At 45.5% G+C, this 142,864-nt stretch overlaps 6 protein-coding genes across 10 annotated transcripts; 2 read left to right on the top strand and 4 right to left on the bottom strand.

Moving 5' to 3' along the window:
* Positions 1-35,759: 35,759 nt before the first annotated feature.
* On the bottom strand, positions 35,760-47,584 carry LOC112241368 (platelet-derived growth factor subunit A-like). 2 transcript variants are annotated; one of them, XM_042304678.1, is made up of 6 exons: positions 46,787-47,566; positions 46,278-46,374; positions 41,504-41,614; positions 40,640-40,827; positions 37,065-37,191; positions 35,760-36,453 (listed from the first exon to the last, which is right to left on the bottom strand). In XM_042304678.1, exons 1-6 carry the CDS (start codon positions 46,850-46,852, stop codon positions 36,443-36,445), a joined length of 600 nt encoding a protein of 199 aa, XP_042160612.1. In that variant the 5' UTR covers positions 46,853-47,566; the 3' UTR covers positions 35,760-36,442. The 2 variants fall into 2 exon arrangements, with proteins under 2 accessions (XP_042160612.1, XP_042160611.1); XM_042304677.1 differs by lacking the exon at positions 35,760-36,453 and adding an exon at positions 36,460-36,904 and having other exon boundaries at positions 46,787-47,584.
* Positions 47,585-67,717: 20,133 nt separating this feature from the next.
* Positions 67,718-99,265, bottom strand: LOC112243335 (complement C3). Of its 2 annotated transcripts, none has more exons than XM_042304703.1 (44): positions 99,155-99,265; positions 98,883-98,912; positions 98,647-98,688; positions 98,514-98,549; positions 98,082-98,274; positions 97,546-97,720; positions 97,361-97,431; positions 97,147-97,238; positions 96,270-96,352; positions 96,048-96,135; positions 95,050-95,152; positions 94,788-94,902; positions 94,392-94,507; positions 93,963-94,106; positions 93,287-93,502; positions 91,229-91,429; positions 90,832-90,990; positions 90,225-90,354; positions 87,241-87,309; positions 86,970-87,099; positions 86,393-86,553; positions 83,716-83,926; positions 82,639-82,724; positions 82,099-82,238; positions 81,267-81,476; positions 81,053-81,119; positions 80,860-80,946; positions 76,930-77,209; positions 76,186-76,345; positions 75,557-75,673; positions 74,684-74,837; positions 74,379-74,542; positions 74,047-74,199; positions 73,826-73,885; positions 73,598-73,688; positions 73,434-73,485; positions 73,173-73,260; positions 72,421-72,510; positions 71,916-72,021; positions 70,535-70,624; positions 70,325-70,408; positions 69,182-69,262; positions 68,629-68,776; positions 67,718-68,490 (listed from the first exon to the last, which is right to left on the bottom strand). In XM_042304703.1, the coding sequence occupies exons 1-44, from the start codon at positions 99,241-99,243 to the stop codon at positions 68,343-68,345; spliced, it is 5,310 nt and encodes a 1,769-aa protein (XP_042160637.1). In that variant the 5' UTR covers positions 99,244-99,265; the 3' UTR covers positions 67,718-68,342. The 2 variants fall into 2 exon arrangements, with proteins under 2 accessions (XP_042160637.1, XP_042160626.1); XM_042304692.1 differs by having other exon boundaries at positions 98,514-98,552.
* A 348-nt stretch (positions 99,266-99,613) lies between these two features.
* yju2b (YJU2 splicing factor homolog B) lies at positions 99,614-104,715 on the bottom strand. 2 transcript variants are annotated; one of them, XM_024409560.2, is made up of 11 exons: positions 104,619-104,715; positions 104,284-104,328; positions 103,694-103,747; positions 103,448-103,530; positions 103,315-103,370; positions 103,145-103,205; positions 102,878-103,020; positions 102,325-102,497; positions 101,557-101,695; positions 101,199-101,391; positions 99,614-100,835 (listed from the first exon to the last, which is right to left on the bottom strand). In XM_024409560.2, the coding sequence occupies exons 2-11, from the start codon at positions 104,284-104,286 to the stop codon at positions 100,457-100,459; spliced, it is 1,284 nt and encodes a 427-aa protein (XP_024265328.2). In that variant the 5' UTR covers positions 104,287-104,328; positions 104,619-104,715; the 3' UTR covers positions 99,614-100,456. The 2 variants fall into 2 exon arrangements, with proteins under 2 accessions (XP_024265328.2, XP_042160643.1); XM_042304709.1 differs by lacking the exon at positions 104,619-104,715 and adding an exon at positions 104,569-104,587.
* A 9,263-nt stretch (positions 104,716-113,978) lies between these two features.
* On the top strand, positions 113,979-115,349 carry LOC112241450 (persephin). The gene is made up of 2 exons (XM_042305495.1): positions 113,979-114,057; positions 114,409-115,349. The coding sequence occupies exons 1-2, from the start codon at positions 113,979-113,981 to the stop codon at positions 114,885-114,887; spliced, it is 558 nt and encodes a 185-aa protein (XP_042161429.1). The 3' UTR covers positions 114,888-115,349.
* Positions 115,350-115,440: 91 nt separating this feature from the next.
* Positions 115,441-119,579, bottom strand: wdr83 (WD repeat domain containing 83). 2 transcript variants are annotated; one of them, XM_042304719.1, is made up of 9 exons: positions 119,400-119,579; positions 119,145-119,260; positions 118,830-118,950; positions 117,188-117,293; positions 116,896-116,944; positions 116,624-116,750; positions 116,463-116,530; positions 116,130-116,353; positions 115,441-115,910 (listed from the first exon to the last, which is right to left on the bottom strand). In XM_042304719.1, exons 2-9 carry the CDS (start codon positions 119,245-119,247, stop codon positions 115,740-115,742), a joined length of 969 nt encoding a protein of 322 aa, XP_042160653.1. In that variant the 5' UTR covers positions 119,248-119,260; positions 119,400-119,579; the 3' UTR covers positions 115,441-115,739. The 2 variants fall into 2 exon arrangements, with proteins under 2 accessions (XP_042160653.1, XP_042160651.1); XM_042304717.1 differs by having other exon boundaries at positions 119,391-119,579.
* Positions 119,580-119,674: 95 nt separating this feature from the next.
* On the top strand, positions 119,675-122,609 carry wdr83os (WD repeat domain 83 opposite strand). The gene is made up of 4 exons (XM_042304726.1): positions 119,675-119,836; positions 120,073-120,178; positions 121,040-121,137; positions 122,209-122,609. Exons 1-4 carry the CDS (start codon positions 119,787-119,789, stop codon positions 122,273-122,275), a joined length of 321 nt encoding a protein of 106 aa, XP_042160660.1. The 5' UTR covers positions 119,675-119,786; the 3' UTR covers positions 122,276-122,609.
* Positions 122,610-142,864: the final 20,255 nt, after the last annotated feature.

Genomic DNA, 142,864 nt, shown 5'->3' on the forward strand with positions numbered 1-142,864 from the left:
ACTTTTATTTTTATTTGAGTCATTTACAACAGGTACAACAGAGCCCTTAACCAACAATGCAGTTTTAAGAAAATACCTAAAAAAAGTAAGAGATAAGAATAACAAATAATTAAAGAGCAGCAGTAAATAACAATAGCTGGGCTCTATACAGGGGGTACCGGTACAGAGTCAATGTGCGGGGGCACTGGTGTTGAGATAATTGAGGTAATATGTACATGTAGGTAGAGTTATTAAAGTGACTATGATAGATAATAACAGAGTGCAGCAGCAGCCTGTTGCACCACTGCAGTCACCACTGTTCTAAATGTACTGAATGCTCTTCCTTGTTTTCAACTCACTGTCACCTCCCATTCCAAACACTAGATGGCGATACTTTGCCATAAATAATCCATCCCAGTCAAAACCAATGATATTGACAATGACCTAAAATACAGCAGATCCATGTGCAAAGCTGCAGACGTTTTCCCACAACCTGTAAAATGATCCTGCCAATAACAGACAACCTTGACGTGAAGCAGCCTCACATCAAAACTCAAGATGGGGGCCCGTCACCATGGCAACCATCACATTTAATCCAATCTAATCTCACCATGGATTTGACTGCACGGAATGGACATAAGGCCAGTGAAGGGGTGAGGCGTCAAAGGTCAACAAAAGAAGACACAGATAGATTATAGGTCTGTGATATCTGCAATCCTTGGGATGGCCGTACCCCAGCATTAAAGGGGCAGCAGGGTAGCCTAGTGGTTAGAGTGTTGGACTAGTAACTGGAAGGTTGCAAGTTCAAACCCCTGAGCTGACAAGGTACGAATCTGTCGTTCTACCCCTGAACAGGCAGTTAACCCACTGTTCCTAGGCCATCATTGAAAATAAGAATTTGTTCTTAACTGACTTGCCTAGTTAAATAAAGGTAAAACAAAAAATTGATATTTAAATGGTTAGGGTTAAGGTTTAGGGTAGGGATGTCTCAAGGATCCTGGATAGCATTCACCACAGATAATAGGGGGAGAATTAAATTGGCCCATCTGCAGTGAGAGGTCAAGATCAGGTCAGACTGTGTTTTGTGTAGTTGTAAGATGGACCACTACTGAGCAGACGGACCAGTCAAGTTTGATATGGACATGATATTGATAAGGCCTGAAAGGTGCTAGGTTTGGGTTGGGCTGTCTCCTGAAAAGAGCAGTTTGTTGGGTGTGCATTGCATACAGATCTTTTTACACCGTGTTGTTTTGAACAATCAGCTTGGGCTGTCTTCTCCTATTCACTAACACCACCAGTAAAGTGCTGCGCATTGGCATGAGAAGTAGCAAGTAGGACTGTGAAAGGGATTTCAGAGGAATATATGTCACTATCATGTCAGTGAAAGAGAGAGGTTGTTGAGTAGATGTCACTTGTGACGTGACAAGAGATGAAAGAAAGTTAAACTTCCTTTCTTTCTTTTTTCTCCCTCGCTTCCCTCCCTTTCCCTCTCTCTCTCTCCCTCTGCCATTCCCCTCCATCTCCAAGGCAACCTGCTAAATAGCATCCCAGCTGGGCCTGTCTTGGTGGAATGCATTTGTCAGGAGACGTCTGACATTGGCCACGGACTACTGTAAATATCACACTGAACAACAGGCACAGATTGAGCAACTCTTTAACTCTATCCTCACCATGTTGTGTCTTTAATGCTACAACCAGCATAATGTTTGGCTGTGTTTAACTCTATCCTCACCATGTTGTGTCTTTAATGCTACAACCAGCAGAATGTTTGGCTGTGTTTAACTCTATCCTCACCATGTTGTGTCTTTAATGCTACAACCAGCAGAATGTTTGGCTGTGTTTAACTCTATCCTCACCATGTTGTGTCTTTAATGCTACAACCAGCATAATGTTTGGCTGTGTTTAACTCTATCCTCACCATGTTGTGTCTTTAATGCTACAACCAGCATAATGTTTGGCTGTGTTTAACTCTAACTCTTTATCCCCACCATGTTGTGTCTTTAATGCTACTAACCAGCATAATGTTTGGCTGTGTTTAACCAGCATAATGTTTGGCTGTGTTTAACTCTATCCCCACCATGTTGTGTCTTTAATGCTACAACCAGCATAATGTTTGGCTGTGTTTAACTCTATCCCACCATCACCATGTTGTGTCTTACAACCAGCATAATGTTTGGCTGTGTTTAACTCTATCCTCACCATGTTGTGTCTTTAATGCTACAACCAGCATAATGTTTGGCTGTGTTTAACTCTATCCTCACCATGTTGTGTCTTTAATGCTACAACCAGCATAATGTTTGGCTGTGTTTAACTCTATCCTCACCATGTTGTGTCTTTAATGCTACAACCAGCATAATGTTTGGCTGTGTTTAACTCTATCCTCACCATGTTGTGTCTTTAATGCTACAACCAGCAGAATGTTTGGCTGTGTTTAACTCTATCCCCACCATGTTGTGTCTTTAATGCTACAACCAGCATAATGTTTGGCTGTGTTTAACTCTATCCTCACCATGTTGTGTCTTTAATGCTACAACCAGCAGAATGTTTGGCTGTGTTTAACTCTATCCTCACCATGTTGTGTCTTTAATGCTACAACCAGCAGAATGTTTGGCTGTGTTTAACTCTATCCTCACCATGTTGTGTCTTTAATGCTACAACCAGCATAATGTTTGGCTGTGTTTAACTCTATCCCCACCATGTTGTGTCTTTAATGCTACAACCAGCAGAATGTTTGGCTGTGTTTAACTCTATCCTCACCATGTTGTGTCTTTAATGCTACAACCAGCATAATGTTTGGCTGTGTTTAACTCTATCCCCACCATGTTGTGTCTTTAATGCTACAACCAGCAGAATGTTTGGCTGTGTTTAACTCTATCCTCACCATGTTGTGTCTTTAATGCTACAACCAGCATAATGTTTGGCTGTGTTTAACTCTATCCCCACCATGTTGTGTCTTTAATGCTACAACCAGCATAATGTTTGGCTGTGTTTAACTCTATCCCAACCAGCATAATCACCATGTTGTGTCTTTAATGCATGTTTGGCTGTGTTTAACTCTTTGTTGTGTCTTTAATGCTACAACCAGCATAATGTTTGGCTGTGTTTAACTCTATCCTCACCATGTTGTGTCTTTAATGCTACAACCAGCATAATGTTTGGCTGTGTTTAACTCTATCCTCACCATGTTGTGTCTTTAATGCTACAACCAGCATAATGTTTGGCTGTGTTTAACTCTATCCTCACCATGTTGTGTCTTTAATGCTACAACCAGCATAATGTTTGGCTGTGTTTAACTCTATCCTCACCATGTTGTGTCTTTAATGCTACAACCAGCATGTTTGGCTGTGTTTAACTCTATCCCCACCATGTTGTGTCTTTAATGCTACAACCAGCAGAATCTTGTTTGGCTGTGTTTAACTGTTGTGTCTTTAATGCTACAACCAGCATAATGTTTGGCTGTGTTTAACTCTATCCTCACCATGTTGTGTCTTTAATGCTACAACCAGCAGAATGTTTGGCTGTGTTTAACTCTATCCTCACCATGTTGTGTCTTTAATGCTACAACCAGCATAATGTTTGGCTGTGTTTAACTCTATCCTCACCATGTTGTGTCTTTAATGTTGTGTCTTTAATGCTACAACCAGCAGCAACTCTATCCTCACCATGTTGTGTCTTTAATGCTACAACCAGCATAATGTTTGGCTGTGTTTAACTCTATCCTCACCATGTTGTGTCTTTAATGCTACAACCAGCATAATGTTTGGCTGTGTTTAACTCTATCCCCACCATGTTGTGTCTTTAATGCTACAACCAGCAGAATGTTTGGCTGTGTTTAACTCTATCCTCACCATGTTGTGTCTTTAATGCTACAACCAGCAGAATGTTTGGCTGTGTTTAACTCTGCTATCTATAAGATAGTGTATTATCTGTTAGGTTGGAATCAGGGTGTTTCTCTCACCAAACCTGGTACTTCTGGATGTAGGCCCATAACTGGTTCTGTTGGGGAAACTGTTGAGAATGTTCAACTGTTGTGGGTAAATGCATGGGGGCTGGGCCGGCCGGGTTGCCACTCACTCCGATCCATATTCTCCCCGTCCCTCCGCTCTCCGCCCGTCATTAGCCTACACCCCGCTGTGGTGTCATAAAGAGCCAGCGGAGTTCAAAGTGTCGGCGGGGAGGGTTCAGCCCTAAACGTTCCATCAACCCTGTGGTTGACTGTTGCTTGTAATGACCGTGTTTGGGGTAATGAATGACGGCAGTAAACGGCCATACATCATTCTCTCTGTGACAGAGGGCAGCCCAGCTATCCATAACCTCAGGGCCTAAGCTACATGGGAAAACACTGGTGACCCAGACTACTCTATTGCAGCCTAAATGTAGGCTGATACTGTAACATGTGTGAGCACGTGTACTGGGGTGTATTCACTAGGGACCAAACAGAGCCAAACAAAAGCAAACGGATCGAAACAGGGTGGGACCTATCTGATTTTTTCCCAATAGAAGCTCTCATTTTCATTGCAAAACATTTTCTGTTAATGAACCTTATGGTACAGTTAGCTATGGTGAGCACTAATGAATATACCCCTAACAAGGAAAAACTCTGGGCCTTGGTTGTAGCGTAACTCAGAGTTTTCTTTCTGGTCAGATCTCATGGTCAACTTCAGGCCTCAGAAGGCTTAGTTCTTAAAGGTTTAAGGCTTTTATGTGAACTGTGTTGAGGACACCTTGGCTGGACCTTCATAATAGCATGGCAGCTCTATTAAATCATAGAGGCACTTACATAGAGAGTTTCAAGTGTGTACAGATGTAGGATCTTCATTTGATCACCTTGTTGCAGAATAACTTTCTTGCAATGCAGGAAATGTAAAACTTGTACTGTATTTGAGGTTTAAAAAGGCATTGGAAGTTTGTAATTTCTACTTTGAAATTTCGGACTTGATTTTCCCTTACAGAAATTGTATCACACCTACAAAAATGTCCATCAATTCTAATAACATTTCCTGTTGCTGCAGGATTATTTTATGGGTGTAGCAAACTGGCTCAATTGAAGATCCTAAATCTGTAATGGATTTACTCCTTTCCAGCCCTCTACCTTTCTCCCTCTCTAACTTACGGTAAACACTTACAGTAAATGTCTTCATTCACCAAAACATTCAGATCTCTACAGACCTCTACCTTTCTACCTCTCTAACTTACGGTAAACACTCACAGTAAACGTCTTCATTCACCAAAACATTCAGATCTCTACAGACCTCCACAGACATACAAACACCTCTTTAGCCACATGTTCCTCCTTGAATCCCAGCCATAGAAATACAATTACTAGAACAGCCATTCCCATTCAATGCAATGGGTCTGCAATGGGTGGACTTGTATTTCTATGGTTCCAGCCATAGTTCTCTATCAACCCCACAGCTGTACAGACTTTGTGCTGTGAGTGAACAGAACTAAACATTGTTAGACAGCCAGAGAGGCAGAAGCAGTGAGAGTTCATCTCCACAACAGCCCTATCATCTCCATAACAGAACACAGTGTGTAGTGTCAGTGTGTGTGTGTGTGTGTGTGTGTGTGTGTGTGTGTGTGTGTGTGTGTGTGTGTGTGTGTGTGTGTGTGTGTGTGTGTGTGTGTGTGTGTGACGCCTCCCCCTCTTCACACTGCTGATAGTTTCTGTTGGATACTAAGGCTTTGCCCTCAGGCTACCAGGACATCTGTGTGTGTGTGTGTGTGTGTGTGTGTGTGTGTGTGTGTGTGTGTGTGTGTGTGTGTGTGTGTGTGTGTGTGTGTGTGTGTGTGTGTGTGTGTGTGTGTGTGTGTGTGTGTGTGACGCCTCCCCCTCTTCACACTGCTGATAGTTTCTGTTGGATACTAAGGCTTTGCCCTCGGGCTACCCGGACGTGTGTGTGTGTGTGTGTGTGTGTGTGTGTGTGTGTGTGTGTGTGTGTGTGTGTGTGACGCCTCCCCCTCTTCACACTGCTGATAGTTTCTGTTGGATACTAAGGCTTTGCCCTCAGGCTACCAGGACATCTGTGTGTGTGTGTGTGTGTGTGTGTGTGTGTGTGTGTGTGTGTGTGTGTGTGTGTGTGTGTGTGTGTGTGTGTGTGTGTGTGTGTGTGTGTGTGTGTGTGACGCCTCCCCTCTTCACACTGCTGATAGTTTCTGTTGGATACTAAGGCTTTGCCCTCGGGCTACCCGGACGTGTGTGTGTGTGTGTGTGTGTGTGTGTGTGTGTGTGTGTGTGTGTGTGTGTGTGTGTGTGTGTGTGTGTGACGCCTCCCCCTCTTCACACTGCTGATAGTTTCTGTTGGATACTAGGCTTTGCCCTCAGGCTACCCGGACAGCTGTGTGTGTGTGGCAGTAGTACAGTATTGAATGGGATAAACTGTGTTGCATGGTTGGGGGTGTGTTGGCTGACTGCTTGAATTCCTTTTCATGCCATTGATACACTATATAGGTAGATTTCTGAATCTAAAATACAGTGTATGGTATGTACGCTATGTTTAAAGACAAGTGCAAGCATGAAGAGTGGGAGAGTTGCTGTACATTACTGTAAGTCAACTTCTCTTCTTGTCCTTTCTCTCAACCCCCTCTCTCTCTCTTTCTCTCTCTCTCATCCCTCTCTTCTCTGCTGTTTTTATGACCTTAAAAGGTCAGGGTGCCTGTGGCGGAGGGGGGGCGGGGGGGAGAAGGGACAGAAGAGAACAGATATCAGGGGACAAACCTATTCCACCACTCCGTCAAAACAACACGATGGATAGAGAAGGAAGGAGGGAGGTATTAGTAGAGAATGGGGGGATGAGAGGGGAGAAGTGGAGTGGAAACTCCTCCAAACTCTCCTGTTGTCCCTCCTGTCCTCCAATAACAGCAGCAGGAGGGAGGGATGAGGGGTGTGTGTGTGAATAAGGGAGAGTTTTAAATTCTGTCTTGTAATCCTCAAAGAACAGAGGAGAGAGAGATTACAGGACATGATAGAAACCTCTGAATTTGTAGTTCTCACCCAAACTTGCCTGTTCTCCAGAATCAGTGTCCTCTCCTCTCTCTCACAGCAGCTCAACCCCACCACTGTCACCCAAACATGCCTGTTCTCCAGAATCAGTGTCCTCTCCTCTCTCTCACAGCAGCTCAACCCCACCACTGTCACCCAAACATGCCTGTTCTCCAGAATCAGTGTCCTCTCCTCTCTCTCACAGCAGCTCAACCCCACCACTGTCACCCAAACATGCCTGTTCTCCAGAATCAGTGTCCTCTCCTCTCTCTCACAGCAGCTCAACCCCACCACTGTCACCCAAACATGCCTGTTCTCCAGAATCAGTGTCCTCTCCTCTCTCTCACAGCAGCTCAACCCCACCACTGTCACCCAAACATGCCTGTTCTCCAGAATCAGTGTCCTCCCTCTCTCTCACAGCAGCTCGACCCCACCACTGTCACCCAAACATGCCTGTTCTCCAGAATCAGTGTCCTCTCCTCTCTCTCACAGCAGCTCAACCCCACCACTGTCACCCAAACATGCCTGTTCTCCAGAATCAGTGTCCTCTCCTCTCTCTCACAGCAGCTCAACCCCACCACTGTCACCCAAACATGCCTGTTCTCCAGAATCAGTGTCCTCTCCTCTCTCTCACAGCAGCTCAACCCCACCACTGTCACCCAAACATGCCTGTTCTCCAGAATCAGTGTCCTCCCCTCTCTCTCACAGCAGCTCAACCCCACCACTGTCACCCAAACATGCCTGTTCTCCAGAATCAGTGTCCTCTCCTCTCTCTCACAGCAGCTCAACCCCACCACTGTCACCCAAACATGCCTGTTCTCCAGAATCAGTGTCCTCTCCTCTCTCTCACAGCAGCTCAACCCCACCACTGTCACCACAACACAGTGGCTGATGTACTATAGAGAACCCTCAGCCCCACCACTGTCACCACAACACAGTGGCTGATGTACTATAGAGAACCCTCAGCCCCACCACTGTCACCACAACACAGTGGCTGATGTACTATAGAGAACCCTCAGCCCCACCACTGTCACCACAACACAGTGGCTGATGTACTATAGAGAACCCTCAGCCCCACCACTGTCACCCAACACAGTGGCTGATGTACTATGGAGAACCCTCAGCCCCACCACCACCCCACCACTGTCACCAACACACACAGTGACCACTTCACCCAACACAGATAGTACTATACAGAACCCTCAGCCCCACCACTTGTGGCTGATGTACTATAGAGAACCCTCAACACCACCACTGTCACCACAACACAGTGGTTGATGTACCCTATAGAGAACCCAGCCCCACCACTGTCACCCAAACATGCCTGTCTCACTGTCCTCTTCTTTAACTTCATGGCTGTTACTCCAGAATCTCCTCAGCCCCACTGTCCCCAAACAGTGCTGTCACCACCTCACAGTGGCTGATGTACTATCCCTCCCTCAGCCCTTCACCACTGTCACCAGAATATTAGTTCTGGGATGTACTGAGAACCCTCAGCCCCACCACTGTCACCCACAACATTGCTGATTATTCTAATAGATAACCCTCTGCCCCACCACTGTTGTTAACTTAATCCCTCTGTTATGTTGGCTTTTTCATTCCCTCAGCACTGCTCTGGCTTTATTTTCATCCCACTGTAGTTCAAAAACACAACACAGTGGCTGATGTACTAAGAAAATGGCCACTCATCTGTTGAATCGTAATGTCACCAGAACACAGTGGAACTCTAGATGTGAAAACAAACATTCAGCCCCACCACTGTCACCCAAACATGGGTTTCTGATGTGTTTCATTTCAATTAACTCAGCCCCACCACTGTCACCCACTTGAATGTGGCTGGTGTGGTGTGAACCCTCAGACCCAAACATGCCTGGCTAATGGTTGGACTGTCCCCACCACAACACAAACATGCCTGTTCTTTATCAGTGCCTCCTCAGCAGCTCCCCCACCACTGTCACCCCAACTGCCTGTTCTGATGTGTCTTCCTGAGAGCTCAATCATACCACTCCCATTCTCCTTTAATTTTTTAATTTTTTTATTTATTTCACCCCACCACTGTCACCCAAACATGCCTGTTCTCAGTTGATGAACTCAAGTTCCCCACCACTGTCACCAAACATGCCTGCTCCAGAATCCAGCAGCTGGCCAAGTCACCCAAACATGCCTGTTCTCCAGAATCAGTGTCAGTGTCTCACAGAGCTCAACACATGTCACCCAAACATGCCTGTTCTCCAGAATCAGTGTCCTCTCCTCATGGAATGTCACCAATTAACAAGTGGTTGATAACACAGTAGAGAACCCTCAGGGGGACCACTGTCACCACAACACAGTGGCACCACAACACAGTGAGGATGTACTCGAATAGACCAACCCTTTGCAGCCCCACCCCACTGTCACCACAACACAGTGGCTGATGTACTATAGAGAACCCTCAGCCCCACCACTGTCACCAAAACACAGTGGCTGATGTACTAGGTGAGAACCCTCAGCCCCACCACTGTCACCATGGTCACAAGAGAACAGCAGTGGCTGGTACTTAGCTGCCCCAGTACCCAACACAGTGGCTGATGTTTGAAACCCAGTGAGCCCCACCACTGTCACCAAACACAGTGGCTGATGTACTATAGAGAACCCTCAGCCCCACCACTGTCACCACAACACACTGATGTACTATAGAGCCCTCAGCCCCAGTGTCCTCCACCACTGTCACAAACACAGTGGCTGATGTGGCTGTCACCACAACACAGTGGGATGTACTAGTAGAGAACCCTCAGCCCCACCACTGTCACCACAACACAGTGTGATGTACCATAGTGACCAGTGTCACCACAACACAGTGAGATTCACTATAGAGAACCCTCAGCCCCACCCTATGGTCACCACAACAGCTCACCACAACACAGTGGCTGAACTCACCCTGGTTGATGTCATGTCACCACAACACAGTTGTACATGACCTCAGCCCCACCAGTGGTCACCACAACACAGTGGTGTAATGAGGGCCAGCCCTACAGTCATACAGGTCGCAGTGGTGATGTTATATTCAAACCGGTGCACATTTAGTGACAAAATAATGTATGTAACTCTGTGTTAACTGCATCCAGTTTGCTGGCTAGAGAACCCTCGCTCACCACTTTTCAAAACACAATAGATGACATCTGCCGTAATGTCGAAACAGAATATGGAAGGAACTAGTCAGTTTTACAAGGGTTACTTGAAAGGGTCTCGAACAGGGGCTTCTGGATGTTTTCATTTCTTAACTGGGCCATTTAATCTTGGATTTGATTTGGATTGTGGTGATGTTTGATTGAGTCTGGCTAATGGTTGGACTGAGTTTGCAGTCTAGCCAGACACCCCTAGGTATATTATAGATGTCCATCATATTCAGACATTAATTCATCCAGTGGTGGTGATGCTAGTCGGGCCTGGGGTCAATAGGCAAGCCAGACTAACCAGCGTTGAAAAGCATGCATTTGGTTTTACTTATGCTTTACTGAGAGCAGTTGGAGGCCACATAGAGTGTTGGAAGGACATATCAGTGTTGTATGGCATGTGAAGCTTGAATGGGTGTGGAGGTTGGAGGTGTAACTGCATGAGTGTCCATCCCATGTTCAAAAACACAATAAGAAAGAAAATGGCAACTGTAATCGTATGAGAATATCGGTGTCGGAGGTGTAAACTGCATTACATTGAGGTGGATTCATATCAGTTTTCAGCAATTAACTGGGCCATTTTGAATAATGGACTTGAATGTGGCTGGTGTGGTGTGTTTGTGGTTGACCGTAGCTAGGCTAATGGTTGGACTGGAAGCCTTAGGGCCTTTTTTTAGCCTATAGCAATGACACTCCCTGACTCCTTGTGTATGCTTTGACAGCTCAATCATACTCCCATTCTCCTTTAATTACACAAGCCTTGTGTGTATTGATACAACTCGGGCCTGGATTCAATCAGATTGAGCGTAAGCCAGCACTAACCAGCGTTGGCCGACAACGTAGCAGATGTTTTGGAGGTGTTGGAGAGGTAACTGCAGTATGAGCTGACATATCAGTGTTGGAGGTGTAACTGCCATATGAGCTGACATATCAGTGTTGGAGAGTTAACTGCAGTATGAGCTGACATATCGGTGTTGGAGAGGTAACTGTAGTATGAGCTGACATATCGGTGTTGGAGGTGTAACTGCAGTATGAGCTGACATATCAGTGTTGGAGAGGTAACTGTAGTATGAGCTGACATATCGGTGTTGGAGGTGTAACTGCAGTATGAGCTGACATATCAGTGTTGGAGAGGTAACTGCAGTATGAGCTGACATATCAGTGTTGGAGAGGTAACTGCAGTATGAGCTGACATATCAGTGTTGGAGGTGTAACTGCAGTATGAGCTGACATATCAGTGTTGGAGAGGTAACTGCAGTATGAGCTGACATATCAGTGTTGGAGGTGTAACTGCAGTATGAGCTGACATATCAGTGTTGGAGAGGTAACTGCAGTATGAGCTGACATATCAGTGTTGGAGGTGTAACTGCAGTATGAGCTGACATATCGGTGTTGGAGGTGTAACTGCAGTATGAGCTGACATATCGGTGTTGGAGAGGTAACTGCAGTATGAGCTGACATATCAGTGTTGGAGAGGTAACTGCAGTATGAGCTGACATATCAGTGTTGGAGAGGTAACTGCAGTATGAGCTGACATATCGGTGTTGGAGAGGTAACTGCAGTTTGAGCTGACATATCAGTGTTGGAGAGGTAACTGCAGTATGAGCTGACATATCGGTGTTGGAGAGGTAACTGTAGTATGAGCTGACATATCGGTGTTGGAGAGGTAACTGCAGTATGAGCTGACATATCGGTGTTGGAGAGGTAACTGCAGTATGAGCTGACATATCAGTGTTGGAGGTGTAACTGCAGTATGAGCTGACATATCAGTGTTGGAGGTGTAACTGCAGTATGAGCTGACATATCAGTGTTGGAGAGGTAACTGTAGTATGAGCTGACATATCGGTGTTGGAGAGGTAACTGCAGTATGAGCTGACATATCGGTGTTGGAGAGGTAACTGCAGTATGAGCTGACATATCAGTGTTGGAGGTGTAACTGCAGTATGAGCTGACATATCAGTGTTGGAGAGGTAACTGCAGTATGAGCTGACATATCAGTGTTGGAGGTGTAACTGCAGTATGAGCTGACATATCGGTGTTGGAGAGGTAACTGCAGTATGAGCTGACATATCAGTGTTGGAGAGGTAACTGCAGTATGAGCTGACATATCAGTGTTGGAGAGGTAACTGCAGTATGAGCTGACATATCAGTGTTGGAGAGGTAACTGCAGTATGAGCTGACATATCAGTGCTGGAGGTGTAACTGCAGTATGAGCTGACATATCGGTGTTGGAGAGGTAACTGCAGTATGAGCTGACATATCAGTGTTGGAGAGGTAACTGCAGTATGAGCTGACATATCAGTGTTGGAGAGGTAACTGCAGTATGAGCTGACATATCAGTGTTGGAGAGGTAACTGCAGTATGAGCTGACATATCAGTGTTGGAGAGGTAACTGCAGTATGAGCTGACATATCAGTGTTGGAGAGGTAACTGCAGTATGAGCTGACATATCAGAGACATTGTTGGAGAGGTAACTGCAGTATGAGCTGACATATCAGTGTTGGAGAGGTAACTGCAGTATGAGCTGACATATCAGTGTTGGAGAGGTAACTGCAGTATGAGCTGACATATCAGTGTTGGAGAGGTAACTGCAGTAACTGACATATCAGTGTTGGAGAGGTAACTGCAGCTGACATATCAGTGTTGGAGAGGTAACTGCAGTATGAGCTGACATATCAGTGTTGGAGAGGTAACTGCAGTATGAGCTGACATATCGGTGTTGGAGAGGTAACTGCAGTATGAGCTGACATATCGGTGTTGGAGAGGTAACTGCAGTATGAGCTGACATATCGGTGTTGGAGAGGTAACTGCAGTATGAGCTGACATATCGGTGTTGGAGAGGTAACTGCAGTATGAGCTGACATATCGGTGTTGGAGAGGTAACTGCAGTATGAGCTGACATATCAGTGTTGGAGAGGTAACTGCATGAGCTGACATATCAGTGTTGGAGCTGCAGTATGAGCTGACATATCAGTGTTGGAGAGGTAACTGCAGTATGAGCTGACATATCGGTGTTGGAGAGGTAACTGCAGTATGAGCTGACATATCAGTGTTGGAGAGGTAACTGCAGTATGAGCTGACATATCAGTGTTGGAGAGGTAACTGCAGTATGAGCTGACATATCGGTGAGCTGCTGCTCTTATGTGTCACAAATCACTTCCTTCCTTATTATCCCTACTGAGTAGGAAGTTGAAACCTTCACTAGAATGTGTAGGCTCTATCCATGTTAGAAATAATCCCTCTGAAACGTCAACACATAGATGTTAGGCTACTGCATGTTGTCATGTTTATTTGGAGGGAAGTTCTGACTATCAATGAAATGTGAGTGTTTGAACTTGCAACGTGGCTGCATGTGATTCGTCGGATGAAAGTCTGGTGGGGTTCTGTTTGCATCCAATGACAGTGTCCCCAATAAGGTCATGCAACAGACCTCTAACCGCCAAAACAACCAATATTTTGTATTTTTACTGTTGTTTTTATTTCTTTATTATTGTTCACCTAAATACCCAATTATTATTTTTTATTTTTACTTAGAAATTGCACTGTTTGTTAGGGCCTATAAGTAAGCATTTCACTGTACACCTGTTGTATTCGGCGCACGTGACAAATAAACTTTAATTTGATGATGTCAATTTGTTTGAATCTAGCCCTCTATCAAACTCTCAATTGTCAGTCAATCACTCATTATGTAATTTCATTGTTGTCCCTATAGGTGGTGCTATTTACTCAAAGCCAAGGCCAAAGGGTGGTGTGTACTTCAGTAGGTTGAAGTTAGTTCTCTCTGTGACAGTGAGGGACAGAACTAAGGATCGGGTGAGAATCTGATGGATGGATGCACCATTGCTAGGACTATGTGCTTGAGTCAAAGTGTGCATAGGACATCACTCATTCATAAACACACACACACTCACACACTCACACCACAGTGGCTGGGAGCAGAACCAGAGGGACCCCAAAGACATGTATTGCCAACCCCGTGGCAGTCACCCCAAACAGGCCCGCCACCACAGAACCGCAGGGGCCTGAAAGAAACCTCCGCTGTTGATTCTGCAGATTAGGTGACGCAATATGGCCACACAAAGACTGCCTTTCTCCTTTCTCAAAGATTTATTTAAGTACTACGGACTTCGCACTAATGGTGGGAGTTAGTCTGTGTGTTTTTTGAGAGAGAACAGTGAGAGAGAGAGAACAGTGAGAGAGAGAGGGAGTGTGTGTATGCATTCGTGTGTGTGAGTGAGAGAGATAGATAGAGAGAGAGAGAGAGAGAGAGAGAGAGAGAGTGTGTGTGTGCATTCGTGTGTGTGAGCGAGATAGAGAGATAGAGAGAGAGAGTGAGTGTATAGCCTTAACCCAAAGTGGACAGAGGCTTTGCTAAATGATTGAGTCTAAAAGACTGATTATCTAGATAAACACCTACGGGTCAAATAATAAGATTCCACACCTGTGAGTCATTCTGGTGTGGTCAAGACGACCGCATTCCATCAGGTAACATGACCAGACCAAGACCTTAACCACTGCTACTATATCACTGATTAAACAACTGACACTAAACATGTTACGCACGCACGCACACACACACACACACACACACACACACACACACACACGCACACACACACGCACGCACGCATGCACGCCTACACACACACACACACACACACACACACAGTACAAACAGTCCATCTGGATCTGAAGGTTGACCCCGCTGAACCACTGATGTATACTACCTACGTTAGGCCATGGGTCATCAGGTAATCGTTGAGGAGGTGTTACTGCTTCAGGTCAGGGTGTTAGGGTCATCAGAATAGACCTGATCGTTGAGGAGGTGTTACTGCTTCAGGTCAGGGTGTTAGGGTCATCAGAATAGACCTGATCGTTGAGGAGGTGTTACTGCTTCAGGTTAGGTGTTTGGGTCATCAGAATAGACCTGATCGTTGAGGAGGTGTTACTGCTTCAGGTTAGGTGTTTGGGTCATCAGAATAGACCTGATCGTTGAGGAGGTGTTACTGCTTCAGGTCAGGGTGTTAGGGTCATCAGGTAAGACCTGATCATTGAGGAGGTGTTACTGCTTCAGGTCAGGGTGTTAGGGTCATCAGGTAAGACCTGATCATTGAGGAGGTGTTACTGCTTCGGGTCAGGGTGTTAGGGTCATCAGGTTAGACCTGTTCGTTGGGGAGGTGTTACTGCTTCAGGTCAGGGTGTTAGGGTCATCAGAATAGACCTGATCGTTGAGGAGGTGTTACTGCTTCAGGTCAGGGTGTTAGGGTCATCAGGTAATACCTGATCATTGAGGAGGTGTTACTGCTTCAGGTCAGGGTGTTAGGGTCATCAGAATAGACCTGATCGTTGAGGAGGTGTTACTGCTTCAGGTCAGGGTGTTAGGGTCATCAGAATAGACCTGATCGTTGAGGAGGTGTTACTGCTTCAGGTCAGGGTGTTAGGGTCATCAGAATAGACCTGATCGTTGAGGAGGTGTTACTGCTTCAGGTCAGGGTGTTAGGGTCATCAGAATAGACCTGATCGTTGAGGAGGTGTTACTGCTTCAGGTCAGGGTGTTAGGGTCATCAGGTAATACCTGATCATTGAGGAGGTGTTACTGCTTCAGGTCAGGGTGTTAGGGTAATTTCCTTTGTTGGGGCTCATGAATCCTAGGACAGGGTTGGGTTCATGAATCCTAGGGCAGGGTTGGGGTCATGAATCCTAGGGCAGGGTTGGGGTCATGAATCCTAGGGCAGGTTTGGGGTCATTTCTTCTTCCAATTTGGAATGGGAATTACTTCCCAAATTGACTGAATTAAAATGGACCTAACCCTGCCCTAAGGCATTGAGCTTCGCAATAGCTTTACAATAGCATCAGAATGTTACTTCAGAAGAAGTTTCCTGTAGATGCAAAGAATCAATGTGTGACCAAGTTATTTATTGCAGTCAGGTATCCAGGCCTGAACAAATGGAGTCACCCAGGACAATGAAAAAGGTAAGGACACACATTCCTTTGAGGGAGGATATCAGTTGTATCTATGCATAACAGTATGTTGGATGACCATGTTGCATATCCTGAGGATAGATTTCCAAACTAGCTCCAGACAGAGTCAGCTCACTGAGTCCAGGTACTGTCTGTCTGTACTGTGTGTTCTGGGTATTATGAGCAGAACAGACCAATTGACTGGGAATGAATGGGAATGTTGGCCAATATTTTTATTTTTTTGCAATGCCAGTTCGTGAGAGCACCATTTCTGAGTTATGTGTGAGTGGGTGGTCCGCTTTGGGTCTCTCCTGGGTCCTTGTCTGGTTCCCCTTTAGCACACACACACACACACACACACACACACACACACACACACACACACACACACACACACACACACACACACACACACACACACACACACACACACACACACACACACACACACACACACACACACACACACACACACACACACACACACACACACACACACACCCAAAACTGCCTCTGCTGATTTTAATAGCTGTGGGGGAACCATGTCCGCGAAGCTACTTTACTTATCAAGGCTCCGGATTTGTGGATTTGTATCACTGTAATGTGAATATGTTCCCTGGTGGAAACCCTTTGGCAAACCACAAAACATTTGACTCTGGTTCTAAAAAGAGACCAGGCCTGACTCACATGTTTCAATGATTTGAAAAATCAGCCACAAGACATCAGAGTTGTAGGGGCTTAAAAGTAGAGATGGAGGAGGAGGATGGCAGTGGAGGGAAGGAGAAGGAAGGAGAGGGGAGGAGACGGCGGGATACTGTTGAAAGATCTTCCCCACAGCCCTCCTCTTCTTCACTCCCTTTGTCACTCACTTCCACTTTTCATCTGTAGCATCCAGGAAATGGACTGTGCTCAGCCTCAACACAGACAGGCCATCTGTCATCACAGCCCTTTGAGGTCGCCATGCCAAGCTGAACATATAACAACTGTTACCATTGTCCGAGACAAGCAGAGAGAGGCTGGCTACAAGGAACAAGACAAGTGGACTCAAACAGAAGAATGACATGTCTATGGTACTACAGCTTGTCCTGTTGACAAAACTCTTCACCTAGCCTAACATCCTGCCACGGCCTGGGTTTTCTGCAGTTAGAACCCCCCTCCCTGGCCCTCCCTCCTCTCCACACTTTTCACCTCTCTCTCAACCTGAGAGACAAGACAAACATCTCTAATGGCTTATGTCTCCACTTGGTATGTGAAGTGCTCAACAAGAGAGAGAGAGAGAGGGAGAGGGAGAGGGAGAGAGAGAGACAGAAGACATTGGCTGACCTGCCCAGAAAAACCTACCTGAGGCTAGAAAAACGAGCTGAAGGCGTTGGTGGTCTCATGGGAGAAGCGATAGAGAAAAGAGAGGTGGAGGTTAAAAGAGGAGGAGCAAAAGGAGGTGAGGACCCTACCTGTAGCTGGAGGCCACATAGCTTAACAACCACCCCAGGGGGAAGGTCAAAGGGATGGGCTGGGCAGTGAGGGACTGGGATCCCAGAGTGCCACGAGCCCCAGGCTTCACCCAGGCCTTTGGTCTGGAGGAGATGGAGAGATAGGAAGGAAGTTCCTGGGAACTGCTTGGTGGTTAGGCCTGTGGAAGAGGTCTGCTTTTACAAATTAGACACACACACACACACACACACACACACACACACACACACACACACACACACACACACACACACACACACACACACACACACACACATACTGTGGGAGCGCAGACTGTGTACAAATTACAGAGGGTGGTAGTCGTTGACCCCTGTCTGAGTAGAGTGGATCCATCTTGATAATGCTGATGACTCACTGTGGTACAGGAAGTGGTTTTAACCAATCAGGACTTTTGATTTGCCCCTAATGCCTGATCAGATAGCCTACAACATATCCGCAATGTGTAGTAAATATTTCTACACACAACATAACCTCCTTCTCCTCCCTTTCCAACATACAGAATACACAGCTTGATTACTTGGTGATGCCATAGAATGTCAGAGATATGGGATTACTGATAAAGCACGTTGGGCTCCCCTGAACTTCAGTGAAGAAGATGAGAAAGAAGGGATGAAGATGGGTGGAAGAGGAGGACGGAGGAGGGGGATGGAAGAGGAGGATGGAGGAGGGGTTGGAAGAGGAGGTCGGAGGACGGAGGAGTAGGACGGAGGAGGAGGATGGAAGAGGAGGATGGAAGAGGAGGATGGAAGAGGAGGACGGAGGAGAAGGATGGAAGAGGAGGATGGAAGAGGAGGATGGAGGATGGAGGACAGAGGAGGAGGATGGAAGAGGATGATGGAAGAGGATGATGGAAGAGGAGGACAGAGGAAGATGATGCAGGGTATTGATGGCTTAGATCCCAAAACGACATCTGGCCAGAGCTTAGGTCCAGGCACGGCATGCAGTGGACAGTGTGCATGACGGGACATCAAGGTATTGCAGAACAGCTATAGTATAGCTTTACCATAACCCCCAGTCAGCCCCAGTCATACAGACCACTGGAAATCCCATCAAATCCAGTCATAAATTGAACTGTCTTTATGATATGAACAGGACTCCTTTCTCTTTTCATTCTCGTGCTCTTGCGGCGTTCTCTCTTGATCTCTCTCTCTCTCTCTCTCTCTCACACACACACACACACACACACACACACACACACACACACACACACACACACACACACACACACACACACACACACACACACACACACACACACACACACACACAAACAGAAATTCATGCAGGCACACATGCACACACCTGAGGGGTCCAATAACTGAAGCCCCATATCTGCTGCCTCCATTTCCTCCTCTTCTCGGTTTCTTTGTTCGTCTGTTCTTCCCTCTTTTCATCAGAAATCCCTTTACTGTATTGGCCGGATGATGATTTGCTATTGCCAAAGAATTTCAGACACGCATCAGACAGAGATATCAAAACAATGGGATATCTTTCCGCTCCTGTCCTCCCCTCTCATTCATCCTGTCGTCCTCTTTTTCTTTCCTCCCTTCTTCCAGTGGTGCTGTAGGTACATGTATGCTGTGCGTAGAACAACAGAGATCCTATATGTTCTTGGATATTGCACTGGAACTTTACCCGAAATGATGACTTCTTCCTTTTCACATGGCCACATGGTTTCAATATCAGACATGGTTTCAATATCAGACATATCTCTACAACCTTTCTCCCCGTCTCGCTCTCTCACTCTAACTCTCTTTCGCTATCTATCTATCTATCTATCTATCTATCTATCTATCTATCTATCTATCTATCTATCTATCTATCTATCTATCTATCTATCTATCTATCTATCTATCTATCTATCTATCTATCTATCTATCTATCTATCTATCTATCTATCTATCTATCTATCTATCTATCTATCTATCTATCTATCTATCTATCTATCTATCTATCTATCTATCTATCTATCTATCTATCTATCTATCTATCTATCTATCTATCTATCTATCTATCTATCTATCTATCTATCTATCTATCTATCTATCTATCTATCTCTCCTTTGCACTCGCTCTCGCTCTCTCTTTCTCCCTCTCTCTCTCTCTCTCTGTATCTCTCTCTGTATCTCTCTCTTCTCTCTATATATAGTATTTCTGTATTTCTCTCTCCATTTCATTCTCTCTCTCTCTACTTTCATTTATCCCCTCTTCTCTCATCACCGTTTCAAAACAACATTAAACCAGGAGCCAAGTCAAGTTACCTCAACTCTGGCATCAGACTTTCATATTGGCCAAGCTACTCTCTTCTCTTTGTTCCTGACTCTTTTTATTTTGTCCCCCCCCCCCTTCTCCTCCCTACTCCCCCTCCTCCCCCTTTCTCCCCCATCCTGTCGATGAAGAGGATTTTGGAGCTCAGTATACGGGATCAAACAGCAGGACAGAAGTGAAGTGAAGAGCAAAGTGTCTCTCTTTCATGTCTCCTCTAAGCTGTGTGTGTGTGAGTGTGTGTGTGTGTGTTTCTGTGTGTGGAGCCGTAGTGTCTTTCATGTCTCCCTAATAAGCCTATGGAGATTAAGACACAGAGACATCAGAACTGTAGGAAAGCCTGAGGGCTGTATGGGCTTTAGGACAGGGAGAGGAGAGAGGAGGAGGGAGAATGAGAGGAGGAGAGCGAGAGGAGAGAGAGAGGAGAGAGAGAGAGGAGGAGGTGAGTGAGTGAGTGAGTGAGTGAGTGAGTGAGTGAGTGAGTGAGTGAGTGAGTGAGTGAGTGAGTGAGTGAGTCAGTGAGTCAGTGAGTGAGTCAGTGAGTGAGTCAGTGAGTGAGTCAGTGAGTGAGTCAGTGAGTGAGTGAGGGAGAGAGAAGAGAGAGAGGAGGGAGAGAGAAAAGAGAGAGACAGAGAGGAGGAGAGAGAGACAGAGGTGGACAGAGAGAGAGAGTGATGGAGAGGCGTGAGAGACATAGAGAGGAAGTGAGAAAGAAAGAAAGAAAGAAAGAAAGAAAGAGAGAGAGAGAGAGAGAGAGAGAGAAAGAAAGAGAGAGCCTGCAGAGCACAGAGTAGCTTGTATGCCTGCATGCTTTTGTGTGTGTGTGGGAGAGGGAGGGGGGCTGACAGGGCAGTGATTGGTGTCCCTTCTCTTTGTTGACGTAAGATTCCCCTTCCCCCTTCCTCCCTCCTCTCTCCCCCCTCTCTCGCCCCCCATGTGTGAAAGCGCCTCCGTGGAATCTCGTCTCTGTACGGAGGGCAAGCTGGCACCTGACTGGTGGACAAAGCCAGAGGTCAGGGGTCACCAGTTAAAGGTCGGAGGTTTAGAAAAGAGCCTCGATGTGGAAGTGGATGAAGGAATGGTCAGTACCTTTATATCAATTCATCTTCTTTCCTATTAACTGTATGTTTAAACTGAGGCCCTGCCTCTTTTCAATAGGTAAGTGATTCACTGTATCAATACTATGAAATAGTCATAAATAGCAACACATTATCTGAGGTATGCAAGAAATGGACTTGAATCCACATTGACAAGATCCTGCTCTTTCAAGGTTGTGCTCTTAAGATTCTATCTCTACTTTCTCCATCCTTTTTCTCTTTCTTTTCAAGTCAGTGAGATGGAGGAGGACAAAGAGAAGAGGAGGATGTATAGATGTTTATCGTGAGTCTTTCTTTCACCTGCCTTCTCTTTTGTCCTCTGTGTTGTCCGAGGAAGATGGTTTATGGGTCGTGTAGAGCAGAGGACTGTGGCTCTGTTTGATGGGTCGCTGCGCGGCTTTGACTTTTAACTCCACCTTCCTTTGTGAGGACTTCACTGAAGCATGATCCCCAGCCTCAGCATTCAGATGGGCACTTTGGTGTCCAGACCGGCAGATGGAGGTTGAGATAGGCCTAGTTAAGTCCTGTTCTATTTACAACATCAACAAATATCTCTGGACAGGAAATGGAAAGCATGTAGCTGGATGCAACAGTTGGATGCAGTCTTTTTTTCTCACGTTTGAAATGTGTTCTGAAAGTGTCCGCGGAGGATTGATGAACTAGAAGTGTTTGTAGTGACTGAGTAATAGAATTCAATACACGTGTAGTGCCTAAGAACAATGCATGCTACCAGACCGGTGTTTGTAAGTGTGTGTGTGTGTCTATGCTTGTGAATGTGTATGCGGGTGTGTTTGACCGTGATCCTCAGTCTAGTGATCTTCAACTTTGCATGTCCAATGTGGTCTCAGGGTAATTTGTATTATTCTGGGGGTAAATCTGTGACACTCCATTTAGTACGATATGCTAGGTTACATTATGAATGGAATAGCCGTCGTACAATATCGTACGAATTAGAGGAAATATAGTATGATACGTCTTAACCGGTCGTACAATAGCATACGAATTGGATGTTGTAGTTTATCCTACTTCTTGGAGGACGTATAGTATTGCACATCTGTATCTGAGACCAGGTCGCTTGTTGCACAGTAACAAGAAAGGAGAATTATGGGGAGAATTTATGTTCGCGATTAAGAGAACTAACAAATTTGGGTTAGGTGAATTGGGTTGTTCTGTTTGTCCACTCATTCAAGGACCATAATCTCTCTGTGCTCTATAACTCAACACAGTCATAAAAACTCTTGGCCCAGTGGCCTATTCATCTCTAGCCCTCCCCTCCTCTTCTCCTCTCTTCCTCTCATCCCTCTTCCTCTTTCAGCCCATTGAAGGCTCTTCCTCTTTCAGCCCATTGAAGACTCTTCCTCTTTCAGCCCATTGAAGGCTCTTCCTCTTTCAGCCCATTGAAGGCTCTTCCTCTTTCAGCCCATTGAAGGCTCTTCCTCTTTCAGCCCATTGAAGGCTCTTCCTCTTTCAGCCCATTGAAGGCTCTTCCTCTTTCAGCCCATTGAAGGCTCTTCCTCTTTCAGCCCATTGAAGGCTCTTCCTCTTTCAGCCCATTGAAGGCTCTTCCTCTCTTCCCTCTTCCTCTTTCAGCCCATTGAAGGCTCTTCCTCTTTCAGCCCATTGAAGGCTCTTCCTCTTTCAGCCCATTGAAGGCTCTTCCTCTCTTCCCTCTTCCTCTTTCAGCCCATTGAAGGCTCTTCCTCTGCCATGTTGAAACACCAGATGAATTATCTTCTCAGAGAGCTTCATAACTCATAGAATTCTTCACGTGAAAGGCAGCAGGTAGCCTACCAGCAAGTAGCCTAGCGGTTAGAGCGTTGGGCCGGTCACTGAAAGGTCGCTGGTTCGAATACTCAAGCTGACAAGGTGAAAAATCTGTTGATGTGCCCTTGAGCAAGGCACTTAACTCTAATTTGCTACATAGGTGCTGGACTACTGTGGCTGATCCTGTAAAACAACACCTGTCATGGTGTATGTGACAATAAAACATATTTTAAGTGCAAAACAAGAAAGAACGCTGTCTTTGATTACTTGGTAATCAGTTGTTGGTGATAGTATGTAGCATCCTTCACTAGGCTTGATGATGGTAGCATCCTTCACTAGGCTTGATGATGGTAGCATCCTTTACTAGGCTTGATGACTTATTAATCAGTTGCTGGTGATAGTATGTAGCATCCTTTACTAGGCTTGATGATGGTAGCATCCTTTACTGGGCTTGATGATGGTAGCATCCTTTACTAGGCTTGATGATGGTAGCATCCTTTACTAGGCTTGATGATGGTAGCATCCTTTACTAGGCTTGATGATGGTAGCATCCTTTACTGGGCTTGATGATGGTAGCATCCTTTACTAGGCTTGATGATGGTAGCATCCTTTACTAGGCTTGATGATGGTAGCATCCTTTACTAGGCTTGATGATGGTAGCATCCTTTACTAGGCTTGATGATGGTAGCATCCTTTACTGGGCTTGATGATGGTAGCATCCTTTACTGGGCTTGATGATGGTAGCATCCTTCACTGGGCTTGATGATGGTAGCATCCTTTACTGGGCTTGATGATGGTAGCATCCTTTACTGGGCTTGATGATGGTAGCATCCTTTACTGGATGATGGTAGCATCCTTCACTGGGCTTGATGATGGTAGCATCCTTTACTGGGCTTGATGATGGTAGCATCCTTTACTGGGCTTGATGATGGTAGCATCCTTTACTGGGCTTGATGATGGTAGCATCCTTTACTGGGCTTGATGATGGTAGCATCCTTTACTGGGCTTGATGATGGTAGCATCCTTTACTGGGCTTGATGATGGTAGCATCCTTTACTGGGCTTGATGATGGTAGCATCCTTTACTGGGCTTGATGATGGTAGCATCCTTTACTGGGCTTGATGATGGTAGCATCCTTTACTGGGCTTGATGATGGTAGCATCCTTTACTGGGCTTGATGATGGTAGCATCCTTTACTGGGCTTGATGATGGTAGCATCCTTTACTGGCTTGATGATGGTAGCATCCTTTACTAGGCTTGATGATGGTAGCATCCTTTACTGGGCTTGATGATGGTAGCATCCTTTACTAGGCTTGATGATGGTAGCATCCTTTACTAGGCTAGATGATGGTAGCATCCTTTACTAGGCTTGATGATGGTAGCATCCTTTACTGGGCTTGATGACTTTGACGTTCACAATAATGACAAACAGTCAAATGCAAACGCTTTATTCACCTCCCATCCTCTATCGTCTTGTTCTCCTCCTCCCTCTTACGTTCTCTCTATTTATTCACCTCCCATCCTCTATCGTCTTGTTCTCCTCCTCCCTCTTACGTTCTCTCTATTTATTCACCTCCCATCCTCTATCGTCTTGTTCTCCTCCTCCCTCTTACGTTCTCTCTATTTATTCACCTCCCATCCTCTATCGTCTTGTTCTCCTCCTCCCTCTTACGTTCTCTCTATCATGCAGTATCATGTCATCCTGCCGCATGGTACTGAGTGACAAACTGACCTGATTCCCCTCCCACGCTCCCACGCCCCAACGTCTGTTCTTCTAATCCCTTCCCTTCATGACAAAAGGAAATGGGTTTGTTGGACCCATTTTATGTGGGGGGTCCATCCCCCCATCCAGCCCCATGTTTAAATTTCACAATATAAGCTATTCAATGTACAGATGTAGGATCTTAATTTGATCACTCTTTTGTTGCTGAGAATTGTCCTGCAACACGGGAAATGCAGATGAGCTTCATGATCTACATGAATTCACTGAAAACCCACACTAACATCATTGCGCTTCTCATCTAACCTTTTTTTTGTCCCGATAATAAGATCAAGCAACATTACGCACAAAACGTTCAGATCCTCTTTGCTGCAGGATTATTTTGCTGCGACAACACTGGTCAGATGAAGTTCCTACATATAGTAGGTACTCTTTATATTCTGCAGTTAACGTTCATTATAGTTGACAAGTCTATGGGTTTAACATGGACTTTCCCAACGGTGGTGTTAGCTAGGAGTTAGCAGAACTCAGACTGCATGCGTCCCAAATGGCCCTACGTGCACCGGTCTAAAGTAGTGCACTATACAGGGAATAGGCTGCCATTTGGGACTCGGGCACGGGCTCTTAATGGCGTTTGAAGATAATGAAAATGCACCATCGAGGATTAGAGCCAGAGAACAGAGTAAACTGGACCGTTAAGGACCACAACAACTGTTAATAGACTTTGCTTACTGTCCCTCTCATACACACTGAACCACTCAATCTGCAACACAGGCAGCAGCAGCAAATAGTTTAGAGAGGAAGCTGGAGATGTGTGAACGGGCTGGACTGGTAGGACTGACAATGTTAGGTCGGGTTATGTAATGTTAAGTAATTCAGTGTCACACACGCAAGCACACATACACACACACTCCAGCCCCCAGCTGTTTGAGTGACCGGAGCCGACACTCAAAAAGCACTTAGCGACCTACAGACAGAGACTCCTATTCTCTCTACCTTCTCTCCCTGTTGACTCCCATTCACTCTGACTAAACACGTCTCTCGTCTCTTTGTCTGTCTAAAACAAACTAACTGGCAGGGTTTTTCACACTCTTCACTGGGCCAACTAAAGACAATGATTTTTGTGGTGATGGACTGACGGACTGATGAGGTGTAGAAGTTTGAAGGGGGTAGTGTGTGTGTGTGTGATGGGGGGGGTATGTGTGTGTGTGTGTGTGTGTGTGTGTGTGTGTGTGTGTGTGTGTGTGTGTGTGTGTGTGTGTGTGTGTGTGTGTGACAGTGTGACTATAGATGACAGCAGGAAGGCTTCTTATAGTGTGGGGGCAGTCAGGGTGTTAAAGGGGAGCTTTAAAAGCTTTAAAGAAGCTGAATAATAGTCATCAGGGAGGGAGAGTGGGGTAGAGGTGGGTAAGGGTAATGGGGGTTGGGTTGGGGAGGAGTGAGGGGGGGTTCATTTGATACCAATCAAGCAGAAATTCCCTTAGGGTCCTTCTGTGACTCTTTGAACAACCCCTCCTCCTCTCATCCACCTCCACCTCCTCCACCTCCTCCACCCTCCTCCACCTCCTCCACCTCCTCCTCTCATCCACCCTCCTCCACCTCCTCCACCTCCTCCTCTCATCCACCTCCTCCACCTCCTCCTCTCATCCACCCTCCTCCACCTCCTCCATCTCCTCCTCTCATCCACCTCCACCTCCTCCACCTCATCCACCTCCTCCACCTCCTCCACCCTCCTCCACCTCCTCCTCTCATCCACCTCCTCCACCTCCTCCTCCCACCTCCTCCACCTCCTCCTCATCCACCTCCTCCACCTCCTCCTCCATCCACCTCCTCCACCTCCTCCACCCTCCTCCACCCTCCTCCACCTCCTCCACCCTCCTCCACCTCCTCCACCTCCTCCTCTCATCCACCTCCTCCACCTCCTCCTCTCATCCACCTCCTCCACCTCCTCCTCTCCTCCACCTCCTCCACCTCCTCCACCCTTCTCTCACTCCCCACTACCCATCTTTCTCCAGGCCCAAACCCTGCTGCTTCCTATTATGTCTTGGAGTAAGCTTAAACACACCAATACCTCCTCCCTATCCTCCTCTCCGCTATTCTCTCTCAATTCAATGTAACACCACTACTAACTCAAGTGCCACAGCCAGGCCCTTTCTTACTGTCATGTGACACAACACAATTAAAGGGAAAACTTTCCATATCAAATAACAGATTCATATGTAATTATTAGTCATTTCTTCTTTTCTCAAGATCTGTTATCAAAGTTATTCTAATCATTCCCAGTGAAAGATTTCTGGGACGATACAGGAAATGAGATTGTCGGCCTCAACAAAACAAATAGATCATTCTTGGACGTATTTATTCTAGAGCTGTACCCTCAGGCGTGGGTGGTGGTGGAGGGATGATAGGTATATTGTGATGTCACATCCTGTAATCAGAATTGGTTCAAATTTGGTTAAAAGTGACACTCCCAGAGCTTCTGCGTAATTTCAGAGGGTATTTTTGAAAGAAGTGTTCACGAGCCAAAACGGGTCCCTGAACATTGTGCACAATTGTGTACCACGTCATCCAATTTGTATGATACAATATCTATACAAAAGTAGGTGGACACCCCTTACAATTTTTGGATTAGGTTATTTCAGCCACACCCATTACTGACAGGTGTATAAAATCGAGCACACCGCCATGCAATCTCCATAGACAAACATTGTCAGTAGAATGGCCTTATTGAAGAGCTCAGTGACTTTCAATGTGGCACCATCATAGGATGCCACCTTACCAACAAGTCAGTTTGTTAAATTTCTGCCTTGCTAGTGCTGCCCCGATCAACTGTAAGTGCTGTTATTGTGAAGTGGAAATGTTTAGGAGCAACAACGGCTCAGCCGGGAAGTTGTAGGCCACACAAGCTCACAGAACGGGACCGCCGAGTCCTGAAGCGCGTAGCACGTAAAAATGGTCTGTCCTCGGATGCAGCACTCACTACCGAGTTCCACTCACTACCGAGTTCCAAACCGCCTCTGGAAGCAACATCAGCACAATAACTGTTTATCGGGAGCTTCATGAAATGTGTTTCCATGGCCGAGCAGCCGCACACAAGCCTAAGATCACCATGTGCAAGGCCAAGCGCTGGCTGGAGTTGTGTAAAGCTCGCCACCATTAGAGTGAGAACACCATCTGGCAGTCCTACGGACAAGTCTGGGGTTGGCGGATGCCAGGAGAACACTACCTGTCCGAATGCGTAGTTCCTACTGTAAAGTTTGGTGGATAATAAATAATGGTCTGGGGCTGTTTTTCATAGTTCGGGCTAGACCCCTTAGTTGCAGTGAGGGGAAATCTTAACGCTACAGCATACAATGACATTCTAGACAATTCTGTGCTTCCAACTTTGTGGCAACAGTTTGCGGAAGGCCCTTTCCTGTTTCAGCATGACAATGCCGTCGTGCACAAAGGGAGGTCCATACAGAAATGGTTTGTCGAGATCGGTGTGGAAGAACTTGACTGGCCTGCACAGATCCCTGGCCTCAACCCCATTGAACACCTTTGGGATGAATTGGAACGCCGACTGCAAGCCAGGCCTAATCACCCAACATCAGTGCCCAACCTCACTAATGCTCTTGTGGCTGAATGGAAGCAAGTCCCCAAAGCAATGTTCCAACATCTAGTGGAAAGCCTTCCCAGAAGAGTGGAGGCTGTTATAGCAGCAGAGGGGGACCGACTCCATATTAATGCCCATGATTTTGGAATGAGATGTTTAACGGGCAGATGTCCACATACCTTTGGTCTGTATATTACGATTTCCAACTCGTACAATATGTTATGAATTTGCAAGTGCTTAAGATCCCGGAATGCATCTTTAAGGTTAGGGTTAGGGTCAGGGTTAAGGGTTAAATGTTTGGTTAAGGTCAAGTTTAGATTTTGATTAGTGGTTTTGAAGGTCAGCAGTGTCTTTATAGAGTCTCCCTGCCTATGGCCCAGAGACAAAGCGAGACATTTCATAGGCTTCTTTTTTCTGGTTCATATACAGTTAATGAGCTAAGTAGACCAGACCCCATTGCTATGACAACTGGTGCCTATGGGAGAGCCATCCCTTAAGTAGAATGGAACTGTGACCATTTCTTCCAATAGTAAACAGCCTTTATGGGATATAGTCAATTTATTCACCATGGCCCTCCAGGCAGGAAGAAGGAGAAGAAGAGACGCAAACACAGAAATTTAGTAAACAAAAGAGGATGAGTTGATTTGTTATGGTGGGTTAGGATGAAGCATATTACCAAAGATAAATAAATAAGTAGAGAAATGAAGATGTCTCACAATGTTTAACATTGAAAAAAATGGTCACAGTTCTGGTCTGCTTAAGGGATGGCTCTCCCATAGGCACCAACGCATTAGCAGCTGAGTCTGGTCTGCTTAGTTCATTGAATGTACATGAATCAGAAAAAAGGAGCAAGTGAGATATCTCACTTCCTCTTCCATCTCTGATATTACTGCAGCATCCATTCACTTTCTGTTACATACTGCAGTATTGCAATGGTGTGTCTGGTGGTGGGAACATTGAGAGAGTGAGTGGGAATCACCTGGCAGTGGGAGGTAGATGTGTTTATCTGGTAATCAGACATAAAGAACCACAGTATGACACACGGGGTGTGGGGAAGACCTGTTTACTTTTAATCATGGTAGAGAGAGGAGAGGAGAGGAGAGGAGAGGAGAGGAGAGGGAGAGGAGAGGAGAGGAGAGGAGAGGAGAGGAGAGGAGAGGAGAGGAGAGGAGAGGGAGAGGAGAGGAGAGGAGAGGAGAGGAGAGGAGACACTATGAAAACCTGTTGCTCTCATGTCATGGTATTGGGGGCATGGGGGGGATGTCTCTCTCTCCTTAACTCGCTCCCTCTCTCAACCCAAGTTGACATCCCAAACACTCAACCCTAACCTTTACCCTGACCCTAAGGGCTGAGTCACTGAGGTAGTGACAACAGCTTCTTCTGATTGGTTAAGACAGAACAGGGTGCTGTACATGATATTGTTTGCTCAATTCATGATGTTGTGGTGATGTGGTCACGTGGTCTTGATGTGTTGATCTTGTGGTATTATGGCTTCTTTGGTCATGGTCTTGTCCCGTGGTCTTGCAGATTGAAAAGCTAAGTGTTTTTTTTGTAATATAAATGGAAGCTGTGATTCCAGAACATGTTTTCAGAACATTCCAATTTCCTGGATGTGAATCAACACCTAAAGCATTTTGTAATGAAGTCGTTATGACTTGTTTGGAATCCATTATTTATTATATTACATTTTTATCTATTTTGGACTCGTTTATTAATGCTTAGATGTAACGAAATAACCATTTATATCGTCGTCTGGTCCTGGGCTCGTAAAAATATCCTTCTATTAGTTGGACATAGGCCATATTTGGTCAGTTATGGAGGCTGTCAATGCACAAAGACAAAACATACAACCAATGATGCATATAAACCCTGAAGTACTGATGCTATGTATTGGCCAATCAGAGGCTGAACATATTGTCACGCCCCAGTAGGAGCAGTCCTCCATAGGAATGAATGGAGTTCTACTGTATGTCAATTCAATGTTTCAAGGACAAAATTAATTGTATTTCAGTATTATTTTGTCGTAGTGGGGACAGCAACATTAGAACTTTCAAAAAAGTATATTTTAAGGGGAAAAAAATGATACAGTGCCTTGAAAATGTATTCATCCCTCTTGGTGTTTTTCCTATTGTGTTGCTTTACAACCTGTAATTTGAATGGATTTTTATTTGGATTTCATGTAATGGACAAACACAAAATTGTCCAAATTGCTGAAGTGGGGGGAGGGGGGGTGAATAGTTACGCACGCTCAAGTTTTCATTTTTTTGTTCTTGTTTGGTTCACAATAAAAAACATTGTGCATCTTCAAAGTAGTAGGCATGTTGTGTAAATCAAATGATACAACCCCCCCAAAATACTAAGGTATTGGGTTCAATTCTTGTAGGGATCACCTACACATACTTAAAAAGCACTGTATAAATAAAGGAAAACATACATAAAGTGTCTTCATAGGGCGTTGGGGCACCACGAGTCAGAACAGATTCATACAACTTGGCATAGATTCTACCAGTGTCTAGAACTCTATTGGAGGAATGTGACACAATTCTTCCACAAGAAATTCCATGATTTGGTGTTTTGTTGATGTTGGTGGAAAACGCTGCCTCAGGCACTACTTCAGAATCCCCAATAAGTGTTTAATTGGATGCATTTTCATGCTCATCAAACCATTCAGTGACCACTCACGCCCTGTGGATGGGCTCATTGTCCTCCTATGGGGCACAGGTATGGTAGCCAAAATAATGCCCAAAATAATGGCCTGCCCAGCATTTTTAAACCTGACTCTGAGCATGATGTGATGTTAATTGCTTCATTAACTCAGGATCCACACCTGTGTGGAAGCACCTGCTTTCAATATGCTTTGTATAACTCATTTCCTCAAGTGTTTCCATTATTTAGGCAGTTACCTGTAGATGTTCTGTTACACCTTCATTTCAGGTCATCACTGAAATAGAGCTGGGATTCAGGCTACAGTGTTCAGGATTACATGGGACAATCAAATCAAATCGGTAGCGTACACAGACTTGTTACAGCAGTTGACTAAGCAATCTAGCTTAGTCACTGATGAAACCCGACAGTAAAGCCAGAACAGTAGCTACTCGGCTTATAATATGAGGTTGACGTTTTCTCCTAACCGTTGATCTGGGGTCAGATCTGTCCTCAGCCACTAATGGTTGCAGTTAGGATTGGGGCTAAAGGTAATCTGATCCTAGATCAGTTGTCTGGTGACAGAGACTTATAGCAGGTCATACATGGCCTGTAGAACACTGACCCTTTCAGATTTCAGCTGGAGACCCAGGGGAGAGTTAATCTGGCTTTGTCGAGCTACGGCTTTAGCTGGGGTTTCCCCGCTCTCCCTCTTTTTCTCTCCATCCCTCTCTCCTCTTTCTCATTTCACCCCCTTCCTCTCACCTTTCAAACCCTCTTACACACAATCTTAAACCCCATCTGTCTCGCTTTCTTTCTTTCTTTCCTTCGTTCCTTCCTTCCTTCCCCTTTCTTTCTTTCTCTCTACTTTCCCTCCCTCGCTCTCAATCTTAATTCCACATCTGGTTCTCACCACATCTCATCCACTTTTTACTCTCCCTCCCTCTCCACCTCTTTCCCTCTCTCTCTGTCTCTCTTCCTTATCTCTCCCTCTCTCTCTGTCTCTCTTCCTTATCTCTCCCTCCCTCTCCACCTCTCTCCCTCTCTCTCTGTCTCTCTTCCTTATCTCTCCCTCTCTCTCTGTCTCTCTCCCTCCTTATCTCTCCCTCTCTCTCTGTCTCTCTTCCTTATCTCTCTCCTCCCTCTCTCTCCTCTCTCCCTCTCTCTCTCTCTCTCTTCCTTATCTCTCCCTCTCTCTCTGTCTCTCTTCCTTATCTCTCCCTCTCTCTCTCTCTCTTCCTTCTCTCTCCCTCTCTCTCTGTCTCTCTTCCTTATCTCTCTCTCTGTCTCTCTTCCTTATCTCTCCCTCGCTCTCTGTCTCTCTTCCTTATCTCTCCCTCGCTCTCTGTCTCTTTCCCTCTCTCTGTCTCTCTTCCTTATCTCTCCCTCGCTCTCTGTCTCTCTTCCTTATCTCTCCCTCTCTCTCTGTCTCAAATCAAATCAAATCAAATCAAATCAAATTTTATTTGTCACATACACATGGTTAGCAGATGTTAATGCGAGTGTAGCGAAATGCTTGTGCTTCTAGTTCCGACAATGCAGTAATAACGAGCAAGTAATCTAACTGTCTCTCTTCCTTATCTCTCCCTCTCTCTCTCGCTCCGCCCTCTGCGCTGACCAGCTGGTAAGTGTCTTCACTGACATTTCAACCTCTCCCTGACCCAGTATGTAATACCTACGTGTTTCAAGCAGACCACCATAGAACGGCCAAGAACGCCAAGGCAACTTGTCTCAAGGACCATCGCCCTGTAGCACTCACGTCTGTAGCCATGAAATGCTTTGAAAGACTGGACATGGCTCACATCAACACCATCATGCCAGACACCCTGGACCCACTCCAATTTGCATAACGCCCCAACAGATCCACAGATGACGCAATCTCTATTGCACTCCACACTGCTGTACTCCCTGTTCACTCACGACCACGTGGCCAAACACAACTCCAACACCATCATTAAGTTTGCTGAGGACACAACAGTGGAAGGCCTGATCACCGACAACGATGAGACAGCCTTTAGGGAGGAGTTCAGAGACCTGGCTGTGTGGTACCAGGACAGCAACCTCTCCCTCAATGTCAGCAAGACAAAGGAGCTGATGATACAGCCTATAAGGAGGAGGTCAGAGACCTGGCAGTGTGGTACTAGGACAACAACCTCTCCCTCAATGTGAGCAAGACAGAGGAGCTGATGAGACTACCTATAGGGAGGAGGTCAGAGACCTGACAGTGTGGTACCAGGACAACAACCTCTCCCTCAATATCAACAAGACAGAGGAGCTGATGGTGGACTATAGGATACAGAGATCTGAGCATGCCCCCATCCACATCAAATGGCCTGTAGTGGATCAGGTCGAGAGCTTCAAGTTCCTCGGTGTCCACATCACTAAGGACTTAACATGGACCACACACACCGACAAAGTCGTGAAGAGGGCACAACAATGCCTCTTCCCCCTCAGGAGGCTGAAAAGATTTGCCACGATCCTCAAATCCTCAAAACATTCTACAGCTGCACTATTGAGAGCACCTTGACTGGCTGCATCACCGCTTGGTATGGCAACTTCTTGGCATCCGACCGCAAGGCACTACAAAGGGTACATCACTGGGGCCGAGCTCCCTGTCATCCAGGACCTCTATACCAGGCGGTGTCAGAGGAAGGCCTTAAACAAAGACAAAGACTCCAGCCACCGAAGTCATAGACTGTTCCCTCTCCTAACGCACGGAAAGCCATACCGATGCACCAAGTCTGGAACCAACAGGACCCTGAACAGCCTCTACCCCCAAGGCATAAGACTGCTAAATAGTTACTGTAGTTAAATATATATATTTACAAGTTGTTTAACCTTTATTTAACTAGGCAAGTCAGTTAATAACAAATTCTTATTTCCAATGACGGCCTACCCCGGCCAAACCCTAACCCATATACAGTATATCTCAATTACCTCGTAGCCCTGCACATGGACTCGGTACCCGTACCCTGTTAGCCAAGTTATCGTTACTCATTGTGTCATGTTGTTCTATTTCTAATATTCCTCTTTAGTTCTCTCTGCATTGTTGAGATGTGGCATTTAATTGTTAGTTTACACCTGTTGTTTACAAAGCATGTGACAAATACAATTTGATTTTATTTGAATGGAAGGAAAGAGAGGGACATTTTAAGGTTTGATTTGATCTCACTCTCTTCCTATCCTTCTCCGACTCCATTGCTCTCTCTCTCTCCCTCTCTCTCTCTCTCTCTCTCTGTCTCTCTATCTGTCTCTCTCTCTCTCTCTCTCTCTCTCTCTCTCTCTCTCTCTCTCTGTCTCTCTATCTGTCTCTCTCTCTCTCTCTCTCTCTCTCTCTCTCTCTCTCTCTCTCTCTCTCTCTCTCTCTGTCTCTCTATCTGTCTCTCTCTCTATCTCTCATTTCCTATCCCTCTCTCTCCCTCTTTCTGTCCTTCTTTCTCTCTCTCTCATGGTAAAAGCTGGACAACCATAGCATGTGTACAGTATGTTAAAATCTCATTTGTAACATAATGTAGAATGAAAGCATAAGGGCTTTTCTCCTACACACCATACACACACCAGACACACACGCACCAGACACAGTGTCCCCTTTGTCCTGCAGTACTGTATAACTCACTCAATTAGGAAGTGTATGTATTGCAGCGAGCGGGCACTCCAGTCCAAAAGCCTGGTGTGTGCGTGTGCATGTGCATGTGCGTGTGTGTGTGTGTGCGTGTGTGTGTGTGCGTGTGTGTGTGCGTGTGCTTGTGTGGGTGGGTCCAAAAGCCCAGTCAGTCTGTTTCGAATATTGGCAAACGTCTTCAGTAAGCGTTTATATCAACCGATCCAAGAGAAATACCCTGGCAACATTTGGTTATGTAACCCAACCTCAAACTAATATGAAGTCTGTCTGTGTTTGTGTCGCCTCCTTTTAAAACCACACCACAACCCGACAAACATTAGTTTTGTTCATTGTTTGTTATGAATATAGTCCACTGTGACACTCATTAAATGGTAGCATTTTTATGCTATGTCATGATTATCTTGTGACGTTAGGAAATGTGAAGGGGAGTTTGACTGGGAGTGAGTACCCTGTTACCGCCACCATAGACTGTCACGTCATAATAACACGGAGACAGAGTGAGAGAAATGCTTCTGGCTCCGAGGGTTGCATTTTGGGCTGTAGTTTGGGTTTGGAAAAGGATTATGGGGGAGCAGTTTATGGTTTGGCAGAGAGGGTGAATATCGTTTTGAGAAACCCCAGAGGCACACAATCCCTCCTCTATTTCACTGGTTTATTCACTAAGTAAAAGTCTTGCTAAACCAATGGAGCCGGTACTGTCCGTCCATGGCGTCTTATAACACTGGTGGATTGTGGGAACTAAAGAGATGCCATATTACCATTTCAACTAAGGTGTCACTGATTAAGATGTAAAAACTGCACGTTTTACATGAGTACTGTATTATCAAAGTTATTTCCTTTCTGTGAGAACTTTGAAGTGATTTATATGTTGAAACTAAGTCAGCATCTGGGCTTCTTTGAAAAGTTACAGAATAATAACAACATTGACTTTTTACTATTTTCCTAAACACAGTATCGTATCCCTTACTGAGAGAGTACAATAATAACATTATCTTATTCATTTATGAAATGTTCTTAGTAAAACCGTTACCTGGGCCTGTATTGACAAAGTGTCTCAGAAAAGATTGCTGATCTAGGATCAGTGTAGCCTGTTAGATTATAATGAATAAGATTACAATGGACAGGTGGAACCTGATCCTAGATCAGCACTCTTCCTCTGAGACGCTTTAGAACACATGCCCTGCTCTATAACCTGAGAGTTGCTTTGGCATTAGCACTGTGTTGGTCTTGATATCTACTTCCTTCCTCTCTGTATTGAAGGTATGTATGAGTGAGAGCAGAGATATTCTCAGTTACTAGTTCACAGGGGTTTCATGTTCAAAGTGTCTGAGTATGGGTCATAAGAGGTGACCCCTTAAGTTGTACTAAGTTCTCTCTCTCTCTCTCTCTCTCTCTCTCTCTCTCTCTCTCTCTCTCTCTCTGTCTATGTCTATGTCTCTGTCTCTATATTTTCTGACTGACAGGTGAAAACTAAAGACATTATAACAAATTGACATTATAAATAGTTTATTAGTAACTTGTAACTGATGTAGCAGTTGTTTTAAACCTTCCTTTATGTGAATAACATACCAGAAACTAATCAGGAAGTCAGTCAGCAATAGAAAACCAGGGTTACAAAAATAAGAGGATATACATCATGTAGGTGACTTCCTTCCGTTCCAGAAGGAGAGTACATCTTGGAATCTTGTAATATACAAAACATAATCCCAGTCACTGTCCTCGGAATCCGATGGAAAAATCCAGAAGCATCGGAAATGATTGGGAGGATTCCAAACCGCTTGTCATCCAAAATCATGGGAGTAGTCTTGTAGTCAGAAGTCCTTTATATAAAGACTGTAACTCCCAGTTGGCGTAGTCACGTTATTTGACACCTGTCAATCATCAAATCAAAGCCACACCCACTCCTAATACCGAAGTCCTTATTTGCATCTTCCAGAAACATCATTCCCGATTCTGGCAATATTTTGACGTTATCAAAATGATTGATTTTTGAAGGTTGGTCTTGTGGGAAGATATAGAATATAACATATATAGAATATGTTCTCTGTCCTCTGTCCCCACTTCTCTTGTTGCCATCACACACAACATGGCTGAAGTTCATATCTCAGTCTGAGAAACATGTTCTCTTCCCTCTTCCTCTCTTTCACTCTTCTCTCTTTCATCCATCTGTCTTCACCTTACGCCTGATGGGAGGAGAGAAATAGGTACCAAACGTTAGCTTAGCCAATCAGACAATACAAGTCATCCCCCCCAATGTCAAATGTTCACCACTTAAAACAATGAATCTTTAGCACCCCCATCTTTCACCACCAAATACAACCTCCATACCCAATGTAATCAGCCAAGGCACCAGTCACCAATTAAAACCACTTCCTAATTTCACCCCCTCTTCCTGTTTGATTGATACTGGTCTCTGATTGGCGATTCCCATGATTGGCATTTAAACCCAGATCATTGATTGGCCGTAGTGCTAATGCCTACCGTAATGACACTAATAAACACTCATGTTTTTCCACATGCCTGAGAAAGGTATGAGAAATTCTTTGAGGTTTTTGAGCTTTTTCCGTTTCCTCCCTTTACCCTTGGTCCTACTGGGTCCTGTGAATGAAGGGGGAGGAGGGGGAAGAGGGGGGTCTATAAAGAAAAAAAGGGGAATGAAAAAAGGAGTGGAATACCCTGAGGGAGAACCATTTAAATTCCTCAACTGTTATCAGTTTATATCAGTGTAGAGAGACACTCTCAGACAGGAGCTGATGCACACACTGTCAGCAGTAGAGTAGAGTAAGATATTTACCATTGTCTGTATCGTAGAGTTCCTTGATGTGTCGTTTGGAGGTGCATATACACTCAAGGTGCTCCTCCAGCCGCACCAGCACCTCCTTCAGTTTAGGACGCCTCCTCACATACTCCACCTTAGCCACCTGGAGAGGGAGGGGGAGGGAGGGAGGGTGTGAGGGAGGAAGGGAGGGAGGGAGGTAGGGGGGGGGGGGAGGGATCAGAATGAGTTCTGTAGAATCCCCTCTTTTCGAGGTAATGGAAGGATGCAAAAAGCTGACACACACCCTCGTACACTAACACACACACACACCCTCGTAACACACACACACACACACACACACACACACACACACACACACACACACACACACACACACACACTCGTACACTAACACACACACACCCTCGTACACTAACACACACACACACCCCTCGTACACTAACACACACACACACACACGTAAGCAAGCGGACACACATTAGTGTTCGCTCAAAAAGTGAGCCACGCCTGCTAGAGCTTCAGGACTGATTGTACAAGCCTCTCTTCTCTTTCAAGTCTGAACATACACAAAGACAACACACACACGCACGCACACACACACACACACACACACACACACACACACACACACACACACACACACACACACACACACACACACACACACACACACACACACACACACACACACACAACAGAAAGGTGCTGCCTTGTTACAACATGAACCAGAGGAGCACAGCAGAGACAGTAACACTGTTATAGGTACAGAGGTTCAGGTGAGGTAAGGCATCTCAATAGTGTGGACTGGAGACGCTCCCCTGTCCATGTTCTAATTAAGGCTGTTTCTCCTTGTGTCATTTCCTTCATCTGATTCTGCATTGATAGGAAACAACTGGACAGATGCCATGCTACTTACTTTCCCTGTGCTTACAGGGCAGTGTACAGATGTAGGATCTGAATTTGATCACTCTTTTGTGGCTGAGAATTTAAAAAGGCTTCTAAAGTTTGTCATTTCCACTTTAAAATGTCAGGGTTGATTTTTCCTTACAAAAAATGTATCAACCCCTAAAGATAATAATTCACATTTCCTGTTGCTGACTGGTTATTTTCCTGCTGTTGCAAACTGGCTCAAATTAAGATCCTACATCTGTATGTGAAAGGGAGGAGACATGGAGAAGAACCCATTTTAGGCTACACCGAGATGCAGCCTGAGGCAGTTTCTAAGTCTCCTACCTGTCAAATGAAATACAGGGAATGAGACACGAGTCAACTCAAAGGTGTGTAACACGAGGTGTGGTAGGGTTCTCAGTAAACCACCAGGTCTAATTAATATGATCATGTCCTTCGAGATGTTATTTCCCCAGAAAGGCATAATAAAGTCAGACATAACAATGGAACCTTTGTCTCTCTCCCACCAGTGGAAACTGGAATGGAGGGAAACAGACAGTGGACACAGAGAAACCATGGGAGATTAATACACAGAGCCAAGACCAGTATGAGCCATTGAGAAACAACTGTCTGCTGTTCTGGTACTGGTGAATGGTTTCTGGAAGAGCAGAGACGGGCAAGCTAGCATGCACGTGCACACACACATTCACACACCCTCGAAGGCTTCTCCTGGACATCACACAGCGTGTGAAAGTGTGTGCATGTGTGTGCATGTGTGTGTGTGTGTGTGTGTGTGTGCATACGTGTGTACGTGCGTGTGTGCACTCACACGTGTATGTGTGTGTGTGTTTCCTCTCCATAGTTCTGTCTCTGTTGTTGAGTCTCAGGATATACGGGAGACTTATCTTTTGATTTCCTCTCTGTCAAAGACAAAGAGAAAGAAAGAGAGAATGAAGAAAAGGAAAAAGAATGAAAGAGAGAGAGACCCTTTCATCTGATATTGAGTATCAAAAAGGGATCAAATCTGTGCTCTCTCTTCTTTCCTCATCCCTCTGCTCTCTCTATCCCTCCCTTCTCTCCTCATCTGTCCATTCCTCTCATCCCTCTGCTCTCTCTCTCCCTCCCTTCTCTCCTCATCTGTCCATTCCTCTCATCCCTCTGCTCTCTCTCTCCCTCCCTTCTCTCCTCATCTGTCCATTCCTCTCATCCCTCTGCTCTCTCTCTCCCTCCCTTCTCTCCTCATCTGTCCATTCCTCTCATCCCTCTGCTCTCTCTATCCCTCCCTTCTCTCCTCATCTGTCCATTCCTCTCATCCCTCTGCTCTCATCCCTCTGCTCTCTCTCTCCCTCCCTTCTCTCCTCATCTGTCCATTCCTCTCATCCCTCTGCTCTCTCTCTCCCCATCCTTCTCCCTTCCTCTCATCCCTCTGCTCTCTCTATCCCTCCCTTCTCTCCTCATCTTTCCATTCCTCCTATCCCTCTGCTCTCTCTCTCCCTCCCTTCTCTCCTCATCTGTCCATTCCTCTCATCCCTCTGCTCTCTCTATCCCTTCTCTCCTCATCTTTCCATTCCTCCTATCCCTCTGCTCTCTCTATCCCTCCCCATCTCTCCTAACCACCCTGCTTACTTCCTTCTACTCTCGTGCCTCATCTGTCCATTCCTCTCATCCCTCTGCTCTCTCTATCCAACCATGCCTCTCCCCTTCAAAAACACTGCTTCTCTCTTTCTGTACATTTAAGCACAGTTAGATTTCCTCCAATAGTTACGACTCTTATTTGCAGGGATATCTCTATGACCTTTGACCCTCTATTTCTGCATATGATCTCTATCTGAGGTCTACAACAGATAGCACTGCCTCAGCCAGCTCAGTTCAGATCAGATTGCATTCATTAGGAACTAAACATAATAGCATTTACCTAAACAAGGAGGGACGACCTCAGCACCCAGAAATAACAACTTCTTCCTCTGTGTGAACTGTCTGAGGAACAGCTAAGCCAAACAGACACACACACAAACACACAAGGAATAGCTCAGCCAGACAGACAGCATCTTTAGTCTTTTAATAGACAGAGGACTGAGGAGCCATTCACTCAGAGGGAAACAGGGAGTGGGGAAAACAAAATAACCCCGTAGTGAATACACTGAAGCACTGAGATCATGGACACACCCACTATCCTCCTCGGCTCAGACGATGGTAAACTGGCTGGAAATCCTTAGTGCATGAACACACACACACACACCGTCTTACTCCTTTTTCTCTCTCTCCATCCTCGCTCTCTCTCTCTCTCTCTCACACACACACACACTGAGCAGAGCTTCCAGTTGGCAGTGTGTGTGGGTTTAAGATGGCAGGGTTTACTAGCTGTTATGTGCCAGGCCTGGCAGAGATCAAATACAAATGATTATGTTGCTGCGGTCGCGAGGGAGTCTCCTGGCCTGGCACACACACACACACACACACACACACCCCCCCACACACACACACACACACATATTCACATATACAGTATCAGACAAAAGTTTGGAAACACCTACTCATTGAAGTGTTTTTCTTTATTTTTATTATCTTCCAGGTGAAGCTGGTTGAGAAAAGTAGAGCTGGACTAGTAGAAAGGGGTTGAATGGTTGAGCTGCTTCAAGTGTGTGTGTGTGTGCCTGTATGTGTGTGCGTGTGCGTTCAGAGAAAGTGTGGCTCTCTCCTACCTTGACAGTGCGATGGTGCTTGCGGGAAGGCAGGCAGTGCATGTTGCTGGTGTTGCAGCATCCGGTACATCTCTTCACCTCTACACAGGGGGGCCAGATGATGAAGTTAGCGGAGGTGGGATCCACCTGGCTCCGAGGGATCTCGTAGATCACCGTACGAGTCTTACACACCGCGGGTAACGCCTCCTCTGGGGTCAAAGGGGAGGGGGAGAGGTTAAAGGTGAAACATGACAGCATAGAGAGAAGGTAGTGTTGGTGTATACTTACACACAAACACAGAGACACACATACACAGAGACACACACACACACAGACACACACACAGAGACACACACAGAGAGAGAGAGAGAGATACACACACAGAGACACACACATACAGACACACACACACACAGAGAGACACACAGAGACACACAGAGACACACACACACACACACACACACACATACAAACATACAGAGAGACATACACACACACACACAGTAACACACAGAGAAACATGGAGAGACATACACACACACACAGACACACACACACACACATAGAGACACACAGAGAGACATACACACACACAGAGACACACAGATACACACAGAGACACACAGAGAGACATACACACACAGAGACACACACAGACACACACACGTAGACGTAGACATACAGTAGATGGGATATAGATGGAAAGAGGCAAATACTCAAACAGACACACGTTCTCTCTCTCTCTCTCACTTTCTTTCTCTCTCTCTCTCTCTCTCTCTCTCTCTCTCTCTCTCTCTCTCACACACACACACACACACACACACAAACAAATTCCACAGGTATGCATGAACACAACTACAAAGACACACACACACACACACTTACCGATGCTCCTCTTGTGCCTGGAGTGTGTCTGAGAGCTCTTCAGCTGTGAGTAGCTGTGGGGGAAGGCCTTGTTGTGGTACCTCTGTTTGTTCTCCCCGATCACCTCATTCTCTGTTGACCACAACGTCAGTGTCATGTTATCCCTACACTAGCTGGGCCATTCAGAAGCAGAGCAACACTGAATGGAGAGAGAAGCTTGAACCCAGAAAAGCTCAAAATAACTGTGTCCCCTCTGTAAATGAACAATCCCTTATTGTCACTATGACAACCATAAGCCTTCTGCTTTCCAATCAAACAGCTTTGGTTGTTAGTCGGGTGTGTGTAAAGAACCTTTCACTTCAAAATGACCTTGTTTGTCCTTTCAGCTCTATATTGACCTGTTTGGGGTCTCTCTCTCAAAGTATATATTTTTGCTACCCAAATACTGACCCCACAGAGAGTGTAGACTGTAGAGGGTGTGTGTATGATTGTGTGTGTGTTCCTTGCAAGTGTGTGTGCGTGACTGCATTTACGTGCAGGAACTTAAGTGCTTGCTGTATGTCTTGACCAACACAAAGCCTCCCAGCTCCTTCCTCCTGACACGCAGGAATTTCACCATGAATTATACATACCAACACAGCAGCCATTTAGCCCTCATTGTGTGTTTGTTAGTGTGTGTGTGTGTGTGTGTGTGTGTGTGAGTGTGAGTGTGTGTGTGTGTGTGTTAGTGTGTGTGTGTGTGTGTGTAGTGTGTTAGTGTGTGTGTGTGTGTGTGTGTGTGTGTGTGTTAGTGTGAGTATGAGTATGAGTATGAGTATGAGTGTGAGTGTGAGTGTGTGTGTGTGTGTGTGTGTGTGTGTGTGTGTGTGTGTGTGTGTGTGTGTGTGTGTGTGTGTGTGTGTGTTGTTTGTGTGTGTGTGTGTGTGTTAGTGTGTTAGTGTGTGTGTGTGTGTGAGTGTGAGTGTGAGTGTGTGTGAGTGTGTGTGTGTCATTCAGCCTTACACTGCTGCTCCACAAATAATGGACAGCATGACAGCAGCATAAAGCCCACAGCCACTTGACCCCCCCCCCAGCCCCGAGGAGACAGCTGAGTAGCAGACAGGCCTATTTGCATCTCAATAATGCCAGAATGAATGGTGGGGTGTAGTCAAGACCAAATGAAAAATGATGAAACAATGATAAGAACTTCAGAATGTAGGATGGAGAGACTCACTAAGCAGCCTAACAATGAAGGGCTTTAACCGTTTCCTAAGGTATGTTTCAAGCCCTTGTCCAAACCTTCCCCCTTATTCCACCAGACTCCAGTTATGTGTTCACTTTTCCTAAAGTTCATTTCACGTGGAATAAAAAGGTGTAAAACAGATCAAAAGTTTTGACACAAGCAGCAGGCACCAGGTTCATGGTGACTGTCCTCCCTAGCGCCCCATGGTGACTGTCCTCCCTAGCGCCCCATGGTGACTGTCCTCCCCATACTGTGCCCCATGGTGACTGTCCCCTAGTGACTGTCCTCCCTAGTGCCCCATGGTGACTGTCCCCCATGGTGACCCTCCCTAGTGGTGACTGTCCTCCCTAGTGCCCCATGGTGACTGTCCTCCCTAGTGCCCCATGGTGACTGTCCTCCCTAGTGCCCCATGGTGACTGTCCTCCCTAGTGCCCCATGGTGACTGTCCTCCCTAGTGCCCCATGGTGACTGTCCTCCCTAGTGCCCCATGGTGACTGTCCTCCCTAGTGCCCCATGGTGACTGTCCTCCCTAGTGCCCCATGGTGACTGTCCTCCCTAGTGCCCCATGGTGACTGTCCTCCCTAGTGCCCCATGGTGACTGTCCTCCCTAGTGCCCCATGGTGACCCCATGGTGACTGTCCTCCCCCCATAGTGCCCCATGGTGACTGTCCTCCCTAGTGCCCCATGGTGACTGTCCTCCCTAGCCCCATGGTGACTGTCCTCCCTAGTGCCCCATGGTGACTGTCCTCCCTAGTGCCCCAGGTGACTGTCCTCCCTAGTATGGTGACTGTCCCATGGTGACTGTCCTCCCTAGTGCCCCATGGTGACTGTCCTCCCTAGTGCCCCATGGTGACTGTCCTCCCTAGTGCCCCATGGTGACTGTCCTCCCTAGTGCCCCATGGTGACTGTCCTCCCTAGTGCCCCATGGTGACTGTCCTCCCTAGTGCCCCATGGTGACTGTCCTCCCCCCCATGGTGACTGTCCTCCCTAGTGCCCCATGGTGACTGTCCTCCCTAGTGCCCCATGGTGACTGTCCTCCCTAGTGCCCCATGGTGACTGACTGTCCTCCCTAGTGCCCCATGGTGACTGTCCTCCCTAGCGCCCCATGGTGACCCTCCCTAGTGACTGTCCTCCCTAGTGCCCCATGGTGACTGTCCTCCCTAGTGCCCCATGGTGACTGTCCTCCCTAGCGCCCCATGGTGACTGTCCTCCCTAGCGCCCCATGGTGACTGTCCTCCCTAGTGCCCCATGGTGACTGTCCTCCCTAGTGTCCCATGGTGACCCCCCTATGGTGACTGTCCTCCCTAGTGCCCCATGGTGACTGTCCTCCCTAGTGCCCCATGGTGACTGTCCTCCCTAGTGCCCCATGGTGACTGTCCTCCCTACTGTCCTCCCTAGTGCCCCATGGTGACTGACTAGTGCCCCATGGTGACTGTCCTCCCTAGTGCCCCATGGTGACCCTCCCTATGGGTGACTGTCCTCCCTAGTGCCCCATGGTGACTGTCCTCCCTAGTGCCCCATGGTGACTGTCCTCCCTAGTGCCCCATGGTGACTGTCCTCCCTAGTGCCCCATGGTGACTGTCCTCCCTAGTGCCCCATGGTGACTGTCCTCCCTAGTCCCCATGGTGACTGTCCTCCCTAGTGCCCCATGGTGACTGTCCTCCCTAGTGCCCCATGGTGACTGTCCTCCCTAGTGCCCCATGGTGACCCCCTAGTGGTGACTGTCCCAGTGGTGACTGTCCTCCCTAGTGCCCCCTAGTACCCCATGGTGACTGTCCTCCCTATGGTGACTGTCCTCCCTAGTGCCCCATGGTGACTGTCCTCCCTAGTGCCCCATGGTGACTGTCCTCCCTAGTGACCCCCCCATGGTGACTGTCCTCCCTGTGACTGTCCTCCCTAGTGCCCCATGGTGACTGTCCTCCCTAGTGCCCCATGGTGACTGTCCTCCCCCCATGGTGACTGTCCTCCCTAGGTGACCCCCCTAGTGGGTGACTGTCCTCCCTAGTGCCCCATGGTGACTGTCCTCCCTAGTGCCCCATGGTGACTGTCCTCCCTAGTGCCCCATGGTGACTGTCCTCCCTAGTAGTACCCCATGGTGACCCCATGGTGACTGTCCTCCCTAGTGGGTGACTGTCCTCCCTAGTGCCCCATGGTGACTGTCCTCCCTAGTGCCCCATGGTGACTGTCCTCCCTAGTGCCCCATGGTGACTGTCCTCCCTAGTGCCCCATGGTGACCCTGTCCTCCCTAGTGGTGACTGTCCTCCCTAGTGCCCCATGGTGACTGTCCTCCCTAGTGCCCCATGGTGACTGTCCTCCCTAGTGCCCCTCCCTATGGTGACTGTCCTCCCTAGTGCCCCATGGTGACTGTCCTCCCTAGTGCCCCATGGTGACTGTCCTCCCTCCCCCAGTGACCCCCCTATGGTGACTGTCCTCCCTAGTGCCCCATGGTGACTGTCCTCCCTAGTACCCCATGGTGACTGTGTGCCCCATGGTGACTGTCCTCCCTAGTGCCCCATGGTGACTGTCCTCCCTAGTGCCCCATGGTGACTGTCCTCCCTAGTGCCCCATGGTGAGTGCCCCCCATGGTGACTGTCCTCCCCTCCCTAGTGCCCCATGGTGACTGTCTCCCCCCATGGTGAGTCCTCCCATGGTGACTGTCCTCCCTAGTGACATGGTGACTGTCCTCCCTAGTGCCCCATGGTGACTGTCCTCCCTAGTGCCCCACGGTGACTGTCCTCCCTAGTGCCCCACGGTGACTGTCCTCCCTAGTGCCCCATGGTGACTGTCCTCCCTAGTGCCCCATGGTGACTGTCCTCCCCATAGTGCCCCATGGTGACTGTCCTCCCTAGTGCCCCATGGTGACTGTCCTCCCTAGTGCCCCATGGTGACTGTCCTCCCTAGTGCCCCATGGTGACTGTCCTCCCTAGTGCCCCATGGTGACTGTCCTCCCTAGTGCCCGCGAGCTGCGGGACAGAGACAACTCCCACTATCACCGAGCAGAAGCTGGTGAGACGTCTTTTAGTTCCCACCCGAGAGGGGCGTGCTCATGGCTGGGGCAACATCCAATGGAGATTCACCGACTCTCTCCCGCTAAGCTGCAGGAAGTAACTTGTCTAATTCAACATCTCTTATGTGGCAGACAAACCTGTCCAAGTTGCCCACAGGCTAACAGCCTATCACAAACCAGACACAGCCGTAGCACCTCTTCTCACCTCTCTCCTCCTACCTTCAAAGGGTACACTTAGAAACAAAGGTTCTGGATAGAACCAAAAAGTGTTCTATGCTTGCTTCATATATGGCACCCCTTAAGGTTATCTAGAACAAATGTTGGGTCAGTGAATAAGAACCCATGGGGTTCTGATCAACCAACCCAATAAGAGGGTTCTATATAGAACATTTAGAGGTGCCATATATGAAGCAAGCAATATAACCCGTTTTGGTTCTATCCAGAACCTTGTAGACTACTTCTGGCATGTTGTGTTGAGCTCAATTCAGTGTCTTTACTGAAGCCTAGCCCTAGGCTGTGTAATAAAGCCATTGAATGAAGACGGATATAAGAGGCTTTAGGCCTACCTTCCAAGTCTAGCTCCAGGATCCGCTGGAGGTCGCTGATGCTGCGGATCTCACTGCGGGACAGCCGCTCCAACAGCTCCGGGGGGAGTGGGTCCTCCTAGAACAAAAGGAAAACATTGAAATGAAAATAACAGCACTTTATTACCAACACAGACGTTATCGTACCGTAATGGATAGCGCGGCTATAGAAGTGGTATGAGTGTGACTATGTAGCGCTGAATAAGTGTTTTAAGCACAAATATGTGCACAATTAAGGGTGTGGTATAAAGCACACTTAGTTTGCGCTTTTTGCTGAGAAGCCATAGATTCCCCCTATTGTCATGTCATTTTTGGACGGAGTTACAGCAACGCTACTCTGGAGTTTTGTGCATAATTATGCATAAGTGGAGCATGAGCGAACAAACCTTGCACCTGCCAACGAAGTAAGCGTTGCACTAAAAACGGCACAATTTGAACAGATTTGGCCCCTACATAGCGTACAAACCAAAACTCGTATAAAAGTCCTTTACCTCAGCGGCGGTGCGTAACAGGCACAATAAGCAGGCGAGGAGGAAGCTCAGAAAAGCGGCTCTCATCTCCCTTCAGGTCCTTTGGGCTCCAGAACGAGAGAAAGTTCCAGTAGTTCCACCAACACCGTTCCAGAACCAGGAGCTGAGGCGTCGCTCCCAAACCACGGGAATCCAGTACCATCCCTCGGGTGGAACCGCTACCTCCACGAGTCTACAGCCAGTAGTCCGAATTATTTGACTATTATAGGCAACATGGCGAGGCTAACAGTGGGACTTTATTGGGTGTTCATTTAGGTTTACATTTAAGACTAACGTTAATTGAAGTCTGTTTGGTTTCCTACTCCGCTTTTGGCCCGAGAAGCAACACAGGAGCAGAAGATGGGTCGGAGTTACGGCACCTGAGACAAGAGCTATCTATGCGTATAAGAACTTCCAGATGTGAGAAATGTAATCATTTTGTCGATCAGGCTATAATCCACTTGAAGTGAAGATATCTCGCAGTGGAACATTTAAGTGTTTTAATCCTTTATGCATGTCGATACAATTCTCTGAGAATATAATATTTCACTATCCATACATTTATGGGAGACTTCCAAAAATATCAACTTTATGTCCTGTTTATATCAGCAAGTGGAGAATAGGTCAAAAATAATGTCAAGCCGTCCGCATGTCCCGGTTGTTCTTATCAAACGGTTTTTGTAGCCTATTGGATCCCTTCAAAGCGGGTCCGCTGAAGACTGTGATCTCCGTAGTGAATGAAGTCGGAACGCTTTGAGTCATATGATATAGCTACTGCGTTGCTGGGGGCTGGCGGGGCGCGGTCACGTTGCCACTCCGCTCCGCTCTCCGGGTGTGTGCTCTGTAACTACAGATGGATAGATCGGCTATAGAGGAGACCATTGGCTTTTGACTGTGGGCGCGCTCACATCAGTCCATTCAACGCACCAGACTTCTTTCATGCATCATTGGTCAAATGCAGGTGCGTTTCAGATCAATGCAATTATAGTGATGATGATGATGATGTTCTTGATGATGGTGATGATGGTACCCCCAAGCCAAAAGACTCCTGAACAGCTAGTCAAATGGCTACCCAGACTATGTGCATCCCCCTGCTGCTCCTCTCTGTTATTATCTATGCACAGCCACTTAAATAACTCTACCCACATGTATATATGACCTCAACACCGGTGACCCCGCACATTGACACATTGACTCTGTACCGGTACCATCTGTATGTAGCCCAGCTATTATAATTTACTGTTGCTGTTTAATTATTTGTTATTCTTATCTCTTACTTTTTTAGGCATTTTCTTAAAACTGCATTGTTGGTTAAGGGCTTGTAAGTAAGCATTTCACTGTGAGGTATTCTGTGCATGTGACAAACAACATTTGATTTGATTTTGATGGTGATAGTGGTGATGATGATAATGATGCTGGTGATGATGATAATGATGCTGGTGATGACGATGGCGATGATGATGACAGTGATGATGAAGGTGATGAGGATGTTGATGATCTCTATAAACATCATACCCTGTAACTGGCCCTAAATGCCCTGTTGTTTTATAACACAATGGCAGGTTACTAGTTAACACAGAAACATTTGATCCCTTCTAAAGCACCAGTCATTACATTTTAAGGGACTGAGCTCATTTATAACAAAGTACAAACCCATGGTTGAGTAGTTTAGGGTGTTTATAACCTATAAAGTCACTGGAGGCTTTCCACCTCTCTCTCTTCCCTCTCTTCCCCCTCTTACACCCTTCCTTCAGTTCCCTCCTTCTCCAGCCCCCTCACACCTCCACCACCTCCAACCCTCCCTCCTTCTCCAGCCCCCTCACACCTCCACCATCTCCAACCATCCCTCCTTCTCCAGCCCCCTCACACCTCCACCTCTCTCTCTTCCCTCTCTTCCCCCTCTTACACCCTCCCTTCAGTTCCTCACACCTCCACCTCTCTCTCTTCCCCCTCTTACACCCTTCCTTCAATTCCCTCCTTCTCCAGCCCCCCCACATCTCCCCCCCTCCATTCCTTCCTCCACCCCTCTCCCTCCCTTCCAGGTCAGCCACAGATGGCTGAGTGTGTCTGTTTTTAATTGGTGTTTAATTAACTTCATTAATAAGTGGCCAGACTGCAGACACAACTGACCTCCATGATAAAGGAGTGAGAGAGCGAAAGGGATGGAGGGATCAGAGGTAGGGGGGACACGGTGTGCTGGAGCTAAGAACAACACTTGATACCAAACAGACATGTTCACACGGACCTACACACACATTGACTGTGTGCCTTGTGACCAGACACGGTGTCACGGCTGAGATAGTTAGGGACTTTGTGCCCACTGGACCCAGTCTCTCTCAACACTAGAGCAGCCACCATTCTAGCTACAAATGCAGACATTGAGAGTCTATCGTAGTGGTGATGAGAAGAAAGGAGAGGTGAACATGGAGGTAAATGAGGTGAAGGAGATGGGGAGAGGAGGAAGAAGAATGAAGGGGCGAAAGGGGCCAAGGAGGAGGGAAGGAGGAAGAGAAACAAGGTTTGTTGCCAATTAAGACCTATTTAGCCAGACAGAGACTCAGTGACTCTGTCTCTCCCTCCATCAACCCTGAAGGGCTTTGCTTTGGGCTGCTCTGGTCTGGTGTACTTGACTCCTGCAAGGCGCCAGACTCACATGCAAGTGCACATGTGTACACACACACACTCAATTACAGCACAGGGGTCCGAATTAGGGAAACAACTGGGTTAGAACTGAACCGATCCAGAACATTCCACTGTGACATCCTTGGACCCGGTGAGAGTGATGCCAAAGGGCAATGATCTGGACCCTTAACCTCTCTGTATCCCTCTCTCTCTCTCTTCTCTCTCACTTCCTCTGTGGGATAGAAGTGGCACATGCCTCCTGCTATGGTAGGGGCAGTAGCATGCATGTTGTCATGCCGACAGAGAGGCTAGAGGTTTCCCTAAAGTCTAGACCCAGACAACAGGATAGACACAGTAAAATAGAGAAAGGAGAAAGAAACAGACAAATTGAGATATGGAGAGACACAGAGAGGGAATGTGCATGAGAGAGAAGAGAGAGGGAGAAATAGGTCTGGATTCAATCCGTATCGCAGAAGTATCGTGGAAGATCTGCGTTATAGCTCCACTTAAATTTAAAGGCAATGTTCCAGTGTCCGCGGAGACTGTATTCACGGTAAACACTGCATATGTCTGCTCAATTGTAAATTACTTTCAAAAATGTACGCAGATTTACCATGAGACTTTCACGATACGGATTGAATCCAGTCGCTAGTTAAATTTGATCTGTGGAGGGATGAAAGTTTTACAAGCAGGGTGTGGATGAAAGTACCTAAAAGTACCCAATAACCTAATTCTATTCCAAACCCTATGCATAGTGCATAATGAAAAAACCTTTCATATGTGTCAGACCTGGGATTGATTTCTATTTGAAATATTTTCATATACTTTTAACATTTGCTCTACAGATATAGGGTCTTAATTTGAACCAGTTTGCTACCGCAGGAAAATAATTCTGCAGCAGCAGGAAATGTGGATTATAATTAATGGACATTTTTTTTAGGGTTTGATTGGTTTTTTGTTAGGGCAAACCCAGGTCGGGCACTAAAGTGGAAATTACAAACTTTAGAAGCATTTTTAAACCTTGAATACACTTTTGCATTTCCTGCTATGCAGGAAAATTCTCAGCAACAAAAGAGTGATCAAATTAAGATCCTACATCTGTAGTTTGCCTGGAGTGCTGGATGGGCGACGTTTGCATTTTTGTGACTATTCTATTGGTTCTGTCGTGACAGTCAAGCTCAATCAATCCCATATAAAGTATTTTAAATTATTTCAGTTAGTATTTTAATCCAGGTCTGATTTTAGTTTCCCCTCTACACATTCATTATAAGAACCCATACCAAAAAAGTGAGTCAAAGTGGATTTCACGATTTCAACCATTAAACCCGGGGTAATCCCATGGTTGGCCACCTCCCAAAAACGATTGTGTTACGCATGAATGTTTGGGAAGCGGCCAACAGAATACTTATCCTGGATAAACATCTTGAATATGCTAGTGTTTGGTTTACCTGTATAGTTAATGCAATGGCTCCATCTGTTTAAGCATAGGCTTGAGAGAGGTTTGGTGGATTCTCTTTGAATGTGGGAAACAGAGTCCCTCTGCTGCTACCAAAAAGTCACACACATGCATGTGTGCTCCTGCACCATACGCTTTACCCACATCTAAAGCAGCATCCTGAGCAATAGGTCAGAACAAGATTATTGTGTCTTTCCTGTGGAGATGAGATTTCAAGCATTGCCTGTTTGAGTATCACATAAGCATCAAAACAGAAGAATGCCCTAAAAGACGGAATGTCATATTCCTTATCAGTCCTGCTAAGACTAAACATTTCCGATGTAAGTTAAACAGTAGAGCCACAGCTGTTGCTATATTATCTCATCATCACATCTGAGCAGAGCTACTTCTCCTGTGTACGTGTTTCCTCTTCTTCTATAATCGGCTCTTTGTTTTCAGATGGTTAAGACAAAGATCCAACGTGCATCCAAAATGGAACCCCATTCCCTACTATAGTGAACTTCTTTTGACTAGAGCTCTATGGGGCCTGGTCAAAAGTAGTGCACTGTATTGGGAGCAGGGTGCCATGTGGGACATGACTAGAACACTCCACTTTATTTCTCTATGTGTAAACCTCCTCTGGCCACATCTAAGGGTCTATATACCAGCATGTCACTGAACCTGTTACTGGGTGCTTCTGGATTCACAGATTATTCACAGATCTTTCTCTCTTTCTCAATCAACTGTTCCTCTCTGCCTTTGTCTCACTCTGTCTCTCTTTCCCTGTCTCTGTCTCGCTGTCTCTGTCAGCGGCTGTCTCTGTCTCGCTGTCTTTTTCTCACACCCTCACAATGCCTCTCAAATCAACCAGCTGACATCCCTCTTTGAATCCCTCTTCCTCTCCCCCTATTTCGATACTCACTAGTCACTCCCTTTTCCATTACTGACTTGTAGTCAGGTTGACGACTGACATTACTGTACACAGCTGGGGCTGAGGTTGAGTTTATGTAAAACACAAGCACACAGTCACACACAGTCACACACAGTCACACACACACACGCATGCACACACACACTCACACACACACACACACACACACACAGTCACACACAGTCACACACAGTCACACACACACACACACACACACACACACACACACACACACACACACACACACACACACACACACACACACAGTTGTCGTATGATGCAGTTGCTGACAGCTGGCAGCTGTTTTGGAATATGATTACAAAGTGTGAGAAACGTTGGAACATTTGGATTAATCAGTCATGTCGTCCTTTACATTGTTGGCTCCGATGAGAGCTGCTGTCTCTGTTTTTCCAGAGCCTTTCCTTTAGTCTGACTGAGAGGCTATGAGAGAGATCATTCTGTTTTGAATTGATTAATCGGTGTGTGTAAGTAAACCCCACCAACACACACACACACACACACACACACACACACACACACACACACACACACACACACACACACACACACACACACACACACACACACACACACACACACACACACACACACACACACACACACACACACACACACACACAAATGCCTGCTTGCACTGACACACACACACATCCACAAATCTATTGTCACCTAATTTGGCAATAATACAATGCTTCCTCCTTCAAGCCTCTGTATCTGGGCAGCAACTAGTGACAATGATGTCACCTCTCTACCAGTGTGTCCGGACCTTGACAAAGGTTGTGTGCCAGATTGCACTCTATTCCCTATATAGTACACTATGTTTGATAGGGCTCTGATCAAAAGTACTGCACTATATAGGGAATAGGGTGCTATTTGAAACACAGACACAAAAGACCTTAGTCTGATACGCACACACACGCACAGGCACACACACAGGGAACAATACCTTCCACTTCCCCCATTAACCAGACCCCCAAAATAAACTCCCTCTATACACTAGACCATTGTTACTGGTGCCAACATTAGCACATCAGATCAGACACTTAAAGCCTTTACTTCACAACTCAAGACCAGAGGAAATCCCTTCTTTTGGAAGAGGAGAGAGGGAGATTTCTGTCGTTCTTTCCCAGAGTGATACAAGTGGTTGTGAGTGGTTTGCTAATTGTCCTCTCTTAATCTTGTTAATGCAGCAGAAGGAGAGAGCAGGAGAGAGAGAGAAAGAGTGTGTGTGTGTGTGTGTGTTCAAGACAACAGGGTTACAAACAGAGGAGCTGGCTTTCACAGATTGTCATGACAATACAATGACCTTTCAACCAACTTTGCCCACTGTTTACCATACTGCTCCAACACTCCTGTAGTGGAGTTACACAGCTGGTACTGTCCAATGGAAAGGTGAGGGATACCTATGGAACATGTGATGATTGGTCCATAAAGGAGAGGGGACTGTCTGTCATAACCACACACAGACAGACACACAACACACACACACACACACACACACACACACACACACACACACACACACACACACACACACACACACACACACACACACACACACACACACACACACACACACACACACACACACACACACACACACACCTTTAATGTAGGATCAAACAAGGCACTCAGGGTAGCGAACACTGTCTTGGCAGATGTTTAAGGATGTGATTGTGTACATGCTTGTGTGTGTGTTGTGTGTCTGTGTTAATGAGACAGTTATTATTGCTGTACACAGGCCAACTGTCTAGCAGGTGATGGTGGAAAACAGGGAACCAGAAACAGTCATGTGTTGGGACTTGAAACCTGGCAGCATCATATATTTCCAATGCCGCATTTATGCATAGTATCTCTTCTGAGAACTCATTAACAGTTATGAATAAAGACACACACACACACACACACACACACACACACACACACACACACACACACACACACACACACATACACATACAGACACACACACACACAGACACAGACACACATACACACACACACACACATACACATAGACACACACACACACACAGACACAGACACACACACACACACACACACACACACACACACATACAGACACACACACACACAGACACAGACACACAGACACACACACACAGACACACACACACACACACACACACACACACACACACACACACGACTGAGACTATACAGACTGTACAAGTCTCAGCGAGACAGAAAGTGAACTTGAATGAGAGTGGATGATAATGATGAAAGAAGAGAGAAGCATGAGATGCCAATAGAGTTCTCCTTCACTATGATGCTATATTGAATCTGTTCATCTGCCTGGCACAGCTTGACCATCAAGTGTGTTTGTTTGGCATGATGTTACTTTATCAAAGAAAAGGATAAATCAAGTGTGTTTAGCGGAAGTGCACACTTAGACGGTACAGTATGAGTGAAGTCAATTCATTTAAAATAACTTTATTTATACATTTAGGGCAATTACAAAATTATGTTGGCATGTGTTTTTCTATAACTTGGATGCGTGGGAGTTAGTTAGTCCTTTATGTGCAATATTAAAACATCTTATGTCACTAACTTATGATTAAAGGTTTACCTTGAGATGTTGACTATAATTGATGAACTGCAGATAGGTAGTGTGTGTGGAATTAGTCATACAGAGGAGGCTGGTGGTATGAGCTTTAGGAGGATGGGCTCCTTGTAATGGTTGGAATGGAATTAATGGAATGGAGTCAAACGTTGTGTTTGATGTGTTTGGTACCATTCCAGTTGATTTTATTCCAGCCACTACAATGAGCCCGTCCTCCTATAGTTCCTCCCACCAGCCTCCTCTAAGTCAGAGCACTAATACACTAAGATAAAACTCAAGACAAGTGTGTTATGGCCTTGACATTAGCAAAGTCAAGCTTATCTCGAGTCGAACACAAACAGCCACCTACCCAAATTACACACACTGTATATAGACATTTTTTTATTTTATTGTGTTGACTGTACAGTTGTTTATTCTATGTAACTCTGTGTGGTTGTTTGTGTAACTCTGTTTTGCTTTATCTTGGCCAGGTCGCAGTTGTAAAGGAGAACTTGTTCTCAACTGGCCTACCTGGTTAAATAAAGGTGAAATAAAAAGAAAAGAAAAATGATTCCAATGGTACTGCATTAGTTAGGTATGTTTTGAACTGATCTCAGACCTGTTGATAAGAATGCAGGGGGTTGGGTCAGCAGGTATGTTTTGAACTGATCTCACACCTGTTGATAAGAATGCAGGGGGTTGGGTCAGCAGGTAGGTTTGAACTGATCTCACACCTGTTGATAAGAATGCAGGGGGTTGGGTCAGCAGGTAGGTTTGAAATGATCTCACACCTGTTGATAAGAATGCAGGGGGTTGGGTCAGCAGGTAGCTTTGAACTGATCTCATACCTGTTGATAAGAATGCAGGGGGTTGGGTCAGCAGGTAGGTGGGTATTACAGAAGGGGGAGTTGGTGTCATTTGCTGTTTAATCTACTGAGTTGTGATGTACGATAAGTTGTAAAGCATTGTAACTAGGAAACAATTGGTCAGACAGACTTGCCACAACTGAAAGGCTATAGTATAGGGATCATCTACTAGATTCAGCCATGGGACAACTGTTTCCTGATCGGATGTTTCATTACAAATCATTTGTAGAGTGCAAATTGACCGCAGGAGGCCCAAAAATATATAATATTTGACTAAAACAATATTTCAAACCTTGCTTTCATTCGTTTATGATCACATATATATCTCTTTATTATGCGTGGGAATACTTTGGAACAGATTTACAAAATTAAAACCACTTGGAACTGATTTGCAGTTTTTTTTTTTTTTTTTACAGTCTTTCATGTCCAAAAGTCTTTTGGTCTGAAAACTTGTGGGAGTGGGGAGGGGGGAGTGGGGGAGAATAAAATCACCCCCAGGCCGCTAGTTGGGGAACCCTGCTGCAGTAGTATAGTAATGTCTAAACAGTAGCAGGATGAAAGGCAGTATTAGTAGAGTAATGTCTAAACAGTAGCAGGATGAAAGGCTGTATTAGTAGAGTAATGTCTAAACAGTAGCAGGATGAAAGACAATAGTAGTATAGTATAGTCTAAACAGTAGCAGGATGAAAGACAATAGTAGTATAGTATAGTCTAAACAGTAGCAGGGTGAAAGACAGTAGTAGTATAGTATAGTCTAACCGGGAGCAGACTGAAAGGCAGTAGTAGTATAGTATAGTCTAAACAGTAGCAGGCTGAAAGGCAGTATTAGTAGAGTAATGTCTAAACAGTAGCAGGATGAAAGACAATAGTAGTATAGTATAGTCTAAACAGTAGCAGGATGAAAGACAATAGTAGTATAGTATAGTCTAAACAGTAGCAGGATGAAAGGCAGTAGTGGTATAGTATAGTCTAAACAGTAGCAGGATGAAGGACAATAGTAGTATAGTATAGTCTAACAGCAGACTGAAAGGCAGTAGTGGTATAGTATAGTCTAAACAGTAGCAGGATGAAAGGCAGTAGTAGTATAGTATAGTCTAAACAGTAGCAGGATGAAAGGCAGTAGTGGTATAGTATAGTCTAAACAGTAGCAGGATGAAAGGCAGTAGTGGTATAGTTTAGTCTAAACAGTAGCAGGATGAAAGGCAGTAGTAGTATAGTATAGTCTAAACAGTAGCAGGATGAAAGGCAGTAGTAGTATAGTATAGTCTAAACAGTAGCAGGATGAAAGGCAGTAGTAGTATAAACAGTCAGGATGAAAGGCAGTAGTGGTAGCAGTCTAAACAGATGAAAGGCAGTAGTAGTATAGTATAGTCTAAACAGTAGCAGGATGAAAGGCAGTAGTAGTAATGTCTAAACAGTAGCAGGATGAAAGTCTAAAAACAGTAGCAGGATGAAAGGCAGTAGTGGTATAGTATAGTCTAAACAGTAGCAGGATGAAAGGCAGTAGTAGTATAGTATAGTCTAAACAGTAGCAGGATGAAAGGCAGTAGTGGTAGCGTAATGTCTAAACAGTAGCAGGATGAAAGGCAGTAGTGGTAGCGTAATGTCTAAACAGTAGCAGGATGAAAGGCAGTAGTAGTATAGTATAGTCTAAACAGTAGCAGGATGAAAGGCAGTCTAAACAGTAGCAGGATGAAAGGCAGTAGTAGTATAAACAGTAGCAGGATGAAAGTAGTGGTAGCTAAAAACAGTAGCAGGATGAAAGGCAGTAGTAGTATAGTATAGTCTAAACAGTAGCAGGATGAAAGGCAGTAGTAGTATAGTATAGTCTAAACAGTAGCAGGATGAAAGGCAGTAGTGGTAGTGTAATGTCTAAACAATAGCAGGGTGAAAGACAGTAGTAGTATAGTTTAGTCTAAACAGTAGCAGGATGAAAGGCAGTAGTAGTATAGTATAGTCTAAACAGTAGCAGGATGAAATGCAGTAGTAGTATAGTATAGTCTAAACAGTAGCAGGATGAAAGGCAGTAGTAGTATAGTATAGTCTAAACAGTAGCAGGATGAAAGGCAGTAGTGGTAGTAATGTCTAAACAGTAGCAGGATGAAAGGCAGTAGTAGTATAGTATAGTCTAAACAGTAAAGCAGTAGTGTATAGTATAGTCTAAACAGTAGCAGGATGAAAGGCAGTAGTAGTATAGTCTAAACAGTAGCAGGATGAAAGGCAGTAGTAGTATAGTATAGTCTAAACAGTAGCAGGATGAAAGGCAGTAGTAGTATAGTATAGTCTAAACAGTAGCAGGATGAAAGGCAGTAGTAGTATAGTATAGTCTAAACAGTAGCAGGATGAAAGGCAGTAGTGGTAGCGTAATGTCTAAACAGTAGCAGGATGAAAGGCAGTAGTGGTAGCGTAATGTCTAAACAGTAGCAGGATGAAAGGCAGTAGTAGTATAGTTTAGTCTAAACAGTAGCAGGATGAAAGGCAGTAGTAGTATAGTATAGTCTAAACAGTAGCAGGATGAAAGGCAGTAGTGGTAGTGTAATGTCTAAACAGTAGCAGGATGAAAGGCAGTAGTAGTATAGTCTAAACAGTAGCAGGATGAAAGGCAGTAGTGGTATAGTATAGTCTAAACAGTAGCAGGATGAAAGGCAGTAGTGGTATAGTATAGTCTAAACAGTAGCAGGATGAAAGGCAGTAGTGGTAGTAATAAACAGTAGCAGGATGAAAGGCAGTAGTCTAAACAGTAGCAGGATGAAAGGCAGTAGTAGTATAGTATAGTCTAAACAGTAGCAGGATGAAAGGCAGTAGTGGTAGTGTAATGTCTAAACAATAGCAGGATGAAAGACAGTAGTAGTATAGTTTAGTCTAAACAGTAGCAGGATGAAAGGCAGTAGTAGTATAGTATAGTCTAAACAGTAGCAGGATGAAAGACAATAGTAGTATAGTATAGTCTAAATAGTAGCAGGATGAAAGGCAGTAGCAGTATAGTATAGTCTAATCAGCAGCAGGATGAAAGGCAGTAGTAGTATAGTATAGTCTAAACAGTAGCAGGATGAAAGGCAGTAGTGGTATAGTATAGTCTAAACAGTAGCAGGATGAAAAGCAGTAGTAGTATAGTTTAGTCTAAACAGTAGCAGGATGAAGGACAATAGTAGTATAGTATAGTCTAACCGGGAGCAGACTGAAAGGCAGTAGTGGTATAGTATAGTCTAAACAGTAGCAGGATGAAACAGTAGTAGTATAGTTTAGTCTAAACAGTAGCAGGATGAAAGGCAGTAGTAGTATAGTATAGTCTAAACAGGAGCAGACTGAAAGGCAGTAGTGGTATAGTATAGTCTAAACAGTAGCAGGATGAAAGGCAGTAGTAGTAGAGTAATAGTCTAAACAGTAGCAGGATGAAAGACAATAGTAGTACAGTATAAACAGTAGCAGGATGTATAGTCTAAACAGTAGCAGGATGAAAGACAGTAGTAGTAGCGTATAGTCTAAACAGTAGCAGGATGAAGGACAATAGTAATAGTATAGTCTAAACAGGCAGACTGAAAGGCAGTAGTAGTATAGTATAGTCTAAACAGCAGCAGGATGAAAGGCAGTAGTAGTATAGTATAGTCTAAACAGTAGCAGGATGAAAGGCAGTAGTGGTAGTCTAAACAATAGCATGAAAGACTAAACAGTATAGCAGGCAGGATGAAAGACAGTAGTAGTATAGTATAGTCTAAACAGTAGCAGGATGAAAGGCAGTAGTAGTATAGTATAGTCTAAACAGTAGCAGGATGAAATGCAGTAGTAGTATAGTATAGTCTAAACAGTCTAAAGTAGTGTAATGTCTAAACAGGGATGAAAGGCAGTAGTAGTATAGTATAGTCTAAACAGCAGCAGGATGAAAGGGCAGCAGTAGTAGTATAGTATAGTCTAAACAGTAGCAGGATGAAAGGCAGTAGTGGTAGTGTAATGTCTAAACAATAGCAGGGTGAAAGACAGTAGTAGTATAGTTTAGTCTAAACAGTAGCAGGATGAAAGGCAGTAGTAGTATAGTATAGTCTAAACAGTAGCAGGATGAAATGCAGTAGTAGTATAGTATAGTCTAAACAGTAGCAGGATGAAAGGCAGTAGTGGTATAGCGTAATGTCTAAACAGTAGCAGGATGAAAGGCAGTAGTAGTATAGTATAGTCTAAACAGTAGCAGAATGAAAGGCAGTAGTAGTAGTGTAATGTCTAAACAGTAGCAGGATGAAAGGCAGTAGTAGTATAGTATAGTCTAAACAGTAGCAGGATGAAAGACAGTAGTAGTATAGTATAGTCTAAACAGTAGCAGGATGAAAGGCAGTAGTAGTATAGTATAGTCTAAACAGTAGCAGGATGAAAGGCAGTAGTGGTAGAGTAATGTCTAAACAGTAGCAGGATGAAAGGCAGTAGTAGTATAGTATAGTCTAAACAGTAGCAGGATGAAAGGCAGTAGTAGTATAGTATAGTCTAAACAGTAGCAGGATGAAAGGCAGTAGTGGTAGCGTAATGTCTAAACAGTAGCAGGATGAAAGGCAGTAGTGGTATAGTATAGTCTAAACAGTAGCAGGATGAAAGGCAGTAGTGGTATAGTCTGTCTAAACAGTAGCAGGATGAAAGGCAGTAGTGGTAGTGTAATGTCTAAACAGTAGCAGGATGAAAGGCAGTAGTGGTAGCGTAAACAGTCTAAACAGTAGCAGGATGAAAGGCAGTAGTGGTAGCGTAATGTCTAAACAGTAGCAGGATGAAAGGCAGTAGTGGTAGCGTAATGTCTAAACAGTAGCAGGATGAAAGGCAGTAGTAGTATAGTATAGTCTAAACAGTAGCAGGATGAAAGGCAGTAGTGGTAGCGTAATGTCTAAACAGTAGCAGGATGAAAGGCAGTAGTAGCAATGGAGCAGGATGAAAGGCAGTAGTGGTAGCGTAATGTCTAAACAGTAGCAGGATGAAAGGCAGTAGTGGTATAGTAATGTCTAAACAGTAGCAGGATGAAAGGCAGTAGTGGTAGTGTAATGTCTAAACAGTAGCAGCATGAAAGGCAGTAGTGGTAGTGTAATGTCTAAACAGTAGCAGGATGAAAGGCAGTAGTGGTATAGTATAGTCTAAACAGTAGCAGCATGAAAGGCAGTAGTGGTAGTGTAATGTCTAAACAGTAGCAGGATGAAAGGCAGTAGTGGTAGCGTAATGTCTAAACAGTAGCAGGATGAAAGGCAGTAGTGGTAGCGTAATGTCTAAACAGTAGCAGGATGAAAGGCAGTAGTGGTAGCGTAATGTCTAAACAGTAGCAGGATGAAAGGCAGTAGTGGTAGTGTAATGTCTAAACAGTATAGAGCAGGATGAAAGGCAGTAGTGGTAGCGTAATGTCTAAACAGTAGCAGGATGAAAGGCAGTAGTGTAGTAGTATAATGTCTAAACAGTAGCAGGATGAAAGGCAGTAGTAGTATAGTATAGTCTAAACAGTAGCAGGATGAAAGGCAGTAGTGGTATAGTAATGTCTAAACAGTAGCAGGATGAAAGGCAGTAGTGGTATAGTATAGTCTAAACAGTAGCAGGATGAAAGGCAGTAGTGGTAGTGTAATGTCTAAACAGGATAGCAGGATGAAAGGCAGTAGTGGTAGTGTAATGTCTAAACAGTAGCAGGATGAAAGGCAGTAGTGGTATAGTATAGTCTAAACAGTAGCAGCATGAAAGGCAGTAGTGGTAGTGTAATGTCTAAACAGTAGCAGGATGAAAGGCAGTAGTGGTAGAGTAATGTCTAAACAGTAGCAGGATGAAAGGCAGTAGTAGTATAGTATAGTCTAAACAGTAGCAGGATGAAAGGCAGTATTAGTAGAGTAATGTCTAAACAGTAGCAGGATGAAAGGCTGTATTAGTAGAGTAATGTCTAAACAGTAGCAGGATGAAAGACAATAGTAGTATAGTATAGTCTAAACAGTAGCAGGATGAAAGGCAGTAGTGGTAGCGTAATGTCTAAACAGTAGCAGGATGAAAGGCAGTAGTGGTAGTGTAATGTCTAAACAGTAGCAGGATGAAAGGCAGTAGTGGTATAGTATAGTCTAAACAGTAGCAGGATGAAAGGCAGTAGTGGTAGCGTAATGTCTAAACAGTAGCAGGATGAAAGGCAGTAGTGGTAGCGTAATGTCTAAACAGTAGCAGGATGAAAGGCAGTAGTAGTAGGTATGTCTAAACAGTAGCAGGATGAAAGGCAGTAGTGGTAGCGTAATGTCTAAACAGTAGCAGGATGAAAGGCAGTAGTGGTAGCGTAATGTCTAAACAGTAGCAGGATGAAAGGCAGTAGTGGTAGCGTAATGTCTAAACAGTAGCAGGATGAAAGGCAGTAGTAGTATAGTATAGTCTAAACAGTAGCAGGATGAAAGGCAGTAGTGGTAGCGTAATGTCTAAACAGTAGCAGGATGAAAGGCAGTAGTGGTAGCGTAATGTCTAAACAGTAGCAGGATGAAAGGCAGTAGTGGTAGCGTAATGTCTAAACAGTAGCAGGATGAAAGGCAGTAGTGGTAGCGTAATGTCTAAACAGTAGCAGGATGAAAGGCAGTAGTGGTAGTGTAATGTCTAAACAGTAGCAGGATGAAAGGCAGTAGTGGTAGCGTAATGTCTAAACAGTAGCAGGATGAAAGGCAGTAGTGGTAGTGTAATGTCTAAACAGTAGCAGGATGAAAGGCAGTAGTGGTAGCGTATAGTCTAAACAGTAGCAGGATGAAAGGCAGTAGTGGTAGCGTAATGTCTAAACAGTAGCAGGATGAAAGGCAGTAGTGGTATAGTATAGTCTAAACAGTAGCAGGATGAAAGGCAGTAGTGGTAGTGTAATGTCTAAACAGTAGCAGGATGAAAGGCAGTAGTGGTAGTGTAATGTCTAAACAGTAGCAGGATGAAAGGCAGTAGTGGTAGTGTAATGTCTAAACAGTAGCAGGATGAAAGGCAGTAGTGGTAGTGTAATGTCTAAACAGTAGCAGGATGAAAGGCAGTAGTGGTAGCGTAATGTCTAAACAGTAGCAGACTTAGCACAATAAAACATATACCATTCCAGCTGATATAACACTAATCTTCTTAAAAACTCTGCTCCAGTTCTATGCTTCCCATCCTTCTCTCTCACACACATACTGTGGCCTTGGTTCTCCCTGTGTGAGCTTTGCATTACTGTTTCCTCACTGTGTTATTATGACTGGGCCTCAGGCTCCCAGGCTCACAGTCCCCCTGCCTCAGTGTCAGCCCCGGTCGGTCCCAGGCTTCTTTTCCACAGTCCCCCTCCCTCAGTGTCAGCCCCGGTCGGTTCCAGGCAACCAACCCTCTCTCTCATACACACACACTCTGCACCTGCCATGGGCGTCAGCATTCATCTCACATCTTCTCTTTCCACATTAATCAACAGTCAGAAATGAAAACAAGAGGATCAAGTGGACTATACGGTTGCTCCCCAAATGGCACTCTGTTCCCTATAGTGAACTACTTTTGCCCAGGGTCCACAGGGCTCTGGTCAAAAGTAGTGCACTATTTAGGAAATAGGTATGCCATTTAATACACAGCCTAGCTCTGACTGAAGCACTTCCCTTGTCTTAATGTACAGTTGAAGTCGGAAGTTTACATCCACTCAGGTTGGAGTCATTAAAACTCATTTTTCAACCACTCCACAAATTTCTTGTTAACAAACTATAGTTTTCGGGTAGGACATCTACTTTGTGCATGACACAAGTCATTTTTCATACAATTGTTTACAGACAGATTATTTCACATATAATTCACTGTTATAATTCACTGTATCAACAATTCCAGAGGGTCAGAAGTTTACATACACTAAGTTCAAATCAAATCAAATTTATTTATATAGCCCTTCGTACATCAGCTGATATCTCAAAGTGCTGTACAGAAACCCAGCCTAAAACCCCAAACAGCAAGCAATGCAGGTGTAGAAGCACGGTGGCTAGGAAAAACTCCCTAGAAAGGCCAAAACCTAGGAAGAAACCTAGAGAGGAACCAGGCTATGTCGGGTGGCCAGTTCTCTTCTGGCTGTGCCGGGTGGAGATTGTAACAGAACATGGCCAAGATGTTCAAATGTTCATAAATGACCAGCATGGTCAAACAATAATAATCACAGGCAGAACAGTTGAAACTGGAGCAGCAGCACGGCCAGGTGGACTGGCGACAGCAAGGAGTCATCATGCCAGGTAGTCCTGAGGCATGGTCCTAGGGCTCAGGTCCTCCGAGAGCGAGAAAGAAAGAGAGAAAGAGAGAATTAGAGAGAGCATACTTAAATTTACACAGGACACCGGATAGGACAGGAGAAGTACTCCAGATATAACAAACTGACCCTAGCCCCCCGACACAAACTACTGCAGCATAAATACTGGAGGCTGAGACAGGAGGGGTCAGGAGACACTGTGGCTCCATCCGAGGACACCCCCGGACAGGGGGTGTCAAGTTGACTGCCTTTAAGCAGCTTGGAAAATACCAGAAAATGATGTCATGGCTTTAGAAGCTTCTGATAGGCTAATTTACATCATTTGAGTAAATTGGAGGTGTACAATTGGATGTATTTCAAGGCCTACCTTCAAACTCAGTGCCTCTTTGCTTGACATCATGGGAAAATCCAAAGAAATCAGCCAAGATCTCAGAAAAAAATTGTAGACGTCCACAAGTCTGGTTCATCCTTGGGAGCAATTTCCAAACGCCTGAAGGTACCACGTTCATCTATACAAACACGCAAGTATAAACACTATGGGACCACACAGCCGTCATACCGCTCAGGAAAGAGACGCATTCTGTCTCCTAGAGATGAATGTACTTTGGAGTTAAAAGTGCAAATCAATCCCAGAACAACAGCAAAGGACCTTGAAGATTCTGGAGGAAACAGGTACAAAAGTATCTATATCCACAATAAAATGAGTCCAAAATCAACATAACCTGAGGCCCCTCAGCAAGGAAGAAGCAACTGCTACAAAAATAGAACTGTTTGGCCATAATGACCATTGTTATGTTTGGAGGAAAAGGGAGATCCTGGCAAGCCAAAGAAGACCATCCCAATCGTGAAGCATGGGGGTGGCAGCATCATGTTGTGGGGTTGCTTTGCTGCAGGAGGGACTGGTGCACTTCACAAAATAGATCGCCTCATGAGAAAGGAAAATTATGTGGATATATTGGAGCAACATCTCAAGACATCAGTCAGGAAGTTAAAGCTTAGTCGCAAATGGACATTGACTCCAAGCATACTTGTTGTGGCAACAACGTCAAGGTATTGGAGTGGCCATCACAAAGCCCTGACCTCAATCTTATAGAACATTTGTGGGCAGACATGAAAAAGCGTGTGCAAGCAAGGAGGCTTACAAACCTGATTCAGTTACACCAGCTCTGTCAGGAGGAATGGGCCAAAATTCACCCAACTTATTGTGGGAAGCTTGCGGAAGGCTCCCCGAAATGTTTGACCCAAGTTAAACAATTTAAAGGCAATGCTACCAAATACTAATTGAGTGTATGTAAACTTCTCACACACTGGGAATGTGATGAAAGAAATAAAAGCTGAAATAAATAATTCTCTCTACTATTATTCTGACATTTCACAGTGTTAAAATAAAGTGGTGATCCTAACTGACCTAAAATAGTGAATTTTTACTCTGATTAAATGTCAGGAATTGTGAAAAACGGAGTTTAAGGTGTATGTAAACTTCTGACTTCAACTGTAGTTTCCCACTGGAGACTGCAGACAGTGTTATCCAGATAACAGATCCTGTTTCTGGGCTCCGTCATGCCTTCAACACACATACTGCGCCCCCTATAAATGATGATATAGAAGCACGGACAGTATAGAGATTAGAAAAAAAAGGAGAGACTGTCTCAAGATTGTCATCTTGTGTATTTCATGTCACAACACAGGAAATGAAGTCAGGATGTTGTGTGTGACGTCTTGTGTGTGTGCGTCTTCAAGATTTACTAGAGAGAGTGGAGGTTTGTGTGTGAATACCCATGATGCCGATCCTCTTCATTTCCTGGGCCACATCTGTTCCCCTGGGTGTTTCTCAAGGAGAAAGGAGCGCTGATTGGCTGGCTTATGTTCTAAGGCCTACATGGTCAGAATTCAGGCAGTGTTCCATGCTTTTTACTTTGGGCTAAAAGGAGCAGCACACACACACACACACACACACACACACACACACACACACACACACACACACACACACACACACACACACACACACACACACACACACACACACAGAGGCCAAAGCACAGGTGAACTAGTTTGGCTCCAAAACAACTTGTTCCCATAACAATCCCTCTCAGGATTCTGCTTCGTAAGGCTTTTAATTTGGAGGGTTTTGTCCTTCTCCTTTATCATAAACTTGAAGATCTCACCGACAGAATTTTAAATGTTATAAACACTGACATTTCAAACTCTTATCGAAAATAAATGTTTCACTCTGAAATCATGTTGATTTACAAATATGTCTGTTTCACCACATGTATAATACTAAGATGAGGATAATAACTCAAGACAAAGGAGAGAGTGTGACTTCCTCTTGTGTGTGAGAGAGATACGAAACAACTGCTGTGTCAGTAAGTCTCAAATTCCTCATGTTCCTCTCTCCTCACTTCAGTAGGAACAATCAAGGATTGGAGAAGAAGGAACCTAGGGTCTTGTCCTCCAACACTCTCCACGCTTTCCTGTGCCGTTTTGAGAAGGAGACGAGAAGAGAGGACACGAGGAATCTGCCATTGCACCCAGAAGCTGAGTTCTGATTCTTTACTCTTCACCCAGAGTTGTGCTTTCGATCACTCCCCCTAATGCATTTAAAAGCATTGGAAAGGTGCAAGCATGGCTAGTGTGAGTTCCCTTACACCAGTCCATTCTTTTTAAAATCATGACAGGGAGTATAAGCGCACACACTTCAGGAGAAGAAACTCCCATCATTGTTTTTATCTCTCCATCTCTCATTGTATTTATCTAACTTATTAAACTCTCCATCAAATTTGCTTATCTTTATCTCATTGTATTTATCTCTCTCCCTCATTTTATTTCCCTATCTCTCTTTCATTATATTTTTCTATCTCTCATTGTATTTCTCTCATTGTATTTCTCTCTCTCTCTCATTGTATTTCTCTCTCCATCTCTCATTGTATTTCTCTCCATCTCTCATTGTATTTATCTCTTATATTTATCTCTCATTGTATTTATCTCTCCATCTCTCATTGTATTTATCTCTCCATCTCTCATTGTATTTATCTCTCCATCTCTCATTGTATTTATCTCTTATTATATTTCTCTCTCATTGTATTTATCTCTCCATCTCTCATTGTATTTCTCTCTCCATCTCTCATTGTATTTATCTCTTATATTTCTCTCTCATTGTATTTCTCTCTCCATCTCTCATTGTATTTATCTCTCCATCTCTCATTGTATTTATCTCTTATATTTCTCTCTCATTGTATTTATCTCTCCATCTCTCATTGTATTTCTCTCCATCTCTCATTGTATTTCTCTCCATCTCTCTCATTGTATTTATCTCTCCATTGTATCTCTCTCATTGTATTTCTCTCCATCTCTCTCTATTTATCTCTCTCATTGTATTTCTCTCCATCTCTCTCTTTGTATTTCTCTCCATCTCTCTCATTGTATTTCTCTCCATCTCTCATTGTATTCTCTCCATCTCTCTCATTGTATTTCTCTCCATCTCTCTCTATTTATCTCTCTCATTGTATTTCTCTTTCATTGTATTTCTCTCATTGTATTTCTCTCCATCTCTCTTTTATCTCTCTCATTGTATTTCTCTCCATCTCTCTCATTGTATTTCTCTCCATCTCTCTTGTATTTCTCTCCATCTCTCTTATTGTATTTCTCTCCATCTCTCTCATTGTATTTCTCTCCATCTCTCATTGTATTTCTCTCCATCTCTCTCATTGTATTTCTCTCCATCTCTCATTGTATTTCTCTCTCATTGTATTTATCACTCTCCATCTCTCTCTCTCCAATTGTAGGCCTTTTTCTCTCCCTTTCTCAATGCAGGACTACATCCCATTATCTGATACAGAAGCAGTGAAATATCCCCCTGAGCAAATGCTACTGTGTGTAAGTCACTCTGTGTGTACCCACTACGCATGCAATGCCAGTGTGTGTGCGTGTGTGTACACTACCAACGCTATACCAACATTTGTGACCAGCTGTGTGACCAGCTGCCCATTACCAGACCTTCCTCTTTAGATTATGTAGGGCACACACACATTTTAGAGGCAGCAGAAAATCCCATGGAAATCATGAGTCATTGCTATGGCGATAACATTTCAAAAGTAGACTGATATTCTGTTATTTGAAGTTAGTTTACATACTGTTGGCCTACCTATATGTCATTGATATTAGTACTTGACCTGCATGTGTTCCTGTGTGTGAGAGAGAGTGAGTGTGTGAGAGTGCAAGAACTATAGCAGCATTATTTACAATATAATACCCCAAAAATACTTCAATCAACCCAACCACAACACATCCATTTATTTTCTTAGAGCAGAATATGGGTTGATCATTATGTTTGCAAATCTGTGGCAACGATGGGAATAAAGTACTGCAATCTACAACATGGGCAAGTAATCAAACTGAATGAGAAAGAGACGGCTGTGAATAATCACAACTCAATACAGGGTTTGTACTGAGAATCTCCCTGGTGTTCTGTATTCTGTTATTCTCTGTTATTCTCTCTATGTGGAACATCCAGGAACACTAATGCATTCTACACAGTAGTGAGACAATATTCCACTGCACCAAGTGCCACCTGAGCGAGTTCCCATCGTGTGAGTGTGTGTGTTTGTGATTGTGTGCCATATCAAGTAGCCCTGGCTGTGACGAATCGCTGAGCTCCCAGTAACACAATCCTAGACCCACCCAGGCTTAACACCAGTCTGTCATGTTTTTACGCTTTCTAATTCTAATGTCCATTTTCCTCTAATGGTTACCATGGTGATTATACAACAGAGTAGTATATGTCGACTGCATGGCTCAAATGGTGACAGTTTCTGCTGAACCAGTGCATCCAGGTGTAAAGCTACATGGCAGCTCATAGGCAAAGTGTGAGTGAGTGAGTGAGTGAGTGAGTGAGTGAGTGAGTCTATTTAAACCGACATCCCTTCTCTGAGAGGTCCTTGCTGAAGTTGTCCAGCTCTGTGCACCTGGCCTTGAGTTTGGCATCACTAGCACACTCTGTTGAGGTGGGCCAACGCTCTACCCAGGCATCCTTGCCCAGCATGTATGTGGCACTGAGAGAGAGAAAGAAGAGGGAAAGAAGAGAGAAAATAACCCCTTTAGGCAGATATTAACATGAACTTTATTGCTCTGACTTGCTTTGTCTTGTCAGTACTATAAGTAAATTATAACATGTCACTGCCTCTCCCCACCTGTTGGTGGAGCTGTCCTTGTACCAGAGGTCAGTTTTTGGCCCCGTGATGAGGTAGTCTGTACCCTCCTTTAGGTCCAGACCTCCTCTACAGCCAGCATGGGACAGGAAGACCTTAGTGTCACCCACACTGACCCCCTCCTCCACTCCTAGAGAGAGAGGGGAGGGAGAGAGAGGGGGGGGAGGGAGGGAGGGGAGGGAGGAGGGGGGGGGAGGGAGGGAGGGGAGGGAGGAGAGGGGGAGGGAGGGAGGGAGGGAGGGAGGGGGAGGGAGGGAGGGAGGGGGGGAGGGAGGGAGGGAGGGAGGGAGGGAGGGAGGGAGGGAGGGAGGGAGGGAGGGAGGGAGGGAGGGAGGGAGGGAGGGAGGGAGGGAGGGAGGGAGGGAGGGAGGGAGGGAGGGAGGGAGGGAGGGAGGGAGGGAGGGAGGGAGGGAGGGAGGGAGGGAGAAACAGAGTTAACCATGTTTGAACTAACTCAGCATCACATTCTGAAACAAAGAGGGTAAGGAGAGATGGGTAGAGGACAGAGAAGGACTAGATGACATAAGATGCTTACCTATTTTTATAACCTGTGTGATCTTCATCTCATATCTGTCGTACTGACTCTGGCTGACACTCAGGACCTTGGCCTTGTACACTGGAGGACAGACGCGTGAGAAGCATCAGAGAACAGCAAAATACACTCTACTCAATCAATGACATGATTCACTTGACTGTACCCAAAGAACAATTTGATTAAGACAATTAAAGAATGAAGCGTTAGATGATAGTTTTACCTCTGACGGACAACATTCATTTATAGCTGTACCATATACTGTACATGGTATAGTATTGTCTCAGTGTGACAGATTTACAGATCTATAATGCTTATAACATGTCTATAAATTCTTATAACATGTCTATAAGATGTATATAATGCCTATAACATGTCTATAAATGCTTATAACATGTCTATGTCTATAAGATGTATGTAGTGGCTATAACATGTCTATAAATGCTTATAACATGTCTATGTCTATAAGATGTATATAGTGCCTATAACATGTCTATAATTTATATAGCCTGTCTATAACGTTCAGAACATATCTATAACGTCTATAACATGTTTATATAGCGTCGCCTAGTGGTTAGAGCGTTGGACTAGTAACCCGAAGGTTGCGAGTTCAAACCCCCGAGCTGACAAGGTACAAATCTGTCGTTCTGCCCCTGAACAAGGCTGTTAACCCACTGTTCCTAGGCCGTCATTGAAAATAAGAATATGTTCTTAACTGACTTGCCTAGTTAAATAAAGGTTAAACTTTTTTAATTAAAAAAAAAAAAAACATGTCTGTCTATAACATGCCTATAACATGCCTATAATATTCCTAGAACATGTCTATAATGCCTCTAACATGCCTATAACATGTCTATAAGGCCTCTAACATGCCTATAACATGTCTATAATGACTATAATATCCCTATAACATGTCTATAATGCCTATAACATGTCTATAATCTCTATAACATGTCTATAATGCCTATAACATGCCTATAATGCCTATAACATTCATATAACATGCCTATAACATGCCTATAACATTCCTATAACATGTCTATAACATGTACATAATACATATAACATGCCTATAATATCTACAACATGTATATAATGTCTATAACATGTGTATTATATTCTATAGTGAAAACAGATATAGCATACCGTGGTATAATCCTTTGCATGCGTGGTCCTCTCGTGCTCCATAGGGGACTGGATCGGTTAGGGACTTAGACACACAGCAATCACCTAATAGGAGAGAGGCACACATCATTATCACACACACTCATGTATGGCACACACACACACACACACACAGATACACACAGATACACACACACACACACACACACACACACACACACACACACTCACCCTGTGTACAGCGACATATATTGTTCCTGCAGATCTGTGAGAGTTCGTCCTTGTCCTCTTTGGGGCTGTAGAAGCGACTGCAGCGGTGGTCTGATAGAGAGACATGCTATGTTAACATTTCTCCAATTTTATTTTATTTTATTTTACCTTTATTTAACTAGGCAAGTCAGTTAAGAACAAATTCTTATTTTCAATGACGGCCTAGGAACAGTGGGTGAACTGCCTGTTCAGGGGCAGAACGATAGATTTGTACCTTGTCAGCTCAGGGTTTTGAACTTGCAACCTTCCGGTTACTAGTCCAACGCTCTAACCACTAGGCTACCCTGCCGCCCCAATGATCAACTCCATTTACAATAGCTTCTCTTGTTCGAGGGCATATGAAATATGGTCAAAACAAACCATAGTCCTACCTGGGTTATAGTACTCATAGACAGTGACAGTATCTACCTGGGTTGTAGTACTCAGACAGTAGCAGTATCTACCTGGGTTGTAGTACTCATAGACAGTGACAGTATCTACCTGGGTTGTAGTACTCATAGACAGTAGCAGTATCTACCTGGGTTGTAGTACTCGTAGACAGTAGCAGTATCTACCTGGGTTGTAGTACTCATAGACAGTAGCAGTATCTACCTGGGTTGTAGTCCTCGTAGACAGTATCTACCTGGGTTGTAGTATTCGTAGACAGTAACAGTATCTACCTGGTTGTAGTACTCGTAGACAGTGACAGTATCTACCTGGGTTGTAGTACTCTTAGACAGTGACAGTATCTACCTGGGTTGTAGTACTCGTAGACAGTATCTAACTGGGTTGTAATACTCGTAGACAGTGACAGTATCTACCTGGGTTGTAGTACTCGTAGATAGTATCTAACTGGGTTGTAGTACTCGTAGACAGTGACAGTATCTACCTGGGTTGTAGTACTCAGACAGTATCTACCTGGGTTGCAGTATTCGTGGACAGTATCAGTATCTACCTGGTTGTAGTACTCGTAGACAGTGACAGTATCTACCTGGGTTGTAGTACTCGTAGACAGTGTCTACCTGGGTTGTAGTACTCGTAGACAGTATCTACCTGGGTTGTAGTACTCGTAGACAGTATCTACCTGGGTTGTAGTACTCGTAGACAGTATCTACCTGGGTTGTAGTACTCGTAGACAGTATCTACCTGGGTTGTAGTACTCGTAGACAGTATCTACCTGGGTTGTAGCACTCGTAGACAGTATCTACCTGGGTTGTAGTACTCGTAGACAGTATCTACCTGGGTTGTAGGACTCGTAGACAGTATCTACCTGGGTTGTAGTACTCGTAGACAGTATCTACCTGGGTTGTAGGACTCGTAGACAGTATCTACCTGGGTTGTAGTACTCGTAGACAGTATCTACCTGGGTTGTAGTACTCGTAGACAGTGACAGATGAAGGTTGGAGGAGTCCCACTTTGAACGTCTGCTGCAGTCGGAAGTTGATGGTCTCAGTCTCCTTGTTGGACACCTGGTAGCACAGGTAGACCACAGAAGAGCACAATGAAGCTACTTCTGGACACTGATCTAAGGCCAGATTTGAGTTAATAGTTTGCCTTTTACCTTTAAGATTTGGGGAGGGATTGCTGATCCAAGATCTGTGCCTACAGGCCACAGACAACCTCAACCCAGACAGAGCTAAAAAAAAGTATGACCAATCAACTTCTAGGGTTGACATGGTAATGCTGGTCTCTCTACGTTCAGGTCATAGAAATAGAATGAGATTCTATTGAGATTCTATTCCTATGGTTCCAGTATCTTGAACAGGTGAGTGATGAAAAGGAAGTTACCCCTTGACACTGATCTAAGATCCCACCTAAAAAGTTAGGATTTCTGGGAGGATAAGCTGATCCTAGATCTGTTCTGGTACCTTGAAGAGGTGGATGATGAGGGAGCCTCTGTCACTCAGGTTGTCCACTATCTGGAAGTTGTTGATGTAACGGTCCACTGAGTTGGTCAGCTGGAGGCAAACAAACACAAAAACAAACAAACATTTTCAATATGCACACGGTCACAATAAGCTACACTTAAACACATGCAGTCAAAATCAAGTTGGACATTGAGTCAAAGACCAGACATGCAGTTAGACAGCCATCTAGTGGAGACAGATGAACATTACAAGTTGATTAAAGGGATAATTCACCTTAATTACACATCGGTTTCCTTACCCTGTAAGCAGTCTATGGACAAGGTATGACAGCAATCCATGCTTTGATTTAGTTTCCTTGACACTGTTTCCAAATGCATATGTGGCACAAATCCCCTTTAGCGTTTAGCATTTGTGGCGCAAATCTCATTAAAGTAATGGGTCCGATATTAGCATTTTTGGGCATCATGTTCAAACCATCTGTAAGTGACTTTGTTGAGCTTCACAATAAGTGTTAGATACTTTCCGATGATTTGGATACGATGTGCAAAACAAATAAAACATATCGGTCCCATGACTTGAATTGGACTTGTGCTACACCTGCTAAAACGTTAGCATCTGGAAACAGTGCCAGGGAAATAAAACCAAAGCATGGTTGCTGTCATAACTTGTCCATAGACGGCTGACAGGGTAAGGAAACCAAGGTGTAACTTAGTAATTGGGGTGAACTGTCCCTTTAACGTGGGTTCCAGTACCATCTCCAGGTCTTCATTCTCTGGCACGAACCCAGTAGGAAGACTGATGTCCAGAACAACCATCCTGACCTCCCTTAGTCCCAGTGCCCTGGAGGAAGGAAAGAGAGAGAGAGAATAGTAGAATGAAGAGGAAGATGGAATGAAAAGGTAGAGTGTTATCCAATAGCAGTAAGTCCCCTAGTGTATTTCCGAGAGGGGACCAAAGGAGAGTATGAAAAGACAGGTAGCCTAGACATTCAACATAGTACTGTATAATCTCACCTGACATTAATAGTGATCCTGTAGGACTTCTCTGCATCTGGTGGAGGCTTTTCTGTCAACGGGGTTAAAAAAAACATTGAGTTTAAGATTTGAGACTGGGATTGAGACTAAGATTGAGATTAAGAATAAGATACAAATGGAGAATGAGAGCTGGATTAACCTACCACTAGATTCTGCGATGGTCACGTCCAAATCAAAGTTCTTGCAGCTGCTCTTCTCATGCACCTCAGGGAGCTCGTTGTAGTAGGTCACCACCTAGGTCAGAGGTCATTAGACCAGGAAGTGACAACACAAACAAATATGACATCATACATCAATGTGACAAAATGATCATAGACAAGCTCTACTATCATGCATCGACTAATGGCCATAGACATGTGTTGTGGTCATACCTCTAGTATACCTTGTCCCTTCCCTTTGGCCTCCACTCTGAATCCCTGGTCTATAGGAGCCTGAGTGAAAACCCCACAGAAGAGGGGAGATGGTGAAAGAGGAACATGATACATCATGGTTCCTAAACCTAGGCCACATATTTGACATAAGATACAGGTAGGTTGGGAGAGAAGAAATGGTGAAAGAGAGAGAGAGGAAGAGAGAACAGCATCCCTCCTACCCTGGAGGAGCGTGCCACGTAGGAGGTCCTGGGGTCGAAGTGGTAGCGCTGGTCGCTGCGGCCCTGGATGCTCAGGTCCACCTGGAGACTCAGGTCATTGGGAGGTTTCTTTATCAGGTACCCAGACAGACCCTGCAGAACAACCATGGTGGGCTGGGGAAGAGAGAGGAAGCAGAGAGATTATTATAAAAGATGTACTGGATTGTGTGGAGATCCAAATGACGGAGGGCAACAAACTGGACTGGTCAGTGACAACCTGCAATAACACTGTTGACATAAACTCAGCTCACTGACATCATGCAATACTCGTTTCCAATGATGTCACTCAGTACCTGGGTGGATCCATAGCCCCCGCCCCTGCGGCGCTGCTCATTGAGCCACTCGAAAGGTGCGGCGGCTTCAGTCATGTGATGACTCTTCACCAGGGCTAGCAGGGCGTAGCCCGTCGCTTCCAGAGTGAACAGGCGGTTCTCACTGTCTGGCCAATGGGTACCGTCTGGAGGAGGGGAGAGAGGGAGGAAGGAGAGAGGGAGGAGAGGGAGAGAGGGAGGAGAGGGGGAGAGAATAACAGTGAAGCACAGCAGAGAATAGAGAGGGGGAGAGAGAGAGAAACAGAGACAGACAGACATTTCCCTACCTGGAGAGGCAGCTTTGAGTAGCAGGGTTTTTAAGAACAGTGAAGGTGTCTCGTCAACCAGAGACAGAGCGTAGGCAGAGATGGCCAGAGAGTAGGGCCTCTTCAGACTACCATACGTGCTCCTCAGATAGTTGGCAGCATTCTGGATCCCATTCTAATACAATACAGTAGAATACAACTTCACTGTCTATCCATTAGTTTGGTGGCTTATTAATTCCATTCTTATATGAGCAGAGGGATAAAGAATAAACCTGAATTTGAACACAAAAGAGTCGTCAGGAAAGCCCCATTTCCCAACACCGACATGCCATTTACACCGGTTGGATTAATGGTCAGCCATGGCGTATGCAAACGTAGCGTGATAACAGGTCGGACAACGAAATCCAAGATCCACCAGGGGAGGCAGGTAAAAGCGTCTTCCGGGTTAGGGAGGGTTTGGTCGGTAGGGATATCCTTGTCTCATCGCGCACCAGCGACTCCTGTGGCGGGCCGGGCGCAGTGCACAGTGTTTCCTCCGACACATTGGTGCGGCAGGCTTCCGGGTTGGATGCGCACTGTGTTAAGAAGCAGTGCGGCTTGGTTGGGTTGTGTATCGGAGGACGCATGACTTTCAACCTTCGTCTCTCCCAAGCCCGTATGGGAGTTGTAGCGATGAGACAAGATAGTTGCTACTAAACAATTGGATACCACGAAATTGGGGAGAAAAACAACAAAAAACACACAAAAAAATCGGTCGTTTTGCCCCTGAACAACCCACATTGTAAATAAGAATTTGTTTTTAACTGACTTGCCTAGTTAAATAAATAAAAATAAATAACTGACTTATCTCCCGTCCCAATATAACAGTTTCTGCCGGTTCTGTGACCGGCTTACCTTGATGGTGTGGCCAGCTCCATTGCAGTTGAGTTCTGTACCCTTGGTGGCTTCAGTCATGGCTATCAGGACAAAGGCTGTCAGAGTGGACTGAGACTCTGCACCTTGTACTCCACCCTGGAGAAGAGAGAAGCTGTTATAAGTCCCTGTCTGTCAGAGTGGACTGAGACTCTGCACCTTGTACTCCACCCTGGAGAAGAGAGAAGCTGTTATAAGTCCCTGTCTGTCAGAGTGGACTGAGACTCTGCACCTTGTACTCCACCCTGGAGAAGAGAGAAGCTGTTATAAGTCCCTGTCTGTCAGAGTGGACTGAGACTCTGCACCTTGTACTCCACCCTGGAGAAGAGAGAAGCTGTTATAAGTCCCTGTCTGTCAGAGTGGACTGAGACTCTGCACCTTGTACTCCACCCTGGAGAAGAGAGAAGCTGTTATAAGTCCCTGTCTGTCAGAGTGGACTGAGACTCTGCACCTTGTACTCCACCCTGGAGAAGAGAGAAGCTGTTATAAGACTCCAGTCCCAGATCTCTCCCTGTCTGTTAGAGTGTGAATGTGTGCGCACATCAGTCCATGTGTGTATTTGTGCGCACGTGCTTCTGCATCCACCCGTGTGTCTGTGTGTCTCTTCTTACTGTCATAGTAGTAGTGTAGACAGGGTTGTCCTCTCTGAAAGATCCAGTGGTCTGCTGTTTGTTGTTGAGCAGGTAGAGGAGAGGACCACACACGTCCTGTTCACTCACTCCTACCAGCTGACGAGCCATAGCAAACACCTTCACTACATACGCTGTGATCCTATAATGGATAGGGGAGAGAGGGGGAGAAAGAGATGGTGGGCAGGGAGAGGGAGAGAATGAGGGTGGTGGGGAAGGGAGGGAGGTGGAGGGAGAGGGGGAGAAAGAGAGGGTGGGGGGAAGGGAGAGGGGTGGAGGGGGAGAAAGAGAGGGTGGGGGAAGGGAGAGGGGTGGAGGGAGAGGGGGAGAAAGAGATGGTGGGCAGGGAGAGGGAGAGAACGAGGGTGGTGGGGAAGGGAGAGGGGTGGAGGGAGAGGGGGAAAAAGAGAGGGTGGGGGAAGGGAGAGGGGGAGAAAGAGATGGTGGGCAGGGAGAGAAAGAGGGTGGTGGGGAAGGGAGAGAGGTGGAGGGGGAGGTAGGAGAGGGTGGAGGAAGGGGGAGAGGTCGAGGTGGGGAAAGAGAAGGTAGAGGGGAAGGGAGGGAGGTGCAGGGGGAGGGAGAGGAGAGGGACACAGAAAGAGAGAGAGAAAAGGGGAGAGGTAGAGAGAGAGGCTGTGAGGGTTACAAATATAATCCATTGTATTATTTAGATTACTCTGTGATTGATACACATTCTTCTTCTTCTTCTATGTATTTGAACAATACCATGTGCTTGTGCCTTCATTCCTGTAGGGGGGGTAAGAGTCGTCTTTCTTCTTATACACCAGCTGCTTCTGGTAGCCTTTCTGTATGTAGTTCATGGCCTCCACCCTGCGTTGCACCCCTACAGCCTCCCAGTCGTTGGAATGGTCCAGGTAGACAGTGGCTATAAGAGGCAGGGTGATGCTGGCTAGGTTCTGTTCCACACAGCCACCAGGCATACGGATCAAAGAGGCCAGAGAGTCACCGCTGATACTGTTGTCTATGGTATCAGCCAACAGGTTACCTGGTGGGAGGAGCAGAGCAGAGTAGAGTAGAGCAGAGCAGAGTAGAGAATGGAGAGAGCAGAGTAGAGTAGAGTAGAGAGTGGAGAGAGCAGAGCAGAGCAGAGCAGAGCAGAGTAGAGTAGAGTAGAGTAGAGTAGAGTAGAGTAGAGTAGAGTAGAGTAGAGTAGAGTAGAGTAGAGTAGAGTAGAGCAGAGCAGAGCAGAGCAGAGTAGAGTAGAGTAGAGTAGAGTAGAGCAGAGCAGAGCAGAGTAGAGTGGAGAGAGCAGAGTAGAGCAGAGCAGAGTAGAGTAGAGCAGAGCAGAGAGTAGAGCAGAGCAGAGCAGAGCAGAGCAGAGAGAGTAGAGTAGAGTAGAGTAGAGAGTAGAGCAGAGTAGAGTAGAGAGATGGAGAGAGCAGAGCAGAGTAGAGTAGAGTAGAGTAGAGCAGAGTAGAGCAGAGTAGAGCAGAGTAGAGTAGAGAGAGCAGAGTAGAGCAGAGTAGAGAGAGCAGAGTAGAGCAGAGCAGAGTAGCAGAGTAGAGCAGAGTAGAGAGAGCAGAGTAGAGTAGAGAGTGGAGAGCAGAGCAGAGTAGAGTAGAGAGAGAGTGGAGAGAGCAGAGTAGAGTAGAGAGTAGAGCAGAGTAGAGTAGAGCAGAGCAGAGCAGAGTAGAGTAGAGTAGAGTAGAGTAGAGCAGAGCAGAGCAGAGTAGAGTAGAGTAGAGTAGAGAGTAGAGCAGAGCAGAGTAGAGTAGAGTAGAGCAGAGCAGAGCAGAGCAGAGCAGAGCAGAGTAGAGCAGAGGAGAGTAGAGCAGAGTAGAGTAGAGCAGAGAGTAGGAGCAGAGCAGAGTAGAGTAGAGCAGAGTAGAGTAGAGCAGAGAGCAGAGCAGAGCAGAGCAGAGCAGAGTAGAGTAGAGAGAGAGAGAGCAGAGCAGAGCAGAGTAGAGTAGAGTAGAGCAGAGTAGAGAGTAGAGTAGAGTAGAGTAGAGTAGAGTAGAGCAGAGCAGAGCAGAGTAGAGTAGAGTAGAGTAGAGTAGAGTAGAGCAGAGTAGAGTAGAGCAGAGCAGAGCAGAGTAGAGTAGAGTAGAGCAGAGAGTGGAGAGCAGAGTAGAGCAGAGTAGAGTAGAGCAGAGCAGAGTAGAGCAGAGAAGAGTAGAGCAGAATAGAGTAGAGCAGAGTAGAGTAGAGAGTGGAGAGTAGAGTAGAGAGTGGAGAGAGCAGAGTAGAGTAGAGCAGAGTAGAGTAGAGCAGAGTAGAGTAGAGTAGAGTAGAGTAGAGCAGAGTAGAGTAGAGTAGAGTAGAGCAGAGTAGAGTAGAGCAGAGTAGAGCAGAGCAGAGTAGAGTAGAGCAGAGTAGAGTAGAGCAGAGTAGGGTAGAGAATGGAGAGAGCAGAGTAGAGTAGAGTAGAGCAGAGAAGAGTAGAGTAGAGTAGAGTAGAGTAGAGTAGAGTAGAGTAGAGCAGAGCAGAGTAGAGTAGAGCAGAGTAGAGTAGAGTAGAGAGTGGAGAGAGCAGAGTAGAGTAGAGCAGAGAAGAGTAGAGCAGAGTAGAGTAGAGAGTAGAGAGAGTAGAGAGAGCAGAGTAGAGCAGAGTAGAGTAGAGAGTGGAGAGAGCAGAGTAGAGAGTGGAGAGAGCAGAGTAGAGTAGAGTAGAGAGTGGAGAGAGCAGAGTAGAGCAGAGTAGAGTAGAGTAGAGAGTGGAGAGAGCAGAGTAGAGAGCAGAGTAGAGTAGAGTAGAGTAGAGCACAGTAGAGAGAGTAGAGCAGAGTAGAGCAGAGTAGAGTAGAGCACAGTAGAGTAGAGTAGAGTAGAGTAGAGTAGAGTAGAGTAGAGTAGAGTAGAGCAGAGTAGAGTAGAGAGTGGAGAGCAGAGTAGAGTAGAGTAGAGAGTGGAGAGAGCAGAGTAGAGTAGAGCAGAGAAGAGTAGAGCAGAGCAGAGTAGAGTAGAGTGGAGAGAGCAGAGTAGAGTAGAGAGTGGAGAGAGTAGAGCAGAGCAGAGTAGAGTAGAGCAGAGTAGAGTAGAGTAGAGTAGAGTAGAGTAGAGTAGAGTAGAGTAGAGTAGAGTAGAGTAGAGTAGAGTAGAGTAGAGTAGAGTAGAGTAGAGTAGAGTAGAGTAGAGCAGAGCAGAGTAGAGTAGAGCAGAGTAGAGTAGAGAGTGGAGAGAGCAGAGTAGAGTAGAGCAGAGAAGAGTAGAGCAGAGTAGAGTAGAGAGTAGAGAGAGTAGAGAGAGCAGAGTAGAGTAGATTAGAGTAGAGTAGAGAGTGGAGAGAGCAGAGTAGAGAGTGGAGAGAGCAGAGTAGAGTAGAGTAGAGAGTGGAGAGAGCAGAGTAGAGTAGAGTAGAGTAGAGAGTGGAGAGAGCAGAGTAGAGAGCAGAGTAGAGTAGAGTAGAGCAGAGCAGAGAGTGGAGAGAGCAGAGTAGAGAGAGCAGAGTAGAGAGAGCAGAGTAGAGCAGAGCAGAGCAGAGTAGAGCAGAATAGAGTAGAGCAGAGCAGACAGTGGAGAGAGCAGAATAGAGTAGAGTAGAGTAGAGTAGAGCATAGTAGAGAGTGGAGAGAGCAGAGTAGAGTAGAGAGTGGAGAGAGCAGAATAGAGCAGAGCAGAGTAGAGTAGAGCAGAGTAGAGTAGAGAGTGGAGAGAGCAGAGCAGAGTAGAGCAGAGCAGAGCAGAGTAGAGTAGAGCAGAGCAGAGTAGAGTAGAGCAGAGCAGAGTAGAGCAGAGTAGAGCAGAGTAGAGAGAGCAGAATAGAGCAGAGTAGAGTAGAGTAGAGCAGAGTAGAGAGAGCAGAATAGAGCAGAGCAGAGTAGAGTAGAGCAGAGTAGAGTAGAGAGTGGAGAGAGCAGAGTAGAGCAGAGTAGAGTAGAGCAGAGTAGAGAGAGTGGAGAGAGCAGAATAGAGCAGAGCAGAGTAGAGTAGAGTAGAGTAGAGTAGAGTAGAGAGTGGCGAGAGCAGCATAGAGCAGAGCAGAGTAGAGTAGAGTAGAGTAGAGTAGAGCAGAGCAGAGTAGAGTAGAGCAGAGTAGAGAGTGGCGAGAGCAGAATAGAGCAGAGCAGAGTAGAGTAGAGTAGAGTAGAGAGTGGAGAGAGCAGAATAGAGCAGAGCAGAGTAGAGTAGAGTAGAGTAGAGAGTGGAGAGAGCAGAGTAGAGCAGAGTAGAGTAGAGTAGAGTAGAGAGTGGAGAGAGCAGAATAGAGTAGAGTAGAGCAGAGCAGAGTAGAGAGTGGCGAGAGTAGAGCAGAGCAGAGTAGAGCAGAGTAGAGTAGAGTAGAGTAGAGAGTGGAGAGAGCAGAATAGAGCACAGCAGAGTAGAGTAGAGCAGAGTAGAGAGTGGAGAGAGTAGAGTAGAGCAGAGTAGAGTAGAGAGTGGAGAGAGCAGAATAGAGTAGAGTAGAGTAGAGCAGAGTAGAGTAGGGAGTGGAGAGAGTAGAGTAGAGTAGAGTAGAGTAGAGTAGAGAGTGGAGAGAGCAGAATAGAGCACAGCAGAGTAGAGTAGAGCAGAGTAGAGTAGAGAGTGGAGAGAGCAGTATAGAGCATAGAATGGAAGGAATGCAATAGAATAGGTTATATGTCCACACAGCTGCTTAGGCTTCACAATGCCCATAACCAACCCAAAGGCTTAGAGGCACCCGCCAGCCACCATTTCTGTCTAATAATGTAAACCTCGTTTCTCAGTTAGGCCTACCCCTGATGTTGATGAATGTCTCTGGTTGAGAGTTTGGAACCAGAGAGCCCAGCTCCACTTTGTTCACCTCCACTACCTGCCTCCCATCTGGGGGGAAACATAGTAAGAAGCCTTAGTAAAGGTTGTTTCTAAAGGGGACATGGTAATGGTAAGCATTAGGGTTAGAGATGATGAGTGTCTTAGTTCTGCTCACCGTTCCCTCCCTTGGCAGAAGGATTCAATACAAAACTCTGCACTTTAGTCTTCTGCACTCCTTCCACCTGTTACAGGGTTTTGAAAACAGCTTTGAGATACCGGTCCTCGTATCTTAGGTAAGGACACTGATTCACAGTCGCTATATATATATTATTTATTTTATTATTATTATTATTTATTTTTTTAAACTAACATCTGAAATAGTCACCCACCACCACGCGTAGCTTCTTCTTGACCCCGTCGCTACCCATAAACCCTTTGGCCATGGCAAGGACCTCCAGTAGCATCTCTCCGGCCTTGAGCGGTATGATGGTGTAGGGAACCACCAGGGACGAGCTGGCCTTCAACCTCACCTCCTGGGTGTGTTTCCCATTGAACGCCACACTGCACATGTCCTCTGTCTTCAGTAGCACCACCTTAACCTGGGTTGAGTAGAGGAGGAAACGGAGACACAAAATGGCTGAGAGGAAGTGAGCAGAACTGGGTGGATTTCTCATTGAACGCCACACTGCACATGTCCTCTGTCTTCAGTAGCACCACCTTAACCTGGGTTGAGTAGAGGAGGAAACGGAGACACAAAATGGCTGAGAGGAAGTGAGCAGAACTGGGTGGATTTCTCATTGAACGCCACACTGCACATGTCCTCTGTCTTCAGTAGCACCACCTTAACCTGGGTTGAGTAGAGGAGGAAACGGAGACACAAAATGGCTGAGAGGAAGTGAGCAGAACTGGGTGGATTTCTCATTGAACGCCACACTGCACATGTCCTCCGTCTTCAGTAGCACCATTGATTCTAGGTAAGCTGAAATGAGGAGGAAACTGGGACGGTCAAGACACAAAATGGCTGACAGTAATGGGAGGGTTAGGAGGGTTAAGACACAAAATGGCTGACAGGAAGGGATCAGAGGGGAGCTAGCGGGTGGGAGTAGAGGGAGTAGTAGGTAGATAGAGGTTTCCTCAGATATTAATTCATCAGCCTGATGGTTAAGGTAAGGCTTGAGAATTAGATAGAAGTCATGGGTGAGAGGCCAGAGGTGAGCTTGCCTCCATGTCCTCGTCGCCATAGTTATGGAGCACAGCTTTGATCTCCACGTGTTCGTTCCTCGCCACTGAGTACGGCAGCTTCAGGTCCACGAAGAAACGCTTCCACGCACGCACGTTCCATGGCTCGGCTACGCAGAAACCTGGAATAAAAACAAAATGATTCAAATAAACAAACAACAGCAGGTGGTTGAGGACTTCATGCTTTAGTTAGAATGCTAGAATTGTACAGCAATATGTTGTATTCCTCATATGGCACCAGTATCCCCACTAGCATACTACCTGGACTCCTCCTGGGAAATGACTGAATATGGGTACAGTGAGAGGAAGCCAATTTAGACCACTGAGAATTAGGCCCAATCCCAAATAGACCCCTTAAATCCTAAACCCTATGCACATGTGGTGATCTGATTGGACATGACAGGTGTTAGTGATATGGTAACAGTTCCACCTTGCCCTCTGATTGGTGTTTCACCTTGCCAACAAGGGCGTAGCACTTAGGGACTGGGACCATGGCTACCCCAGGGGAAGGGAAGGGTCTACCTGTTACAGGTGAGGAGCTGATGGCTAGTACCCCCCACTGGGTGATAGTGTCTGGGAAGATGGATTCCACATGCAGCGTTGCCAACCTGTAAGGAACAGACCCAAACTAATGAATCCCATTGAGTTGACCTCTTGTAAGCTCAGCTTGTGGCATGAGCACAGTAAAACATTATCTTGAAGATAAATAGAGAGAGAGACTGGTGGATTGTGATCGATTGATGCCGTTGCCTAATGCAATGCTAACAGTGACACGCACGCGCACAAATACACACACACACACATAAATATCCCTGGGACAGTCCACGATGGTGCAACAGTGTTTATTTTGGGGGGGGCAATGAAAAAAGGCCAGGCTGTTTCTGATCTGTTAACCCAGCCAGTCTCAATGTGACCTCCAGTCCACTGTGGTGCAACTCTGGGGATTTACAGAGTAGGTTGTTTCATTTCAAAGGGATACTGCGAGATTCTGTCAATTTGCCCTTTTCTACTTCTCCAGAGTCTAATGAACTCGTGGATACCATTTCTGTGTCTCTATGTGCAGTATGAAGGAAGTTATAGGTGGCTACCAGAGCGGCAGGTAGCCTAGTGGTTAGAGCGTTGGACTAGTAACCGAAAGCTAGATCAAATCCCCGAGCTGACACAAGGCAGTTAACCCACTGTTCCCACTGTGGCCGTCATTGAAAATAAGAATTTGTTCTTAACTGACTTGCCTAGTTATATAAAGGTCATATCAAAAAAATACAAATAAATAGGTAGTTTAGCAAGCCAATGATGACTGTAAGTCTACAGGTACACTAGCTTAATTGCCAGAACCTTGCAGTATCCCTTTAAGGGTGAGAGGGGTGTGGCTTGGCCTATTCCCCTTTCGACTGGGATCACAAAACTGGTCAACCCCTCATAGAAAGAGTTTTCCCTGGACAGGTCATGTGGTTAGGAAAAACCCCTGGCCCTACTCATAGGAAGTAGCCTGTAGTACGCACAGTTCAGCACAGTTTCAAACCAAGTCTTAGCCTATGAGCAGGGCAACTGCTGTCCCTTTCTATAAGGGGGTGAGAGGACAGACACACATTCACTCACCCGTCTCTGCTGTCCTCAGGCACACTGGGCAGCGGCAGGTCTTTCCACAGCCATGACTCATAGAACTTAGACCTTACTATCACCTCACTCTCCTCCATAAAGTCATCCTCCTCTTCCTCCTCCTCCTCCTCTTCCTTAGCAAAAGACCCACTCTGTACTTCCAGAACAGGTTCGATTTCCAGCATCACTGGAAGTCTCAATCTTTCTTCACCTAATGCCAAAAAATAAACACGTTTCAACTCTGTTTGATGGATGGGTGGATGAATCGATTGATTGATGGATTAATTGAGCAATCAACCATTTTGAGCTCAGTTCTCTGCTGTAACATACAGGGGCCACTTGGACGGAAGTTAGATCTGGTTAGAATGAAATTAGACTCAACAGACTCAACTCAACTTAATTAACAAGACCTACAGTGTTGTTTCCAAGACCACCTAAAGCGAGACCGATTCGAGACCAAGACCGGGAGGGGGGCGAGGGGTTCACGACTAAGACCGGGAGGGGGTGAGGGGTCCAAGACTAAGACCGGGAGGGGGGTGAGGGGTCCAAGACTAAGACCCGGAAAATGCAAATCCACCATAATAGTTGAAAATGAGTTGAAAATGTCCAGTATTTATGTGTTCAGATTTCAGAAGGACATTCTTTAGACATTCAGAATGGTGATAAATGCTGAGGACAAAAGTTATCACTAATCCAAACAGGTCCATAAGAAGACAATTTTATCCTAGTCTCCCCTTACTAATCGTTAGCATACAACTGTCAAGCAATTTCCCACACTAGTTCCTACCAGCAAATGAAGGAAATCCTGCTGAGCACTGAAAAATATCCTCAAACCTTGTTGTGAAAGTAATGGACAGTCATTTTACAAGTAAAGTAGGAACCCCAGGTTTCAATAGGGGATCAGATATTCATGTGTCATGAAAGGAGTGTGGATATTTGGCCTGGCGAAGCTGTTTTACGTGCTGACTGGTGATGTGCAGTTTGCGAACAATTCATTATTTTTGAACGACTCTTTTGACTGACTCGAGAGTCATGATTCGTTCATTTTAGTCGTTTGTTTGACCTGCTAATGTTGGCCGCAATGAACCCTACAGCAGGGTTAAGACACACTCTTCAGGCTCGGTGGCTCCAGGGAAGTGCTTTGACCTCCAACTGTCTGTCATATGGTGCAGGAAAATAGATCATGAGCATAGAGAAGAAAAATACATGATTAGAACTGATAATGAATCACACGGTGATGATAATGAATCACACGGTGATGATAATGAATCACACGGCGATGATAATGAATCACACGGCGATGATAATGAATCACACGGCGATGATAATGAATCACACGGCGATGATAATGAATCACACGGCGATGATAATGAATCACACGGTGATGATAATGAATCACACGGCGATGATAATGAATCACACGGCGATGATAATGAATCACACGGCGATGATAATGAATCACACGGTGATGATAATGAATCACACGGTGATGATAATGAATCACACGGTGATGATAATGAATCACATGGTGTAAGAATAAGTGCAATTCATTGATTATTGAATGTTATGGACGCAGCTTTGTAGAATCAAAACACACAGACTCTGCTCAACAAACTCAAACTCGAGAACAAATCTTTTGGGTGCTGCAGTTTGCAAACGACTGCGCTTATCACCCCCATGGTAGTCCCGCAATGCATTCCGCCAAGAGTCGTTCACAATCTAGTCCGGGACGGTCACAACTAGATCTCAAATGTACCAATAAAATCATCTGATTTGTATGCCTAGCAATCAACAAATGTACATTGCTTAAAGCACACGTTCCAATAAGCCCCCTTTGGTGAACGAAATGGGGCAGCAGATTGCCTAGCAGTTAAGAGCATTGGGCCAGGAACAAAGGTCACCTGTTTGAATCCCCAAGCCGACTAGGTGAAACTAACGTGGCTATCATAAGGAACTACAAATGCCATGATGATCTGGACAAGACTGACGAAACGAGGCAAAGGTTAGAATCTCTGGATTAGCTAAATGTAGTAATTAATAAATTGATAATGTTAGCAAAGGTGTCAGCTAGAGATGACTTGCAGGGATTTGAAGTTTTGCTAATTTGATGCCAATTAGCTGTAAAGTAAATAGAGCCGAATATATTGATAAAAGTCACCTTGTCCGAGAGAGATTTACATGGTTATCAAAACATTAAATCAGGGTAAGACTACAGGAAACACAGCCCTTATTTGAAGTGTTTCTGAAATCCCCTGTGGGGAAAAATGAATGGTGGAGAAACGATTGGAACCGTTTCCCTTTTTGTCAGCTAGGTTTTATGGGTATTATGACACCGCCACTGTGAGGCTCTAACAGTGACGCAAATGAACAAAATTAGTAGAAAGATTAGTTATTTTTGACTGAATGAGTCGGAAAGATCAGTCAGTAAAAAGAGTTGAACGTCCCACCACGAGCGCTACCACTGATGACAATTATTCCTTTTGTTACTCCGCTGGTTTCAGCTGGTCTCGGGAAGAAATGATGAGTCCTCATTGTTTCTGAGTAAAAATGTACCTGACACCGAGACAAGACTGATACACTCACTATGTATGTCGAGACCGGATTCGAGTACTACAACACTGCTGCCACAAACACCTAACAATTCATTAACCAGCTAGTCCATCATCATCAATGTTACCTCTTGAAATCCCATAATTGACAAATGATTTGCTATGGATCTCGGGGAAAATGTGTCTGTCCAGGGTCAGCCTGAGTAGATCTGTGGTGGTAGGCGGTGTGGTGGTGGTAGGGGGTAGTCTGGTGTCAAACTCCTCTCCCCTGTACTTGGAGCAGCAGTATCTGAAAGTGCCAAACAATTCTGTTCAGTGCACTTCACTTCAATTCAGCTCAACTCAACAACTCAATTGAAGTCAACTCAGCTCAGCTCAATTGAAGTCAACTCAACAACTCAATTGAAGTCAACTCAGCTCAATTGAACTCAACTCAGCTCAATTGAACTCAACTCAGCTCAATTGAAGTGAACTCAGCTCAGCTCAATTGAAGTGAAGTCAGCTCAGCTCAATTGAAGTGAAGTCAGCTCAGTTCAATTGAAGTGAAGTCAGCTCAGCTCAATTGAAGTGAAGTCAGCTCAGCTCAATTGAAGTGAAGTCAGCTCAGCTCAATTGAAGTGAAGTCAGCTCAGCTCAATTGAAGTGAAGTCAGCTCAGTTCAATTGAAGTGAAGTCAGCTCAGCTCAATTGAAGTGAAGTCAGTACCTGAAGGCCTTGATGCATTCCCATCCCTCAGTGATGTAGAGGGAGCGTCTGGTGCAGGAGTAAGGCATGGGGATCTCTCTCAGGCCATCCTTACAACACTGACGCAACAGCTTCTCTCTGTAGTGGTTCTCTGTGGGGAAGAGAGAGAGCTCAGAACCATCAATCTATCTATCAATCAATCAATCCATCCACCTTTCCGTCAATAAATCAGTCCCCCACTCAATCAATGAATCATTCCATACATCAACATAGCACTTTTTCTGTCACTGACCCAGTAGAGTTCTGCGTTGCAACATCTCAGCAGAGCGCCTCCTTCTGGATCTCCCTGGGCACTGCATGCCTGAAGAAGAGATGGAAGGGAGGGAAACACAGGAATGGCAAACAACGAAATGAAGCTGTTCTACAAACCAAGAAACACAGATGTCTATACAAGCCCACTGGTCTGTCTTACTCAAACTCATGATTGGGCGACTTTGGAATGTGTTGCTTTAACTAATCTTCCCTGCAAGCTCACAGTAAACAAACAGAACATTGCAAACATGGCCTTTGGATGCCTGCAAAGGCCATGTAACCTTAATTTAACTAGGCAAGTCAGTTAAGAACAAATTCTTATTTACAATGACGGCCTACCCAAAGCCTCCTATGGGAGCGGGGATTCAAATGAAATGAATTAAATAAAAATATAGGACAAAACACACATCACGACAAGAGAGACAACATAACACTACATAAAGAGAGACCTAAGACAACAACCATCAGAGGACTGATGTTACCCTCTTTCATCGTATTAACCATCAGAGGACTGATGTTACCCTCTTTCCTCGTATTAACCATCAGAGGACTGATGTTACCCTCTTTCCTCGTATTAACCATCAGAGGACTGATGTTACCCTCTTTCCTTCCATCAGAGGACTGATCCATCAGAGGACTGATGTTACCCTCTTTCCCATCAGAGGACTGATGTTACCATCAGAGGACTGATGTTACCCTCTTTCCTCGTATTAACCATCAGAGGACTGATGTCTTTCCCCATCAGAGGACTGATGTTACCCTCTTTCCTCGTATTAACCATCAGAGGACTGATGTTACCCTCTTTCCTCGTATTAACCATCAGAGGACTGATGTTACCCTCTTTCCCTCTTTCATCGTATTAACCATCAGAGGACTGATGTTACCCTTTCTTTCCATCAGAGGACTGATATTAACCATCAGAGGACTGATGTTACCCTCTTTCCTCGTATTAACCATCAGAGGACTGATGTTACCCTCTTTCATCGTATTAACCATCAGAGGACTGATGTTACCCTCTTTCCTCGTATTAACCATCAGAGGACTGATGTTACCCTCTTTCATCGTATTAACCATCAGAGGACTGATGTTACCCTCTTTCATCGTATTAACCATCAGAGGACTGATGTTACCCTCTTTCATCGTATTAACCATCAGAGGACTGATGTTACCCTCTTTCCTCGTATTAACCATCAGAGGACTGATGTTACCCTCTTTCCTCGTACCATCAGAGGACTGATGTTACCTTTCTCTTTCAGAGGACTGATGTTACCCTCTTTCATCGTATTAACCATCAGAGGACTGATGTTACCCTCTTTCATCGTATTAACCATCAGAGGACTGATGTTACCCTCTTTCCTCAGAGGACTGATATTAACCATCAGAGGACTGATGTTACCCTCTTTCCTCGTATTAACCATCAGAGGACTGATGTTACCCTCTTTCCTCGTATTAACCATCAGAGGACTGATGTTACCCTCTTTCCTCGTATTAACCATCAGAGGACTGATGTTACCCTCTTTCCTCGTATTAACCATCAGAGGACTGATGTTACCCTCTTTCCTCGTATTAACCATCAGAGGACTGATGTTACCCTCTTTCCTCGTATTAACCATCAGAGGACTGATGTTACCCTCTTTCTGAGGACTGATGTTACCCTCTTTCCTCGTATTAACCATCAGAGGACTGATGTTACCCTCTTTCATCGTATTAACCATCAGAGGACTGATGTTACCCTCTTTCATCGTATTAACCATCAGAGGACTGATGTTACCCTCTGATGTTCAGAGGACCCCTCTTTCCTCGTATTAACCATCAGAGGACTGATGTTACCCTCTTTCCTCCCTCTTTCCTCGTATTAACCATCAGAGGACTGATGTTACCCTCTTTCCTCGTCCATCAGAGGACTGATGTTACCCTCTTTCCTCGTATTAACCATCAGAGGACTGATGTTACCCTCTTTCATCGTATTAACCATCAGAGGACTGATGTTACCCTCTTTCCTCGTATTAACCATCAGAGGACTGATGTTACCCTCTTTCATCGTATTAATCAAAAGAAGGTGGCTCTTCCTGTGTCTGTCTGTCTGACTGTCTGTGTCTGTGCGCCTGCGTTGTGTGCTACCTTGTCTAGAAGAGGTGGCTCCACCAGTGTCTGTCTGTGTGTTACCTTGTCTAGAAGAGGTGGCTCCACCAGTGTCTGTCTGTGTGTTACCTTGTCTAGAAGAGGTGGCTCCACCAGTGTCTGTCTGTGTGTTACCTTGTCTAGAAGAGGTGGCTCCACCAGTGTCTGTCTGTGTGTTACCTTGTCTAGAAGAGGTGGCTCCACCAGTGTCTGTCTGTGTGTTACCTTGTCTAGAAGAGGTGGCTCCACTAGTGTCTGTCTGTGTGTTACCTTGTCTAGAAGAGGTGGCTCCACCAGTGTCTGTCTGTCTGTTACCTTGTCTAGAAGAGGTGGCTCCACCAGTGTCTGTCTGTGTGTTACCTTGTCTAGAAGAGGTGGCTCCACCAGTGTCTGTCTGTGTGTTACCTTGTCTAGAAGAGGTGGCTCTGTCTGTCTGTCTGTGTGCTACCTTGTCTAGAAGAGGTGGCTCCACCAGTGTCTGTCTGTGTGTTACCTTGTCTAGAAGAGGTGGCTCCACCAGTGTCTGTCTGTTACCTTGTCTAGAAGAGGTGGCTCCACCAGTGTCTGTCTGTGTGTTACCTTGTCTAGAAGAGGTGGCTCCACCAGTGTCTGTCTGTGTGTTACCTTGTCTAGAAGAGGTGGCTCTGTCTGTCTGTCTGTGTGCTACCTTGTCTAGAAGAGGTGGCTCCACCAGTGTCTGTCTGTGTGTTACCTTGTCTAGAAGAGGTGGCTCCACCAGTGTCTGTCTGTTACCTTGTCTAGAAGAGGTGGCTCCACCAGTGTCTGTCTGTGTGTTACCTTGTCTAGAAGAGGTGGCTCCACCAGTGTCTGTCTGTGTGTTACCTTGTCTAGAAGAGGTGGCTCCACCAGTGTTGGAGTAAAACAGTAGTCCAGCGTCAGTGAAGACACCCATGTTGTTGCTGCCCCCACCGTGGGTACAGCCTATGTCCCCCCCCTCCACCACCTGCCAGATCTGATGGGGGCACAGAGGAGTCAGAGGAGAGGGGTCAGAGGAGAGGGGTCAGAGGAGTCAGAGAAGAGGGGTCAGAGGAGTCAGAGAAAGAGGGGTCAGAGGAGTCAGAGAAAGAGGGGTCAGAGGAGAGGAGTCAGAGAAAGAGGGGTCAGAGGAGTCAGAGGAGTCAGAGGAGAGGGGTCAGAGGAGAGGAGTCAGAGGAGAGGGGTCAGAGGAGAGGAGTCAGAGGAGAGGAGTCAGAGGAGAGGAGTCAGAGGAGAGGGGTCAGAGGAGAGGAGTCAGAGGAGAGGAGTCAGAGGAGAGGGGTCAGAGGAGAGGGGTCAGAGGAGAGGAGTCAGAGGAGAGGAGTCAGAGGTGTGTTATCCAGATGGTAGCTTCAGATGATTGGCTGATCGACTGACCCCTCCACTGTCCCCATTACTCTCCTCTCTGTGTCTCTGTCTATTGTTTTCCACAGACCCACACAGTCTCCCTCACCTTCCTCTGTGTGAGCCTCTGTCTGTTGAGCAGGAACACAGCGTTGTCCACCACCACCAGACTGACCATGGCTCCTGGGTCTCCTCTCACCTGGAAGTTGAACCCTCTCCCTGGGTGGTAGTACTCTAAGGGCCTGGAGCCAGCTGGACCAACACTCAACTGTGGGGGGAATGATATTTGAATTGTCTTTATTCATTTGGAACTTCTGTGAGTGTAATGTTTACTGTTAATTTGTATTGTTTATTTAACTTTTGTTTGTTATCTACTTCACTTGCTTTGGCAGTGTTAACATATGTTTCCCAGGCCAATAAAGCCCTTACATTGAATTGAATTGAAATGAGTGGAACATGAGAAGCTGGTAGTTGAACCCTTTCCCTGGGTTGTCCAGTCCACTCACCGCCCCAACACAGGCATCCTCCACATCCACCCACACAGAATCAGCCACCACCTCCGAAGTCCCCGCCCACGGCAGCATGTAGAATGCCACAACGCGAAATGAGGGCATCATCTCCTTGGTAACGGTCAACAGAACGTTGGTCATGTCCTGACCTCCGACCTCTAGTCTCTTGGCAACGATGATTTTGCCCTTGTTCAACACCTGTAGGAGGAGTTTGAGACACACTTCATTTGTTCACTAAATATTTCCTTTGGGGACAGACAAAGGTACATTTTGAAGACAGAGCTACAACTACAGTGGGGAGAACAAGTATTTGATACACTGCCGATTTTGAAGGTTTTCCTACTTACAAAGCATGTAGAGGTCTGTAATTTTTATCCTAGGTACACTTCAACTGTGAGAGACGGAATCTAAAACAAAAATCCAGAAAATCACATTGTATGATTTTTAAGTAATTAATTAGCATTTTCTTGCATGACATAAGTATTTGATACATCAGAAAAGCAGAACTTAATATTTGGTACAGAAACCTTTGTTTGCAATTGCAGAGATCATACACGTCCTGTAGTTCTTGACCAGGTTTGCACACACTGCAGCAGGGATTTTGGCCCACTCCTCCATACAGACCGTCTCCAGATCCTTCAGGTTTCGGGGCTGTCGCTGGGCAATACGGACTTTAAGCTCCCTCCAAAGATTTTCTATTGGGTTCAGGTATGGAGACTGGCTAGGCCACTCCAGGACCTTGAGATGCTTCTTACGGAGCCACTCCTTAGTTGCCCTGGCTGTGTGTTTCGGGTCGTTGTCATGCTGGAAGACCCAGCCATGACCCATCTTCAATGCTCTTACTGAGGGAAGGAGGTTGTTGGCCAAGATCTCACGATACATGGCCCCATACATCCTCCCCTCAATACGGTGCAGTCGTCCTGTCCATTTTGCAGAAAAGCATCCCCAAAGAATGATGTTTCCACCTCCATGCTTAACGGTTGGGATGGTGTCCTTGGGGTTGTACTCATCCTTCTACTTCCTCCAAACACGGCGAGTGGAGTTTACACCAAAAAGCTCTATTTTTGTCTCATCAGACCACATGACCTTCTCCCATTCCTCCTCTGGATCATCCAGATGGTCATTGGCAAACTTCAGACGGGCCTGGACATGCGCTGGCTTGAGCAGGGGGACCTTGCGTGCGCTGCAGGATTTTAATCCATGACGGCATAGTGTGTTACTAATGGTTTTCTTTGAGACTGTGGTCCCAGCTCTCTTCAGGTCATTGACCAGGTCCTGCCGTGTAGTTCTGGGCTGATCCCTCACCTTCCTCATGCTCATTGATGTCCCACGAGGTGAGATCTTGCATGGAGCCCCAGACCGAGGGTGATTGACCTTCATCTTGAAATTCTTCCATTTTCTATTAATTGCTCCAACAGTTGTTGCCTTCTCACCAAGCTGCTTGCCTATTGTCCTGTAGCCCATCCCAGCCTTGTGCAGGTCTACAATTTTATCCCTGATGTCCTTACACAGCTCCCTGGTCTTGGCCATTGTGGAGAGGTTGGAGTCTGTTTGATTGAGTGTGTGGACAGGTGTCTTTTATACAGGTAATGAGTTCAAACAGGTGCAGCTAATACAGCTAATACAGGTAATGAGTGGAGAACAGGAGGGCTTCTTAAAGAAAAACTAACAGGTCTGTGAGAGCTGGAATTCTTACTGGTTGGTAGGTGATCAATACTTATGTCATGCAATAAAATGCAAATGAATTACTTAAAAATCATACAATGTAATTTTCTGGATTGTTGAAGTGTACCTATGATAAAAAATGACAGACCTCTACATGCTTTGTAAGTAGGAAAACCTGCAAAATCGGCAGTGTATCAAATACTTGTTCTCCCCACTGTATGTAAATGTTTAAGCTATATACGGTACCAACATATGGTTGAAAATATAAATATACAGGAGTAACTTGAAAAGACTTGATTTTGGATTGTAAAAAATCTGGTCCATTTCAGTTTGCACTCACCAGCTGTTCCATTCAATTGTATGCTACTCCATTCGACTATATCCACTCACCAGGTATGTGAGGTGAGTGATGAGTTCCCTGTGGGCCTTGTCGGCAGTGTTGATGTGTAGACTGAGGCCAAGGCTCTGCCCCAGAGAGACTGTGGTGGTCCCAGTGGAGATATACAGGTAGTTCTGTCTCTGTCGGTCAAAGGGTGTGTAGGGGTGAAGGGTCATCTGCTGTCTGGCCTGCTGCTCTGGCTGTAGGCCCGTCTGTTTGGTCTCAGCCTGTGTGTTTAGGATTTACAGGACATACACATGAAAACCAAGACACACACACACACACACACACACACACACACACACACACACGCTCGCACAGCCATACACAGATACACACACGTACACAAGTACACAGAAACAGACAGGCAAAGTTTTGCTTATGAACACTAAGAACCGATAGTTGTTATAACTGCTTAGGGCATTACTGAGGGTGGATATAGATGGTTATACTTGATTATAAGCACCATTAGCTCTACTGAGTGTGATTATAGAAGGTTATAGCAGGTTATAGCTGGTTATAAGCTCTGTTAGGGGTACTTACAGTGATGGTCTGCAGGTGTATCTCAGTAAGCATGTTATTATAACTGGTTATAAGCACTTATAGCTGGTTATAAGCACCATTAGCTCTAGTGAGGGTGGTTATAGCAGGTTATAGCTGGTTATAAGCCCTGTTAGCGGTACTCACAGTGATGATCTGAGGGCCTAGCTCAGCAGGCATGTTGATGGCGGTCCTGATAGTGCCACGGTGGCTGGTGATTGGGTTGGCCAGGAGGCTCACCTGGACCGGGACGTTATGAGCCGGGGAACCATCCTGGAAACTCACCTGGATCTGAAGAACACCGTTAGAAGGTAACCTGATCCACCATCCTGACCACTGCACTCTCGTTTCTTTTAACAGAATGTAAGCTTATGAGACGAGGATGGTAGAACGAGGCTAGTTAGAAGAACCTGTTAGAGATATAAAACACTTTATACCTGGATCTGAACCAGACTCTCTTATCTCAGAATGATATTATTACATTGCATCTCTATGGCTCTTATCTCCAACGACTTATAATTCATTCCCATAAGGTGGATCCGTTCTGTCTATCAGGCGTTGATGTTGTGAGTTTACCATGATGTCGAAGGGCAAGCCAGGCTTGTAGTACTTTGGTGTTTCTATGAAGGAGAGGACGTAAGGGGACTTCACTATCTTAATACCAGACTTCTCTGCCTCCACCAGATCACTGCCTATAGAGGAGTAGAAAGATACAACACTGTGTTAGCCCGCTGAGTCAAAGTTTAGGCATTAGCTTGGGGAGCTACCACAAGTCTTTAGGTCTCAAGCAAGGTTTCAAATCAATCCTACCATAGTTTGATCGACTGGGTTCTAACCTAGGCATTAGCTTGGGAAGCTAACGTAAGTCATCTGGTTTTGGATAGCCTGCATCTGACCTTTTTCATTTGAAATTTCATTCCATTGTAATTTAATTAAACTCAACTTAATTCTATAAAACTTGATTGACCTTACCTGATTTGGTCAGCACTGAGGCCTTGACGTAAATAGAGCTTCCAACCAGGGAGCTGAGGTCGGGGTAGGCCTTCCTGATCTCCGCCATGGTCAATGTAGCGGTGCCATGCTGCAGCTGAAATGAAGGAAGGAAAATGGCAGTTGTTGTTGTATGTTTACACTTTACGCTGAATTGATCTTCCGTTGATGTGTGAGGTGTGTATGACTTTAAGTTGTGGAAAGGGTCTAGCACTTCATAATGTAGTGTACTACCAGTACTCACATTGGTGACCTGCTTGATCGATGGTAACCTCCTCTTCTCCTTGTTCACCTCCACCCCAAACATCACGTAGGCCGTTCCCTGGACATCTTCACCATACAGGTATCTGTGATCATAGAAATACAATTACTAGAACGGCCTCACCATACAGGTAGCTGTGACCAAAGAAATACAATTACTAGAACGGCCTCACCATACAGGTAGCTGTGACCAAAGAAATACAATTACTAGAACAGCCTCACCATACAGGTAGCTGTGACCATAGAAATACAATTACTAGAACGGACTCACCATACAGGTAGCTGTGACCATAGAAATACAATTACTAGAACAGCCTCACCATACAGGTAGCTGTGACCAAAGAAATACAATTACTAGAACAGCCTCACCATACAGGTAGCTGTGACCATAGAAATACAATTACTAGAACGGACTCACCATACAGGTAGCTGTGACCATAGAAATACAATTACTAGAACAGCCTCACCATACAGGTAGCTGTGACCATAGAAATACAATTACTAGAACAGCCTCACCATGCAGGTAGCTGTGACCATAGAAATACAATTACTAGAACGGCCTCACCAAACAGGCAGCTGTTACCATAGAGCTAGAATTACTGGAACAGACATTTCCATTCAAGTCAACAGTCGTTCTATGATGGGTGAGCTATTTTTGTGACAATTATCCATTATCACAACTATTATTACAGTGTTAATGTCGCTTTCACGTCCTGTCGGGAAACTGATATGTCCGACTTGCTTACTCGTTGTAGAACGATGATATCAGAGTTTCCCACTTGGGAAGTATCAGAATCAACCAACAGGAAGCTCTCCGCAAATAACTTAGGTTAATTTTAACTCTTGAGGTGCTGAGTATCTGAAATGTCATGAACCCGGCATTAGTAACACTTTGTCTGAAGGGGACCTACATAAGGGTTTCATAAACCATACATAACACATTAATAAGCAATACAGTAGGTCTACTTTAGTGTTACTAACCTGGCTGTGATCTCCACCACCAGCTCAGTATCATCCAGACGGAGGAAGGGTTTCTTGGGAGTCAGTGTGACATTGAAAGCAGGCAGCACTGCAACAGAGCATTGTGTTAGTTCCCCAAGCTTCTGCCCAGGCTTTAGCTCAACGAGTAATAATATGGAGAGGGAACCACGTTGAATGACATACAGGCACGTGCAGACATATTTACAAAGCTCTTCCACCTACCGTATTTCTTCACCTCAAACTCACTACTGAACTTGTTCTGTTGCCAGTTGTCAAATTTTGCAATGATCTTCCACGTTCCCTCACTATGACAGACACACACAAACACACACACACACACACACACACACACACACACACACACACACACACACACACACACACACACACACACACACACACACACACACACACACACACACACACACACACACACACACACACACACACACACACACACACGTATTAGCATTAGTAAATGGTAGTAGGATAGTGGTAACACTTTGTATGGACATCCTCTTCATACAGTATTCCAAGCACATTTATAACGGCGTATGAGTTATAACTGCTCATAACGACTACATTCATAGAGCATTATGACCAGGCGGCATAATGATTTATAAAGCAAAGTGTTACATATTTGAAAACCAGGCTAGAATCCTCATATCAGGCTAGAATCCTCATACCAGGCTAGAATCCTCATATCAGGCTAGAATCCTCATACCAGGCTAGAATCCTCATACCAGTCTAGAATCCTCATACCAGTCTAGAATCCTCATACCAGTCTAGAATACTCATACCAGGCTAGAATCCTCATACCAGGCTAGAATCCTCATACCAGTCTAGAATACTCATACCAGGCTAGAATCCTCATACCAGGCTAGAATCCTCATACCAGGCTAGAATCCTCATACCAGGCTAGAATCCTCATACCAGGCTAGAATCCTCATATCAGGCTAGAATCCTCATATCAGGCTAGAATCCTCATATCAGGCTAGAATCCTCATATCAGGCTAGAATCCTCATATCAGGCTAGAATCCTCATACCAGGCTAGAATCCTCATATCAGTCTAGAAACGTCATGATGTTCCTGACTTACTTGACTATGTCAGGTAGAACGTGAGTATCAGCAAAGATTCCATTGTTAGCTCTGGTCCTGGAGGTCTGTTTCACCACGACGCCGTCTGAATTCTGACACACACACACACACCTTAAATCGTATGAAATATTTGTATTTCTAAAACATAATGAAGTGTTACTTTATATAATTTAAGACATGTAGGCTAAAGGGCATGTGATGAACTTTTAGCCACCTGGAATTCAATGGTGATGGAGCTGTTGAAGGCCTGGAAGGTAGGTGTAGACACAAAGGCCCTGCAGAGTACTGCAGAGAGAGAGGGAGAGAGAGAGAGAGATCAGACAGACGGAGACGCCATTCATCATTCACATGAACCTAACATGTCATTGAGAACATCCCTCTCTCCCTCATCCCCCTCACCAGTGTCTCCAGGTTTGTAGAGGGGCTTGTCTGTCTGGATGAAGATGTATCCAGAGTGGAAGGAGACCATAACAACCTGTTCAGCTTCGTGGTAGCCCCCAAACTCTGCTTTCACATACACATACTGGTTCCTGGAGGACTCCTCATTCCCCTTGTCCAGACGCTCTGAGGGGAGCTGGGAGGGGAAGAAGAAGTATTTTATAAGCAGATATTAGCCTTTATAATGTCTTGGAGGTTCAGTCAAAATGGCAGTTATTTATTCTGGATCATAAAGACAGTATAATAAGGCATTATACGGGGGACATACATACTCATGACAAGTCTTAATCACCTGTATGGTCTACTCTTGAGGGTGAGTGGAATTTAACTGAATCACCTGTATGGTCTTGAGGGTGTGGTGAATTGAACTGAATCCCCTGTATGATCTTGAGGGTGTAGTCAATTGAACTGAATCACCTTTATGATCTTGAGGGTGTAGTCAATTGAACTGAATCACCTTTATGATCTTGAGGGTGTAGTCAATTGAACTGAATCACCTTTATGATCTTGAGGGTGTGGTAGCTGTTCGCCGGGCCGAGTGTGACGGTGTCCTGCAGGAGCTGGTACCTCCTCTCCGGGTAGTTATGGACTGTTATGGTGACGGTGACAGGGCTGTTAAGGCCATGGGATTCTAAATAGATTGACTCCTCACTGTCTGTTCTCAGAATGTTAGGGGCTAGGAGGATGAACCTGGGGTGAGGGGGACAAGAGAGGAGGCGAGGGTGGAGGTACAAGAGAGAGGAGAAGGGATGAGAGGGAGAACAGGGAGAGGATTAAGGAGGGAGAGGAAGAGAGAGTGAGAAGATCACTTTTTTATTTTATAATCTTACCCATTTGGCAAACTTTGACATGCATACAGTAGAGTAGTATTTTAGTAACCGAAAGGATTGCCTTTTGTGTTTATAAAGATACTTTTGGGAGCACTGTACCTTGGTTCCAGACTGGTGTGGTCTTTTGGATTTCTTCTACTGTAAATAAATGAAGCATTGTTTTTTCCTTTAATGCCAACATTTGGTAGTGCGACATGAGGGTTCAACAAGGTAGAGAAGATTCTGTACTCACTCATGAAGATCAAAATACATGTCAAGATCCATATGTTCAAATCTGAATGGGCACATTGAGTGTTGTATACATTTCAGAGAACTGCATTGTTCTTAGACTGATATTACTAATAATACATTATTGATCATTATGATTTCATATTGCAGTTACGTGTTATTGTGAATTAGGAATATAGGGAATATTTAGATTTGGTCTGAATTAGAATAAATAGAAGAGATAATAATCATAGACCCTACCGGCGGAGACTCCATGGACTCAGTCGCATCCTAAAAAGTTGAGAAATACATCTGTTAAAAATGTGACAGTCAGGGAGTACAGTTTAAAACAGCCCAGAAACAAGTAAAAAATAACTATATTTTAGTATTTTGATTAGCCCACTGTGTAATATACAACCTCAAGAAATCGCACCTGTCAGCAGTCAAGTTTAAGAAATAGCGCTTTTAGTAGAGAGCCAAAACGTAGTACGGTCTACGGCAGCAAAATGAGAAGTTGAGAAAGGAAAACTTACCGTTCTCGGTCTGGGTTGTTGAATAATTGGGCACAACAGCTACAGAAAACACACAGCAACAAAATGTGGAGCAGTGTTCCCTCTGCCATTCTGACAGTGTATGGAACTAAACTCTCACGACACTGGGGACAGAGCTCTTTCACACAGAGACAACACCCCCCCAGAGCCCAGCCCCCAAAGAGTGTGATATTTTGGCAGACTATATTCAAGCAATACCTATCCCTTTTTTAATTGGTGACCAAATGCAGCTAAGCTTCAAATATGCTAAGAGGTCAGTTGCTTTTGTAATCATGTAACATACCCCAAATAGTGTGCCTCCTCTGCGTGTGTGTAGCAAAGACAGAACATTTGATATTCCCAATAGGAATCATACATCACTGGGATCCATGGCTGTGCATTATGTTCTAAGTTATCTTGATCATGGCTTATAGTTTCTATAAAGAAAATACAAAAACCACATTGATTTACAGCGAGAGCCGCAAAGGCCCGGATATTTATCAGATTAAATGAAATGTACATGTATTACCGAGAGCAATGTGGACATACACTGCATATCAAAGGACAACTGTTTTCAATGACATTCACATAATCACTCCACTCTGTATAATACACGACTTCTACACAAATCAATACAACTGGAAAACAACCTCTCATCCATGGTTATTTAGGGTGAAAAGATCCCGTTGTCAAACACATACTGTACCTTCAGTCCCAGTCTCACACACACACACATTTTGGCCATAGAGCAAACTGTCTCGTAGCCGGTTTACACCAGACTGAATGCAGGGCTCACCATTGTTTCAATACACATAGAAAGTGGGTACACATGGATGCACATCACAATGATAAAATGTAAACCAAACAGGAAACAACTTAGTCATTTTGAATACATTCTATTGACACAGAAGCACTACTGTACCTACCAAAATAGTGTCGCAGCGACTAAACCATTTTAGCAGGCTAGCTTATCATTTTGGCTAACTATGGGGCAAAACAATTCGCAAATGTACCGTTAATTAGCCACCGCAAAATCTCTTTTGCTAGCAAACACTGCAGCGGGTTCTATGACATCTCCACTTTCCAAGCATATTGAGCTCAGCATTCAGTCTGTTTTAACCAGGCTAAAGGTCTGGTTTGTCTAACACAAAGTCAACAGTCCATCCTCATACTCCTAGGTCTGGCTTCAGGGTGATGTTTACCATAGCTACAGATCTAGGATCAGATTCCCCTCCCCCAACCTTAACTATTTAGTGGAGGAAAGTCAAAACTGACTCAAGATCAGCATCTAGGGGAAACTTCACCCTACACCCCAGGGTCGGAGTCAGAGGAGTCACTGTAGTCTGCAACCAGTGACGTCCTCAACACCCTAGAGCAACCACTGTCATGGTCCTCCAGTACTGTCCCACAATCCTCTCCTTTCGATCGTCCTCTGTCCTCTTCTTCTGTGGTGGTGTTAAGAATCTGCATCTCCAGAGATCTCATGTGAGTTTCAACCATTTCCTGTCTCTGCTCAGGCTGTGCAACTCCCAAATCTGTCCCCCCAGTCCTTTGTGTTTGAGCAACCTGTAACTCCTTCCCCTCCGGCGAGAGACTGTTTCCCAGATCATTGGTTCCTGGGTCTGATTTCCTGCGTGTGACTGTAGCGCAGGCCTCTGGTTTGTTCCCAGAGCCCTCGGTCCTCCTGTGGATAACCACACACACACACTATCAATCAACTGTGTAGCAAATATGGTGAACCAACTGCAACAGGTTAGCACAACAAAAAGGTGGCTTAGGTTACATGAACATTACTGGGCCTGTTTTCACAAAGCGTTTCAGAGTAGAAGTACTGATCTAGGGTCAGCTCCCTCCTGTCCATGTAATCTTATTCATTATGATCCAGAAGGGAAAACTGATTCATACATAATGATGTTGATAGATCCACTGACATTCATGTAAATTGTAAAGTCTTTTGACTAGTTGTGTGTTGGGCCCAAGGAAGATTATCTGTCGTCATTGGCGTCAGCAAATAGGGAAATTCTAATTCACCCATTCATTGACCTACCTCCTTATGAGACTGTGTGGGTTAGGGGAGGAGACTTGGGGACCCAGGGCTTTGGCCACAGCAGCACCTTTCCCCTGTAGGCCCAGCTTCTGAAGTAGGCTGCCTGCAGCGCTACCTGGTGGCAGAGTGGGGGAACTGAACCAGGAGCGGCTAGAGATCTCCTTCCGCTTGTAGTTCTGCCTGTCATCGTAGGCTAGAGGAAGGGGATGAGGAGAGGAGGCATGGTGTTCTTTTATGAAAAAGTTGTGTGTGTGTGCGCGCTTGCCTGTGATATAGTGTGTATGAACAGTGTGTGATTGAGAGAGTCTGGTTTAGAGTGCATTATTATTCTGTGTGTGTGTTGTACATGCCCACTTACAGTCAGGAGCTGTGTAGGTGAGCAGTGCTGCTAGTTTCTTGTCCTCCTCTTTCTCGGGCAGCAGAGGGATGGACAGATTTGTCCTCTTTCTCACAGCGTTGTCTTTCTCCTCCTCCTCCGCCATCACTTTCTTCTCAGTCTGCGTATTAGATCAGTGGAGATGAACAGTTAAGTCAGCAGCCCTAGAGACAGACCTACACCTATCCACCCTATTTACACAACGTCCCATTGAGATACATCTCCTTTACAAGGGGCTTCTCGCATCCTCGCCGCCTTTTGAACCATACTGGAGGAAAAACTCCCATGCGTTTTAAGGAGGCAAGGATATAGGATACGAGGAATCAAGGAAAAACTATTTGACAAAGAGTCCAAGTAATTCCATGCTACTCCCCACAAATGTAAAAGCATTGGATTGTGTAGGCATGGCTAGACTAGAGGGAGGCGAACAAGTGTACACTTCAGGAGAAGGGTAGAGAATCTAAATGTGGCTTCGAGTGCATTGTAAATTGTAATTACTTCGCTACTATGGCCTATTTATTGCCCTACCACCTAACGCCATTTGCACACACTGTATATAGACTTCCTTTTTTTCCTATTGTGTTATTGACTGTGCGCTTGTTTATCCCATGTGTAACTCTGTGTTGTCTGTTCACACTGCTTTGCTTTATCTTGGCCAGGTCGCAGTTGTAAATGAGAACTTGTACTCAACTAGCCTACCTGGTGAAATAAAATAAATGAACAGTTATGATCTGAATGCAATGCATTTACCCTGAACTTCCTGCGGAGCTTGCTGTTGAGTATGAAGTCGTCCTTCCATCCAGCCTGGTGATCCTGTAGCTCAGACAGAGAGGGAAGAGCCTTCCTCAGTTTCTCCTTGTCCTTACCACCATGGTCCAGCTTATACATGGGGTCTGTCTCTAACTTCTCCTTCTCACTACGCTCTGGGGAGACACACAGAGGGAGCAGGGACGGGAAAGGAGGGGAGGGTATAGGGGGGTGGTAGAGAGAGGGAAATAAGTGGGGTAGGTGAGAAAAGAAGAGAGCACATGAGAGATAAAGGGAAGACAATGAGGCCTAAGAAATGAGCAGACAAGACACAGAAATGGAGGAATAAAGGAACTGATATCAATAGTGTCATTGTTGGAAGAAAATCGGAGTCAATTCTGTTTTGGGGTTTGACGTATTAAAGAATAAGAGGTCGGGACTAAAAGGTGGCTGAGAGGCCAAATGTCAGGGATGAGGATGTTCGTTGTCGCCATATCCCAGCCTTCCTCTCACACACCTAACAGAATGTAAAGGTCAACGAGGAGAAAAGAGTTACCTGTAGTGAGGATCTGTTCATTGTCAGCCATGTCCCATCTCTCCTCCTTCCGCTGCGCGCCGCACACGATGACGTAATCACAGGTGGCCGGGTCTGTCTGCATCTCAATGTAGTTCACACACAGGTGACACTTCATCCGGAACCTGAAGAGGAGCACACAGGTAAACCAACACAGATGTATGTATCGGCCTTCAGTGTGTGTGTGTGTGTGTGTGTGTGTGTGTGTGTGTGTGTGTGTGTGTGAGATTGAGATGTGTCTGGTCTCACCTGTAGATTGGCGTGGTGTAGTAGTTCCCCACTTTCTTCTTCTCAGCGTTATAACGTACACCTGAGTGACACAAATGTATGATAAGAAATGGCTGTAATTGATTATGTTTCTGAAAAAGGAAAACGTATAGCAACTTGCTGGAAAACTGAGAATGGAAGAGAGAGCTTACCCATGCCGATGTGATTCTTGCAGCCATCACACCAGATATTATAGGGCATCTCAAACCTGTGAAAATACATAGACAAGAGTCAGTTTCCTGTAACCCTCCTGTAACCACTGAATTTGATGTTTGTGTTACTGACCGGATGATGAGGATACCCTGGGACAGTTTCCTGGCCCTCTCTCGTAGAGCATGGGTTCCATGGTAACCATTGAGGGAGCCATGCTAGAGAGAGGGAGGGGGAGAAATGGAAAGGGGGAAAAGAGAAAGCGAGAAAAGAGTCAGAGTGAGAACAGGTTAAAAGAGGCTCACGTGTAGACTGATTTCTTAAATCCATTAACCTATCGCACATCTATTATATGTGATGATGGTCAGTAGTCATATTTACCTTCTGTGGGTCGAAGTCCGGAGGGTAGTAATGGTTTTGTCCTTTCCTCTCACCCTGAGAAAGGAGACATGGAAAAGGAGGAAAGTGTGAACACCTAGTCAGTATTCAACACACTAGTAGTTAACAGTGCTCTTTTGTCCACCACGGGTGGCACCAGATTCTCTCTACATGGATAAGGGGAAGGGGGAATAACTAGTCAGTTGTACAACTCCCGCATTTAACCCAACCTTTCTGAATCAGATAGGTACTGCCTTTAAATCAACATCCTCGTCACGGGACCCGGTGAGCACTTGTTGTTGGGGGTTAGCTGCCTTGCTCAAGGGCAGAACGGCAGATTTTTCCACCTTACCGGCTCGGGGATTCGAAACAGCGACCTTTCGGTTGCTGGCCCAACGCTCTTAACCACAAGGCTACCTGCCGCTCCAGTGGGGCTTCCTCACCGAGGAAACCTGGTGCCACCAGTGGGGCTTCCTCACCGAGGAAACCTGGTGCCACCAGTGGTGGACAAATACTAAAAGAGCTCATTTACAAGGACACTAATGTTCGCTACTAGTGTGTTGAACACATTTTGATGTGGCCTGGCAACTTACCATGTTGTTAGCTTGTACAGCGCACTAGAAGATAGCCGTTGTCACCTAGGGGAGAAAACACAGGGTCATAGCTTCGTTTTTGTGTTTACAAATGTTTGCACACCTTGACGTTAGCTATCTATCTAACTTAGACGTTCGAAATAAGATTGCTTATTTACAAGCACAACCGCTAGCGTAGCTAACTAGCTCACGCTACCATCTTGAATAATAAGCCAAACAACCGTTTTAGGAATGTAACAGGAGATGTGGGCCCATAATTAACACAAACTGTAACCAAAACATAACTGTTTTCGAAGAAAAACAATTGAGATATCACAAAGTAGCGTGCTCCTTACTGTTTTCCAAAGCATTAGCTAGCAGAACAAAATCAACAACAGCGCATACACAAAAACGTAACTTCCGTTTTGTGAGAAACGTCACACATTGGTGTCTGCTTTTTTTAATCGTCTCTGATTAATTGTGCCTGCACAAAGACTTCTACTTTTTGTGAAGATATTTTCGTATACTTATTTTTGTACCCCAAGACCCATTGGAAAAGTCCACAACTATGACAATTCACCTTTTTACCTCCCTCCTCTGTTGTAAGTTGTTATGATGGAAACCAGAGCGTCCATCAAAGTGAAGGGACATGGGCAGTCAGGAGACAGGCCAAAACTCCTGGATAATATCAACATAACTCAGTTAGCATAGGCACTGGACTCTGGAGAAACCTCAGACTGTGTGTGTCTGCCAGGGGGGTTATAACTAGAGTTTTGACCTGGTGGATGTGCCAGAGACGTGAGGGATACCCACTACAGGTGTCTCCCTTAACAGAGAGAAGAAACAGTCTGGCAGGTAATGACTGAGAGTGGGAAAATATATTATCTCCATAATCATTCTATTCTGGATGTTGGTCTGACCTGGGTCAATACAGTATGCCAATTAGGCCTAGGCCTATGATAGAACAAGACTGTCTCTCCAGCTATGAAATGATTTCTTTTTCGAATTTCACATATCTCTGAATATGAAAATGTTTCCCCCACCAAAAAAAGATTACAAAAGTAGATTTTTAGGCTACTGACTTCTATGTCAATTTGTATCTGCCCCTCACTCTCACTATTTTCCTTTTTAATAAAAGCAATGACTACATTGGAAGAAAAGAGGCGTGGCCAGAGAAGAGGTCTGGGGAAATGATGGGCTACTGTCTATCAAGGATCAGGTGATTAGGACTGGAGGGAGGGATGCAGGGTAAGGAATGGAAGGGAGAGGTCAGGGATACAGCAAGAAGGATGGAGGGAGGGAGGGAGGGGTGCAGGGTAAGGAATGGAAGGGAGAGGTCAGGGATACAGCAAGAAGGATGGAGGGAGGGAGGGGGGGTGCAGGGTAAGGAATGGAAGGGAGAGGTCAGGGATACAGCAAGAAGGATGGAGGGAGGGAGGGAGGGGTGCAGGGTAAGGAATGGAATGGAGAGGTCAGGGATACAGCAAGAAGGATGGAGGGAGGGAGGGAGGGATGGATGCAGGGTAAGGAATGGAAGGGAAGGTCAGGGATACAGCAAGAAGGATGGAGGGAGGGAGGGAGGGATGGATGCAGGGTAAGGAATGGAAGGGAGAGGTCAGGGATACAGCAAGAAGGATGGAGGGAGGGATGGGGTAGGGGAAGGGATGGATGCAGGGATACAGCAAGAATGATGGAAGGGAGGGATCAGGGATATAATGGAAGGGAAGGATGGAGGGAGGGGAGGGAGGGATGGATGCAGGGTAAGGAATGGAAGGGAGAGGTCAGGGATACAGCAAGAAGGATGGAGGGAGGGAGGGATGGGGTAGGAATGGAAGGGAGAGATGGGATACAGCAAGGGATGGAGGGAGGAATGGGGTAAGGAATGGAAGGGAGAGGTCAGGGATACAGCAAGAAGGATGGAGGGGGGAGGGAGGGATGCAGGGTAAGGAATGGAAGGGAGAGGTCAGGGATACAGCAAGAAGGATGGAGGAGGGAGGGAGGATGCAGGGTAAGGAATGGAAGGAGAGGTCAGGGATACAGCAAGAAGGATGGAGGGAGGGAGGGAGGGATGCAGGGTAAGGAATGGAAGGGAGAGGTCAGGGATACAGCAAGAAGGATGGAGGGAGGGAGGGAGGGATGCAGGGTAAGGAATGGAAGGGAGAGATCAGGGATACAGCAAGAAGGATGGAGGGAGGGAGGGATGCAGGGTAAGGAATGGAAGGGAGAGGTCAGGGATACAGCAAGAAGGATGGAGGTAGGGAGGGATGCAGGGTAAGGAATGGAAGGGAGAGATCAGGGATACAGCAAGAAGGATGGAGGGAGGGAGGGATGCAGGGTAAGGAATGGAAGGGAGAGGTCAGGGATACAGCAAGAAGGATGGAGGTAGGGAGGGAGGGATGCAGGGTAAGGAATGGAAGGGAGAGATCAGGGATACAGCAAGAAGGATGGAGGGAGGGAGGGATAAAGTGAGAGGGAGATGGAGATGTTGTAGGTGGAAGGAGGGAGGGATCGGGGATAGGGCGAAACTCAAAAAGGATGGATGGAGAAAGAGATGCTCAGGGTGGATGGAGGGGGGAATGGAGACAGATGGAGGGATAGAGAGAAAGAGATTCTCGGTGCAGGTGTCTATCTGATCCAGATTTACGTTGTAAACAGCATTCCGAAGTTTGATATTCTGTGGCATTGAGTTTGACATTCCGTGGATAAATCCCCTTAGAATGCTTCCCATTACAGGAACGTTGCTCCCATCTAACATTCCTGCCCGGCACAGACAGACAAGCCCTATTTGGGCTGACCCAGAGAGACGAGCCCTCTCTGCGGTCCAACCACCACCAGGAATGCACAAGCCAGCAATGCTCAGGAAGAGACATCGATCTGACCTATCTGTCTATCAGTCTGTTAGTACCATGGATCCATCCCTTCATCCCTCCATCAGTACATGTCTCTATCACTCTATCTGTCTGTCCAGTGGATCCCTCCGCGATCTAGGCCTAGATTACTCTATCATTCTATCAGTCTGATAGAAAGGATCCCTCCTCCTCTAGGCCTAAATGGGCCTATCAGTCTATCAATGGGACATCTCAGAGAGTGATATGTCTATTGCCAGGAATTTACAGACAGCAACCTCATCTCCTAAACCAGTAGAAGCCCTTAGCGAGTAGGATAAGTTTCCCCTAGTCATGGTCAGTTTTGCATCTTTCTCCCTTAATGGTTCAAGTTAGCAGGCCATGTTGGGGGGACGTTAGCTCAGTTGGTCCTAGAACTGTGCTTAGAGAGCCTGTTGCACCGTCAAACAACACTGTAAGCCCATCAGACACAGACAGGCAGACTCTGAACCCTTCCAAGAGAGTTTATCTTTATTTACTGCTCTACACCAAACGTTAGGAGAAGAGATTTGAAACAAATGTGTTTCCACTGATCCCTACAGGGCCTGATCCAGTTGTGTTTTGAACCTGGGCCAAGCAGTCTGGTAGTTGCAGGGAGAAAGACTGCTCTAAGATCAGTTGAAGTATGTTTCTCTGAGGTTAATGGTTATGGTTTGGCAGAGTGAGACTGATCCAGAGTGGCATTATCTGATATTGAAAGGTCTGTAGATCCCCTATAAACAAGTCACCTTCACAGTAGATCAGCTGCGTAAGGTAGAGGCTGGTCACAAAGTAGCCAATAAGCAATGCTCAACATTGTTATCAGACATTACTACAGTGCACAATTAGTAACACCATCAACCATTGGCTCGGTGTAAGGAGTAAGGATTTGACACTGCAGTGACTGGCCTTCCGAGATGCTTTTGTGATGAAGGCATCATATCGAATCGGGATGACCGCCGTTTAACTTTTTCTCTCCAGGTGAGACATCAGCACTCCGGGTACGAGACGGAATACAGAAAGAAGCTCGCAATACACATTCATCTCCCGGTTAATCCTCTCGGAAAACATGGAGCGTGAGAGGGCAAAGGGCCTGACACATTCCTTCCACCTCCGCGCCCAGAGAAAAGGATGAAGATGGAGAGAGAAAGAGGGAGGAGAAGGAGGAGGAGGGATACAGTGATAGAACAATCCCCTTGGTATTTCTCTTGAAGATATGGTCTGGAATTTAAAGATGTCTCAGGTAGAGAGGAATGAGAAGAATCTGACAACAGTGTCATGTCAGGAAAAAATAACTCATATAGGCCTATACAGACAATGGTGTATCATGCATATAGTATGAAACAAATGTATATTACACTTCATGTTTCGCATAGGGTATTTGGAAATGATCACTTTTAGCCCAGCAAGGCCATAGAGTCAGCTAGGTTTGATTGGCAAATGTCTCGGCTGCTTGTTTGAATACCAGAAGGCAGAAAGACACCAACCAGTGGACGGCAATGTCTATGGGTGTTGTCTGTGTCTGTGCTCCTTCTCAGTATAGAACATTGGACACATGGTTTTCCGTAACCATGCTTACTCACATCATATTTCCCTCTGAGTTGTAGGCTAAGTCACTGTCTACACCATGTACCATTCTGTAGCTGTGGGCATTTACACATTCCTGCACGGTCAGCATGTTCAATCCCAAAGCCTCTCAAGTCTTAATTCTGTCGTCACTGATTCCAGACAGTAACATAAATACACCAGATTGTATCTGATCGTACTTCTGATTTTCTGCCTTACCTTAGCTGTTACTGAGGTATTCTCCCTCCCCTGGCCTGGTGCTACACTACATACAGTAGACCTACCATCACACCTTAGCTGTTACTGAGGTATTCTCCCTCCCCTGGCCTAGTGCTGCACTACATAGACCTACCATCACACCTTAGCTGTTACTGAGGTATTCTCCCTCCCCTGACCTGGTGCTACACATACAGTAGACCTACCATCACACCTTAGCTGTTACTGAGGTATTCTCCCTCCCCTGACCTGGTGCTGGTGCTACACTACATACAGACCTACCATCACACCTTAGCTGTTACTGAGGTATTCTCCCTCCCCCTGGCCTGGCCTGTGCTGCACTACATAGACCTACCATCACACCTTAGCTGTTACTGAGGTATTCTCCCTCCCCTGGCCTGGTGCTGCACTACATAGACCTACCATCACACCTTAGCTGTTACTGAGGTATTCTCCCTCCCCTGGCCTAGTGCTGCACTACATAGACCTACCATCACACCTTAGCTGTTACTGAGGTATTCACACCTCTGTTACTGAGGTATTCTCCCCCCCTGGCCTGGTGCTACACTACATAGACCTACCATCACACCTTAGCTGTTACTGAGGTATTCTCCCTCCCCTGGCCTAGTGCTACACTACATAGACCTACCATCACACCTTAGCTGTTACTGAGGTATTCTCCCCTACCATCCCCTGATTCCTGGTGCTACACTACATAGACCTACCATCACACCTTAGCTGTTACTGAGGTATTCTCCCACACCTCCCCCCTGGCCTGGTGCTACACTACATAGACCTACCATCACACCTTAGCTGTTACTGAGGTATTCTCCCTCCCCTGGCCTGGTGCTTCACTACATAGACCTACCATCACACCTTAGCTGTTACTGACTCCCTCCCCTGGCCTGGTGCTTCACTACATAGACCTACCATCACACCTTAGCTGTTACTGAGGTATTCTGCCTCCCCTGGCCTAGTGCTACACTACATACAGTAGACCTACCATCACACCTTAGCTGTTACTGAGGTATTCTCCCTCCTGGTGCTACACTACATGGCCTGGTGCTGGTGCTACACTACATACAGTAGACCTACCATCACACCTTAGCTGTTACTGAGGTATTCTCCCTCCCCTGGCCTAGTGCTACACTACATAGACCTACCATCACACCTTAGCTGTTACTGAGGTATTCTCCTGGTGCTCCCCATGGCCTGGTGCCTGGTGCTACACTACATAGTAGACCTACCATCACACCTTAGCTGTTACTGAGGTATTCTCCCTCCCCTGGCCTGGTGCTACACTACATAGACCTACCATCACACCTTAGCTGTTACTGAGGTATTCTCCCCCCCTGGCCTGGTGCTACATCCTACCATCACACCTTAGCTGTTAGACCTACCATCACACCTTCAGCTGTTACTGAGGTATTCTCCCTCCCCTGACCTGGTGCTACACTACATAGACCTACCATCACACCTTAGCTGTTACTGAGGTATTCTCCCTCCCCTGGCCTAGTGCTGCACTACATAGACCTACCATCACACCTTAGCTGTTACTGAGGTATTCTCCCTCCCCTGGCCTAGTGCTTCACTACATAGACCTACCATCACACCTTAGCTGTTACTGAGGTATTCTCCCTCCCCTGGCCTGGTGCTACACTACATAGACCTACCATCACACCTTAGCTGTTACTGAGGTATTCTCCCTCCCCTGACCTGGTGCTACACTACATAGACCTACCATCACACCTTAGCTGTTACTGAGGTATTCTCCCTCCCCTGGCCTGGTGCTACACTACATAGACCTACCATCACACCTTAGCTGTTACTGAGGTATTCTCCTCCCCTGGCCTAGGTACACTACATACAGTAGACCTACCATCACACCTTAGCTGTTACTGAGGTATTCTCCCTCCCCTGGTGGTGCTACACTACATAGACCTACCATCACACCTTAGCTGTTACTGAGGTATTCTCCCTCCCCTGACCTGGTGCTACACTACATAGACCTACCATCACACCTTAGCTGTTACTGAGGTATTCTCCCTCCCCTGACCTAGTGCTGCACTACATAGACCTACCATCACACCTTAGCTGTTACTGAGGTATTCTCCCTCCCCTGGCCTACTACATGCCTACCATCACACCTTAGCTGTTACTGAGGTAGACCTACCCTATCACACCTTAGCTGTTACTGAGGTATTCCCTCCCCTGGCCTGGTGCTACACTACATACAGTAGACCTACCATCACACCTTAGCTGTTACTGAGGTATTCTCCCCCCTGGCCTGGCCTAGTGCTGTTACACTACATAGACCTACCATCACACCTTAGCTGTTACTGAGGTATTCTCCCTCCCCTGACCTGGTGCTACACTACATAGACCTACCATCACACCTTAGCTGTTACTGAGGTATTCTCCCTCCCCTGGCCTGGTGCTACACTACATACAGTAGACCTACCATCACACCTTAGCTGTTACTGAGGTATTCTCCCTCCCCTGGCCTGGTGCTACACTACATAGACCTACCATCACACCTTAGCTGTTACTGAGGTATTCTCCCTCCCCTGGCCTGGTGCTACACTACATAGACCTACCATCACACCTTAGCTGTTACTGAGGTATTCTCCCTCCCCTGACCTGGTGCTACACTACATTACAGTAGACCTACCATCACACCTGTTAGCTGTTACTGAGGTATTCTCCCTCCCTGGCCTGGTGCTACACTACATAGACTGACCTTAGCTGTTACTGAGGTACAGTAGACCTAGTGCTACACTACATAGACCTACCATCACACCTTAGCTGTTACTGAGGTATTCTCCCTCACCTGGCCTGGTGCTACACTACATAGACCTACCATCACACCTTAGCTGTTACTGAGGTATTCTCCCTCCCCTGGCCTGGTACTACACTACATACAGTAGACCTACCATCACACGTTAGAAGCCCAATTCATTCAATTTCTTACATGGTGTTGTCCTAAAGTCAGTTTTCGGTAAATAGGGGTCGTACTAATTGCGTAGCGTGTATTTACCTCACCTTAAATCACAGAAAGAACTTCTCCGGGTAGAGGAGGATGGAGAGACGTGGAGCGGAGATGACTGATGTAAAAACCAGAATGTGTATAATGTGTAGGTTTTACAGGAGCTATGTTTAAACCTTAAACAGTCTGTCTCTCTCTTCAGAGGCAGGAGAGGGCTTAGAGCTGCATCAGGCCTGACCTGGAGTATGTACAGTATGTCATCATGGAGACAGTACATGAATGGTGCTGAGAGATGCAGGGACAGGTATTCTGGGTAAAGTGATGGCTGATGATGGAAGGAGAGAAAAGTGAAGAGCAAAAGTAGTAGAGAGTGGAATCGACTCAGTCGTCTTGTCACTGTTGATGATCAGGATGTTCACCTAGTGAGAAATGTCCAGTCATACGGTCCGTGAGGGCTTAAAGACGTCATTGAGAGTTTAGACAAGAGACTTGAATGCATATCCTCAAACATCATTAGCTTCACTTTCCCACCAGGAGGGTTAGTCACCAGGTAGATGTGGTTTGTGTCACAGTCATCACATGATGGGCAGCAGCATCAAAGCATTCATGAAAACTCTTAACAGTCTGGAAGATTATTGTCTGAATTGGTCACTGAATAAACCCTCTGAATCAATGCAGTCTGACACACACACACACACACACACACACACACACACACACACACACACACACACACACACACACACACAAGCAGAGAGAGAGCTGTATTGGCAGGTGAGCTGTTTCTCAATATCCCTCGTAGACACACACATACACACACACACACACACACACAAAAGAGAAGGAATGAAGGAATGATAGCTGATGTCATCTTGATACAGTGTCATATTAGGCCTAGACTACATGCTTTCTTCCGCCCATGGGCTTATTTGGTTGTGATTGTGAAAAGACGGTTTGGGCGCCCAGTGTTCTTCCATGTTACAGATACTGACTGACACACACTCACTCACCCACACACACACACACACACACACACACACACACAGAGCAGAGAGAGAGCTCTATGGGTAGGTGTGTGTGAGTGTGTGTGTGTGTGTGTGTGTGTGTGTGTGTGTGTGTGTGTGTGTGTGTGTGTGTGTTAGAGGGCCAGATGGGCAGGGTTATGGGGCTATTCCATTGGCAATCTCAATCAAGCCCAGATAAAGTATTTGAAATGATTTGGTCTGATAATGTGACCTGACAAGCCCACATTTCCAACCAAATCCCTGAATTTATGGAAGAAGTTACTGAAGATCTGGGAATGTCAGTCGCCAGTCTCGGAATGTCCATTAAAATATCTCCTGTCGTGTTTTTTTCCTTCTTCTCTTTTTTAATTACGACCATCCCTTCCCTCTTTTATTTCAACTCTTTCTTTACTGGCCCGAAAGAGACAGAAATGCATTTTTCGCTTTCTGTCTCATTTGAACATTGACCTGGTGGACTTTTTACTTAACTGTCTATTTTTCTATGTCCTCAAGTCAGTGTCAATCCCCCAGGTCTTTTGTTAATATTACACCCTCCCTCTCGCTCCCTCTCTCTCTCTCTCTTTCTTCATCTGTTCAAGTGGTAGTTCTGCCTAGCATCAATTGCCAACCAACTCAACCTCTGACCAGCCTAGCCCGCCATTCCACTTCAAAACAGCTTTAAGTTATTAGCCTCCAGATTTCATTTTTCCCATGAAGCAGCCTTTGCATCCATCGGAAAACACCTGGGCTGGGGCCCTCAGAATGCAATTTATACCTGTTAAATATAATCCCAATATGACACATTTCTTGGTCAAACACCCATCCAACAATCAAACCGCTAACCGTCAAAACTCAAGTGAGTCTACGGGCTTGGCGCTTTGGCAAGGAGCGGGTTAGTGTGTACCCCCCCCCCCGTTTCACCGCCCCCCCACATCCTGTCTCATCCCCCCTACTTTTCGGAGGGATATATAATGGAGGTTGGGACTCTGTTGCATCTCAGCATCACTCATAGACACTCATCCACTGTTCAATCGTTTACGTAGAGAGGAAGAGGGATCAACATAAGAGAAGAGGGGAGATATGAGGTCTCTACTGAAGCTGGTTGTTCTGCTGTTCTGTGTCCAGAGAGGAGAGGGACACTGGCTGCGCTCACTACTCGGTAAGGATGGATGGGGGTCACGACTCACGACCTTCGACATTGGAGATGGGACAGGATAGAATTTCTTCCTATTTTCTTCAGTTTTGTACTGGGTTATATGTGTCTAGATATTGTTGTGTACTTTGAGATTGGTTTACATCAGGATGATGTTTGACACTGGGACTTGAGTGACAAGGCATACACAGTCACTGGAGAATTTTGAGAGCATATTGTGTGATTTCTGTTCTGGAGTTTTTCAGGGTAGGGTAGCACTGACTATCAGTCTACTGCAGTCTATAGTGTAATGGAATCTGGTCTAAGCTGGTGTGATGAGTTTCTTAATAACCCTCTCTCTTTATCACCATCTTTCAGAGCAGCGAGGGCAAGCATCATCCTCCCCATCAGAGGAGGAGAGGAGAGGTGGAGGAGGAGAATCCAACAAAGGGAACAACAACAATAAGAACACAGAAGGTTCCAGATTTGCAGTAGAAGACCAAAGGGGTTCCGTCCCATCCCCAGTCATCCCAATCCGGTCCCGCCGCTCTTCAACCCAATGTCGTCTCCGCTCCATCCTCCTCCAGGTACGAGAGCTGGGTCTGGGCTACGACGCGGACGAGACCGTCCTCTTCAAGTACTGCAGCGGAGACTGTCCCCGTGTCCGCTCCAACCATGATCTGACCCTGACCAACCTGCTCCTGAGGGGGGCCCTGCCCGAGCAGAATGGAGAGCCGTGGCAGAATGGACCATGCTGCAGGCCCACCCACCACGAAGATCTAGCCTTTTTGGATAACGCCCATCGCTGGCACAAGGTGGAGAAGCTGTCGGCTGCAGGGTGTACCTGTGTGGGTTAATGGGGAGGAGCTGGACGTGAAGGGGGAGGGCCTGAACATTGACTTTTGGGCCGTGGCCATTGGCTGTTCAGAATGCAATGGGAGCGGCATAGAGGCTCAGGCTGTACAAAAGGAGAATCAGGAGGAAAGAGATTACAGATGTAGCTATAATTTGCTAGAAAGAAATGCATTCATTTTGCGTATGTATATTTATATTTATTTAAAGTTGCTTTGGGGGAGTTTTTTTAATTATACCAATGATGTTGAATGGATCTTATTTTGCTGCATAGATTAAATGAATAGTGGTTAACACTATGGTTGATTGTTGAGTAAAACTGTTACAATTCGAAAAAAGGTCCTCAGCGAACCAACAAGGTATTTATGTAAAATAAATTATTTATTTATTTGAGATGTTAACTGTATGATGCTACTTAATTTATTTTGTCCATGTGCCATATTCATATGTACAACTTGTAATAAAGACAACCATATCTACATGTTTTATGACCAATGTTGGTGAGTGATATTACATTTTCCCTCATGGCTACTAAGAAATATATATTAGAGCCTATGATTCATTTGGAAAACACAAAGGGTTTATTCAAAACTCATCATTTACAAAATATTTACAATGAATATTTAAAAAAACATTATTGATAATGCTGGGACATCAGCAGTACTTTCATTAATTTATTCCATATTTTAGCCATGGAAGCAACGGCACGTCACATTTCAAACACACAACCATTTCCCTCAACCAAAATCCGATCCCTGACCCTTAGTCAAGAACAGGCAGTTCAGTACAGTAGGGAACTCATCAGTTCTGACGATATCATGACTCTTTTCCTTTCTGTTATGTCCACCTAATGATTACTATGCTTTTTCCTGTTGAACAACCACCACATCCTCTTCAGTTTCCTCTGGCTCCGCCCCCCACACCTGGACACGCCCCTCCATGGCTGTGAGGAGGCGGGTCTCCGAGGGATGGAAAGACAGCGATTGGACGACAGCCTTCCCGACTGGCAGCTTCAGCATCAGAGAACCCTGAGAGAGAAACAAGAGATGTTCAAAGATGGAAAGAATCTAACACCAATAGGCACACATACCAAGTCCTTGAATCTGCAGCTGTTGACATTTACAGATACTGCTGTGCTATTCCGTTTCAAATATGCATCCAGTTAGCAAAATCAACCAATCAAATCAATTCATTTTGATAGGTAGTGGAACTATCTATTAGATGAACAAATCCTCCATCCCTCGTACCTCTACCAGGTCCCAGCAGTACACGTGTCCGTCTTCAGAGCAGCTCAGGACGTGAGTATCCTTACTGGACAGACAGCAGTCCAGCTTGTAGCCCTTCATCTTGTGTCCTGTGTACTCTCCCAGCATCTCCCCTGTGCTCTTGTCCAGTAGACGCACGGTGGAGTCCAGGCTGGAGGTCAGAGTGCACTGGCCGTCCGCACTGAAACACACACACGTGATGGGGCCTGGAACACAGAGACAAACACATAAGAAATCAATGCGACTCAGGGTGGTTTAGGTACAGAAGTTAGTGATAGTTAGTACAACAACTAGTTGGTAAGACTAGATACTGACTGTTGATGAAGTCCACATGCAGCTGGCCCATCCGCAGGTCATACCGTCTCACTCTCCCGTCCACTGACCTGGAGAAAGACATGAGATAGAAAATATGCTTAGAGGACTCTTCTATAAGAATGAAACTGAAATGAACAGAAAGGTTCAGACTTGGTACTGACCCAGTGAGCAGCTCGTGTTCAGACACCTTCAGACTGCTGACACCATCCTGAGCCTCATCCAGAATCTGGATGGGGTCAAATTTTCTGGACCTGGTGTCCCAGCAGCGCACTGTCCCATCTATGGAGCCTAGAGACCGACACGAGTACACACACACACACTTGAGGTGGGTCCTGTTGTGGATGAGCAGGACAATGCTGAAGCCACAAACCTGGTTGTAGAGGTGACTGAGATGCACTTTGCTGAGGAAGGACGGAGGAACGAGAAAACTCACCAGATAAAATGACTGTAGCTTCTTCATTGAACTGGACACAGTTGACTTTCTGCAAACAGAGAGACAGACCAGAGGCAGAGCCATATCCATGTTAATAAATGGCTCCAGTTAGAGGTTTAGTTGTTGTATTCTTTCCTGTCTCTATTCCTTCAACATAAACATCTCTTTCTATATTTTTTTTCTGACCCACCTGACCTCTCCTACCCGCCTCTTTCTCCCCTCCCCTCTTTCTCTAAAACTCCATCTCTCTCTCTGTGACACAGGAAAACATAGTTGTATTATTTTCTCTCACCCCAGCGTGACCCCTGAGTTTCCGGGTGACCTGTCCCGTGGCGACGTCCCAGAGGATCACCGTCTTGTCCGAGCTGCAGGAACACAGCTGGCTGTTGTCATAGGAACTAGGGAAGGAATCGATGGTAAGACACACACCATTACCTCAGATCATATTCCCCCAGGGGCCCAGAGGCAGCAGGGAGACAGTGAAGGACAAAGCAGGCAGATGGATAGAGGAAGACTACACAAGCAAGCAGATTGATCACATAGAGAATGACCAGCAGAGGAAAGACAGACAGAGAGTAAAGGACACAGAAGGCAGATGGATGGATAGGGGAACTTAAACAAGAATACTGAATGAGTAAAACATGTGCTGCTTCTTATCTATCAACTATACCGTATGTATCATTTCTAATGCATATCTCCTACTTCATATAGGGGAACATACAGGCATTGGCGTCTGCATATAAGCTAGCTATCACACTGAAAGAGAACGCTTAGTGAAGTTAAGTGCTTCCCACTCAATCAGATCTAGGATCAGCTTTATTTAACCCAAATTTGGCCTTTACCAAACACATTCTTCAATAAAGTGTTCCTCAATCAGCTGTCTGTATTGCTCTAGAGCAAGGGTCTCCATCAGGCAGATCTACCAGTAGCTCTCAGCCCACCTGTGAGTAGCTCGCCAATCAGTTCTGAAAGTGCATTTTTTAAATGTGTTCCATCGCAAACAGTCCTAAACATAAAGCTCCCGGCTACTATCCAATCAAATCCACAGTGACATTATCCCTCCCCTGGTTAGCCACCACTGCCTTCAAAACCCAAACTTAGCACAATATCTGACAATTCATTTCCAGCAATATTGCTGGCTGTTTAGTGCACGCGTTTGTCTATCACTCTGTTTGCAGGACAGTTAGCAATGATGATAACCGTCTTGTGGGTAGACAGAAACACTTTCCCCCAAAACTTTCTCAATTAAATGTTAAGTGCAAAGTAGGCTTACCTGACAACACTATATTATGATTATTTGTATCAATTGGGTGGCGATTGTTTTGCAAACCCTGCCATGACGTGCTGCAGCAGTTGTCTCAGCAAAAAACATCGCTCAACTGACACATTCCCCTCTTCACTAAAACGTTTAAATTAATTATTTTTTTTTTTTAGACCAATTTTTTTCTTCAGATGTGATTTAAGCACTGACATGGACTCAAAACATAAATTTTCGATGTTTCTCTTTGAATAATTGTAATATTGAGAGTAGTTTTACAAATGATTTTACGAGGTATATTGACATAAAACACATCTGTTGAACACCTAGGACCCCGGGAAGAGTTGCAGGTCTCGTGACAGAAAAGGTTGGAGACCCCTGCTGTAGAGACACCAAATCATCATGTTTTACACCGTTTTGGAGACTACAAAAACTCAAATCAGATTAAAAAATGTACCTAACTCAGTGGAGATTAAAGGGATCTCCAGAGTAAGCCATCCCTGAGACCGGGTCTGGTAACTCGTACCTCTGCAGGTTAACAATTAAGTAACGTACCACAGATGTTTATGCAAGAGGGCTTTACAACCAAAAAGAGCGCAATGCATCGATCTACAAGACTTCAAAGAGGGCCAGCTTACTTTCTGATATAGGTTTGTGTAATAATACAGACACTGACCCATCAGCATCTAGAACCTCGTATCCATGGCCACTGTACGTCTTCAGCAGTGTCCCTCGACTTACACTCCACAACTTCAGAGACTTGTCACTGCCGCAAGACAGCAGGTAGTTACCATCAGCTGAGAAAGAGAGGGAGAGGGGTGGGGGAGAGAGAGACAGGGAGGGAGAAAGAGGTGGGTCGAGAGAAAATGAGAGGATGAAAAACACCTGAAACGCGTTATGTAGATACAGCCTCTCATGACATACACAAGCAGCTCCAAGTAGAGCAACAGTCAATGCACCTCACGGTATGGGTGTTTGTTTGAGTTCTCACCATTGAATCGCACAGCTCTTACAGCCCCTTGTTGGCAGTCTATGGTCCTGAGAAGGTTTTGGGGGAGCTGAGGGACCTCAGGTTTGGGCTGGGGAAACGACATTTCACACTTCTGCCTGTAGAAAGAGAGGTTGAAACATATAGCTATTATTTTTCTCCTGACTTGAGCATCAACTACGCTAACGTTAGTAGTGGAAAGAGCAAGTGCTGTGGAAAGAGCATCATGGAACTTGGATAGATATCTACCTGAAATACCTTGCTTGTTCGCTTTAGTTTGATGAGAGAGCAATCATTAACTGACTCATATTGATTTCTGTTAGCTAACAGCAAACGAAGTCCTTTTTCCCCCTACAGTTTATGCTCCAGAATGTTCATATTTTTGCAAATGTGTGGTTTACTTCCTGTCTGTGATAATCGTTTCGTTCCGGGTAAAAGCATTTGTGTTAAAATAAAAGTCCGAACATTCTCCCTCCGCATTGAGAGTCCTTCGCGTCCTTTAAAGCATTTATTTTGAAATGCATCCATCGCACAGCGGAACTGATAGGCCCCGCCCCTTCATTCGCCGAGCTAGCTGACGGGTCCCACTCAACACCGTTCTGCCACTAAATTAATCCTTAAAAATATCTCAACAAGAAGGACATTATGTCCGCAAACAACATGTCAGGCCCACAAAGGGTAAACAAAATTATCCGGTGAGTACAATTGAGTAAATGTCGTTGGGTTTGCGCGCTAACGAGATAGCTACTTAGCTAAATCACACGTCTTCAGCACTATTCTAACGCGATTATAGACTAGCTAACAAGCTAGCTAGAACGCCTGTCATTTTGTGAACTAACTAGATGTTGTTACACTGACATATAGCTAAGTAAGGTAGCTAGTTGCGTTATTTGTGGTAGGGTCATTCATATCTTGGTTGTTGTTGTTACAGATACAAGCCCCCCAGCACTGAAGCAAACCCCACCCTGGAAGACCCGACTCCAGACTACATGAACCTACTCGGCATGATCTTCAGCATGTGTGGCCTGATGCTGAAGGTGACCCAGAGACATCTGTTTTTACCACACTGACACACACACACACACACAGATGACCTCGCCCCTCCCCCATTAATTGTGTGAGGGAGGGAGGTAGGTAGGTAACCTCCCAAAGGAGAAGTTGCCCCACTGTGTTCCCATTTACGGGACTAAAGTCTACCACCTGGGGGCCAACTCCAGCCTTTCAACTGAGTGGTTTATCCTAGAAGGGTGTGTGTCCCCAAATCAACTGGAGCCAGTACTTTCTGTCACATATCCCTAATTGACTGTGTGTGGTGCTGGGTGTTACACCCACCTAGGTAATGTGACGGTCTACTACTCTACGATTGGATGAATTGTCACTACGTCCGATAGTGGAGTTGATGAAAAGTCCAGCACACCGGTAACCTTGACGCTACCAACTATTTAATGGCTCTTTTAATCAACACCTTTCCCTCTGACTGCTGCCACTGAAATCAGTCCTAAAATGTTATGTAGGGCACCGGTGTCCCTGTGCTAGCATAGCAACATATTTTCCTTCACTCTCCCTGTCCTCTTACTGAGCTCGAACTAGTGATCCTCTGCTTCTCAAACACACGTGACCGCCCGCTTGACAACATACTAGCCGGTTGCGACAGCGAAAAAGGCACATATTCAGCAATGCTAATGGTGACATTTCACGCAGTGGATTGAAATTGCAGTATGATCTTAACCTGTTACACGTAGGCACATTATCTTACACCATACGTTAGTAACTGTCTGGCTATGCCACAGCACTTCTACAGCCTCATGCAGAAAAGCTGACACACACACACAGCGCATTATAAAGTATAGTATGTGGGTCATTCTGTGGTCCTTAACCTTCTGTGTTGTGTGTTTCAGTTAAAGTGGTGTGCGTGGATAGCAGTGTACTGCTCCTTCATCAGCTTCGCTAACTCACGCAGCTCCGAAGACACCAAACAGATGATGAGCAGCTTCATGTGAGTAGAACAAATATGTGTGTGTGTGTGTCTGTCTCTCTCTGTCTGTGTGTGTACGTGTTCTGTCTCTTTTATCAAGTCTCATATTTCCAACCTACCCAGGGTCTGTATGCGACTATGAGGGCGAGTGAAAGAAAAGTGTAAAGTGTCTGCTATTATGCCAAAATGCAGAGTTATCTATTATCTGTCTCATAATGGCTCACTGTTAATGTGTTAACTATAATACCAGGACGCAGCAGGAAGTTAGTTTGGCAGCTCTTATTCTGCCTGCGTTTGGTTCCTAGGGAATTACACCCGAGGAGGGACTAACCGGAATGTGTCCAATAAAAAACACTTTTCATTGCTAAATGTTTCCGTTGCAAAATGTTTTGCTACGGATTGCGCTAATGAATGCACTCCTGGCAATAAAACTAAAGACACAGGAAGTTAGTTTGGCAACGCTCGGCTCTACCTGGCATTGTGACATGCGATGGGCTCAGCTTTAATGTCCAAAAGCTTTTAACATTGACCTCCAGGTGTTGCATTTACCCATAACAATTAACTACAGCAGATAATACCACTTACTTTGTGGGAGCGTGTGTGTCTGTGTGGCATTTTTCCAGGTAAAGTAGTGTGTGTGGCTCTGCAGGTAAAGTAGAGTGTGTCAGGACATCAGTAGTAGATGCCTCCCAGTCCATCACCTAGATTAGTTTTTTAATTAAAGATTGTCTCTATGCCGTCCTGGCTGGTAACACAAACTGTGTGGATCAGCAAAATGTTGTAGACGTGTAATATGCAGCAACTGTGATATAGGCCTAATCACCATGGAAAAACATGAAGTTTTTATTGTGTGTGTGTATATATATATATTACACACACTGATCCAAGGTCGGTTTGGTTTTTCTTTTATAGTGAAGGTTAAGACCTAAGGGATGGTAAGCTGATCCTAGATCTGTGAAAAAGAGGACACAGTGTAACCACTGAACCTGAAGGCACTGAGGCTTCTGCTGAGCAATCTCTTCAATATTTATTGCTAATTAATTTTTATTTTCTCTCATCCTTTTTTTTCCTTCAATCTCTTCTTTCGATCAGGCTGTCCATCTCAGCCGTGGTGATGTCATACCTCCAGAACCCCCAGCCCATGTCGCCACCGTGGTAACCAAGGACCAATGGCGGGGGGGCCTTGCAGGAGAGGGGCGGTTCCAGATTGAGAGTGGGAGACTGACTCCTGACTCGCCCACTGACCATCTGGGAGAGAGAGAGGGGGATGGATGGATGGAGACAGAGAGGGAGGAGGGATAAAGATGGATGTATTGAGAGGAAACACAATGGTGGACATGAGGCAAGAACAAGAAGACCAGGTGGTCCTGGTTATTCTCCAAAATCTCTCTCTTCCTGGAGATATTGCAGGTTTTCTATTGAATTGTCTGATTCACCCGCTGTAAGCTGAGGTCTGTTAGTTGGAAATAAAGATGGAAGGTTTTATAAAGGCACTGTGTTTTGTTTGTCCTGTTACATGTGACGGGGGTCACTGTGCTTAGCTGTACCGTGACCACCCTCCTGAAACACCTTTAGCCAGCTGTGCCACCGAAAAGGTACAGGTTGGATTGGTATTCCAAGCTGAGGAGTTTAACCAATTCAGGGCTGTTACACATGCATGTTCTGATAACGTCTTGGGTCTTTAGGCCCAAACACCACTGCCTTCCAATATCTGACCCAAGAGCTTACATTGAGCAACTGTTATGAAAGTGACTGTGTGCCTCTCTAGGCAGTCAGTACAATCTCTCTCTGCAGTTTAGCTCTGGGAATAGCTACCTCAGTCCTAAAAGGTCCCCCCCCCACCACACTCACACACAGGACATAAACCCTCACTCAAGCCCTCAGTCTGTCCCTGTCTAATCACTATCTAGGCACTGCTCTCCACCACACGCTCTCTGCCTCCAGACTGTGTGTGTGTGCCTGCTAATGACAGAGCAGAGGGAAAGGCAGAGTGGGGAGTCAGCCGGATCTGGAGCTGATTTAGTGGACTTATAACTCACGTCCGACCAGCCTAAGGCGGATCAGCCCCAGCAGAGTGGGCACTTCTGTGTTGTGGACACTTCTGTGTTCGGGACACGTGCCAGAGACAACCGGTTTCAACAAACTCCACTGAATTTTTCTCCTGATTTTGCACTGACTTGGTGGGGGGATAGAAATGCCAACGGGCACCTTTTTTGAAAGGGAGTAAATTAGTTTTTCTGCTTTGGTAGTTTATTGCTGGTTTCGCCCCTTGTTGTTCCCATGTGTATCTTTGTGGGCTTTCAAAACACAAATTGGACTGTTTTTGGAAGGTACCTTAGCTAACTTTTTCTCTGACTTTCCCAATCTTGTTTATTGTATCAAAAGTCAGTTGTCCAACTGCATTAAGTCTTCCCCATTTAACCCAACACCTCTGAATTAGAGAGGTGTAGGGGCTGCCTTAATCACCATCCACAGCTTACAGGGACCAGTGGGTTAACTGCCTCGCTCAGGCGCAGAACAACAGATTTTTACCTTGTCAGCTCAGGGATTCGATCCAGCAACCTTCCGGTTGTTAACCCAACACTCTAACCACTAGGCTACCTGCTGCCCCAACAGAAGAAAGAGAGAGGATATTGAATTTGTTGCATCTGCAGTTCTCCTTTTTTGATCAGTGGGGTGGGTGTATTTTTTTGGGTTATTAAAATCTTGAATAGAACAGAAAGGCCCGCACACTGAATATGCTCTAAATTACCACTTGTGCTACTGCTGTAGGCCTATCTCCTCTGCCTAATCTTGCCTGATTGGAGATGTGTTGGAAAACAATGATGGTTGATTACCATTGACCACTAGAGGGCGGAGTTGCTTTACAAATTAGTAAGCAATGTGCATCTCATGGTCTGGTTTCATCCCAAATGGCATTCTATTCCCTATATAGTGCACCACTTTTGACCAGTCCAGTAGTGCACTATGTAAGGAATAGGGTGCCATTGGGGACAAATCCTTGATGAAGGAACTGGCTCACTTCAGTACTGATCTCAAACAGTATGGATTAAAACACGCAAAACTCCTAGCACACAACTCTTTCTCTTGCTGTCTCCACTCTTTTCTCTCTCTTCCTCTCTCTCTTTTCTCTTTCATTCTCTAGCTGTTTCTGCTCTCTCTCCCTCTGTCTGCTCTCTCTCTTTCTCTCGTTCTCTCTCTTGCTGTTTCTGCACTTTCTCTTTTTCTCTCTCGTTGTCTCTGTTTCAGCTCTTTTCTTTCTCCCTCTGTCTCCTCTCTCTGTTTCTGCTTTTTCTTTCTATCTCTCTCCCTCTATCCCCTCTGTCTCTCATTCTCTCTCTTTCTATCTCTCTCCCTCTATCCCCTCTGTCTCTCATTCTCTCTCTTTCTATCTCCCTCCCTCTATCCCCTCTGTCTCTCATTCTCTCTCTTTCTATCTCTCTCCCTCTATCCCCTCTGTCTCTCATTCTCTCTCTTTCTATCTCTCTCCCTCTATCCCCTCTCTCTCATTCTCTCTCCCTCTATCCCCTCTCTCTCATTCTCTCTCTTTCTATCTCTCTCCCTCTGTCTCCCCTCTGTCTCTCATTCTCTCTCTTTCTATCTCTCTCCCTCTATCCCCTCTGTCTCTCATTCTCTCTCTTTCTATCTCTCTCCCTCTGTCTCCCCTCTGTCTCTCATTCTCTCTTTCTATCTCTCTCCCTCTATCCCCTCTGTCTCTCATTCTCTCTCTTTCTATCTCTCTCCCGCTATCCCCTCTGTCTCTCATTCTCTCTCTTTCTATCTGTCTCCCTCTATCCCCTCTCTGTCTCTCATTCTCTCTCTTTCTATCTCTCTCCCTCTATCCCCTCTCTGTCTCTCATTCTCTCTCTTTCTATCTCTCTCCCTCTATCCCCTCTGTCTCTCATTCTCTCTCTTTCTATCTCTCTCCCTCTATCCCCTCTCTGTCTCTCATTCTCTCTCTTTCTATCTCTCTCCCTCTATCCCCTCTCTCTCATTCTCTCTCTTTCTGTCTCCCTCTTGCTGTTTCTGCTCTTTCTCTCTTTGTCTCTGTTTCAGCTCTTTCTCTCTCCCTCTGTCTCCACTCTCATTCTCTCTCTCTCTCTCTGTCTCTCCCTATCACTGTTTCTGCTCTCTCTCTCTCTCTCATACATTATAGAGTCCTACTGAAGGTTACGGTGTAGTAACAGGTACATGCAATACCACCGTTCTGCTTCACCTTCTTTTATCAAACCATACAATACTCTCTTTATCTCTCATTCTCTTCTCATCTCTCTCTTTGCTCCAAAGAGAGACTGATGAGTCAGACTGACACAGGGTTTGTCCCAAATAGCATCCTATTCCCTACACAGTGCACCACTGTTGACCAGGGCCCGTAGGGGAATAGGGTGCCATTAGGGATGTGGCCACAGAGGAAGAATGAATGAAGGTGAATCGTGATATTTGTCTTAAATTTGTATTCTGGCACTCTTTTCTCTTGGTCCCCCTAATGGATCCTATTGTGGGATACGGATCACTTACGTACATCATCTAAGTAGGCCCGTAAAACTACTGGTCGTGTGTGTCCGTGTGTCAGAGGGCCCTTACAGGGTGAGTGATTGGTGACAGGGCTGATGACGAGGAGAGCCTGACTCAGCGTCTTGCCGACACGCACACACCCCCTCTGCCGCTCCGCTCACTGCCAGCAGGGCAGAGATATAACCTCCACTCTGGAAATTAGCTATGTGGGCCATACACACACACTAGATGTAACGACACACACACTCACATAAAACACACACACTCTTTCCCTCTTCCCCTCTGTTTATCCAATTTATCTTATCTTGCACTTGTCATATAGAGGGGTTCATATAGAATGATTCATGTAGAGTGATTCATATAGCGTGATTCATGTAGAGTGGTTCATATAGAGTGGTTCATATAGAGTTATTCATGTAGAGTGATTCATATAGAGTGGTTCATATAGAGTGGTTCATATAGAATGATTCATATAGAATGATTCATGTAGAGTGATTCATATAGAGTGGTTCATATAGAGTGGTTCATATAGAGTTATTCATATAGAGAGATTCATATGGAGTGATTCAAACAACACAGATCACAACACTTCAGAGAGCACACTGTGTCCCAAATGGCACACTATTCTACAGTGTACAAAACATTAGGAACACATTCCTAATATTGAGTTCCAATCCCCTCCCCCGTCAACTTGCTGGATGTCCTTTGGATGGTGAACCATTCTTGATAAACACAGGAAACTTCTGAGTGTGAAAAACCCAGCATTGCTGCAGTTCTTGACACACTCAAACCGGTGCGCCTGGCACCTACTACCATACCACGTTCAAAGGCACTTCAATCTTTTGTCTTGTCCATTCACTCTCTGAATAGCACACATACACAATCCATGTCTACATTGTCTCAAGGCTTAAAAGTCCTTCTATAACCTGTCTCCTCCCCTTCATCTACACTGATTGAAGTGGATTTAACAAGTGACATCATTAAGGGATCATATTACAGCTTTCACCTGAATTCACTTGGTCAGTCTGTCATGGAAAGAGAAGGTGTTCCTAATGTTTTGTGCACTGCTTCTATAGTGCACAACCCTATGGGCCCGGTCAAAAATAGTGCACTACATATGGAATAGGGTGCCATTTGGGATGTATACCAAACTAAAGGGTTTCCGGGAGGTCTTTGATCGTGTGATATTCAACAGAGGTTGGATGTGGGCGAGTCCCTACTGTGTGTCACAGGAATATGGAAACAACTGGCAATAAGGTGGACACATTTAGACTAGAACAACTGCAACATACACCATCATAGTTAAACATTACCCATAGGTATAGTAGCCTGTTATTGGTATAGCAGCCTGTTATTGGTATAGCAGCCTGTTATTGGTATAGTAGCCTGTTATTGGTATAGCAGCCTGTTATTGGTATAGCAGCCTGCAATTGGTATAGTAGCCTGTTATTGGTATAGTAGCCTGTTATTGGTATAGCAGCCTGTTATTGGTATAGTAGCCTGTTATTGGTATAGTAGCCTGTTATTGGTATAGCAGCCTGTTATTGGTATATTAGCCTGCAATTGGTATAGTAGCCTGTTATTGGTATAGTAGCCTGTTATTGGTATAGTAGCCTGTTATTGGTATAGTAGCCTGTTATTGGTATAGTAGCCTGTTATTGGTATAGTAGCCTGTTATTGGTATAGTAGCCTGTTATTGGTATAGTAGCCTGTTATTGGTATAGTAGCCTGTTATTGGTATAGTAGCCTGTTATTGGTATATTAGCCTGTTATTGGTATAGTAGCCTGTTATTGGTATAGTAGCCTGTTATTGGTATATTAGCCTGTTATTGGTATATTAGCCTGTTTCATATTCTCTGCATCTATCTTTCTCTTCAGGCTTGCTATTTGTATTATTTCTCTCTCATGTCTCTCTTCCTCACACACACACACACACACACACACACACACACACACACACACACACACACACACACACACACACACACACACACACACACACACACACACACACACACACACACACACACACACACACGCACGTACCCATGCACATACACACTTGTATAACACACAATTCAGTCCCATTCAACATCTCATTTTCCCTAACCCTCACCCTAACCTTAAGACTAACCTTAACCCCAAAAAAAACCAAATTATTCTAACACTAACACTCATTCTAACCTTAACCCTAAACCCCCTAGAAATAGCATTTGACCTTGATCTCCCCAAGTGGTTCATTTTTGTTCGTTTACTATTCCTGTGGGGTTAAACACGTCCACACGTCCACACACACACACACACACACACACACACACACACACACACACACACACACACACACACACACACACACACTATCCTTCATGTGCTCTCCCCAGGCTCAATCACTGAGGTATATGAACTATGCAACCTGTTCCTTGTGTGAATGTCTCTCCTACTCGGCGCGGGTACGCGCATCGAGAGGTAGCCGGAGCACGTACGTTGATTTCTCTCGAACAAGAGAGGAGTGAACGCACATCGCATTTTCCATCATACACCACACACATGCTGCAGGCTCTCTCAAGCTTACGATTCCAGCCAGAGATCGAGACGAGAGAGTGACGGAACGAACAATTGTCTGACACTGAAGCACGGACCAGAAAGCGACTGAGAGGAGGACTATAGAGTAGAGAGAGAGAGGGGAACGGGAGATCATTTGACCAAATATGCCTTAAAAGCCATTTTCGGAGGTCCGCCTGCGTGCCCATTGATTACATGCTCGTCCTTTTATTTATTTATTTATTTTTACCAACATTTTGATTACAATTTCTCGGTTGTTTGCTCTTTGAGTCAGTGACTGGCACGTTACGGGATGTGTTACGGAATTTGAAGATGGAGTTTTCCTCCCCTGTAGTGGATACGGTGCTGTTCCTCGTCTCGTCCTCCGGTTCATCTCAAGGTCCTACGGTCAGTTACAACTGCACCCCCCCACCCGCGCTACGAGCCGCATTTATTATCCCACAGGTGCGCTCTTCCTGCTGTAGACCCCTCCTCCACGCGGCGAGGTCAGGTCAGGACCCTTCCAAAACTCTCCATTCTGGTTCGACGATAACCACCAACTGTCAGGTAAGAAGGCATTACATTCAAATGTTCATTTCAGTAATTCTACGACACAACATTGAACCGAACCGTCCACTATTGTCAATTTGACACCATTCTATCACCTGTCACACAGCATTTTGATGGATTCGACCACACAAGTATTCAATGTGAAAATTGTGATTTGGCTAGAAGACAGTAGCCCGCGATATATCTGAACGTGTTTAAACGACGATAGCCTGGGAAAACTATTACAAGTTTCAGATGATAGGTTGGAACAAAATACACATTTGACTGTACTTCGACATCAATAGGCAAAACCAATATCCTTCTGTTTAGGATATTGCGGTAAAAGAAGAAAAAGCTACATATCGATTCAGAACCCCTTGTGATTGGTTTTAGGGCAAGGCCACCTCGGTGTGTTGGCAGTGCATAATGGACATGGCATGGAGTGAATTGAGGTATTGTAGACTGCTAACCTATTCAGTGAGACAGAGGTAGAGATAGAGAGGGAGACGGGGAGAGAGAGAGACGGGGAGAAAGGGGAAGAGGGAGATGGGGAGAGAGAGAGACGGGGAGAGAGGGGAAGAGGGAGATGGGGAGAGAGAGAGACGGGGAGAGAGGGGGAAGAGGGAGATGGGGAGAGAGAGAGACAGGGGAGAGAGGGGAAGAGGGAGATGGGGAGAGAGAGAGACCCTCTTGAGAAGGGGAAGAGGCAGATGGGGAAACTGAGACAGAGAGGGGAAGAGGGAGATGGGGAGAGAGAGACACCCTCTTGAGAATGACAGCAGTTATCTGAAACTGCATCACACACACACACACACACACACACACACACACACACACACACACACACACACACACACACTGCTTATATATATTTATATCATGTCCTCCCAACTATCCATTTAAATGATTGCAACCCGTTACAACCCACACAATAATGATAGGATTGGTATCCTTTATGCATATGAAAAGGACATGAAGAACAATGTAGGCTAGTCTCCTGCTCTTATTCCCACTAGATTTCTCTTCCACCCACTAGGGTCAAGTTTGGAGAGCCACTGGGCTGTCCTCTTCCTGTGGAGGTGTGTGTGTGTGTGTGTGTGTGTGTGTGTGTGTGAGAGAGAGAGAGAGAGAGAGAGACCAGTGCTTAATTTGAACTTCATCCTGGCAGAACAGGATCCGGCACCTCTCAGTTTCGGACTGTGTGGTTCAGGAACCCATTTTCCAGGATCCGGTTCATCTCGTGACCATGTGAACATGATCATAAAAGCAAGCAAAGTTGAATTGAAGTTGCCTCCTCTGTAATTGTCCTGGCCGGACCCCTAAACAACGTAATGTGAAAACTGATATTCTAAGAATTGATTTGTGTTTGGGTCGAGGTTTGAGACACATTGTGGCCTATATAGACCCACGCGTGGCCATTACTGTGGTGAGAAGGAGAAGAGGCCCTGTATCTGTCACAGAACTAGGATGACAATCATCTTCTATGACCTCTCTTTGCTCTGATACACACTTAGAAAAAAGGGTTCCAAAAGGGTTCTTCGGCTGTCCCCACAGGAGAACCCTTTTTGGTTCCAGGTAGAACTTATTTGGGTTCCATGTAGAACCCTCTGTTGAAAGCAACCCAGCATTGAAAGGGTTCTACATGGAACTCATAAGGGTTCTACCTGAAAGCAAAAATAGTATTTCAAAGGGTTCTCCTATGGGGACAGCTGAGGAACCCTTTTAGGAGCCTGCAGCTCTCATCTCCAATTTGCACTTCATCATTTATTTATCTAATTGAATCCTAGACGCGGGAAGGGCTCTGGAGGTGCTGTATCTATCTCCCCTGATGATTTGAATTTGCCAAAGTTGTAGAATGTGTTGAGAAGTAAATGAAATCACTGTGAATGGTACACCAGGAGTAGGCTGATCATTCAGCTGGTGGAATGGGTGTTGTCCAATCACAAGGCATGTCTACGTTCAGAAACACGCAGCAAGTCTCAGGCCTTTCGCAGTGTTTCTAATGCAATCGTGGGTCAACACAGATTGGAAAGCAAATGGACCCTGCTGAAAAGTGAAGACTAATCTGTCTGTAGGTTATCAACTAACAAATAGACCTATTGAGTGAACACCATTCTTTTACAAAGTTAAGCGAGAGAGAGAGAAGCTTTTGGCACGGACGCATCGGCCATCGCGGGTGAGTGAACTGTGCATCATTGGGTGCAACTGGAAAGCATTTTCAGGACTATAATTTCCTCCTCATATTGTAGAATATGTGTCATCACACCTGGGCCTAGACTACTGATGGGTTCAAGACAAGGTCCTTTTTATTGACCTCAGTTTGGCAGTTTGTCAGTGTCAAAGCACCCTGTCATTTCCATCATCTGTGACGTATTAAAAAATGACGTAGATTTGATTGCAATTGCATTTAAATGCAGCTACACTAATGTTCCCCATTTTAAAGTGCCTCTATACTGCTCCATGTCAATATGTGAAGTGCCTTTAGCTCCATGTCAATATGTTGCCCTATACTGCTCCATGTCAATATGTGTGTATTGTGCAAGTGCCTCTATACTGCTCCATGTCAATATGTACAAGTGCCTCTATACTGCTCCATGTCAATATGTACAAGTGCCTCTATACTGCTCCATGTCAATATGTACAAGTGCCTCTATACTGCTCCATGTCAATATGTACAAGTGCCTCTATACTGCTCCATGTCAATATGTACAAGTGCCTCTATACTGCTCCATGTCAATATGTACAAGTGCCTCTATACTGCTCCATGTCAATATGTACAAGTGCCTCTATACTGCTCCATGTCAATATGTACAAGTGCCTCTATACTGCTCCATGTCAATATGTACAAGTGCCTCTATACTGCTCCATGTCAATATGTACAAGTGCCTCTATACTGCTCCATGTCAATATGTACAAGTGCCTCTATACTGCTCCATGTCAATATGTACAAGTGCCTCTATACTGCTCCATGTCAATATGTACAAGTGCCTCTATACTGCTCCATGTCAATATGTACAAGTGCCTCTATACTGCTCCATGTCAATATGTACAAGTGCCTCTATACTGCTCCATGTCAATATGTACAAGTGCCTCTATACTGCTCCATGTCAATATGTACAAGTGCCTCTATACTGCTCCATGTCAATATGTACAAGTGCCTCTATACTGCTCCATGTCAATATGTACAAGTGCCTCTATACTGCTCCATGTCAATATGCCTACATGTCAATATGTGCCTCTATACTGCTCCATGTCAATATGTACAAGTGCCTCTATACTGCTCCATGTCAATATGTACAAGTGCCTCTATACTGCTCCATGTCAATATGTACAAGTGCCTCTATACTGCTCCATGTCAATATGTACAAGTGCCTCTATACTGCTCCATGTCAATATGTACAAGTGCCTCTATACTGCTCCATGTCAATATGTACAAGTGCCTCTATACTGCTCCATGTCAATATGTACAAGTGCCTCTATACTGCTCCATGTCAATATGTACAAGTGCCTCTATACTGCTCCATGTCAATATGTACAAGTGCCTCTATACTGCTCCATGTCAATATGTACAAGTGCCTCTATACTGCTCCATGTCAATATGTACAAGTGCTCCTGCTCCATGTCAATATGTACAAGTGCAATATGTACAAGTCTATACTGCTCCATGTCAATATGTACAAGTGCCTCTATACTGCTCCATGTCAATATGTACAAGTGCCTCTATACTGCTCCATGTCAATATGTACAAGTGCCTCTATACTGCTCCATGTCAATATGTACAAGTGCCTCTATACTGCTCCATGTCAATATGTACAAGTGCCTCTATACTGCTCCATGTCAATATGTACAATGTGCAAGTGCTCTATACTGCTCCATGTCAATATGTACAAGTGCCTCTATACTCCTCCATGTCAATATGTACAAGTGCCTCTATACTGCTCCATGTCAATATGTACAAGTGCCTCTATACTGCTCCATGTCAATATGTACAAGTGCCTCTATACTGCTCCATGTCAATATGTACAAGTGCCTCTATACTGCTCCATGTCAATATGTGCAAGTGGTGATCATGCAGTGCTTTATTATGAAGGGGAATTCTTCTTCATACATTCCGGTACCTCAGACCCCCCTCTCAGCACACTTTTTGAAGCACAGTGTGTGACACACAGCTTTCCCCTGCCACATATAATTATGATACACAGTCTAAAGCGAGAGAGTGTTAATTAGCTATTGTATGACAGCTATGTAAAAACCCATGCGTCATCCTAGAAGAAGTAAGGTCTTACTTTGTCAAGACAGCAAGCTCTGGTTTGTTCCTTTGTCTGTTCAACTCAGGCCCAAATGTTTGTCTCTGTGTGTGTCTTTGTCTGTGTGTGTGTGTGTGTGTGTGTGTGTGTGTGTGTTTGTCTCTGTGTGTGTGTTTGCGTTTGTCTCTGTGTGTGTGTTTGTGTTTGTCTGTCTATGTGTCTTTGTGTGTGTGTGTTTGCCTCTGTGTCTGTGTGTTTGTTTGTCTGTGTGTCTGTGTGTGTGTGTTTGTGTTTGTCTGTCTGTGTCTTTGTGTGTGTGTTTGTCTGTGTGTTTGTTTGTCTATGTGTCTCTGTGTGTGTGTCTCTGTGTGTGTTTGTCTCTGTATCTGAGTGTTTGTGTGTTTGTCTATGTGTCTGTGTGTGTGTGTTTGTGTGTGTGTGTGTGTGTGTGTGTGTTTGTCTATCTGTCTCTGTGTGTGTGTGTGTTTGTTTGTCTGTGTGTTTGTTTGTCTATGTGTCTCTGTGTGTGTGTGTGTGTGTGTGTCTCTGTGTGTTTGTCTCTGTGTGTTTGTGTTTGTCTCTGTGTGTGTTTGTGTTTGTCTCTGTGTGTGTTTGTGTTTGTCTATGTTGTGTTTGTCTATGTGTGTGTGTTTGTCTGTGTCTATACTGTATGTATTTGTCTATTTGTCTATACTGTATGTTCAAATTGTGTGTGTATGCAGTATGTGTACACAAGTGTGTTATATAGTACTTGTTCAATTGTGTGTGTATGTCTATGTTTCTCCCCCTCAAAGGTGTGAGATTGCATTCACACACATTAAAGTGCCTTTTATATAGACTAGCCTCTGGACACCTCTTAGGGGCCATTTCTCTTGACTCCATCATCCCTCTCTCCCTCCACCATCACTCCATCCAGCCTTAGAGAACTCTGTCTCAATCTAGGCTCAATCCCAGTACACTTTATAAAAGGAGATAGCTAGAACCTAAAAAGGTTATTTGGCTGTCCCCATAGGAGAACCCTTTGAATAACCCTTTCTGGATCCAGGTATAACCCTTTCTGGATCCAGGTATAACCCTTTTTGGTTCCAGGTATAACCCTTTTTGGTTCCAGGTATAACCCTTTTTGGTTCCAGGTATAACCCTTTTTGGTTCCAGGTATAACCCTTTTTGGTTCCAGGTATAACCCTTTTTGGTTCCAGGTATAACCCTTTCTGGTTCCAGGTATAACCCTTTTTGGTTCCAGGTATAACCCTTTCTGGTTCCAGGTATAACCCTTTCTGGTTCCAGGTATAACCCTTTCCACTCCCTGGAACCAAAAAGGGTTATATGGGGACAGCCGAAGAACGCTTTTGGAACACTCTTTTCTAAGAGTGTACCCTGCTTAGAGTGTACCTCACTTAGTGTACCCCGCTTATAGTGTACCTCACTTAGTGTACCCCGCTTAGAGTGTACCTCACTTAGTGTACCCTGCTTATAGTGTACCTCACTTAGTGTACCCCGCTTAGAGTGTACCTCACTTAGTGTACCCCGCTTATAGTGTACCTCACTTAGTGTACCCCGCTTATAGTGTACCTCACTTAGTGTACCCTGCTTATAGTGTACCTCACTTAGTGTACCCCGCTTAGAGTGTACCTCACTTAGTGTACCCTGCTTAGTGTTTACCTCACTTAGTGTACCCCGCTTATAGTGTACCTCACTTAGTGTACCCTGCTTATAGTGTACTTCACTTAGTGTACCCCGCTTATAGTGTACCTCACTTAGTGTACCCTGCTTATAGTTTACCTCACTTAGTGTACCCTGCTTATAGTGTACCTCACTTAGTGTACCCTGCTTATAGTGTACTTCACTTAGTGTACCCCGCTTAGAGTGTACCTCACTTAGTGTACCCTGCTTAGAGTGTACCTCACTTAGTGTACCCTGCTTATAGTGTACCTCACTTAGTGTACCCTGCTTAGAGTGTACTTCACTTAGTGTACCCTGCTTAGAGTGTACCTCACTTAGTGTACCCCGCTTAGAGTGTACCTCACTTAGTGTACCCTGCTTATAGTGTACCTCACTTAGTGTACCCCGCTTATAGTGTACCTCACTTAGTGTACCCCGCTTAGAGTGTACCTCACTTAGTGTACCCTGCTTATAGTGTACCTCACTTGGTGTACCCTGCTTATAGTTTACCTCACTTAGTGTACCCTGCTTATAGTGTACCTCACTTAGTGTACCCCGCTTAGAGTGTACCTCACTTAGTGTACCCTGCTTATAGTTTACCTCACTTAGTGTACCCTGCTTATAGTGTACCTCACTTAGTGTACCCTGCTTAGTGTTTATCACAATGCCTGTACTGGCATCAGAAATAGCTTTTCTTAGATTTCTCCTGCAAAAAATACATGCTGACCATATGAGTAATATATGAGAACTGCAAAACAACAATGTGCCCGTAATGTACCTGTCCTCTGGCTGTAGTTCAGTGTGGAGTAGTAATGTACCTGTCCTCTGGCTGTAGTTCAGTGTGGAGTAGTAATGTACCTGTCCTCTGGCTGTAGTTCAGTGTGGAGTAGTAATGTACCTGTCCTCTGGCTGTAGTTCAGTGTGGAGTAGTAATGTACCTGTCCTCTGGCTGTAGTTCAGTGTGGAGTAGTAATGTACCTGTCCTCTGGCTGTAGTTCAGTGTGGAGTAGTAATGTACCTGTCCTCTGGCTGTAGTTCAGTGTGGAGTAGTAATGTACCTGTCCCTGGCTGTAGTTCAGTGGCTGTAGTTCAGTGTGGAGTAGTATGTACCTGTCCTCTGGCTGTAGTTCAGTGTGGAGTAGTAATGTACCTGTCCTCTGGCTGTAGTTCAGTGTGGAGTAGTAATGTACCTGTCCTCTGGCTGTAGTTCAGTGTGGAGTAGTAATGTACCTGTCCTCTGGCTGTAGTTCAGTGTGGAGTAGTAATGTACCTGTCCTCTGGCTGTAGTTCAGTGTGGAGTAGTAATGTACCTGTCCTCTGGCTGTAGTTCAGTGTGGAGTAGTAATGTACCTGTCCTCTGGCTGTAGTTCAGTGTGGAGTAGTAATGTACCTGTCCTCTGGCTGTAGTTCAGTGTGGAGTAGTAATGTACCTGTCCTCTGGCTGTAGTTCAGTGTGGAGTAGTAATGTACCTGTCCTCTGGCTGTAGTTCAGTGTGGAGTAGTAATGTACCTGTCCTCTGGCTGTAGTTCAGTGTGGAGTAGTAATGTACCTGTCCTCTGGCTGTAGTTCAGTGTGGAGTAGTAATGTACAGTACCTGTCCCCTGGCTGTAGTTCAGTATGGAGTAGTAATGTCCCTGTCCTTTGGTTATAGTTCAGTGTGGAGTAGTAATGTACCTGTCCTCTGGCTGTAGTTCAGTGTGGAGTAGTAATGTACCTGTCCTTTGGCTGTAGTTCAATGTGGAGTAGTAATTTACCTGTCCTCTGGCTGTAGTTCAGTGTGGAGTAGTAATGTACCTGTCCTCTGTCTGTAGTTCAGTGTGGAGTAGTAATGTACCTGTCCTCTGGCTGTAGTTCAGTGTGGAGTAGTAATGTACCTGTCCTCTGGCTGTAGTTCAGTGTGGAGTAGTAATGTACCTGTCCTCTGGCTGTAGTTCAGTGTGGAGTAGTAATGTACCTGTCCTCTGGCTGTAGTTCAGTGTGGAGTTCATGTGTCCTCTGGCTGTAGTTCAGTGTGGAATAATGTACCTGTCCTCTGGCTGTAGTTCAGTGTGGAGTAGTAATGTACCTGTCCTCTGGCTGGAGTTCAGTGTGGAGTAGTAATGTACAGTACCTGTCCTCTGGCTGTAGTTCAGTGTGGAGTAGTAATGTACCTGTCCTCTGGCTGTAGTTCAGTGTGGAGTAGTAATGTACCTGTCCTCTGGCTGTAGTTCAGTGTGGAGTAGTAATGTACCTGTCCTCTGGCTGTAGTTCAGTGTGGAGTAGTAATGTACCTGTCCTCTGGCTGTAGTTCAGTGTGGAGTAGTAATGTACCTGTCCTCTGGCTGGAGTTCAGTGTGGAGTAGTAATGTACAGTACCTGTCCTCTGGCTGTAGTTCAGTGTGGAGTAGTAATGTACCTGTCCTCTGGCTGTAGTTCAGTGTGGAGTAATAATGTACCTGTCCTCTGGCTGTAGTTCAGTGTGGAGTAGTAATGTACCTGTCCTCTTTCTGTAGTTCAGTGTGGAGTAGTAATGTACCTGTCCTCTGGCTGGAGTTCAGTGTGGAGTAGTAATGTACCTGTCCTCTGGCTGTAGTTCAGTGTGGAGTAGTAATGTACCTGTCCTCTGGCTGTAGTTCAGTGTGGAGTAGTAATGTACCTGTCCTCTGGCTGTAGTTCAGTGTGGAGTAGTAATGTACCTGTCCTCTTTCTGTAGTTCAGTGTGGAGTAGTAATGTACCTGTCCTCTGGCTGGAGTTCAGTGTGGAGTAGTAATGTACAGTACCTGTCCTCTGGCTGTAGTTCAGTGTGGAGTAGTAATGTACCTGTCCTCTGGCTGTAGTTCTGTGTGGAGTAATAATGTACCTGTCCTCTGGCTGTAGTTCAGTGTGGAGTAGTAATGTACCTGTCCTCTTTCTGTAGTTCAGTGTGGAGTAGTAATGTACCTGTCCTCTGGCTGGAGTTCAGTGTGGAGTAGTAATGTACAGTACCTGTCCTCTGGCTGTAGTTCAGTGTGGAGTAGTAATGTACCTGTCCTCTGGCTGTAGTTCAGTGTGGAGTCGTACTGAAGCAGTTTGACATGTGTAACAGGACTGTTCTTGCGTTGTGTTGTGAACGATCCTCAACAAGGGCTCCAGCATGTAGCACCAGTCACAGATTTATTACAGCTGGTTAGGCGCTTGTGACTGTGGTAACCCCAACAATAATACATGTTTTCCACGACAAGAATAGATGAAAATTACAACGCACAAAATACACTAATCATTTCACAAATGTACCTGACAGGGAAATAGTACGTATAGCACGTTATGCATTGCAGTACGAGTTCACTGTACAAAATACACCAAACACCCCCAGACACAGTGAAGAACCAGCTAGCGTTAGCTGAAATGATACTCAACAACATACACCAAACACCCCCAGACACAGTGAATAACCAGCTAGCGTTAGCTGAAATGATACTCAACAACATACACCAAACACCCCCAGACACAGTGAAGAACCAGCTAGCGTTAGCTGAAATGATACTCAACAACATACACCAAACACCCCCAGACACAGTGAAGAACCAGCTAGCGTTAGCTGAAATGATACTCAACAACATACACCAAACACCCCCAGACACAGTGAAGAACCAGCTAGCGTTAGCTGAAATGAGACTCAACAACATACACCAAACACCCCCAGACACAGTGAAGAACCAGCTAGCGTTAGCTGAAATGATACTCAACAACATACACCAAACACCCCCAGACACAGTGAAGAACCAGCTAGCGTTAGCTGAAATGATACTTAACAAAATACACCAAACACCCCCAGACACAGTGAATAACCAGCTAGCGTTAGCTGAAATGATACTCAACAACATACACAAAACACCCCCAGACACAGTGAATAACCAGCTAGCGTTAGCTGAAATGATATTCAACAAGATACACAAAACACCCCCAGACACAGTGAAGAACCAGCTAGCGTTAGCTGAAATGATACTCAACAACATACACCAAACACCCCCAGACACAGTGAAGAACCAGCTAGCGTTAGCTGAAATGATACTCAACAACATACACCAAACACCCCCAGACACAGTGAATAACCAACTAGCGTTAGCTGAAATGATACTCAACAAAATACACCAGAAATATTCAAAAGAAACACCACTTCTCACGTATAATATTCCAGCTATGTTTACAAACACATTGATATCACTTGTACATTCCGCTCTGCACTTAGGAATATAAAAATCATTTTTGATGTACATTGCTTTGCAACAGTTAACTTACCGCTGTTTTGGTGCTTGTTGGCTGGGACGACTCTAACTCAAACACGCCTCTCATAAGCAAGCCACGCAAACCAGCCAGTCAGATTCCATGTTTAGTAGGTAGAAGCAAGAGAACACAAAACCCCCAACAATCATTGGAGTAGCAAGGGCAATCACCAGTACTCTGTTACACAGGTGACAGTCACATTTCCTTCACTCAGTCATTTTCTGCAATTTCTTGGGGATTAATCAAGTAGTGGTCAAAATGCATTGATGCAACGGTAGCTAAGACAGGGAGAGGTCTGTCTGTGATAAAGCACCGCTCTGATTTCTTGACATCATCAAAGTCCTGCAGGTCCTAGTTTTGTCGCATATGACTACTGTCCAGTGCCACAAAAAGGGACATTTGCAAATGACAATTGGCCCAGAACAGAGCAGCATGGCTGACCCTTAGATGTACACGGAAAGCCAGCACTGGTAATATGCATGTCAATCTCTCCTGATTCATGGTGGAGGAGAGGTTGACTTCATCACTGCTGGTCTTTGTGAGAGGTATTGACATGTTGAAATCGCCAAGCTGTCTGTTTTAAGCGAGTAGCACACAGCTAAGACACCCAGACATACCCCACAAGACATGCCACCAGAGGGCACGTCACTGTCCCCAAGTCCAGAACAGACTACGCGAAAGGCACTGTACGACATACACCCATGACTACATGAAACTGTATTCCACATCATGTGACTCAGTCAAGCAGTAAAATCAGATTTGAAAAACAGATAAAACTACACCTTATGGAACAGTGGGGACTGTGATGAGACACATAGCATTCGCAAACACATGCAGTGTTAGCATTAATGTGTTGTAGATGTGTTGTGGTAGAGTAGTGTGTAATAATGTATTGTAGATATGGTGTGGTAGAGTAGTGTGTTGTAATGTAGATATGTTGTGGTAGAGTAGTGTGTAATAATGTATTGTAGATATGTTGTGGTAGAGTAGTGTGTAATAATGTGTTGTAGATATGTTATGGTAGAGTAGTGTGTAATAATGTATTGTAGATATGTTGTGGTAGATTAGTCTAATAATGTCGATATGTTGTGGTAGAGTAGTCTGTAATAATGTAGATATGTTGTGGTAGAGTGTAATAATGTGTTGTATTGTAGATATGTTGTGGTTGAGTAGTGTGTTGTAGAGTGGTGTGATAGTGTAACGTAGACGCAGGGAGTCAGGAAGCAGGTGCATATTGTGAGTTTAGTAATAACGACCATGGAGAGTTACAAAACAAGAGATGTGCCTGGACATGAAAACTGAATCAATACTGCCTGAAGAGTGATGCTAGGGAGTGCTATATAATTGGGAAGAAATCAGGGTAGTGATGGAGTCCAGGTGTGCCTCATGATGGGGTGCAGGTGTGCATAATGAGGGTTGCCAGGTGTGCGTTATGATGGGTTGCCAGGACCGATGGTTAGTAAATCGGTGCTGTCGAGCTCCGGAGTGGGAGAAGATGTGACAGTACCCCCTTCCTGACGTGCGGCTCCAGCCGTAGGACGATGCCGGCCAGGTGGACGGTCCTGAGAGCAAGGAGCGGGCCGGTCGGCGAAGGTAGAGATCTCGGATGATGTTGGGATCTAGAACCGGAACCCAACACCACCGGAACCCAACACCGCTCCTCTGGACTGTACCCCTCCCAGTCCACCAGGTACGGATGGAACACGGGAGCCTCACTGCAGTGGTGGTCCGCCTGATCCTTCTGACGGTGGACGGTGCGCTGGAGCCTCAGGTGGGCACTGTTCCACACCTCCTCTGCATGCCTGAACCACTTGTTAACTGCAGGGGCCTCGGTCTGGCTCGGAGTCCACGGAGCCAGGGCCGGCTGATATCCCAGGACACATTGGGAGTCAGCCCAGTGGAGGAACCGGGCCCACTCCCCCTGCCAGTCCTGGCATTGACTCCTTAGGAATCTCCCCAGTTCCTGTTTGGTCCTCTCCTCCTGCCCGTTAGACTGAGGCCGGTACCCGGATGTGAGGCTGACCGTGGCCACCAGCTTCTCCATAAAGCTTTTCCAGACCCACACCATGAATTGGGGACTATATCCTCCGGAAGGCCATAGTGCCGGAAGACCTAATGGAATAATGCCTCAGTGACCTGTAGAGTGGTAGGCAGACCAGAGAGATGGATACAGCGGTACGATTTAGAGAATCTGTCAACAACAGCCAGAATAGTGGTAAAACCATCAGAAAGGGGGAGATCCGTTACAAAGTCTATGGACAGATGTGACCAAGGCTGCTGAGGTACGGGAAGGGGAAGTAGTTTAGCTGAAAGGTGCCTGCTGGGGAGATTTGGATTGAGTACATAACGAACATGTTGACATAGTAGGCGAAGTCCTGCCCATGGTGGGCCACCAGTATTTATCGGAGCGGGATTGGATGGTGCAGGTGATACCCTGGTGTCCAGCAGCGAGGGATGTGTGTGCCCAGTTAAACAGACGATCTCTCACCCCTGTGGGACGTAGATGCACCCTGGAGGGCAAGTGGAAGAAGTGGGTTCCCTCTCCAGAGCCTGGTGGATTACCACATCTACGTCCCAAAACACAGGGCCAACAATATGGGAGGACCGCTTGATGGGCTGGAGGACACTCACAGGACCCTCCAACAACATGGAACCACAGTGTGTGGGAAAGCAGGTCCTCCGGCATCTTGGTCCCCAGGCGCTGATTCTCATCTTTGACCAGGAGATGGTGGGGTTATGGAGTTGGAGCCACGGGAGGCCGAAGATGACTTTGTGGACAGGTGCAGTGATGATGAGGAAGGGAAGGCTTTCCTGGTGCTTGGGTCCCACGGTGAGGGTGAGTGGTCCTGTGACGTGAGTAATTGTGCCAGATCCCAATGGTCGCATTTACAGAACTTGGACAGGAAAAGGAGAGGAGAGCAGGTATTAAGTTATGTTCAGGGAGGAAGACCTGGTAGATGAAGTTCCCAGCGGCAGATGATGGACAGCCAGCCAGTGAAATTGACTCCAGAAAGGGTTTGGTGGAAAGTGATGATGGAGTACTCAGGCCTACCCTGGGAGACGGAAGGTCACGGGACCACCCCTCTGCTCTAGTGGACCTTGGGTTAGGACGCACCTGGCACCGCTGAAGCTGGTGTCCCTCCTGGCCGCAATAGGGACAGAGCCGCACTGTCGCAGAGAGGTGCGTAGCCCCCACTTCCATTGGTTCAGGCTCTGCCTCAGGACAGACACTGGAGGGAGGCGAATGTGGCGAGGTGGACTCCGGGGCTCCTGAAGAATGTTGGCCATCAGTCTGGATATCAAGACGAAGCGTCCAAGGATAGGTTGTCATCTTGACATGCCAATAGTCCGAAAGGTGAGGGCGTACTCTGCAGCAGTCTGGGTACCCTGCTGGAGTTGAAAGTCGCTCACCTCCCTCTCTACCCGCTGGAGGACGGTCGAAGAACAGAGCCATGAACCTCTCATAAGAACCCAATTCATCCTCTCCTCTCTCCCAGACGGCCGTAGCCCACTCCAACGCCCGTCCGGCCAGCAGTGAAATGACCGTGGCAACCTTGGACCTCTCGTGATGGGGTCTCCCATCTGATATGCAAAATAGAGGGAGCACTGGAACAGGAAGCCACAAAATTTTGGGAAAGGGAAAGTCGGGCATCGCTGACCTGGGCAGACGGCTGGGTAGGCTGGGAGACTGGCTCACTGTGACGACCTGTGGTAGGAGGCCCTCCGTCAGAGTTATGGAGAACCTCACTGGTGGTGGGGGACGTGGAGGACCTCCTTCATGGTCGTACCCAGTAGAGCCAGCTGGTCGTGGTGTTGGTGGAGTAGATGACCCTGTTCCTCGACCGTCTGGAAGATGGTCTCACCATGATGTCTCAATGGTGTAATCATCATCATTTCTTGAGGCAGGGAGCCGTTGCAGATGGTGAGTTCAATAATAACGAACATGGAGCGTTGGAAAACAAGAGAAGCATCTGGACAAGAAAACTGAAC

This window comes from Oncorhynchus tshawytscha, linkage group LG02, assembly GCF_018296145.1.
Source record: "Oncorhynchus tshawytscha isolate Ot180627B linkage group LG02, Otsh_v2.0, whole genome shotgun sequence".
NCBI classification, from domain to species: domain Eukaryota; kingdom Metazoa; phylum Chordata; class Actinopteri; order Salmoniformes; family Salmonidae; genus Oncorhynchus; species Oncorhynchus tshawytscha.

Coding starts and splice junctions, on each gene's coding strand:
- LOC112241368 (XM_042304677.1), bottom strand. CDS start 46,852: ATGAGAGCCGCTTTTCTGAGCTTCCTCCTCGCCTGCTTATTGTGCCTG. Junction 40,828..41,503: donor CAGGCACAAGAGGAGCATCG/GTAAGTGTGTGT, acceptor CTTTGACCCCAG/AGGAGGCGTTACCCGCGGTG. Junction 36,905..37,064: donor ACTCTACGATACAGACAATG/GTAAATATCTTA, acceptor TTTTCTTTATAG/ACCCCCCTCTTCCCCCTCCT.
- LOC112243335 (XM_042304692.1), bottom strand. CDS start 99,243: ATGGCAGAGGGAACACTGCTCCACATTTTGTTGCTGTGTGTTTTCTGT. Junction 95,153..96,047: donor GTGGTGGAGATCACAGCCAG/GTTAGTAACACT, acceptor CTATGATCACAG/ATACCTGTATGGTGAAGATG. Junction 73,486..73,597: donor GACCATCGCAGAATCTAGTG/GTAGGTTAATCC, acceptor CCCCGTTGACAG/AAAAGCCTCCACCAGATGCA.
- yju2b (XM_024409560.2), bottom strand. Junction 103,531..103,693: donor CGGACTTCGACCCACAGAAG/GTAAATATGACT, acceptor CCCTCTCTCTAG/CATGGCTCCCTCAATGGTTA. Junction 103,371..103,447: donor CAGGGTATCCTCATCATCCG/GTCAGTAACACA, acceptor GTATTTTCACAG/GTTTGAGATGCCCTATAATA.
- LOC112241450 (XM_042305495.1), top strand. CDS start 113,979: ATGAGGTCTCTACTGAAGCTGGTTGTTCTGCTGTTCTGTGTCCAGAGA. Junction 114,058..114,408: donor CTGGCTGCGCTCACTACTCG/GTAAGGATGGAT, acceptor ACCATCTTTCAG/AGCAGCGAGGGCAAGCATCA.
- wdr83 (XM_042304719.1), bottom strand. CDS start 119,247: ATGTCGTTTCCCCAGCCCAAACCTGAGGTCCCTCAGCTCCCCCAAAAC. Junction 116,945..117,187: donor AACTCAGGGGTCACGCTGGG/GTGAGAGAAAAT, acceptor CTCTGTTTGCAG/AAAGTCAACTGTGTCCAGTT. Junction 116,354..116,462: donor GCATGTGGACTTCATCAACA/GTCAGTATCTAG, acceptor TCTGTGTTCCAG/GCCCCATCACGTGTGTGTGT.
- wdr83os (XM_042304726.1), top strand. CDS start 119,787: ATGTCCGCAAACAACATGTCAGGCCCACAAAGGGTAAACAAAATTATC. Junction 119,837..120,072: donor AGGGTAAACAAAATTATCCG/GTGAGTACAATT, acceptor TTGTTGTTACAG/ATACAAGCCCCCCAGCACTG. Junction 121,138..122,208: donor CAGATGATGAGCAGCTTCAT/GTGAGTAGAACA, acceptor TCTTTCGATCAG/GCTGTCCATCTCAGCCGTGG.